We start from the raw sequence: 105,138 nt of genomic DNA on the forward strand, positions 1-105,138 counted from the left end.
TAGGCTTGTTACCAAATAAAGTCTTGTGTGCTGTTCTTAATTTGTAAGAAAGACTATATTCACAATAGATTTATGGCAGCTATACCACAATTACAAAGACTTTAGTGTATTCACCCTTCTTATGCTAGGAAGTGATATACAGGAGGTGATTTGAACAAAACCAGGTCTATGAGACATAAGCACAACGTGCTGTGGCCTTCCTGGTATTGAACTCAGCAAAAGTGTTTCTGTGGAGTTCCCAGCGAGGGTAACACACAAGAATTCTTTTGCTATAGAGACATTGCTTACTTAAGTATGTCTGTTAGTATTTCAGTGACTATTTTAACAACCACTGATTATTATTTAACTGGCCAGTTTCAACATTGCAAAAATGCCCGCTCTAATTCTACTTGGCACATGGCTGAGAAGTCTGGAGGCCATGCTACCAATTAAACTGCTTTGACTGAATATTTAGCCTATTCAGTAGGATGTGCTGATATTTCAGTGCCCTATTAAATTCAGTGGGAATTTTAATTTGAAGATCCCACCTTTTGTTTTTTACACTGTGACAAAACTGGTGTAATGAAACAACTAAATGGAGCCTTGAGGAAAAGATGGGGATTGGATAGGAAATGGTGGAGGAATTAAGGTAGCTTTTATCTTTCCTTCCATAATCCTCTGAGGGGAATCCAAAAACAGCTACCAAAATGTAAATTGTTCTGGATGCAAAAGTATTTATCTTTGAGCTACCACGTGAGTGAACACAGTCTGTAACTTACTGTTGGTGGTCTTGTTCTGGCTGCTCAGGAATGTGCTGAATAACTTCATAAACCGTACTTAGCATATCCTGGCCTGTGACAAAGTCAGGGCCAGGAACAGATTGAGTTGAAACCTAAAACCAACAAAGTGTATTCCTACTGTAAGTACAAATATGAAAAGATTCAACAGAAATTAAACTGTTAATGTAACCTGTAACTTTTTAAACTTTTCATCAAAGTTTTGCTCGTGGATTGAACAGGAAATCTCTGCTAGTTTACATTTCATTTTCAGTAAGTTCTTGTCACATTAATAGTAAAGCAAGTATTAGTTTTAAATTCATTTAGCCCCTTTAAAGACTTAGGATGCAGCTTTTGCATTTAAATACTGCAAATGCTTTATATTAATGTACCACCATTAAAGTCAAGAAAGGAACATTTAATAAAGAGAAAAGCAGGAGAACAGACAGTAAAAAAGCAGTAAATATTTAGGGCTTGAGTTCAGCATAAAATTCCCACTGGCCTGTCAAAGAGAGAGAAATACATGGAATTTCCATAAATCAAGTAATATTGATTGTTCAGCACATTAAGTATATTAATTTCCTCTTATGTCATGACAACAGATTTACCTAGACTCAACATCCATAAGGAATTATCAATCTTTCTGCCTATACCCAATCTCCAGTTCTTCATTATCTACACTTTCTTATTTTCTCCTTTCTCTGCTGACTAAAATGAATCAGTGGATCAAATGCTGACTTTATCTGCAATGCTATACATTTGAGTAGCTGAACATAAATGAGTAGAGTTTCTCCTGTTTCTTGAAATTTTACTGGAAATTATAGTAGATTGCATTGCTTGTACATCCATCCTGTTGTTCTTGGCACTGCTCTCTCCCTCCTGACCTACTAAGGCTCTGATCCTGCCAGAATGTGATATTGTGATATGATCAGCTTAAGGAATATAGAATCATAGAAGGTTTGAGTTGGAAGTCCCTAAAGATCATCCAGTTCCAACCCCTCTGCCATAGGCAGGGACATCTTTCACTAGATCAGGTTGCTCACAGTCCAATCTGACTCTGAACACTTCCAGGGATGGGGCATCTGCAACTGAGACAACTTTCAGTTGCCTCGCCATCCTCACAAATAAAGAATTTATTAAATCTAAATATACCCTCTTTAGTAATAAAATAATATTGCAGTGTGCTTAAGGCTGTGATGATCTAGGGCCTGATCTCTAAACTTAATAAGCCTCTTACTGGCACAAACAGTAGCAGAAGCAGTTCAGCTGCTCTGTTTTCTATAAGTCTTTTATCTCTGCTGCTGTAAAATTTGTCCTCTCCACTGCCATTTGCAGTAGCACTTTAGCGCTATAAATGTATATTTCAAACATATAACTCCATCAGAGAAGGTAAATTAATCTATGACTGTTTTTTAACATGATGTATTATGAGTACTAATCATAAAAATAAATTAGGTGTGACAATGTGACCCTGTGACCATGCTTTAAGAGCTCTCCCTTACCTGACCAGATTGATGTCCTCCAAAGTTACAAGATTACATTGCTGACAATTTTCCCTAGCAAAGAGAATGTCTTTATTCTCTTTCCTCCCAGTTTTACCATTGTCCCTAAATATTATGGCTCTGTTTCTGATTTATTTTTGGTCCTTTTACACTATATCAGAATGGTTTCCAACTGCTATGCAGTAATGTCAGCAAGGACAATGCAAGGAAGCAGCAAATGTTGCAGGATTTCTTTTCTGCTAGCAAAATTCCTATGCTTAACTTCTACCCTACAATACACAAAACCAACTAAATAATTTTTGTGAAACACAGCCATGACTTAGCTTACATTTACACTTTAAATAGCTCCCTGAGATTTTTCTGCACTGCCAGGGCTGAATGTTGCAAGAGCAGAAATATTAGGGTCAAGGGAGAAAATGGCATCACAATAAGCACACTTGCCTGTGTGACACAAGTGGTTCAGTGCTACTCAACTACCCAACATTATTAATATTCTTTTAATATTCTTTTAATATAGGGTAGTTGAATGGAGATTGCTGTCTTTAGAGCTTGGTTATTCCTTACTTCACTATGTTGATTATGAAGTACTGAACTAGTGACACAGGAAAGAAAGAGCAAGTACTGGGTGAACAACAGTCATGAATATGGTGTCATACAGACATCCATAAAAAGCAACAGAAGCAAACCTACAGAAAGATTCCTGTGCAGATATTTTGTATACCTAGAGAAACAGAAGAGAAACTGTCTGTTTATGATGTAAAATCACATACCCTAGAGCCACTGGTAAGATCTGGAAAAGTGATGAACTCATATATCCCAAAATCATCCAAAGCACTTTCATGTCCTAAAGTTAGAACACAGATTTAAAAAAAAAAAAGAGATGTAATATCAACCTGGAAAATAATGACTGGCAAGGTATTTTGTCCTAATTTTTAAAACACCCAAATACTGCTTATATGATCTGCTTTAGACCACTTCCCTGCTGAGCTCCTCAGCTGGTGTGGAGTGAGGCAGGAGAGCTGCAGAGCTGGTGCTTGGTACTTGGTGATTTCCCACACCTTGGACCAAGTGAGGAGCCTCTTGCTAACTTCAGCAACACTTTTGGTAGAGACATTCATACTCTTTATTCTGGAATGCTAAAATGACCCATTTACTTTCATTTCCCATAGAAAAGAGGCTGAATAAATAAACTCAGCAGCTCTACAGTGTAGTGAAGCTGTACCACCTGAATGTTTTACAATTCTGAGAATAATAAAAGGGAACATGGTACCTATAGATGTCACATTATTATTTGGGACTTCAGATACACCTTGTATTTAGGTGTATTTAGGTGTAGTTAGCCTACCCTCCCAGTGTCCAGGAGATATGAGGCTCTTGGTAGTCTCTTGGGCATCATTCCACATCAAAGGTTGCAGCACTAAAAACAATGATGAATTTTTATCCTTTGCTATGACTTTGATGGACCCTCTGTGCTCAGGTGAATGTCCCACCTTCCTAAGCTTCATATACTTCCCTCTAGATGTGCATGTAGCAGTTTATGGTCTGCTCTGATGCTGGGAATAAAAGTGATATTCTTCCAGAAGATGGCTGGTCTCTAGCACCTCCTGCCTAGGATCAGGTGGGAAGTATTGTGGAGGGAAAAGAGGCAGTGAAAAAAACCACTCTGGATCCTGATAACACAGACAAAGGCAGTACAGAATATGATATAAGGTTATATATGTATACTGCAATGTCATTAACTCATGATTTTGATAACAACTGATGCCATGAACATTTTCAGTTGTAATCCTTCCATGGTGTATCACCTTTTACTGCTATCCCACAATAACACTGATTTAAGTCATATTGGTGACAACAGTAGAATACAGGTATTCCAATCCCAGAATACTGGGATTAATAGGTAGAATTCAAGACAACAGTACATACTGCTATGAGCTCCAGGCATGAGCTAAACCCATGCTGATTTCTCGTTTAGGTCTGATCTTAATTAAGCTATCATAGAGGTGTGCAACCCAACATAAAAACACACTTTTCTTCCTTTCCTTTTATTTTTTTTTCTGTATTTTTTGATGCTATTTTCTTTTTCAGGAATGGACTTTGACCTTATGCTCACACTTATTTCATTAGCATTACCTGAAAATGCCTGTGCCTTTCTGTAATCAGCCTCTGCCCTAGAAAATATAAAAATGTTTCTCAGTTTGACATCATAAACCAAGGAAAGAAAATTAACATGATAAAATGCAATTCTCTAGATGGAAAGTCCTTTTAGACATAAGATGAATTGTTTTTCTACCTGCTCTGTAGCTTCTGTTGTATCACTGAAAAGAAGAAAAAAAAAATTATTCTTTTTGCTTCAAGGGTCCAAAAGAAGAGCTGGACTGTGCTTAACTTTTACATACCTTTATGTGGCTGATATCTTTTCCATAGGAATAAAAGGGCCATAGCTAGGATCAAAAATAATGAAATTCCTGTTATTACTGCAAGAGAAGACAAAGATTTTCCTTTCTGGGCCAGCTTTTCCAACCCTGTGACAAAGAAGATGAGTACTGTATTTAGTTCCTTGTTCTTTATAATGTGCTACAATGACACTGAAAAATGCATATTTTAAAATTATTCTGAAACTAGTAAACATGCATAGAGATACAAAGCAGATGCAAAATTTGGGTCTTGTTTAATGGGTAGCATTTATTTTCCCCCACAGATCTGAACTGTAAAAGCAATGATATGCGTATCAGAAAGGATGTCAAAGCAGATTAGTGCCTAGAGCTAAATGGAAGTCAGTAAATGTAAGCCACAAATTACAGCATCAAAAAAAGAAAATGCATATTATAACTTGAGGTATAGAGAAACTGAACTACCAAAAAAGAGAGTGAGAGAGCAATTTGTGCTAGATTGGAGGGAAATCCTCCTAGTAGTTGGGAGCTACAAAGTAGGAGAAGACAACTAAAATCCATTTGACTTTTTGTAAAGATTTTTAGATCACTGACAGTCTGGTTATTTATCAAACCACATCTGAAACCAATAAATATCACAGAATCACAGAGTCAGGCTGGAAAAGACTTCTAAGACCATTAAGTCTAACCTATCACCAAAGATCAACATGGCACTAAGTTCTATGTCCAGTCTTTCCTCAAACACCTCCAAGGATGGGGACTCCACCACGTTGTTTGTATTAATTTCAAAATATATTCAAAATATTTCTTTCCTTTGCTCAAGTCTTTTGCTGGGATATGCATTAGCAGGACTTTTCCAGCAGGATATTCTGGTACAACACAAACACAAATTGCATATAATTACATATCTAGAAGCACATGGAAAACATTTGTAATGAATTTGCAAAGGCAAGAATGGGAAAGTTAGGAAGTGCCAGACATATCTGCTTGTGCAGTCTTAATTTCCTCCCTTTGCTCTGAATTGTGCAGAATTCATGTAATTAAAGGACAAGGCACAATCCCTACAGGTAAATTAACGTTGCATATTTGCTAGTGCCAGATTTATTAGTACAATTAAAATGTGTATTATTTAGCTGGATGTGTTCCCAATAGTCGATGAACTCATGTGCAGAGGGCTGCTTACATCTACTTAGACCTCCATGTAATTCACTGGCATTGTGCTGGCTACATGTGCAGTGGTTTTCATGAAGATTAAATATGAGGATTTCTAGAAAGATGTGTCCTAAAGATACGGGAAAATAAATCACTGCAATTTCACCAGTTTTTTAAATAGTCCCTTGGTGTACTGCTTTCCTTAGGAAGAAAAAGCCCAAATGCTGGAGAATCAGATGAGTCCTTAAAATTGTTCCTTAATGTGAGTAATTTCAAATGTAGACTTAATAAATCACATCTCCATAGATATATCAGTGCAGAAAACAAAGACATGCTCTCTGTATGCATTTAACACACTCAAACTGACTAACCTTGAAAAGTGAGCAATGAGAGGTGTACGTGAGATACCTCATCTTATTTTAGAATCTTGGCTGAAAATGGGTAACAACTTAGGGCAACTATTGATAAAACTATAACTTATTAAAATAATTGTCTCCTAGATAATTTTAAAAATTAATTAGGCAGCTGTCTATAGCACCATATAGGTGAGTTTCTGTCCCATGGGGAAGTTGTGTAAAGTTTTCTGAAACATCAGAGTTCCTGTTGTTTCTGAAAATGGGGTTTCCGCTATTTTGAATGACATAGTCCAGCCTCTGTATCTAAGCTTATGGGGGTAAGGAAAAGGAATATGGACAATTTTCATAGTCTTTGCTTAGTATGTTTATTCAATTGCAATGTGAATTTAGCCTGAGCAGCATCACTGAGAATGAACTGTGTGTGAATTCATACCTCTTAGAATCAGTCAGTGCTACTGTGCAAAGTGTATCCTTGACATCTCCATTTAGTGCTATTTGAATAAACACTCATCTAAAAGAAAATTGCTCCAGAGGGGGAAAATATATTTTTCTATTTTTAAATACACTAGATAAAATGTTTCAACAAGATGTAAGTAAAATATTTGTAATTAGGAAATCTACTATTTTAAGTGCAATCAACCATGGAGCTGTGGAGTCTTCCCTCCTCTTTGGCCTTTGAAAGGAAATCTCAGCTAAATATTACATGAACTTCCTGGAGAAATGTCATGTTTATTTCTATAAACACATAGTTCTGGTTGCATTTTCTTTCACTAGTTACCACAATATTTAGTTTTTAAATGTGTTATTCTTACTATGAAATTGCAACCCGTATTCCTCCCAGCATACTGAAAGCCCTGGATTCATGATGAATCAGTAAATAGCCTGAATCATGGACATATCTTCTTGTTTACCAAACTAACAAATTTCTTAGCTCTTTGCTCAGCCCACATGAAATTGCTTCGTTAAATCTTCTAACAGGCAATCTAGTAATTCTTGTTGAACATTAATAGCATATGTTCCTTATCTGAAAATGCTTGTATTCATCTGTATTGGGAAGAGACATCAGACTTCCTTGATATCTTGTTCTTTGCTCTATGCTTCTGGAGATTTTCAGAAAAACTGCTTTGTTGCTATTGAACACAATCAGACAGGAGCTGAGGTTATACTGTAGGAGCAATGAAGGTATGTGTTCTTCAGAACCCAGCAATCAATCCAGAGATTCATAAATACGACAAGGAAATAATTTACACGAACATTGTAATAAAATCCCACCAAATTTCAGTGTCCTAGGGGGTTGTGTTCCAAGCTGTGTCATGCAGCAAGTAAAACCTTATCCCACAGAATGTCCAAAAGCCCCTCTACCATAGTCTTAGCAAGACCATTAAATTTCAACACATATTCTAAGAACGACTTCCTTTTTCTGGGGCATCCACTCAGATGTTACACTTTACAGCAGTAAGGATACATTCTTACCTACAGACGTAACAACAACTGTGAAGTGAGTTTCATCCCGTTTGCCAGTCACGTTGTTGAAAGCACAGCACATGTAGTCCATTGTCTTCTGGGCCGCTTTATCAGATACAACTTCCAGATGGGGTCCATATTTGATTACTTGAGTGATATTGTCATCCCTTTGAATCCATGAATAAGTATTTGGTGGATTTGAATCTGCTGAGCAGTCAAACAGTACAACTTGCCCCACGTCCACTGTAAACACTGCCCCTATATTCAGACCTTTGTCTGATTTGACTCTAAGTCCATAAGGTCCATCTGCATTGGGAAAAAAAAGGGAAATACAGTGAGAAAATGAAAATTAAGGTATATAATTAAAAACTAATCAGAAGTGTATCTCCAAAGTTAGAATATTTAAGTTAGACTAGCCTTTAGAATGGCTGGCATTCAGTCATTTCAATGAAAAGGCTTTCAGTTCGATAACTGGATCTGTGCTTAGCTCAGACTACACCCACTTAATACTGGTCTAATTGCTGTTTAAGGAAAAAGCATGGGTCTATGTATTTCTCAGTATGATAAAAAGAATGAAAATGGAAATCAGTCCGATTTCTATGAAGTAAAGGAGCATGTCTTCTTCAGGAGCATATTTGATTTCTACTTCAATGCCAAACTTACTGGCATAAGTAATTTCCCAACAAATTTAAAAGTGAACAAATTGGTCTTGTAATGTTACCTTCACTGCAATAATTTACAGTATAAAAATTATTTAGGGAACTAACTTACAGGTATAATATTGAGTGGGGTGTGCCTTAGATGAATTCAGAAAAAATTTTCCATTAATGGCTGCCAGAATAAACTTTAACTTTCCCCCTATTTTAGTAGGTTTGTACTACTAAATAATACTTTAAATAATTAAATAATTTAAAATACTTAAATAATTACTACTGTAATTATGCTTTTTTCAAGAGCAAGTTCTTGTACTGAAAGTTGTTTTTCTGAATATAATTAGAAGAAGCATATGTTATTCTAAAGTCATGTGTTCATTACTCAAAAAATTGAGCAGATGAGTATTTTTAGTGCAATCTGCATAGGAAAATGAGAAGGGGAACAATATATTTAAATATTATAAGAATATTTCTCATACTGTTTTTACTCGAACATTTCAGATCATTGGGGCTTTTACATCTTTACACGTTAAAATTATTTTTACAGTTACTTAAGTATAGAAATTTATGTAGAGAATATAATAATTAACTATGCCTTATTAAATAGCTTTTTATAGTTAAAAAAACAAAACCAAAGACCCCTAATAATTTTAATGTTGTTGATTCCCTGAGGACTTGCATGAATAACCAAAAATGCACAGACCTAATACGACAGAGCAAAAGAAGAAAATATGCAGAGTATTCCTTTGGTAGGATCCCTGAAGATCAGTAAAGCTACCTCATACACAATGGTGTAGCACAAAACAGGCACAGTACTGTGCCCATTGCAGACAGTGGAATCTAGTAAAATCTCCACCTTCCTGTGGTTGTCTGGGAGAATTAAGATAATGTAGCTGGGTTTAAATGGGAAAATCCCTGCTACATGAAACTGCACACTTGTATATTTCGGACTTTATTTCCCACCAGGAAATTCAGGACCATGTTAGAATGTTCTCTAATACACACTTCAATTTACTGTTTGTCTTTTTTTATGAGACTTATTTATTCTTCAAGAACACCTAAGCCACCAGCACATAGCACAAACCAGGCCATTTTGTGTGCACCTCTGTGTTTTTTTCTGTTTGTTCAGGCTTAGACAAGAGACCATAGACCACCACATATGACTTCAGTTAAGTTCACTTTTAAGTAAATATCCATATTTCACAACATAAACTTGTCAATCTTTTAATTTTCTCTATTTATTTCCTAGAGGTAAGCTTTTTGCAGTCTCATTTTAAGGAATGGCCAAGGAATGGCATAATATTTTCTTGGGAAATGCAATATAAATACACTTCAGCATGAATTAGTGCTGCTCGCACCTACATTGCAGTGGCCACTCTGAGGAATCATGGCTTTTCTTTTCACAAGTTCTAGATGCTGGGCTGCTTCCTCACAGGTTCTGCAGCTCCTGAGTAATTTGCTTTATTGTCTCCAAGAGCCAGCTGACCCTGTAATGACCATTTCTGTGAAGTACAGACCAATACCTCACTCTTTTGGCTTGGCTGGCCTCACTTGGGCTGCATGTTTCTGTGGAAGGGGAACTTTTCACAGGGGCTCACCTCTTATGGGTATTTACTTCCCTTTTTTTCAGATCTGAAAGGAGAAGGGATGTACTGGCCTTTGATGTTTTTCATAAATGAATTAAAGCCCCTCACAAACTATGTATAGGTAGGAACATACTTTTTTTAACTTTTCAGAGCAATTCAGTGGTTCTTCCAATCCAATTCTCCCTTCTTAGGAGAATTCTCTTTTATTTTCACAGGTAATACGACTTAGATATGTGTTAACAGAGATTATTGGTAAGAATAGGTGACTGGTTTACACGTTCTCCTCACTGTAGTGGGTGGTTTGCCACAGTCTGCAAAAGAATTGGAACTGAGTTCTGCTTTTCTATCAGTATCATAACTGTGCAGCATAAAGAGATAACACTGAGAACTATATTTTAATGGAAGCTGCAAGTTGAAAGAAATCACTATACAAACACTGACACTCACTGGCTTGGGAAGTAAATTGGAAAAAACCAGAGGGGTTATCTTAAGAAATAGCCAAATCTTGGCAAAATCTGAAAAGTGACATTCCTTGCTGAAGTCAACACAAGGATTGGGTAACTCTTCTGCTTTGCCTGGAGCAATATTTTGCCTCTCTTGGGCATTGTGTACATCAAGGTCCCTAAACAATGGGTAACTGACAGTTATACACAGCTTCAAGGATGATTCTGAAAAGTAGGCAATCAACTATTCTCTCACTAGTACTAAGTATATTCTATCTTTTGGAAGACTTGAGGAAGAAAATTCCACTTAGCCTGCTGAGCTCAACTCCATCAACACGGTACAACAGTGTCTGCTGCAGCCTACAGGAAAGCAGCTTCTTCCAGTCTTGAAATAATTTGTTTCTGAGTCACATAACTGCAATAGCCATGTTCCAGGCTGCATTATCATCATAACTAATGGAGAAGCAGGATAATATTAATAAGATATGAATTAAAAACCACTTTTCATACTCAGTAACAACCCACAATGATAGCCTTCATGGATCCCTTAGCTCTATTTTCCCTTTCCAGAATTGCTCTCTACAGAAGACTGCCTCTTGTCTCAGTAAAACCAGTTAACTAAATGATGTGTAAAAGAATAAATCAATCTTTCTGAGTAACAATTTACTGCTCCATGGGAATATTTCCAATTGCTCCCATCACTACGAGACTGGTGCAGTTTCCAAGCAGATGGCAGGTATTTACCATGAGCGACCTTTTCTTTATCACCTCCAGTAACTCCCCCACAGCAATGACATATGGCAGAGAGAGATCCTGGGACCTGTTCTGGATTGTTATTGGCAACTGGGAGCTGGAAGACAAAGTACTTCTGCAGGCAGAGGCTGAACCAAATTAGGTGACTTCATACAGCTCAGGAAGTAAGACCCCCAACTCCCACCACTGACTTGGATATAGAGAATATCACAGGTATTTGAAGTCTTTCAGCATTGCATTGTTTGCTCTTAACACCTTTTTTCAGATTTTATATTATACACAAAGCAAACCCTCAGTTCTGATGAAGGACATTCAGAAAATGCATATACAATAGTATTTACACACATAGAGAAAAAGTGAATCTCAAGGTTTTTGATAAGGCTGTATATCACAACCATTTAAGCAAAAGATTCAAGAAATGTGGACACATTAATAACTTTGAGATTTTAAAAGTCTGGTAAACAGTAGGTCAAAACAGGTTTCTAGTTTAGAACTTAGACAGATTTTTCAAATTTACTGAAAAATGCATGTAATTGAGTGAGGAAGAAGGGGGGAAGCAGTGCCAGAGCTGGGACTGAAGGGTACACACGTTGTCAGAGCAAGTGTCCCAGACACCTGCCAGTGCCATCAGTACTTTGGAGACAATCCCATGTGTAACGGGTCAGAAATTCAAATCTCACATGAACTGTGCAACAAACAGAGCTGTCTGAAAGGTAGCAAGGGTGGCAGATGCTTTTCTAGCCTGCCCCGACTTCATTGCGTGGGAAGGGGCTGTCAGGCTGGATACAATGTCCCAAGTTCTGTGTAGGTACTCTTTTGTATAAGCCCAATTCACAGCTCATTAAAGTGAGAAACAGCAGTAGAGGAGGAGAATTCATACACATTCAGGTGTCATTCTTAGCACTTTAAGTACATAAGTGAGCTGAGATTGTGACTCTACAAAAGCAGGCATTTAAAAATGTGCTACCTTGAGGAGAGAATGTGATTGATTTTTTTTTTTTAATTACAGAAATGATAAGTTAAAGCTCTATCAGTGCTGGTTATTTCCTTGTTTATCTTGATTCCTCTGTCTAATGAGATGGAAGCTCAATTAATATTTGCCCTGTTTAGGACTCTGCATCTGCTTCTTAATCTTCAAGTCTGCACTGTTGTCAATTTTATAAGCTACACATAGGCTTATATCAGCTCATATCTAACAATGTCCTTGTTAATCTTTGCTTATTTAGGCAGTCCTTTTCTCCTGCAGAGACCCACCCCCTCCCCCAATACTTCAGATGGAAGTCATCCTCTTATCCAATGAATTCTTCCAAGTTATAACAAAAATCTCTGAACAACTAGCAGAATAGACAATCAGAAATGAAAAGAGATGAAAGGAGGAGGAGGAAAATATAAGAGGTAAAGATGTAAGAGATGTAGGTTCTGAATATGTTGGTAGTGCAATCATAACAAGTTGAGCATAGGCTGCCTACCAGCTGCCAGAAAAGCAGGAAAAAGCTGCAGGGGAAAGCAGGAATGAACACCAGCCCTTGGCTGGACAGGAATTCAGTTCCAGTCCTTGCAGTGTCCCTTCCAGACTAGGCCATGGGGTAAACTGGCTATATCTGAATAGGACTAGTGACAAAGTAGGTCCTGGCCTTTCAAATTTCAGCTCTCCTCTGAGAAGAATAATTTGACCCCTGAGGACATGAGGATTAGAGCATAGCAGGTGACATATGTGTAGCATGTGCTACTTGAAAACTGAGGAGGCACTGGAAATTCCTGACATGGACCAAAATGAGGAGGCTCTAAGATTTATTGTATAATTGTTGAATGGTGATTAAATCTTTTGTTTCCTCCAGCTCAATTAGATTCTCAGGTGCTTTCATTTCCAATCAAAATACCTGGCCACCTTATGGTTTGTTCTTCTGTCAAAAATGGTCTTTATGCAACTCTTCTTGCTCCCTCATGTTTCCCATTTGATGTGGAATGCAATAACTTTCAGCTCTAATTTTGCTAAGCCTGACTGAGGTTTCTGTGTCTCTTCTCCATTCCTGTCTTTCTTTCTTTCCAGTTCAAGATCAGCGTTCTGGGATCTGCAGAGACAGCATGAAGTATTGCACATGTGGTGTTATCTTCTGTGTGCCATTAGCATTCCCTTTGTTTCCTGGCTGGAAATACATTTTCCACTCCCCTAGAATTAAATAAGTCTCTCTCATGCCTGAATCGTGCTGTCAGTTCATAGATACTTGGTGATAGCTCAATCACCTAGGGTCACTGCCTTGATTATTTTCTAATCAATCTCGATCTTATCAGCAGAAGTTCATGTTTCTTATTCTCTGAAAGGGCATGCCCATTTAGTTTTTTACTAGCAAATCTCATCCCAGCTCTATTACTCTGTCAAAGTCATTCAGTCCTCCTATTTAATGTTGTAAATTAACTTCATTGAGATACTCCCTATCTTCTTTCTGGTGCCATGAATGGAAGTATTAAAAAAGACTGGACTTGAAATGATCTTGAGGAAACCCACTAATACCAGTTCTTCAGCCTGGTACTTCCTGTGCTTAGCTTTTTGGTACTTCATTCATAACAACATTTTCATGTATAATGATCTCATTATTTTTTTCCTTTGAGTCACATCTGAAGACATCTGTGGAAATTTTGAAGTTTCTATTTGAATTCTGCAGTTGAGACTGATCTTTACAACTACACAACACTAAATAACTTTATCCTGTCTTAAGTTAGAGCTATTACAAACAAGCTCATTTTGAATGCAAGCTCACATACAATGTTGACTCCATTGTTTTCTGCCTGTTTTCATATTTGGAGGCACTCCTTCCAGCAAAATCATTCATACAAAGATAATAATGAATATTTCATATACTCACAATATATGGTTGGTGCAATTATCTCACTTTCCATTGCACTGACAGGGTTAGATACCAGACAGCTGTAATTCCCAATGTCTTCTTTTACTGCAGGCACAATTAGAAGTGTAGCATTGTTTGATGAAAAGATATAATTACGGCCAGCATGAAGACACTTCCCATTTTTCATCCACTGGTAAGCTACCCTTGTACCTCTATCCACAATACATTTTAGGGTAATATTCCCTACATACTCCACTACTCCTGAAGATGGTTCAGTACGTACAGTTGGCTTTGTGACTGGAACTGTAAAATAAAGAGATATGAAGAGTTGTTAAAGTGACAAGCCATTATATTACAGTCTTCATGGTCAAGGTGATTCAAATAGCAATCATAAATCTTTCTCTAAATTACTACTATTTTAAATTTTATCTCTTAAATGCACTGAAAGGTTAAAAAAGGAAGGCCATATTCTCAGCTGGTGACTGTAAGAATTGTTATGGGACATAAATAAAACCAGACTGTTTTTATTACTGGTAATAGGATAAAGACTTCAGTCACATGTACCACAGCCTCTTGCCTTATATACAAATCACTGAGTCCACAGAAATGAAAAGAGCACAAAGCATGACACTGCCCAAGGTGAGTTTAGCATGGCTGCCCACAGCTTTGCCCATACTGGGCACCACTGAAATCTGGCCAAACTGTCATGAGGATGTCTGCAGATTGGGATTGCTTTGGGAGTTAAATGGCACCTACAACTTTGTCACCTCAAGATGTCATTCATCTCATTCCTTCCAACCCTGAACCCTTCAGTTACAGGATTCCCTCTGTATAATCCAGAAATTACTGAAGCCTCTTGTCATCCTTTTAGATAATTCTTTTCCATTTTTTTTTTAAAGTCCCCAATACAAAGAGCAGAGGCTAAAGAGGGAAATTCACTAAATTTGTGAATTCAGATCTAGGCTTCTTTTACAGACTACAGTCACCAGCAAAAGTCAATGGCTCCTCTTTGTTACAGGAGGTAAAGTTGTTCAGGGAAAAAGACTATTTGAAATTCAATGCATCCTCATGATAGCACAGCAGAAACTTATGAAATCTGTTTGTCTAATGTCTAATATTATCTTAAATGTTTCTATGCCTCTTCACTTTTTTACTTATGATATAGTAACATCAATCAATATATTAATTTTCTTTAAAGATAACATATTTTGTATTCCCTCCACCAGCAGTAGAAAAATACATAACTTAATTGTTTGCATTTATTCATGTATGGTTGCATTAAATGAGACACCATTGCAACTGGATACTAAGAACCAAGACTTCAAAACTGTTGCAATTTTACTTTCAAGATGAAGATACTATCTTTATCTAACTTACCATCAACAACTACTTGAATCTTTTGACTTGCAGCTATGGTCCCATTTCCACGGACATTGACTTTTACAATGTAATTGCCCTCATCACTGAGATGCAATGGGTTAATCTTCAAAGATGCATTCGGTGGCATAAGGGTAAACTTGTGCTGGTATTCCAAGTCTGGAACTACTCTTTGATTTACAGAGCCAAGCAAGTATTTTGGATTACTTTGAGACCTCTCAAAAAGCCAAATTATTTGGATTTCAGAAGCTGTAGCATTGAAATTGTAGTCAACAGAAAGATGAAGTGGTTGCCCCTCAATACCATGGATGGTATGAGATGGTACTGTCAATTTTAAGGCAGAACAAATCCCTGCATAAAAATGAAAGAACAAACAAATAAACAAACCCAAAAACACAAATGGAAACCCCAAAAAACTCAAACGAGAAATTCTCACAGTGAAAAAACTCTCTAGGTGAAAACTTACTTTTTTCTTTTTTTTTGCCTGTTATAATTCAGATTTTAAGTACGAAAGGGACAAGAGCTCATTGACCTTGGTGAAGCTGGAACTACAGAGCTCTAGCTTCATATTATACAAAAAGCCAAAGGAAGGGTCTTTTACTGATGAAATTTTGACAAAAATGAGATAATGTACATTTACCTTAATGGATAAAATATCTACCCTTTAAAATATTTGTATTTCACTGTCTAACAGTCTTGGACTGTAAACTCAGTTTTTATGATTTTTTTCTGGGTTGGTTCAGCTGCAGAGGAACTTCTTAGGTACTCTGCCAGTTATACTAAGAAACTGACTGAAAATCTGACAAGCAGCACTTTCATGAATTCTGACTAAAACTATATATAATTATTATTGCTGACTGCTCTGTACCTGTAAGACTAAATTCAAGAAACAATACAAAGCTTACAAAATTCAAGCATTCCAGTCTTAGGAAATTGCCAGAATTAAGCCCTGCTGTTGATATGCACAAAAGTGAAATTTGCAGCCACGTGATTAATTCTGTTTTCCAAGAATTCTGTCTCAGTTACGGTGCAAAAAGGCCACTCCTTGGTTAATCACTGTCTTTCCCTTACATTTTTTAAATTATTTTTTCCTTGTGCTGGCCTAAGACATATTTATAAAACACTATTAAAGCTTTAGTCTTGGAACTAAGTGATTGATTTTCACATTAAGTTTTCCACGGCACTCATGAGTACAACAATGATGTAAAGAATTGACATTAATGAACCGACCTCACAACACCATTTTAACTGATAGGACTTTGGAGACGAAGAATTTAGGCCCAGAGAAAATTAACGGCAAAAATACAGACTCATTTTGGATGATCAATTTGAAATATAAAGGATATGATTTTTCAAAATACATATAAAAACATTTTGGTATGTTCAAGATGCAACTCCAATTGACTCTAGTTGCAGGTTTGATTGCTCAGATTTGTGTTCAATACTGCTAAAAAGCACACTGCAAGTGGTAAAAAAACCCTAGGAAAAAAGCAACCTCTTAAAAGCAAGAAATGTAAACACTGTGATGTAAGTAATCCATCTGCTACTGCAAAGGAACACACTGGAGACTGAGAATGCACTTCTCTGGACAACATGCAATGCTTTCACCATGCACCATATATCCTTTTTCTGCCAATGATCATTTTTGGTTGGACTTGATGATCCTTGAGGTCCCTCAAACTTAAGATTATGTGATTCTTGACAGGCTTCCAAATACCTGTAATGAAAAAGTAACTTCCCAGCTGATGTACATGGAATGCGTTTCTACCTGGAAAGATCTAGGTGGGTAGGGAAGAGCAGAAGGACAATGTATGAAAAATATGTGACTGTGCTCACTATAATGCAGAGTTAATTTTGTTTCTTACATTTCCTACTTTCATCTCATTATTCTTTATGAGAGAAATTGTTAAAGGTTCATTTATGTCTAATTTCCTAGGTTATGTGACAGAAAAAAAAATCAATTCAGTAGCATAATGTGGTATCTGTAAATGTCTTTTGGGTTAGAATCATCAAATTTCAGTGCACAGTTGTTTGCCATGAGGTAATGGCAAAGCAAACTTGTTGGGGATAAGGGTGGGGACACAAAATGGGAGTGGTGGTTACAGATGCAGCAGTAATGCCAGTAATTAATGTCAGAGCGACTCTGGAGTGTGAGTGGACTGGCTCATGGGTAGCCAGCATGCTGTACAGAATCTACCCCAAAGAAGTAATTTTGTGGCTGGCTTCCCTTTTCATAAAGCTGAGCAATATTACACTCAGCTAAAGATAGCTTAGAGCATTTCTGAGGGCATGGCAGGGCAGCCAAAGGAAAACACTGCAGAATACTAACAGGGAAATACAAAAAGACAGTGAAATCCTTTAACAGAAAGCCTGGCAAGCCCCCATTAATGGGGCTAAGGAGGAAGCAGACAGAGGGCTTCAGGCTGCATGGACTTTAATTTGCAAAGGACTGGCTGGGGTTCAGCTGAGATAGGAGAAGAACAGGGTAAAAAAAGAGGAAGAGTGTAGAAAAAATGCGGAGTGGCTTAAGTGGAGGATACATAGGACAGAGAGGTTTACGTGCTTAACTTTCTAGATGAAAAACCTAAACCAGATGATGCACATCAAATTGAAGCCTGTTCCTCTACCCCTTTTAAACAGTATTTGTAGCCTGTTATTCTTGCAATTTTCTAACACTGCACAACTATTCAAGGCTTGCAAGACTCTGGTTAACAGGACACATTAAGTATTTTGTTGGTTATTCTAACACTTCTCAGATGTTAGTATGACAACATTACAGTACAAATCAGATTTAAACTGCTCTTGTCCACTTGAAAAAGAGAGAAAGACAGTTACTCCTCAGTAGAATCCTTCATGAAATATTTAATGCCAGAAATCTATTTCATATAACCTACCAATTATATAACTACCCATTTCAATTTTTAGATTAACTGGAATAAAGTCAAACACATCTCTCAAACACAGAGAGATCTGTAATTAAAAGATCTGTCCATATACTTACTCATTTTTTATGTATGATGCTGTTCAATTTTTGGGTTTATTTAGCTGTCAATAGGTGATTGTGCTGTTGGACAACATGCTAGTAAAAGAAGCAGTGCAATCATAAAATATGGAAAACAAAGAATATTTCTCAAAGATCTGTTCATGCAAAAACTTAGCATAACCTAAGCAGGTCTTGTGGGCACCAGTATGGAAGGTGACAGCATAATAGAGTAATGAAAACAGAATCAGGCCTGGAAAATGTACTTTCATAGCAGCTAAAACCTGTTAGAATAGAAGCTGCAAATTAACTTTGTTACACTTGATTTACAGGAAAAATTTGCTCTGTGTAGTGTTCTGGAAAGACATTTTGATCTGCAACTAAGGAAATTCTTTTAGCTAGGACCAGAGGTGGTGAGGGCAGAAACTCCATTTTCTCCCCAGCCCCTTCAGGAGTGGCTTTGGATAACTCCAGTTCTTTTTGCTATCTCTGGCTTTGCTGGGGTGATTTTGTGGAGTGCCAACATCCCACAGGAGCTTCCCCATGGCTGGAGGGGCAAGGGAGAAGGCAGGCTGGGACTGGGGCAAGTTATTAGATAATGGTGCTCTGTGAAAGGCAAAGGTTTTATGGGAGCAGTGATGGAAATATTCCAGTCTTAGCAGAGATCATGTCTTCTGCAGTCTGGAATTTCTTTACTGAGAGGGCTATCCTCTTCATCAAAAGTGTTGTCAGGCATTAAAATGGGACACCCAGGGAAGTGGTAGAGTCATCTCCCTGGGGATACTTCAAAGATGCAGATGTGGCACCCAGGAACATGCTTTAATGGAGAAATTTGCAGTGTTAGGTTTATGGCTGGACTTGATGCTCTTTAGGGTCTTCCCCAACCTAAAGGGTTCTAAGATTCACTTGTATTAGACTAATTTTGATTTTTAATTTAAACTGGAGACTATTATGACTAATTCTTGAATTAAATTTAATAGCAAAATCAAGCCAATGTGTCAAACTAAATTCATATTTTTCAGGGCCAAATTCCATAACATTCAAGCCTATCCCTACTGCTTTACAAATATAATACACTTTTTTTTCCCAAGATGATGAAATTCCAAACCTAACTTTTGTATAATGATTGTAAGGGCTGTACCACAACGACCTCCATTTGGAGCTCAGTGATCTGTGCTTTGCTTCCATTTCACATTGCTATCATCAGTATTAGCAAGCACAACAGAATTGTTGTTGACATAAAACAAGGGCTGCAGTTTTAGTTTAAATAAAAAACTATGACATAACTTTTGAGTTTATGGCACAAACTGAAACCTGCTTAGCGAGATTTTAGGATTCTCAGAATTTAACATGCACATCTCCTTGTCAAAGTGAGTTTGGATTCTCAACTGCTTTTCACCAGAATGTTCATTTAGCCCTTCAGCTCTCCTGAACTTGGTGCAAAATGTCACTAGATCAGTGAAATATATATTTTTTCCCCGTTTTACTAGTATGTTAATTTATGGAACAAAAAACCCCAAACAACCCAGATGTAATGGTCCAGGAAAACTGTAATTTCTATAATGGAAAATTTGGGAATATTCTTGCCTAGACTGCGATTTTTCCCCAAGAAACAGTTCCACTGAGATTTGTTACAGGATTTAATTTCATTTACTGAGGCCTTTAGTGGCCTTTGTGTCATGTCTCCAATGCACCTGATTCTCACCATGATATGAAGTATGGGCAGCACATTTCCTTTACTAGAAAATGTGTCTATCGGGGTACGGATGTAAGGCTTCATGGTGAATAAACCTGTACTCTAAGCACTCTGTTTGCATGACAATAACTCTTGCAGGATTTTAATGAAAAATATCCAATAAAGTGGTAAAGTAGACAAAGCACAAAATCACTGCTTTTTATCAACCAAACATTTTTCATTTTTAAAGAAGAGATCTGATAATCATCATATAAAACATCAATCATTATGAAGCCAAAACTCTTGAAAAAATATTGAGCTCAAAATCAAGGAAACTAGGTGACTCTATAATAAGCTAGAACTGCGAGGTTCACAAAGAAGATAAAAATTATTCCTATACATGAAGGATTAGAGGATGCACTACATTTGTAATATTATATATTTCCTCTGTTGACATTTACAAAACGAATTAAATATAGAAAAAGGTAATTACAGTAGTTTGTAGAAATAAGCTTATCTAACATTTGATTACAGGATATTTCTGTCAAAGTACATAGAACATCTATTTTTTATCCATTGCATGGATAAAAAATGCACTTACAAAAACTGCACACAGACACCAAACAAACACTCTATTAATGGGGAGATATTCTTCAGCTGACTAAAAGCTTAATTTAGTTTCAATACCAATTAGATTTAGATGTTACATATAAATTAATTAATAATAAAGTGAAAAATAACATATCAGTGTTGTCTCAATAAATTGTTAAAGAAGTGTGTAACAGCTTCTATATAATCTGGTTCAGAACCTGTCCAGCCTTACTTGTTAAAAAGAATGCACAATGTATATGTTACTCAATAAAAATGTAATAGTATAGTATGTATTTAATCAATACCCATGTTTTACATGTAGTTTATGTGTATTCAATCAATGCCAAGTTTTACATAGAGATTATGTATAGCACTCATTTTTGTTCAGCTGCTAGAACTTTAGCTTCACTCATAAAACAAAGTGCCACTATCTGCTGAAAAGCTTTTAGGCTACCTTCCTGAAATCAAACATCTGACAATACAACAGAAATATCTTTAAATTTATAAAGATAAATCTAACAGAACCAATTCACATTTCCACAATGACAACCAAATATAATTAATACTGTATCTTACCTACAAGCAGAAAATATATTTTGCACTGTAAGTCCCAAAAGAAGTTGGCTAAAGGGCTCCATGAAAGCATCCTGTCCCACACAAATGCCACCCTCTCACACGAAGCCAGGGCTTGGACCTGCAGCTGCTGGTTTATTTGCTAGGGAAATTAGCAATGAGTTAACAGGTCCTATCCTGTCCCCTGCCTTAGGTGATTTGAATATGTGTATACAAAGAACAAAGGGAGTGGAGCACCTGTTAGATGAGGATCCATCTTCATTGCCTCTGACTTTATGATAACCCTTCCCCAGCAGTATGACAGCAAATATGACACAGAATGTAATAAATGGGGCACACAATACAAAGTACATTTAATTAATAGAAGTAAGTAAACGCAGCAGGTGAACAGGTTATACTGTTATTAACTTCCTTTAGTTACAGTTTCATAAAAAATACTGTGATGCTACATGCTTATTTCAAACTAAAATTAGTATTCAGAATATTTTTTCAGAACATTTTAAATGACAGCCTCTCATTTTCTGTTACAAAAAAACCCCTGTTAAACAGCTATTAAAGAGCCTTTCTAATTTTTTCTTAACCCTTTCAAGTCCATAACTTTTCTGTATTTATTTCCTTAACATAAGTATAACTCAGCAAAGAATTAACTCCCTTTCTGTAAACAACATGTGATTCAAGTGCCTATGACACATCTTTGAAATTAAAATCCTATGACTAGAGTGGACAGCTTACTACAGTTGTTAACTGCTGATTATTGTTTCTTCTCCATTAACTTACATCAGTTTAAATTAATGTTAATGTAGGGTTTGGATTTTGTCCAAAGCTGTCACTCACCATACAAATCAGCAGCAAACTGGACAAACCCTCCCAGAGCTGTGCAGTAACAGTTTGCAACAGCAAATATTAGCAGTGACAGAGATGGTTTATCCATACAAAATCACACAATATTTTTCACTAAACAGCACTTAGGCAGACTATTATGGATTAACAAACATTAGGCTAGACTGCATTCCACTTTGTGCAGAAGCAACTGGTAGGAAGGAGTTGCCTCCCCCTCACTGTGTGCTAGGAGCAGGGATCCAGCAAGGTGCTAAGCCCCCATCAGAAGGGATGAACCCTCAATTTTTACCTTCGTTAAAGAGAGGTGAAAACACCCAGGTGCTTCCAGGTCCAATATAAGAAACACACGGATTATTCCAGGTTAATAAAGCAGAAGTTTAGTGATCCCACCAGAAATAATATCACCACTTGACATATGTCAGGAGATGAAGAGGGTATTTCACGTATTCCCAAAAGCTTTCCATTGTCCTGCCCACCTGAATGTTCTTGTTTGGAAGCTGCTTAATCTAACTGCAGGCTTGATATATCAAATTGCAACCTTTTGTAAAACCTAGGTTAGAAATTATTATCAACTTGATTTCACCATGTAACAAAATATTGGTCATAGATTCCAACTAAGTTCTATCTGAAATAATGGGATGTTTAGTACTGGAATAAAACTTGTGTTGGCACTTTAAATGTCCCATATGGGCCAAGAAAATAATAATAAAAAAGGAACAGATAAGCCCAGTTATGTTTTTCAATTGTGTCCTGTCATTTCCAGCATTTCAATATATTTTTGATGATATTAATATACTGCAAGTTTTTACATGAACTCACACAAATGTCATGCATGTAGAAAATGGATTTTCAGTAGACTTGTAGCTTGTGCTAGTTGTTAAATGGCATTTAGACAATACAAATCAAACCTCCCTGCTTTTGAATAGAAGCAACTAAATTAAAGCAACACTATTTGCAACACCAACAATCTGCAAATTTTAGTCATTTTGTTAATGAGAAGTAACTTTGTTATATGCTAAACGTGTTAGAAGTTTTCCATGAAACAATTACTCGATATTCCCAATGGTAGCCAGAAATAATGAGCTCCTGCCAAAGGAAGCAGGGAGGGACCATGGCTCCCGACCCTCCCTTTGTCAGTGTGTGGTTTCAAAGGCATCTGCTCGTACCTGCCCTACCCTGCAACAACCCAGCAGCAGCTGGGACGCTGGGTAACAGCAGGATCAGGAAACACACGGAGCTGACCTACGTGCCCTGGAGAAGGAAAAACTCCTTTTCCTACAGGCACAAGCATGCCACAGCCGATGTGCAGGTGGCCTCGCCCTCTGATGCTGCCTCCACTTAAGCAAAGACTGTAGGATGAATTCTTTCTTTTCTTGGGCTGATACAAATTAGATTTAAAAAGCTACCTGGTGGGTTTTGGTGTGTGTGCTTTTTTTAAGTTGCTATCAATACAACTAAATAAGAGTGACACAAGCCTCTTTTACCGACGCAAAACTACATCCATCCCCCGTGAACAGGCCAGACGCGCTCTGTGCATAATGCCCGAAAGAACCCGAAACAACCACAACCAGGAAATTCTCCTCGTCTACGTGTACGCTCTAGCTTGTCTCCCTACACAGAGCTCGGTTTTATCTCCTGAGCTAAGCACGTCGAAATGTACACACCCGAGCCCCAATTCTCAAACACCGCAGCTCCAGGGCCCGCCCTGCCGCCCGCGCTGCCGGGACTTGTAGTCGTGCTGGCCGCTCGGGAACTACCGCTCCCAGGGAGCCGCGGGCGGGCGCGGTCAGGTGGCGCCCAACATGGCTGCGCCGTGCCCCGGCGCCTTGCGCGGCCGCTGAGCGGAGTCGGGGCGGCGGCGGGGCCATCATGCAGAAGATCAAGTCGCTGATGACCCGCCAGGTGAGCGGCTCTTCTCGGGGGGCGGCCGGGTACCGCTGCGACCGTTCCGGGTTCTCCTCGGAGCCGCCGTGCCCGGGCACTCCGGAGAGCCGCCGGTGCGAGAGGGATCGCCCTCTGTCCTGCCGGGGAGGGCTCGGGGCGTGCGGGCTCCTGCTGCACACGCATCCACCTTGTTCCTCTCCTCCGAGAAATGGAAGCGTGCGCAGGTGCCAACGCGTAGCTCTTGTCACAACAGAGAAATCGTTGTTGAAGATGACAGGGCGGGCCCGTGTCAGTTTGCTTTTTTGACATATAATTCTGAGCGCTGGGCTGTGGTTCTGTAAAATGGCTTTGTCTGGCAGCAAATGCTTTTGGTCCAAAGGGAGGCGAGGCTGAGAAGGTGCCAGGGACAGATTTGGGTGGGCACCTAGTGAGTGTGTGCCAGAGCACTCGGTGTGTGTCTGTCACCTCACTGCTGTCTGCTTCTTGTACTGGTTGTCTCCAGGATTATGTAGATCTAAGCCTACTTTTGGACCAATATTTCTAAGATTGAGAGTCATTTTCAGGAAGTGTATCAGCAGAACATTCCAGTTATTCACATATATAAGATATCCCTGAAAAGAAGCCTCTTTATTTGTGTCTAATTAGAGAACTTAAAAAAAAATCACTTGTGTCGCCCACATCAGGTATTCTAGATAGTTATAGAAAATCATGGGAAAGTCAGAAGCTTTTTTTCCCCTAGAACTATGCCCTCAGAGTTGTGATCCTTATGCAAGAGGCAGGGCTTAAAAATGAACACTTGTGTGAAAGTGGAATTGCCAGAATAATGTTCTGTTCTGCTTCAGTAGAGGGTTACATGATTCCTTTTCAGCTTGACGAGGAGGAGTGCTGGGAAGCCTGCTCAGTGTGGAGATGATGTTTTCTGCAAATGATAACAACTTAGGCAATTTTCAGTCATTTGAAAAGATTAGGTTCCATTTACCATTTGATAAGTGAAACATTTTATTTCTTCTGGAGGTAAGTCACTAGAATGCATATTTTTGAGAGGACTTGGAGAAGATTTTGTGTGAAGTATGAGAAACTGCAGCAGTTGCTTTGCTTGTTTCTCACTTTGAATTTCTGATGCATAGAGGTGAGTCATCTTTGATGGTGGCAACTGCAGAGGGAGGATGTTTTGAAGTGATATGTGACAAAATCTGAGAATCAAAACCAAAATGGAGAGGTTCTGCATCTTGGGAGGATGAAACAGTTGTAAAATGTAGTAGTTAGCACTGAAATTATGTACAATGCTTTGTCAGTTTCAAAGAATAAATACAGACTTTCTCACCATAAACTGATATAGTAGGTCCTTTTAGAAATATAGGTACCCAGGACCAGAAAGGGGCTTGGAAAAAATACTGTTAACATTGATCACAAGAGAAGGAAGAAAGTCTGCCTGAAACTTTTGACTCACAGGAACACACTGAAGTCTCAAGGGAAGCTGGAGTCAGAACCATATCTGAAAATTGGATGTGTAGATTCATTTCTGCCTGGAGCTGGCAGAAAATATACTAAGCAGCCTGTTCTGTGGTATTGCTGCTTGAAATGGTGAGATGCTGTTTCAGGTTGTCAGGAGAAGTGGGTGCCCCATCCCTGGAAGTGTTCAAGGCCAGGTTGGATGGGGCCCTGTGCAACCTGATATAGTGGAAGGTGTCCCTTGGAACTACATGATCTTTAGTTTCCTTCTAGCCCAAACCTTTCTATGAAAATTGTAATTATGTTTGATATTCAACAAATATACATGCTATTTATGTGGCTATACGTGTTTTAAGAAGTAATAATTATATAAAGCAGCTAGTGTGGATTATGCAACCTTTTCAGTTCAGTTACACATAGGGAAAGCCAGTCCTAGTAGTGGAATATGGTAAGTAGAAAAATATGCCATCAAGCAGAAATAATCTTGCAATAGAGTAGCTGGCATCTAACTTGAATTCAGTTATTTGATTCCATCAAATCATAAAGTTAGTGGTACAAAGTATGTTATGATTTTTGGACACATGCTCATTCTAAAATTTAAGATACTATCTGGACATTAACAGGAGGATGTGAGTTTGATAAAGAAAATGTGAACTGTACTGAAAAGGTACATATTGCTGGAAATGCTTAGATGTTTGTGGAACATAATTTATATACTGATGGTCATGCTGAAATGTTGCTAGAATGAGGTCTTAGCCTTCCAGCTACATGTCAGAGTATTTATTAAGAGACCCGTAGATACCTATTCAACATCAGGTAAGACTTGATTGCAAGATTCATAAAGGAATCAAACTGAACTGATTATTATTCTTCTAAAGGGTCTAAGAAGTCCTCAGGAGAGTGTTAATGACCTCAGTCCTATTGAAAACTTACGGATTCCTACAAAGGTATGATACAACATCCCTCCCCTCCCACTCTCTTTTAGTTTTTCATTTTATAGTTAAATGACGCTTAGTTGTGTCTTCTTTTTATCCTTAATACCAGGTTTACTGTTGTTATTTTTTCAGTTTTATTTCTTGCTGAAAGTCTTTTAGAGCGTTTTAATGAACGAAAGAGCTGTGAGACAACTCCAAATGAAATTGCATGAAAATTTTTTCTTGAAACTTTTCAGTTGTCTCTGGATGCTGATCTTAATATTATTTAGGTTTCTTGCTGGAGTGAATTAAAAAAAAAAGAAGAAAAAAGAAAAATGGCTTTTTGAGTTTTACTTTGGAAAGTAGATGCTTTATAATAGCAGTAGCTTTTGGTATTTTTTTAGGTCTCACTGTTTAAATGAAGCCACCTCACTGTCATCTCTCAAGTCATGCTAAGTAATCTGTGTGTGAGGGTACAAGTGTCACAATAATTGGCTGTTCCTTATTCCCTGTTGATCTGAGGGGAGCATTCACAAGACTTCTGTGGTTGTTGTCTATTATTTTCTATTAATTTGGTCTTTGCCTTTAACCAATAAGATACTTAAATTACTGACTTGAATTTAGATGACGTCTTTTACAATAGTTAAAAAGTCAAACTGAAAGACCCCTTGTGTTTCTCTGTCTAAGTACTCTGTAATATGCTGCCTGTGCTGAGGCAGATCAGAAAATTAGCATTGCTGTATATTTCAAAAATCAGGTAAGAGTCTCTGAATTGGTACATTATGCTTTGTGAAACAGTGTCCAATATATTGATATCAAAGAGCAAAAGTATTCAGTTGCAGCAATGTTGAAAAACCTGTCACATCTCCATCGCTTAAATTTCACAATTGCAGATTCCTGCCACTCCCTGAGCAGCCAGTTTTTTGCCAAGTTGGCTCTCCAGGTAAAAGCAGATGTAGGGTATCTTGGCTGGATTTCCATTCTGTAATGGTTTGATGTTATATGTCTGATAAAGCTACACTGTGTAGCAATAACTGGTTTTATTTAACTCTTGAATCATTAAAATCTCAAGCTGTTTTGATGACAGAATGGTTATGATGCTGCACTTTCATCATCACACTTCCACATTCAAATTGGTATCTCCAGACTGATTCAGGGCAAATGTTACTGAAAACTTCAAAAGCTGCATTAAAGCTATACAGAAGTATACAGAATGAAAGACTGTAGGGTCAGCATTAATTAGGGCCAGTATGAATTACTGGTAAAAGGACAAGCCATTGGTTAGACAACCCTAGGTACAAACCCATGTTTTTTGAGATGACTATCACACTAGTTTGGAGGTCAAATGGGAAATAGGGAGGACAGGAAGAAGAATCTGCTGACATTTCATCTCCTGAGAGCAAAACCAGCAAAATTCTTTTGGGTCTTGATATCTGAAAGTTGTTGATTTGCTGACTGTTTGCTGACTGTGGCCAGCATGATGAAGTGATGACTGTACTCAATTTTTTATTTTCAGGCAATGAAATTGTTAGGCATTTGGACATTTTAGTGAGTACCTGAGTGTATTCACTCACTTTAACTGGTACTCCAATGAGTTCTGGAACTATTTTGAAAAAGTTCAATTTCTTATATGAAGGCAAATCACCAGCAAACTTGCTTAATTTGTTTATACAGACTCATGCAGCCAACTCACACAGGGAAGTATCTCACTAGGAAGTAAGTGTATAATAGTTTTAGTTTCATAAAGTCTCATAAAGTAGAGAAGCCAAATCTGAACTGCAAGGCTGGATATATGACAAGTTGCCCAGAGAAGTTGTGGATGCCCCATCCCTGGCAGTGTTCAAGGCCAGCTTGGATGGAGCTCTGAGCAACCTGGTCTAGTGAAAGGTGTCCATGACAGGAGAGCTGGAACTAGATAATCTTCAAGATCCCTTCCATCATTCTCTGGTGATTCTTTGATGATTCTATGATATCTAGAAGAGAAAGTTGTTTGTAGAAGGACATAACATCTATTTTGACTGAAATACATTACTTCATTGGCATACCTTGATTACCCAGGGAAACTAATTCTTATTGAACCATTCTGTTATTGTTGTTTCCCAAGCTGATAACAGTTTTGTTAGCAGATTCTGTCACAAAAGGTTGAGGTAGATATTTTGCATGCTTGAATTCAAGTGTGTTGGATTAACGGTGAATTGACTTTGAATTAGGTCATGTTTATTTTGATGATAATCAGCTCATATGCAATATACAAATACTATTTGACTTTGTAGCTTACCATGGTAAATAACACTGAGACTATTTAAAAAATGTTTTTCCTATAGATAAAGGAATGTGGGTTTCTATTTCCCAAGCAGTAGCTGAGTTTTTTTCAGGAGTGCATTAAGTAGTACTGTGGCTAACATGTGTACTATGGATAGAACATATCCAATTTTGTTGTTCTCTCCATTAAGAGAGTTGTTTTCAAAGTATAATGTTTGTTTTGGTAGAGTGTGGGCTTTTTAGTAGGTACTCTCTACACACATTGAACAAGGGAAGATCAAAAGGAGGTTCTGAACATTTTCTATGAAAGATAGGGAATACCACAAACTTCTCTGTGGTACTGCCTTCCCTAGCTGGGGAAGGGGGAGGGAGGGGCAGGGAGTAAAAGCAAAGTAAGTTTATTGATATAGTTATACATTGTATTTTATGATATTATAGACATTATTGTTATATAAAACATATAGAGAAATATTAGATTGTTATATATATATATATCTAGTTATATATCCATATTGTTATATTGAATATATACTGTTATAATATAATATAATATATATATTAGATTAGATTCTAGATAAAGGTTCTTCACCCAAGGGTGCTTGAACACTGGAACGCTCTCCAGAGAAGTGGTCACAGCACCAAGCCTGACAGAGTTCAAGAAGCATTTGGACAATGCCCTCAGGCACATGGTGTGACTTTTGGGGATGGTGCTGTGCATGGCCAGGAGCTGGACTTGATGATCCTTGTGGGTCCCTTCAAACTCAGTGGATTCTGTGATTATAAAACAGATATAATCTCTAAATATATCTTTGTATATAGATAGAATTCAAAGATTGTGTTTGCATGTGTGTATACAGATACAAATATATAGACCCTTTAATACTTTTATTTCACAGTGGTGCAGTGTTGCAGCATAGCTGCTGATTGAATCTGTTGAGCACAGCCCTAATCCCAGTATTTAGGATTGGATTTTAGCACAGGTGTTATCCATGTTCAGAATGGAGGGATTGGCATCAAATTGGCAGCAAATTCATTGGTGTGTTTTTGGTTCATGACAGAAAGGGAGGCTGTGTCCAAATCAGTATAGTGCAGACTTGGCCCCTGGTAACCTCCAGATAAAAGTGCATAGGCTGTTGCTGAACTTCAGCTTTTAACTAGATTGGAAACGGTTTAGAATTTTTTTTCTCTGAGTAGTATTAGTTAACTTTTTTCAATGTCTTCACTTCCTAGTCTTTTAGGTGATAATGACTGGAGTGCAGAAAGTTTTTGCTTCTACTCCTTACAAGTAATGCTTCATTCAACAGGGCAATATTGGTTTTGCTGCTACAGGCAACACAGCATACAAGGAGAGTGTGATGCACTGGGAAATGGCTGGGTAGACATCTAAAACTTGCTGAACTGCATTTCAGATGAGTCTGTAATGAGATGACTCTTGTCAAATGCATTTCAAGGAATTGCAACAGGCTTCTAGACTGTAAACTCCTATTTCCATAGAACAGGAACACAAAATGATGTGAGAAGTGTGTGGATGTAAGCACTGTGTTTTATTTAGCAATGGCTTCTTTGAGCATGCAAAGCTGTCAGACTTCTTTTTCCTTCTTTCTTTTCTTCCCAGCTGCTGTCTTTCACTGATCTATTTAGGTGACATAATGAGAGAGGCCTGCTGCTGAAGGTTGCACTAGTGGTAACCTGACAGGATAAATTGTTTTTCTATGAAAGTATGATCCCAAAGTACTGGGGAAAAAAAGACGCAGTTGGCACTACAAGTGACACGAGTTTTAGGTAGGAGGTGAGGCCTCTTGCTGAATAAAACTTTGGAAAAATGAGTAGCCTGTGAAACAGTGTCTTACCAGGCTGTGTTGGCCCATTATTGATTGAAGAGTTCCTACTGCTGAATGCATGTGTTAACCTGGACAGGTGGATTGAAGTGCATATTGTGATGTCCACCTTGCCAATATGCTGCTCTTCCTGACCTCCTGTGTATCTAGTTAATTCTGTTTAGCAATGGCAGAGTTCTCTGCAAGGCTATTATCATGAGATTGCTGCTGTCACAATTTTTGACAGGCTTTTCTGTTCAGAATAGCACTCGGAATTGCTGAATTAACATAAAATGTAAGATGTTAAATGTGTTTAATGCTGACTTTTTTTCTTTTTAAGGAAGATACTTATATGGCAATAGCTAGACAAGTTTTGGGGTCGAAAAATACCTTGAGGGATTTAATAGAGCTTCTCTCTTTTCTTCTTCTAAGTGTTCCACAGAGCTAAACTGGCCCTTTGCCAAGACCCCTGAAACTATGGGCTTATTTCTGCATAGTAAAATTGTTTTTGTGTATCTGATTGAAAGGATGAGGAAAATAGAATATCAGCAAATAAACTTTAGCTAGGGATAGTTACCTTCTTTAGTGGTGAGTGAATAAATTTGCCTTCACTATGTTGGTTATTTCAAACTACTGGAGCATGATGTGCTGAAAGCTGCAGGTTATCATGGCAGAAAGTCTGGTGTCAGATAATGTAATTTATGGGGGAGCTAAAGTTTATCCTGGAAAGTTATAACTAGAATGCTTTTCTAGAAAAAAATGAACAAGGTAAAGAAAAACCTTGTCATTTAATAAATATTTTCCTGAGTAGTGTTTTGGCAAGAAACACTCAGATGAGTGATCTTTCTGAGACAGAATAAAATGGTTTCTTAGCAATTTTCCTAGGCACTCCAACATCAAATCCAGAATATGTGTCCATAATGGCTTTCTTAATGCATTTTTAGCAAATGTAAATCACCACTGACCTATGGTATTGAGATTTTTTTCACCAACATGACAAGCTATTAGTAGTCCAGAATTTCAAATGATCCTAAGCATTTCTTCTTTGGTCAGTTTTTAATTTTTTTTTTCTTTTAGGAAACAGCCACACAGGAACTTGTAGGCAAACACTGGGTGATAAATTCAGTTATTCAATTTGCAGTGGTTCAGAGCGTGAAAAACGCCAATCAGTTGTTTTTAAAATTGATTTAAAAGTTTAATAGTAATAAAATGGTTATAAAAATAGTAATACAATTAGAGTGATAATAATTTGTACAATTCGAATTAGGACAATATGAGACAATAGAAACAAAGAGTTACAGACGTCCGGGTACCTTTTTCTGGGCAGCACAAGCCAGAAATGGACACCTGTTAACAAAGGATTAACCCTTAAAAGCAATAGCCTGGTATTCATACATCTCATACATGATGCATAAATTCCATTCAAATAAAGGATTTGGTCTGGTCATCGTCAGCTTCTTCCTCCTAATCCTAAGGTGCCTTCGATCCTTAGCTGGGCAGAAAGAAGTCAGTTTCTTCTGATAAGAGAACAATAAATTCCTTTTCTCTGAAAGATTTAGGTGTCCTGTGGCTGCTATCTGGTGCGAGTACCTCATTCCTGTCTTAAAAAAATATCCCACTTATATAGTTCCTATTTTAACTACAAAAGTTACCTTTTAACTACAAGACTACATTTATCATATTATTAAAATGTTAATACAGCACTACTAATCAATACAACAAAATACATAGAGTGAATATCTGTGTAGAGCCATATAATATGCACTTTTCACAAGTGGACCCCGTTGCCTGTCTTGGATAATTTTTAATTTTAGTTTCATAAAACTAAAACTCAATGTACTGTAAGATGTGAAACTGATTTACAGTTACAGGTGTACATTATGGAGCTACCATTACAGCTATATAACGATAAAACAGTATTATTTTCTTGTTTCTCTCGGTGTGTCTGTGCAGTCCATGTCCTTTCCCTGGCCTGGCGTGGGTTGCTGCGTGCACCTGCGCTGGTGGCAGTGACTGCATCAGGAGTTTCAGGGGGCGATCGGAGGCGCCTGGGCGAAGAAGGTGACTGCTGGAGAGCTTTTCTCCGGTTCCCCGCTGCCTCCGCGATGTTTTTTCTCCCGCTCCCCGCTGCCCCATCACGGCTCGGAGCTTCCCGGCTGCGGCCTGGCCCGCGGCCCAGCGGGGGCGCCCGAGCCCCGCCGGCGGCCGCGCCTGGGCCCTCCCTCGGCCTCGCGTGAGGCCGCTCGGGGAGGACGCGAGATACGCTTGGAACCCGTCTTTCTCTGTATCGGAGTCGTTGCCTTTTATTTCCCCACCGCCCCACCTTTTCCCTCTTTCCCCTTCCTCTTTCCCCTTCTTTCCCCTTCTTTCCCTTCCTCTTTTTTTCATGTGAGAAGTATTTCAGAGGAGCAGTGGTTCCTCTGATGCTCTTCCAAACCGGCCACTTGTGAGCCCTTTGCTGCCTCTTAGTGCATAGAGAAGCAGTGCCTTGCTGTGTGCTGTAAGGGTCACTTTGCCTCGGGACGTCTGCACATTGACCTCATCTCAGCTGGCGTGCAAAATAAGCAAATGAGTGGCTGTTCAGGCATTTAATCTAAAATTGGATACCACACCGGTGAAATAAACCTTTGAGCTCTTCGTGATGAAAATACCAGCACCTTGCCTCACTGGAACAACTCAGCATTGCTGGGAGGCTCAGGGTCATTATGGGACTCTTCAGTCTGTTGCATTGCTTCACCAGAGTTTAATTTCATTGTCAAGCAATTTGATCCATTTTATCTTTACATTTGATGAAAGAATATTCTAACACTTCTCCCTTTTGAGTCTCTGATAAAGGATTTTTGTGTGAACGACATCCAGGAGAGGGCCAGCGTTAGTTGCAATGTCCAGTGCAGCAGAGGAAGAGGAGGGTCAGGCTGAGTCCTTGGTTTGCTTCAGCCACTGGAAGCATCTGGGTTGTTGGGGAGGCCTTCCAGAGGAGATTGTGACAGCAAGGAGGGGGATGCTTATCTCTGGAATATTAGCTTTCAGAAGGCTGACAGCACATCTCTGCTTAGACCACTGTGCTAAAATCTGAGAGCTGTTAATCTTGTGCAAAGAAGGCAGATCTGTTCTGGTTTTCTCTGTAGAAATCAAGTGTTTAATGGCATATCTTTTATTTCAGTGAATGTGTGGGCTGAACTGAAAAGTTATGCATTTGTAATGACACTGTCTACGTGTCATTTATAAAGACAGTTCATCTGTTTTAAAAAGTTCAGGTTTTAGTTGTTTTGGGTTTGTGCAAGTTTTTTTTTCTCCTGGAGAAATTGTTTGCCAGTTTATTTGTAGTTTATTATGAGAATTTCTAAAGGTGAGGAGGAAAAACCTGGACTCAACATGCAGTTGGTGCCATAAATTAATGAAGAAGTGTTTAAGTGGCTGCAACGTTGAAGTCTGCACTGTTTTTTTGAGAAGTTTTGAATGTCTTGCTCTCCCTTATGGGAAATACAAGCCACAGTGTACTGTACTTCCTGTATTTTGCTATTGCTTCTTGTGTTAATGTTGGAAGTTGCTCTTGGAAGATGTTAGTTTTGTTAAAAGGTCGTTCTTCCTAGGATGTGTTCTTACATGATGGAAATTCTGTTTTGTTTCGTGCAGGAGGAGCTCAGAGAACTACATGAAGAACCACCTGATCCTCAGGCACAACAGGAAATAATTAACAGCATTGAAGAAGTTTATTTTTCCAATGACTCCTTTGATATTGTGAAGTATGAGTTAGAGGTAAGCTGTCATCTTGAAAGAAAAAATAGTAACATAACAAAAAATGGAGACCAAAAGTATGCTTGTTTCAATGAGCTTTTTTTTTTGTTTCTTAGATCTTGTGTGAATACAACACTGAACACCCCTAAGTTATCTTGCAGTTGTGTGCAGCTTCTAGCATAGAGTATTGGTGCATATATATAGTATATAGTCTCTTCTTTTAATGTAGTAGAATATGCTTACAGGCATTTTGTAATTTAAACTGAAGTGAAAAAGTCAAGATAGTTGAGGAAACAAATCTGTTCTATATTTTGTGTATTTTTTTAGCAAACTGAGAGAGACATTTTCTGTGATTGGGTGGTTGGGTGTATACATATATGACGTAAAATGAAGTAACTTTGAGGTAATTATAATAATACATGAGGGAATTATGATCCTATGTTATATATTTTAACACTAATTGATTTCAGTATCTATCATTTGAAAAAATGGATTAATTCTGCAAATTAGATTACAGAAGCCAAAAGAATGTTTCTTTAATGAAACTGATTGCCTAGCTAATGCTGTGTGTGAGTTAACAACCTTTAATTTCTTACTGATTTTAATTTATTATTTAAATGCAGAGGCTTCCTCCAGTACTTAGTCTTCAAGAACTGGAAGAGTACAGAGACAAACTAAAACAACAGCAAGCTGCTGTAAGTGAAGTTTTTTCCTCTCTACCCTTACACAATTTGTTGTCTTTTCTATAAGTTTAGCAAGAAGTGTAACTGAAAAAAATTTGATTTCTTAACACATTAGATACTAAGTATTTTTTTAGCATCGTGTTGTGTGCCTTTATAGTGGAAAATCATCACTAAATCATGCAATCGTATGAAATCATGAAAGTAAATCTTAGTGTTAAGTATTGTAACAAAGAGCAAATGTGCTAACTATTTCTTTAGAAACTTGACTTTTTGAATGTTTATCTTGTAATGTTCAACACAGTGCTGAATAGTGGAGTAGTATCTCTTTGAGGGATTTCTGGCAATGTAAGACTTAAAACGTTTTAAAAACTCTCTCCTTGAAGATGCTATTTTGTCTTACTTTTCATTTGCCATTATATTAATTCTTCACAAGGGTGTTTAGTGAACACTGATACAGAGTTATTATGTAATAAACCAAATGAAATTTAATGAGTAGTAAGTATGAGGTATGAGGCAAAATTGGAGTTCCAGGGTTTGAAAGGTGCTTGTTACGTTGCAGACTTTAAAATTTTCTATTAATGTATTAATTATTGTTTCATTACTCTTTTGAGGTGCATAACATGGTAGAGGAAACAAATCTATTAACTGTGGCATTTGGAGAATATCTGCAAGTAAAACAGAAGTAGTAATCCTAATTCATGTGTTCAAATAAATGAAATGTATAGGAGAATCTTGCTTTGTTAACAATACATAAAGCAAAGGCAGAAGCCTTAAGCTGCTTTCCCCATAATATACCTGTGAAGTTTTGTGAAAGATTACTGAGAAGCTGAGGAAATGAATATTCCATATTTCTCACCAAGATTTATTAGGAAAGAAGCTGGAAGTGAGTGAGAGGTAGTAATTTTTTTGGTGTGTTTGTTTGTGTGGTGGTGGTGGTGGTTTTTTTTAATTTTAAGAGGAGATCTGATGGTGACCTTGTTTTGCAAGGAAGTGCTCTCAAGACTGAGACAACTTCAGTGAGATATGCTGCATAATCCTGATATGTGTTATCAATGTCTTGGCCATTTCTTGCTTGCAGGATGGGAACTGGCTGCAGCTGAGTAGTTTCAGGGCATGGCTGCTGCCAAAACATTTGAACAGGAAAGTGCATACAGCTAATGAATAATAGGGGAGAGATCTGAGTACAAGGCTTCCAGTAAATATGGCCAGATGTGGCTTTTAGAATATAAACAGGTAAAAAAATCTCAAAGCCAAAACCTTTGACAAGAAACATGTGCCCAGTTCTTCCCTCACCAACTTCCCCCGGTCAGGATTGGTCCTTGCTTGTTTCTTTCTTAATTTCGTCAAAATGTTTTTCTGGTATAGGAAGGAATTTCCTCCTTAAGCATGTGCCAAAGTGCTAAAATGTCTTATATATTGTGTTTCATGTCCTTATGTCATATTTTCTGATAGAGTGTGAGAGACTGTTGCATGTTTGCTTCTTGTGTCTCAGTTGTTATCCATTTATCTTGTGATAGGTCATTTAGACCTACCTGCCTTAAAGGACGTTAGTGTCTTTCATGGAAGACAAAACTGTAGAATGTTGTATGTTGTTAGTTCAGTCCTAAAAATATTTTAATGGTGAATAGATTATTAGATAGAGGATTCTAGAAGCCTGTTGACATATTACACAATGGCACTGCTTTTGCAAAAAACTAAATACTGCCTTTTTCACTTCAATGTCTGTACCTAGAGCTGGCAGAGAAATTTACAATAATAGTTTGGAGATAATACCAAATTATGAATTTCTCTAATGCAAAGCACTTATATGAGTGTGAATTACAGGTACTAGAGCTCTGATCTTCACTGACTTACTGCTTTTGCACAGCTGATCTTGGTCATTCTGTTGTTTTTAGGGTCACTATAGACTTCTGTAGTTTTCTCAATAGTTTTCCATTCCACTGGAAGGATCCCAACTTGCTCAAACATTTTTTAATGTGTGTATCATAATAACTTTAATTTGTAATTGTCTCATTACAATTTGAATTAGAAGAGCTTTTTAGTTGTATGTCTGCTAGACTTCGTTTTCATTAGTAGTCTAATATCCTTAGCTATGTTGTTTTTTCTTCAGGAGATGAAATATTTTTTACTGATGTGATTAAGAAAGAGAAAATTGTTTGTCCCTTCAGGAAATGTTGTTGGCAGGCTTTGATGACCATGGTCACATTCAGCGCTAGCAGCTGCAGTTCAGGATTCCAAGACTTAGCACAGCACAATTGTATGGAAGATGCCAAAAGGGGTGTGACAGTTTGGAAATAAATGAAGTAACTGGGGATAGTATTGCTCATCTGAAAAAGTATTTGAGAGCTTGGAACCTCAGAAAGAAAATTAGTACCACCAAGTACTGGGAAAGAAAAGAAAGTGCCTGTGTCTTTGAGAACATGTTTGTCAACGTTGAGCTCATTATTAGTGAAAGGTAACTGAGGACTTGCAAAACAAAAAGTGTAAAAACTGAAAAGAAATATACCTTTTATTCATGTGTACTGCTTGAACATTGCTTAACAGTACTAGGGCATTGAATAACTAGCAGGTATATCCATGTTCTAAAGTTTTTTACAGGTACATGACTAGTATGAAGAATATGTTGAAAAAAGAAGGTGAAAATTTCACAGTTCACAGACTGTGGAGTGAACAAAATTTCTTAAGAGCCCCAGGGTGTCATGTACGCTTGTGTAGCATTCAGCTTGATATTATCCTATCCTGACCCCACCTCACTCTGGGCTGGTTCTTCTGCTGTCCTGCAGAGGAAAGAGGTATTAGTTATGGAACAACTAAAAGGTTAAGTACAACTGAACAGTTTTAAAATTGCTCTGTGGTTCTGGCCTGCTTTTGATATGGAAGGAGGAAAGCATAGCTGGGTATATGCCCCTTGTCCATTGCCCCCTGATGACATTGGAATACTTCAAAGACCATTTATGTGCAAGTGCTCTTCCAGAGGATGGGAATTGAGCTGATGGAGCCAATATAAGATTGCTACAAGAATGCTGATTGAAGAGCTCAAATCTGTGCTATGTTTAGGCAAACATTGCAGTCAAGCAGTCAAGTTTACAAAAATCTTTATTTCTCTTTGCCAGTAGTGCATTGTGTGCTGACTGTCATCGCCAGCTTTGTTTTATTCCATTTCTGGGAGGATTGTTCCCCCAAAAGAATATAGAGCAATACCAATAATTTCTTTGTCATGTTTGAAACCATTTCTTAAATATTTTTAGTCCCTGATGAAAAACAAAACTAAATACACTATTCTCAAGCTGGCATTTATAAGACTGTCACTGTTGGATTTCTTTTTAAGCTTCTATGTTTGTGGACAAGAGATTGATTAAGGTAGCAATGCCCAGTTTTTAAATTCAATACAGACAGCAGCTTTCAGGAGCATTTTATTTAGAATTATACTCAGACCAGTGGAGAAAATTTTAAAATATACATATTCTGTGTTGTAAAGAAAGGGTATACTATATAGAGGATGCATATTCATTTTGATATAGTTTTGCTTTAATGCAGTATCAGTCTCAAAGGTAGGTGTCCTTATGTTAAACATGTTGTAGTTTAACTCTAGATGGCAATGAAGTACCACGCAGCCTCTCACTCACTTCTTCAGGGGGGAGAATGGGAGGAGTAAAAGTGAAAAAGCTCAGGGCTTGAGATAAAAGTAGATAATGCAGAAGAAATAGCTAAAAATTAGGTAAAACAAAAGCAAGTGAAGCAAAACAGGGAATTAATTCACTGCTTTTCATGGGCAGGCAGCTGTTCAGCCTTCTCCAGGAGAGGAGGGCTCTATCATGTGTGGCATTTATTTGTGAAGACAAATGCCATCACTCTGAGCATCCTTCCTTTCCTTCTTTTCCCCAAAGTGTATATGCTGATCATGACACTGTACATTTAGGATATCCCATGGTTCAGGTGGGGTCAGCTGCCTCAGCTTTGTCCCCTCTCAAAGGTTTGTGCACCCCCAGCCCACTTGCTGGTGAGGTGGTTCGAGGAGTAGAAAAAGCCTTGATTCTCTACAGGCACTGCTCGACTGAAACACCTCTATGTTACCAAAACTGGTTTCAGCCCAAGTACTTTGGAGAAAATTGAATACCCCAGCCCAAGCCAGCACACCATGCTATATCATTGACTTAAATTTGTACTCTAGCAATAGCATGAGCCAAAATGTAAACACTTGCAGTTACCCAAATTATTTCTATTTGCTTTTCTGGCACGTTGCTTAACAAGCAGAGAGTTAAGTGAGTAGTCTAAAAATGCCCACTAATTGCTAGATGGACTTGTGCATGTTTCTCTTATCTTGGTTCTAAGGAAAGCTGATCATAATTTTAACAATTTTTTTTATATGTTGTTGTGGAATATTTATTAATAAATTTGAAAAATGCAGAACTTAATGGCAGAGAATCATAAGCTAGTAGAATTTTAGTATGGGCACAGCCTACTTAATTGAGATTGCTATGTATCACATGGAGTGTTATTCTTTTTAAGGTATCTAAGAAAGTTGCAGATTTAATCCTTGAAAAACAGCCTGCATATGTTGAGGTAAGACAACTAACAGTTTTCAAGAATAAACTGCTCAATTTTGTGCTGCTATAATGCTGCAGTTGTGTCGTTATAGTGATTTGTAGTAGGGGTGCTAGTGCCTGGTTGGTAACCAGCTATTTTTGTATGCTAAAGCTCTGTCTCTATAGTGAAAGCCAACGGTGTATTGACTTGAAAGTCCTTAAGATGATAAAGGTTTTGTAATATGGTCATTTTACAAGGCCTTGTGAAGAATTTAGAATTCAGGAATTCACAGGCTTGGCTAATACCTGTAATGAACTTGGAGCAGGAGCTGCTTTATTGCCTTTGTTTAGTAGTGGTGTCACATCTTATTCCATAAGACAAAGCAGTAGTGATCTTAAGATCACCTAACTGCCACTAATGTCAGGCAGTTGTGAGAATCACAGAGTCACGGAATATGTTGTGTTGGGAGGGACCCACTAGGATCATCAAGTTCAACTCCTGTCCCTGAAGAGAACCATCCCCAAAAGTCTCACCAAGTGCCTGGGAGTAATGTCCGAACAATTCTGCTAAGTGAAAATGGTGATTTTTATTAAGTTAGCCTGAGAATGATCCTGTGGTGAATACTTCTGTTTGTGTACAGCACCTTACATCACCATGGGTGTACTGGTGATTATGGCAATTCCTTGGGCAAGAAGCCGGAGAGAATGTGGAAGAGCAAAGATGGCTTCATGGCTATTAACCTGTGGTAGATATCATGGAGCTGCAATCATTTTCCTCTTATCCAGAGGACACAACATCCTTTTTGTTCTCTTGTTCTTATGGCCAGTGCATCCAGCCTAAGTGAAGTTGCCATCTGTGTTTTGCCATCGTTGCCTGGGGAAAGGAGTGCTGCTGTTTTAAGAACAATGCGGGGGGGAGAGAAGTGACCATTGCTCACGTCATCTTTTGCAATAGCAGGTGGAAGAAAAAGGCTGTAACAGTAAAGTTGTTTCAGTTTTAGTTGAAGGGGTGATAAGGTGGGAGGCTATTGCAGAAGGAGGATGGTAAGTGCTACTGTACAGTAAGTGCTACTGGTTGAGTCTTCACAAGATAGTGTAGAAGGGGGAGAAAGGGTAATTGTATGGTATAAAAATATTCTGGTATTATTTCACTGTTATGTGAATTTGAAATTGATAATTTTGAGTGAGTGCTGCTTTTCCTGAATCCAGCAGTTTCACTTCAAAAACCTCTCACTGCATAATGGAACTGCAGCAAATGTTCTTGCATTTTGCTGTGTAATGGTAATGTTCCTTTTGCAGATATCTTAGTGAGGTGAACCTGTTTCATACCTAGAAGTGCTTTCAGATATTCCAAAAGGACAGTTAAAAATCTATTGTGCCAGTAAAAATCTTTTAGAAACTTTCATTAAATGCTTTTGTGCCTGGTTAAGTCAATAATCCTTCCGTATTACTTATGAGCACAGGCCTGCAGAGAGTTATTCTTGTCAGTAGATTTATTGGGGATTTCTGGTGAGCATTAGAGGTCTCACTTTCCCACTGATACATGAAATGAACCTCCTGTTGTGCTGTGTGAACTTGTAATGGCAGCTCCAGTTCAGTGCTAAACTACAGTAACAATTCATTACAAGAACCAAGCATGCAGTTGAACACATGTCCTGGACACATTTTCACTGTGCAAAGTGTAGTTTAGGGATATCATGGTTTGAAGCCCATGCCTAGTGTCAAGTACTGGTCTGACAGGCACTCCTGTGGCCACAAGAGAGAGACATGCCACTGACACAGGGTAAAGGATTTAGAGTTTTCTGTTCTTGGAAGAAAGACGTGCTTTAGGAGCAGCCAGTGGGTGAAAGACAGTTTCTGAGAAGAGAAAAATTGTATTCAGCCCTCCATGGTGGGCAGAAGACTCTCTCTTCAGAAATATTTAGGCTGCACTCTCTCCCCATTCCTCTCCATCCAGTTGTGTTCAAAGGAGAGATTTTACAGAGTCTTTGCAAGAAGCAGGACTGGAGTGGAGTAGCTCCTCATTGTATGTGTTTCCCCTTGAACAAGGGAACAATGGCTTTTTGAATATCTCTGGTATTTGCAAAGTATGTTTTTAGAGAGAAGTAGAGGTAGGTATCGAGGAAAGTAATCTTAAAGTTTGGTTTCTTTTTTGCATATCAGCAACTAGGCTGTCATTTATAAAAAAGCAACACTGGTAACATAAAGGAGCAGGTTGTGGTGGAAGATGCAGCTTAGTGATTTGGGGACTGACCAGGAGCTGATCTAAAACTGAACTGAACTTTGAACTCATTTTTGCTTGTCATATTATTAGAGTTAGATGAGTTTTCAAAGTGAAAAATCTCCCTTCTCATGGAAGGCACTTGATACATTTTGAAATGATGAGCAGAATTAAAAAATAAAATAAACCTCCCCTGCCAAAAAAAAAAACACCAAAAAACCAAAAACCCAAAAAAACCCTCAAACAAACAAACAAAACTCTTTTTCTGTAGCCTGAGGAGAAAATGCACTTTTCTGCAGAGCTGTTCTAACAAAAGAAGTCCGAATAATTATATTAAAACATTTATTTTTTTTCATGTAGTTGAGATTATGCTAGGCACTTCATTAAGTCAAAATCAAGCTAAATTCAGGTCACCTCTGCTGAAGAGTTTTCAGCTGAAAGTCAACAGGATACAATTAACATTCATTATGATGTGACATCTATTAAATTGGTAGAACACAAGTGCTTCTAAACAAGAAAATGCTGTGTGTGAAACATAATTTGTGTTTTTTGTTTTGCTGCTCTCTGGCATATTAATGCAAATTAAGCCCTGTGCTTCTATCCCTGAAGCTTTGATCATTCTGTTGTAATGCATTAATGGTATAGAAATTCTTAGGCTAAATGTGCAATATATAAATGTAGAGAGTCCCACTGCAGTGAAAACAGATTTCAACTATTTTATCTTCAAAAGAGAATTGTATTTCAAAATACAGTTTATGTTAATGTTACATTGCAGTACTTAGTATATATAAAATGATGAAAGAAATAAAATATGAAGTAACTCCACAAAGTCATTATAACATCTCAAGAGAAATGTATTAATCAGTAGTCTTCACTGGTGTGTAAATTGCATATTTGTTGAAATTGTATATTTGTTTAACCTGTTGTCTCTCTGTAGGAGCTTGAACGTGTTACATCATTGCAGAGTGGCCTTCAGCTGGCAGCAGTTATTTGCACAAATGGAAGAAGGTATTTGCTTAAGGAACTGCAGAGATTGAAAGTGGGGAAGTATTTAACAGGAAATCTGTAAACCCAGGAAGTTTGCTTGCTGATGATATTTCCTGTTCATGTGCTCAATGCTATTAGCAGTAGTAGTTAGAGATACTGAAACAGTTTCAAACTCTTGCAGCCCTCACTTTTGCAATTGGTAGTTCTCTTTGAAACAGAAAGCTTTGGAGAATACCACTGATCCACAGACAAGTGCAGAAGGGAGGATGTACCTTCTTAGCTGTCTCTTGGTATAATCTCATTTTCTGAGTTCCCCTAACAATGCTGATAATCTTATTTTCTACCATGTATTTGGACTTGTTAGAATTGATAAGAAGGAAGTTTTATTTTATAAATTGTTGAAGATTATGTTAATTTTTACCTTGCAGACACCTGAATATAGCAAAGGAAGGGTTCACACAAACTAGTTTGGGGCTCCTTGCAAATCAGAGGAAACGACAGTTGCTTATTGGACTGCTAAAATCTCTGAGAACAATAAAAACACTGGTATGTACAGTTGTTTTTGTTCAGTGACAAATATGTTTCTTAATTTCTGTGTAGTAATGACTGGATTTTTGTTTTGGTTTTTTTTAGCAAAGAACTGATGTGCGTTTGAGTGAGATGTTGGAGGTAAGTCCCTACCAGACTGGTATAATTTGAAGCTATTCTAAGCCTACATTTGTCAGTCATACTAATTTTTGTCTTGCAAACAGGGTGTGTGCATGGGATGAAATTGTATTTTTATACTTCTTTTAAATTGAGAAAAGCTTCATATGGAATTAGATAGCCCTGCTGCCAGGGGAGAGTATTTTCTATCAAAAACTCATTCCTGCCTTTACATCTAGGCACTGAAGCTTGAGTTAGTTCAGTAAAAATGTTGTGGGGTCTTCACTTATCCCTGCTCTCAAATTATACCTCTTTTCTTTAGCTTGATATTTGAGGGACAAAAAAAAGAGATTTAGCTGATTGTTGATAAACTGGGTCTGGATAAAGAATTTCTATTGATATATTAGTATACAAATGTATACATGGGCTCCCTGCTTAGTATTTAATTTGTAAATGTAGTAGCCTTCTGTCCTTATTCATTGGGTTGGCTTTTTAATTCAGTTGTAGAAAAGATTGCAACAGGCAGGCCATCACACTGAAAATTCAGATGCTGTTATCTATACTGGCTAAAAAGGCAGTAGATACTGCACAGAGCAAAATAGGATCTTGTCTTAAGGTGATGAATTGTATGAAAGAAAGCCTCAGCATTTTATTGACAGCTATAGTACTTGTAGTGTAACAATTTTGACTTGCAAGTCTGCCAAATATTTACAGCTAATACTGGATAGAATATCATGATGACAATTCCCAGTTATTAAATTTGGAAATTGAATCTTAATAGTTTCAACTTTCAAGATTCTGTGAACTTAATTCTATCTTGAGTAAGTCACCTTGTGTCAGCAAACTTTCTTACTCTTTACCAAGCAAAACTGCACTCGTTTTCAGGTGGCATAAAGTCTTTCTGCTCAGTAAGCCCTGTACAATGATTAGCTTTTAATTTCTGTGCTGTGTTTTGCTACCCAGGAAATTAACTCTTCACTGTCCACTTGCAGGAATTGTCCTGAGGAGATGTAGTTGCTGTTGCATTCACACACAGACCCTAATGTCTGATTACCATAATTGGTCAGTGGTTTTAAAGGGCTGGAATTGCTGTTTTGGCAGACTGCAGTTGTAGAGCTGTGCTCAGTGTCTACTCCCAATAAGTTATCCCAGCTAGTGGCCCATTTATTTTCTGTACTCCTAGAAGTTAGTAGGTTGGAATATGCATGAGAGCTATTAGTAGCCACTCAGAGAAGAGAATTTTGAAAGGGTTCCCAATTAAAAAAACCCCTGGAATGAATTTATGGTAGCTTACAGGGCTGAGCTGCATCTGTGGAATATATTAGTAATATATCTTATGCAAGCACGCTTTCTGATTTGAGCTCTGTTAGACTTACTGGAACAAGTACCAGGTTTCCAGTGGAGAGAGATATAAAGAGCTAATAATGCTCTTTAGACCAGTGTGCTGTTCTGTTTTCATCTAATGGATTATGTATTTGGGTTTTTTTGTGTTTTTAGTTAAATTTGATCTGCATTAGAACATTGCTGTTAAAACCAATTTCATTTCAGAACCTCCTCTATGATAATAGCTGAATATAAATTAGCCTTGCGTTTTTGCTCTTCAGTCAATGACTGAAATTCCAGTAACAGCTTTGCATTTGAGCTCTCTAAAGCATGTAATATAACAGATGTAATTATGACAAAAACCAGAAGCTCTTAGCTATTAAAGAGGGTTTCTCTTCTTCCAAGATTCCTTCTGATCTCCTGTCTAATAGAATACCAGAACAATAGGTATATCTGAGGCAATGCCCACGTCTTGTTGGTAGGATCCTTGGGTTTTACATTTTTGTGTGTATGTTTTTGTTTTGTCCTGACATCCTCATAATACTTCCTGATTGAGCTGTCCACTTATTGGATATTCTTCTTATATATTAGGACAATGCATTCATAGTGTGTTCTTTGTTTCCTGAGGCCTTCTGTGAGTCAGTTGTGTTGAAGCTAATTTCTAATGAGCTGGATGTGTCAATTTAAATAGTGTTTATTTGGGCATAATGTTGGGAGTGTTTTCCTTGTCTCCTTTTATGTTTTATAAACAATGGGAATAGCCTGCCAGTGCCTGAATTAACCTCTTTCCATGCTCATGAATAGATTACTGGGAAGATGTTAGTTGTTCTGTAATAAAAGCTTTGTGATGTGTTTTATATATACGGATAAGGAAACAATACAGCAAGTTGTTTGCATAAGGTAGTGCATTACCTAGTGTTTTCAGATATTGCTAATTCTAAATTACCTGCTGCAGTAGACCCTCATTCTTTAACTTTAGAAGTCAACCCTAACTCTTTTACTTTTACTGACCCTTTACTTAGTTAACCCTAACTCTTTTACTGGGGAGACAGGAGAGGCAAAATATTTATTCCTAATGTTTATACATAAGCATGCAAGAAAAATGGGTATTGCACTGTTCCTTCAGATGAGCTTTCAATTGTATTTTATCTTAAGGAGGAGGATTATCCAGGAGCTATTCAACTATGCTTGGAATGCCAGAAAGCTGCCAGCACTTTCAAACACTACAGTTGTATAAGGTAGGGTGACATTGTGCAGATGTCAGCTATTATATGATTTTATTTGTGATCATTGATTCTCATTCTCTAAAGGAAGTTTAATTGAAGAGCAATTTTCAGCTTAGAAAAGTAAAATTGAGGCAGTTATAAAGGTTAAGTATCCTCTGTAGTTTCCCACCTCCCTCTACCATGACTAAGCAGTCTTCAGTAATAACAGCACATAATGAATGTTTAGACCATATAATTATTTTGTAACTGTTGTAATATGTTGGCAGGTAAAGTTTCACTTTAAAGTGAATTATAACTGTGCTACAACCTCCCGCCTAGAGATACCTGAGCTGAGTTTTTAATGAGAAGTTTCTATTCTGGAATTAATTTGCCTATAGCAAGATGGCTTCTGCAGGATAACTTAATCCTTGTCAATGAAATTAGCAAGTGCAGAGTTTCATACTGACATGAAGAAATTGCTTTCAGAACCAAAACTGATACACATATCTGCAGTTTCTAATGTAGAAAGACTTAATGTTTCCATTGCTTAAAAAAAAAAAAAGAAAGAAAAGAAATGGCAGGAAATGCTCATAAACTCCAGCAGGAGATGCATAACATCAGATTATTATGGAGGTCCTTCTGTTTGCATGTGGAGAAAGAATAAAGAAATGCTGGCTACTCTCTTTAGTGTTTAACGGCATTTTTTTTGATGCCATTTTTTTCTATTTAAACTTTTTTGCAGGGTGTTGTACCCAATTTATCCAATGGAAACAAAAAAGGAGGGTGATGGGTGTATCATTTAAATATAGAGAACTAAGCAGAGATGCTAGAATGTGTCTTTTGATATTTAATGTAGGCCCCTAAGGAGAAGATTCACAGCACAGAGGGAAGTTGTCTAAAATGAGATATGGTGATTATTTAATGAAAACTGTGATTTCTGGGCAAGAAGAGAGTATCCTGCCTATTTCTTTGTTGCTTTCACCCTTCCAAACAAAAACATAGTAGTTTTTTTTTCTTTTTTTTTTTTAATTGCTGCTGTTCTGAGATTTTTAAAGCTGGTTGCTGCAAAGGTGCAGTGGTGTCTTTCTTTGTCCTAAATAATTTCTCTTATGGTAGCTGTTTTTGTTAATTTTTTTATACCAAATTTTACATTTTTTTTTCTGAAGAAGCTTAAATTTTCTTTTTCTGATAGCATTTCTGTAAGGGGCTCCTGAGTAACAAATAAAAATTACTGAAGTTTGGAAAGATTTGACAGCCCTGACCCTTCAGGGTATGTTCTGGTGTAGACCACAGTGCCAAACCAAAATACTTAAAACAAGTTTCTTGGGGGTTGGGAATGTCTTTCAATTTTTGGTTAAATCATAGCAGGATGGAGTCTTGTCTAGACCCTCTTAACACTGTTGCATTATCAACCTAGAATAATCTGCCTTTCAACACAGCAGTGGTGTGATGGTGCTAGTCTGACACAGCAACAGCAGTTTAATGGCTTATGATGAATTGCTATGTTGTGACTCAGCAGTAGGGCTTTTGGCAGTAAGAAATGGTCTGAATTTGTTTATATAATCAGTAATTTTATTATAATTTTTTTTTCATTCATCAATAGTGAGTTAAATTCAAAACTGCAAGACACCTTGGAACAAATAGAGGTAAGAATTATTACACTGATGTTCAGTATATGCTAATATTTGACCTCTAAGTATATGCTACTGTTTAATCTCTAAGTACTAGAGCTTTCTAGTTAAATGTTGTTAGCAATTATAGAATGTATGCATTTCTTTCAAATACCCTCTTTGGATGCTGTAGCCGTTGCTGTTCATGTAGACTTTAGTGCTGTAATCAATCCAAATGCTCTACAATATGTTATCACCCAGTCCACTAGTTGTGCTCACTGTAAGTGGTAGAGCAGTCAAATTAAAGAAGTACATAACATTTGAAGTATTGAGCTTCTAAACAGTTGTGAAAAGAAAATTAATAGCAAGCCAGTAGGTTTGGATAAGCTGTACAAGAGATCACAGTTTCGCATGGAATTTTAGAGGTTAGCAAGCTGGAAACTGCTGGATAGGACTGTGCTAAGCTGCAGGAAATAAGACTTGAATAGCTGTGAAGGATGAGACTAAGGTTGGTTTAAGTTGGTAGATAGCATCACAAAAGCAAAGGAATATAAAATGTTAAGTGTCTTCCTGGAAACTGGTGGGGTAAAAAGAGGGAATGCTTTAAACTCCACTACTAGGTAATTTTGAGCTGGAACTTAGCAAGCTTTTTGTAGGAAGTCTAACAATGTAGGTATGTATAATGTGTATGTGATGTATGTAATGCATACATATGTAATGTTTAGCAGGAACCTGAATCAGCTATTTGAGCAGCTGTCTACACCCGTTGTCACATGCTCTTCAGAAAGTCAGACTAGCACGTGTTTTATCATACCTTGTTATTTAATTCACTGTAAAATTAAAATTTTGTCAATTTCCTTCAGTTATGTCTTTGTACTTCAGCTTTTATGCGCAAAGCTTTTTTTTGTTCCTTTAGTCTTTCTCTGACAGTACTTTATTCAGACCATATCTGGTTCACAAAAGCTGGTGGAATGTCTGTTTTCTTACCACTCTAACACAGGCTGTGTGAGAGTGAGCACTCATTTTTCCCTTGTGAGCAAATACTGATGTTGCTTAAAAGGAGACATGCATTTTTACTTCCTTCCAGTAACAGCTTTGAAGAGCAAATTCTGATCTTATCAAAATATGATAAAATGTGCCATATTGGTTGATGAAAGCAATTCACAGCTAAATAATCACATTCAAGATTTTTATTTATTACTTGTGAATTTATAAAAATATCTTACTTTCTTCCTGTGAAACTATCTTATTTTTTACTGGAGTTATGCCCGTGCACATGGAAGAAACATCATGGGGTCATGAAACATGAAGTCAACCTGGGGTCCATGGAGTATTGCTGAAAAATACATGGTCTAATTAATATAGAATAATATTCTGCTAGTTAGGAATTCCAGTTGAGTGCCTTTACTTAAGTGCATTCCTTTTTCCTTTTTTTAATATTTTTTTAAATTTAGGTTTATATATAGATCTTACTTTTACACTAAGTTACATACAATGATGGTTTTTACAAATGCAAGATGGCTTTAGTGGAAGGAACTATTGAAAAATGTAACAGAAAAGATTAATGTTCTCTGTTTAATAGCTGTGTTCATGGGCAGTTTGATATCCCTGTTTTTTTCTTTGTACAGGTGCTCTGCAAGAAACAAGAGAAAGAATTTTTTAAAAAAATCTGTATATGTCTGAAATTCAAATGGCTGAGTAATGTTTTAGAGAAGTTCTGAGTCTTTAGGTTACTTGTCCTTTTACCATTTAGCTTAGGGAAGAAAGTACAATGAACAACCCCCACGAAATCTCTAGGATTAGCACCAAAAATATTTTGTGGCTAATGATGTAATTAATGAAAACTTTTCAATGGATTAAGTAAAAGTACATAACAGGCTGAACACCCATCTACTGTGATTTCTATTATTAAGAGAAAGACTGTATTGCAAGATCATTAAATAATAAGAATTGAAATGGTTTAAATATTTAGCAAGGAAAGAAAATATTTGTTAACTGTGTATGTTATGTTATTGATTCATTCTGTTTTTATTTATTGTTGGTTGAAAAAAAATAGGATTAGGTTGTGTATCTGAATATATCGCAGTGTCTACATGAGAATTATGTCATTAAGCTATGTAGTCAAATTCTTGAAAGCTTTATTAGTCATAAAATACATGATCCTATTGAAGTTGTTTTTTCACTTAGTTTACATAGTAGGTGAACTTCATTTTCTGCAGAGCTGTTCAGTATGCTCAGACACAGCTCTGCTGGCAGAACCTGTATTTGTGTGTCTCCTTTCTTTTTTATTCTCTCAGGTACTGATTGTTGTGCTGATATAGTATTCTATAAATGGCTGTCTTGCCAATGAACTTCAAATTCAGGCAGTGTTAGTTCCATTTAAGAGATGCAGTCAGAGGGTTAAGAAGTCTGTAATGGAATTGATTGAGCTGAAACCCGCAGATCTGTTTTTTCTTAGGGGTGGAAGTAGACCAGCTTAGAAATCCCAGCTTTCCCATATTGATGTTCCTGGCCTTCTCAAAGTAAACATCACTTTGAATTTGACTGCAGAGTTCTTGCTTGTTCTTGGGAGTGGTGGAACTCTTTGGCTGACACTGAAGTACTTACACTGTCAGAACTGACCCTTAAGCACCTCAGAAAAGTCCAGTCACACACAGTCTTAGTTACTTTACAACCATAATTATCACACTGTTTAAATAAACATCTTCCTCACTTGTTGTTGTTTAAGTAATGTATTACTTGACCTGTTTTTTTTTTATTGTTTAATGCATTTTTTTCTTCAATTTTTATAGGAACAATTGGACGTAGCGCTTTCCAAAATATGCAAGAATTTTGATATCAATCATTATACAAAGGTTCAGCAAGCTTACAAGCTGCTTGGAAAAACACAGGTTAGTACTTACCTTCTAAGAAAGTCACAAAGAATAGTCATGTAACAGCATGAAGCTTTGAGTACTGTGATGGTAATTTATTTTCCTAGTTGTTGTGATTTAATCCCAGGTGTCAGCTAAGCCCCACACAGCTGCTCGCTTCCTCCTCCTTGGTGTGATGGCAAAGTCAGAGGGCAGGCAGGTGTTCAGTCATCCCCAGGACAGCAGGACTCCATCATGTGTAACAGTGACTTGTGAAGACAAACTTTATCACTCCATACATCCCCCTGTTCTTCCTTCTTGCCCCAGCTTTTATTACTAAGCATGACACCACATGTTATGGAATATACCTTTGCTCAGTTGGGGTCAGCTGTCCTGGCTGTGTCTCCTCCCAACTCCTTATGCACCCCCAGCCCCCTCTGGAGGGTTGGGGTGAGGAGCACAAAAGACCTTGACCCTGTAAGCTGTGCTCAGCAATGGCTAAAACATCCCTGAATTATCAACACTGTTTGCAGCACAAATCAAAAACACAGCCCCATGTCCCAGAGCAGCTACTGTGAAGAAAATTAACTCTATGCCAGCCAAAACCAGCACACTAATGCTGATGGATCTTGCCAAATATATGTATACAAAGGTTTTTATAATGCTCATGTAATTTAACAGTACTTGCTAAAGGAAAGCTGTGTGTTATTGCAACCTGTAGTTTTTTGGAGAGATCATAGCAGTAAAAGTTGCATATTTCAGCTCTGTTTATACTGCTGTTTGCACTATTCATTCTATTTGGTGATATGAATACTGTTTTTTATAGCTAGATCTGCTTTTCTGGGTTGTGCACTACCTGTGCCTTGAGTATTTCCATTTTATATTGTACTGTTAACATGATGACAGTGGAACATGTGAGGAGATTGATTTTTGCAGTAAAGTACATCCCATGGCATGTCAAACACATACTGTGAACATGTCCTGAAAGTTACATCTGTGTGTGCCTAGAGCCCTTTCTGTCTATATAAGAGTAGACCTAGGTTCTCCTGTAGGACACAGTTCTCTTCTGTTGGGTGCTCTGTCTTGAGGCTTCATACTGGTTTGTTTCTCTGAGAAGGCAATCAACCAGTATGAAGGTATGAAGTATGGCAACTAATATCAAGGTCCTGTGAAGTAGGGGGGATAAGGAGACATGAAAGTCTTGGAGACATGTTCTGTCAGTGATCAGGGCTCATAATACAGGCTGAATGTGATGGTTCCAGTGTAACAGGGATTGATTTACTTAGGGAAAAGATTCCCCCAGAAAGCTTCAGTTGCTAAAGATCAAGTCAAAGCACGTGTCCCCTGGTGAAGACAGGACAAGAACCCAAATAATTTTTTATTATGCTTGGCTTTTCTTAATGCTCTTTCCAGATTTCAGGAGCATATCTGATATAAGATTGCCTTTCTTGTGTTTGTTTTAAAGCTTTGTTTGTTTTGCATCTTTCTAATTAGAACCTTTCTAGCAAAGTTGGGTTCTTTTTTTCCTGGCTTGGCTGTAAAACCAGTGCAGCTCTGCAATAGGATAGAAGTGGATTTATCTTCCCATACTTTGTTAATGTGCAGAGCTATTGGAATGCCTAAAGACTGCAACTTAAAATCAGGGGACAAGATTTTTTTAGTGCACTGTATTCAGTTTCTTATTTACTGAAGAAAAATAGGTACAATGCATTCACTGCATTTCAAGCACATGACATGTTGAGAAAGGCAGTTATTTGTTGAAGAGGAATGAAGTTTCTGACAAAACAAAAGTGTTATTTGTTACTGCATGCTTTGGCTTGCTTTTTTCCATTATAGAGTGACTTGGTTTTGGCATTTTTTTTCTTACTAGTAAAGTATGCATTTTGAACTTGTCCTAAAAATAATTTAGTTGCATTTTTATTCAAATCTTTCCCATATTAACCTCTTCTCAGTAAACAAAATGTCAAGGTCCTTCAGTATCTTCAGTACTTTTCATTATTTCATTTGTCATTCTGTTTTCTTTAGCTAATTCAGGTTAGGACTAGCTATAGGAGATTGGCTGTTTCAATAGGATTTAAGCAGAATTGCTTCTTCTTTCCTTGTGGAGTAATTGAGTTCTCAGCTCTTGTTGGTAGCTAAAAATGTCAAATAGGAAGTAGTGAAACTGAACACTTTCAAATCTGCTGATGACATGTATGTGAAAACAATGAGAAAATTCAGTTTCTGAAATAGAATAATGTTACATACAATTCATTAAGAACAGGGACACTTGGGAAGCATCCTGACCTGAAACTCAGACATTATTATGGCAAACTAATATGTTACATAATCATTAGTCCTTAGTACATATTACTTTTTCCTAGAAAAGGTAGTCTTTTTTTTCAAAAAACAAATGTTGTTTTTTCCTACCAAAAAGAGGAATTTTATAGGAAATTTATTTATATGATGTGCATGCCTTTATTTAATGGTTAATTGTACTGTGGATTCTTCACTCTGGCAAGTGGATGAAGACTTTGTGCTTTTAATTTTAATGATTGCAAAGGAAATATTTTTGATGTACTTAGCAGTTTTCCCAGTGGGAGAAAGAGCATGAATCCCAACTCATTTATTTTTGATGTGTTATGAACAATTGGGAGGAGGGTAAATGAGTGAGTAAATTCTATAATTAGCTGTGTTATAATAATATTTACTAGTGACAGTGTACAAAAAAAGGTAAAGAGGGAAGATGGTGGAGGAAACTGATTTTACTTGCAATATCTAAACTCTTTTATGTGACCATATTGTAGTAATGCCAAGATCTGTGTTCAGTATTTTTGAGACAGAGATTGGAGGACAGGCTTAACAAGTGTTCAGTGCTGAAAAGATCCATGTTAAAAGATGATGGCTAAAAGATTATGGCAGATAACAAATTGAATTTTACTGTTTGGTTTTATGTTACTCCATTTCTTTCAGACAGCAATGGACCAGTTACATATGCACTTCACCCAAGCCATTCACAACACTGTGTTTCAAGTAGTCCTTGGGTATGTGGAGCTGTGTGCAGGAAACACAGACACCAAGTTCCAGAAGTTACAGTACAAAGACCTCTGTACAGTATGTAATTCTTGCTTATATGTATTGTTTTTAATGTGAATTTTTTCACTGTTGTAGGTGTACCTTTTGTCAGGAGGGACTCATTTGTTAACTCTATAGCTACTCTAGTTTCTTAATACAGCTTATGACTATTTGAGCTATTTGTTAGTCATAACTTAATGTTGAATTTGATTGCACCAAATTTTAGCACCTTGGAGATTTTGTCCACTCCATCTAACAAACAAAGACCAACATTTCAAAATGTGTGTCTTCAGTATGATATACTAGTTTTGGAATAAGTATTATCTTTGAACTTCATTCCAGTGCATTTAGCTAGTATTCACAATTTCTCTGATACTGCATTTCTGTAAGAATTCTTGTAAAGATTCCAATTTAATTGTATCTTCCCATTATTCCTGACTTTGTATCATTCACTTTTCATTCTCACATTTAGTTTTGTGCTTTTGATACCAGGATAAGGGACAGCTATAATACTGAGATGAGAAAGCCTGACGATAGGCAGATCATGGGCTGGGAATATACATATATTTTTCTGTACTACAAATGTTAAATGTGGTTTCTTGTGTATTTTGTAATGTTTTTAGAATGAATGTACAAATTTTTAATTCACTCTTTTAATATTTTCACTTGGGATTTTACTGTTACACCCTGAGAAATTTTCTAAAATTTCAGTGATGGGGAAGAAGTATGTGAGATATTTCAGGTGGTTCTAATGTAGAATTACCATTTGAAATTATGTTTCTGTCTTGAATGTTCTTTAGGATGTTTGTTTCAGTCACAGACGAAGCTCTCATCATACTTCATCAACTTAAGGACCCACCCATCAGTTGCAATTTATTAAATTGAAATGCAGTCACAAGGAGATTAAAGTTCATATTCTGATCCATTTTCTGTTCTTTCACTTCTCTTATCTCCTGGGATCATGTAGCTGCCACTAGTAATCAACACATCTGCATTGTAAACCATTTCATTTTAAAGAGGTGCCTCTTTGACTTAAAAAGTTTACATTATCTAAGGGCCTTCATATAAATAAAAGTGTGATAAGCAAAATAAATTTAGTGGGAATAATTGCCTTAAGTATTCATGAATATAATGAGTGAGTTTCTGGGTAGTTGGTATTTTCACTTCACTGAGATGAATTCTAATTGCAGAAAGCCAGCAAACTCCGATCTTTGTTCTCCAAACTGCAGTCCTTTCATCTTTCTGCTATAAGCCTTCAGAGCGTGGTTTTATTTCTGTTTCTTAGTTTCTAATGAACTTTTCTTCCAGTTTTTTTTTGTTTTGTTTTTTTTTTATACTTCTGTATGTCCTTCAGTTTATTTCCCATTCCTTGCTAATACTAATGATACTAAGCCCACTTATTTACACTTACAAGCTACTACTGAGCTGCTTCTGACCAGTTCTAAAATCCAGGGTGTGTGCTGCTGTTTATCCTTATACTTGAGTGTGTGGAGGAATCTTTCAGGTACTTGGAAATACCACATTTTTAATACATAAAGAGGGTGGCTTTAACTGCTTGGTTACAAAATTATTACCTCATTATTTCTGTTAGTCTTTACTTATGCAAAGTCTTAATGACATGATGCTTAAGTTAATGTGACCCTACAATATCTGGCATTCTGTATAAAGGTACTCAGATTTGGTACTTTATTCTACTTGTGAATATTGCTGCAATTGCATTGAAATTTACTTTTTAAATTTTTCTTTACTATCTTGGTAACCATTAGATATTTAGGAACAGGCTTCAGATGGGAAATTTTGGTCTCTTACTATGCTGTTCAGTGTTGGTTGTTGCCTGTTGTAATGCATTTGTGAGAACAGGTTGCTAAATAAGATGAGCTATCATAGCAATTCAGTTTCTAACTTCCTGTAGAAAAAACAGCAGGTTTTCATCTCATACACTCAGTTGTTGAGGAATAAATTGTTCAAGACTGAAATATGAGCCCTCTTAGTTTAGTTCAAGTGAGAACCTTCTTCAGGCTGCCAATGCTGTTAAGCCAGGATGCCCTTAACATGTAAAGGGTTATGGAGTACTTACTCTAATTAAGCAAGGGAAGTCATATAAAATTGAAGTATTCTTTTTGAGGTAGGTATGCTGCTCTGTGTTTCTGAAAATCTGTCAAAATGAACTTGTCTAGCTTTCCATTGTAGTGGCTTTTTTCTTTGGTATGTTTGCATCTATTTGGAAGTCAAGATACTGAATTTTATAATAATGTGAATCTTTTAAAAATGAGTAATATTTTCAGAAATTCTTAAGCATTTATGAAAGTGCCTGTCTGCTCAGGGTCACTGATTCTTTGTTGAGTCTTTCTTTTCTTAGCAATATGCCATGCTTTTACATGTTTTCTCTTTTTGAATATTTCTGGAGCAGGGCAAAGTTTTGCTGCTTCAGTCTCAAGTTTTGATTTTCTTTATTCTAGTATAAGCTCAAAGAAATTCAGTTGTTTCCTTAGTTTAAATTGAATTATCTTGGTATTTAGTAAGTAATCCTTTCTTCCTGTCCACCTGAAAGTCAGTATGTGTTCAAGTATAGTGATTTGCACGAGAAAACTTTAGATTTTAGATACTAAAATCCCTGAAATACAGGAAGAATAATATGAGTTAGTAGAGAAAATTGCTGAATCAGCAAGTTGCCTTTTTTTTAACTACTACTTTAGAGCTCATTCAACCCAGTGGGGTATTTGCCAGGAAGGCTTCTCTGTAGCACTGCAGTACAAAGGTCTGTGTCCCTGAACTGACACACAGGGTAGCTGCATCCCTCTGGTAGTGAGATGGCCTTACTTCTACGTCTGTGTCACTGTAAAATAAATGTAAGAGGCAGTTAGCATACAGGCCAATTGAGGAAATTAAAAAGAAGATGCTAACAAAAACTTTGTACTTTTGGACAGCATTTGATTAGTTGACTAAAATCAGGAATCTGTCACTTCTTAAAATACATTGAAAATGAAACTGATGTATGTCAGCTCTGCTATATAAATTTGAAGAGTTTCTTATGGTTTGTGTTGCTGCAGCAAAAAATGAACACCATTTTGAAGTTTCCCAATGCTGTTTGTTGTTCTGTAGCACATCACATCAGACAGCTACATTCCATGCCTTGCTGATCTCTGCAAAGCCCTCTGGGAAGTCATGCTCAGTTACTACCGAACGATGCAGTGGCATGAGAACCATGACCAAGATGAGGCAGCAGTTGTGTCTTCTGGTAAGAAACCTCTGGGAACAAAACTTCTGATATTTGGAAATAACTTAAGCTCAAGTTATTAATTTATGTGTTGGTATCTTTGTGGTCTTGCCCCAGTGCCTTCAGCATTTTTGTTGATAGTGTGCAGTAAGGACTAAAGCACTCACTGGATTTTTTTACTCTCCAGAATAAGATTATTTTTTTAATGAATATTTGTATGTGCCAGTCTTGCAGATATAAATAATTTTATTTTAAACAGTGCTTAGGGAAATGTCCTTCCCTTTTATGTTGAATCTTAAAAAAAAAAATCATAAAAGAAATTTCTTTTTTAGTTAAAAAATTATTTTGGATTGCTGGAGCTGTTTTTTGAGTTAAAGCCATTGCTTGAGTTGAAAGTTTTTATAGCTGTATCAGATGTAAAATTTAGAGTTGAAATATTTGCTTTTGTTGTGTGGTATGAAGAAAGATTCTAGAGTTTTGATTGAATTGCCCATTCTCAATATTTTTACATTTACAATTTAAATAAGATAGTTACAGTTTCTTCTCTTGTGTCCATCTTGCTGTGATTTTTGCAGATGTAAAATCATGCAGGTACCATAAAGAACTTACTTAATGGACAAATGGTCACAGTAGACTCCTAATTCAGCCACATGTGCACTTACAGAACTAGCTCCCCTCAGAGTCGTTACTTGTGACATCCTGAGGAAAGAAAACAATCTGCACTCTAAAGCCTTTTACAGGAGCCATTAAGCCTAATAAGGTCATTTATACAGTCAGATGCATAATTTTAGACACACTGCTTTTAAATGCATGCCAGAGTGTTTTGGTATGTTAACTACTGGCCTTCTGTCACTCAGTTTTTAATTTTCTGGAGTTATGGCTTTAATGTAATGTACAACTGAATGTAATGTAATGTACAACTGAAATGTAGTGATCTGCTGAATCACTTTTTCAAATACTTCAGCAATGATAAAGCACACAGAAGGGAATTTTAGAAGTACAGTTTAATTTCAGAGGGACTGTAAATATCTACTGGTTGTTGTTTTTCTAAAACTCATTGCTTATTCTACAGTAATTATTGAAACTGTACTGGGAATTCTCATTTCATACTTACTGATTTGATGGCTGTGATATGTGGTAAAGTCAAAGAGTAAAATTCCTGTAGAATGGGCATGTATGTCAGAGGGAACCAGGGAGGCACTTCAGGAGATTATGCTGAAATTGTTCTTCATATAAGCCCCACAGACTGGAGCAGTAGGTGTACCACCATATCTGGCTTTTATAGTTTTGGGAACTCATGGCTGTCCCAGTATTGTCCCAGTTAATCTCAACACTCTTAGAAAGTGCCTTAAATGTGTCAAGGGACTCTTGATCTTAGGGCACAAGTACAACTGTAGAAGTGAGAAGCTGGACTTGAAAGACATTATAAATAAAGCTCTTTGTATTTTAGTAGTGAAACTTATACAAAAGAAGTCCTTGGAAAGACAGAATTAAGTATATGTAGAACTTGTTTAATCAAGCTGAACATAAAATTAGTGAACTAAAATTATCAACGTAACGTGAAATGAATGTCGTTTTTATCTATATGTCATATTTAATGAACTACTACTTGGTCTATGATTTTGTTGTTTGTACGCTAAACAGCAAATTGCTGTAATACTGGATTTCATCCCTCAAAATAAACCACTTAAACTACTTTAAGTGGAAAATTTTCCATTACACTGTTTGTTGTGGTCAGAGCATTGTTTATGTTTTTAGTAAAGAATCAAACAGAAAATGAATTTTAAAGGGATCTATGCAGATAATTTTTGTTTTCCCTGCTCAAAGCAAAGTGATCTTCCAAGTCACAACTGTTTGTGGGAGGGCTTGCCTGGTTTCATAGCATGGAATTTACTGTGATGTTGATGTAATTTACATGTGTTTGTGAGACAATGACTTAACAGAAGACCTGAAAGTGAGTGGTAAAATGATCACTACAGCATTTAAACTTCTGATTTCACATGTGTAGTCCTAGGAGTAAAAGTTGGTAACAGCTCTAGTATCTGTAAAATATTCAAAGAAAAGAGAGAAGAAAATTATGTAGGATGTAAATTCAATTTCAACCATTTTAATTTTTAAAATGTTTCCTTTATAGTACTGTGTAAATTCTGTGCAAGACCTGCTTAGTATTCAAAGAGTGAAGCTAGAAGACAGAGATTTGATTGAGTCCTTTTTTTTTGCTTTCCTCTATCATGCAGGGATTAAACAAAAACCTTTTGTTATTACTGAAAGCTGCCTTTTTGAATTTTGAGAAATACCGAAAAACCTGAAGAATCACTGTATTTAAATCAGGCATCTAAAATAATAACTCCTGGGTGGTTTTGATCCTTCTTTTTATGTGTAGTTATGAATATATGTGTTCTCTGCCTGTTTCAAATTCTTCAATGCAAAATGTGTATACACTTTTGCAGTCCTTGATTTTCAAGGAAATTATCCTAAGTTAATGTGTTTGCATTTGTGAAATTAGCTGCAGTGCAGTTCATTAGAAGACTGGAAACAAGACCTCTTAGCATGACTGCCCATAATCCAAGAGCATTGGGAGACTGACAGAGAGAGAATATTCCATTGATTATTTTAGTGAACAATAACATCTATATTGCAGTGTCTGTCCAACCATTCCTTCATGAATGGCAGTTTGGGAGTACAGGGACTATGGTCTTAATCTAGAGAACAGGTCAAAGACACTGCTTTGTTTAGCATTGCCTTGAGTCTGCAGAAGTTCAGAAGAGAGGAGGTTGCAGAAACACACAGAGTGTGCTCTGGCTAAGATTGCTGGTTTTGTTTCCTTGATAGTCCAGGAAAGGTTAAATCCACTTAGAGGTTTTCTGTTCATAGAAATTAGATTCTTAGATTGTTTCGGTTTGTGTTTCATTTAATCTTCCATGGAAGATCAGGAAAATGAATTTGTCAGAATTATTACTTTCAGAAGATGAGCATATTTAGGTACAATTAGTAAATTATGATTTATGTAGGCAGTGGGTAATATTTGTTCTATTATTTTTCTTTCCTAAGGAACATTTTTTGCATGCCCTGCAACAGTAGATACAGTATAGAATTAAGTTTAGGTCTTGTTTGCACATAAAACAGCCTCTTATCATCTCATTTTGAGTTATTAGGGTAGATTCTCAGTTAACCTGCAAAAACAGTCTCACTGTCTTAACACAAGAAAAAGTTGAATGCACATTTGCAACCTTGAAAAATGAATATCCCTAATATAAACCCAAATTCTGTACTGTATTTTATTATGTTTTTTAATTTTGACGAGGAGTTATTCAGTTCACAGTACTGGAACTTTTACATTCTGGCTGGTTATTGTGCTGCTTCTGTGTTCTTGAGTTCCAGCCTTGTGGGCACACTAACTCAACTAAATTGCCAGTAGTTCTTGGTAGTGTTTGTGTGTTCACTGCTGTAATCCCTAGTTTACAAATAAAGCTTTCTCAGTGTTAGATAAAGTTCACAATTTAATAACATGTCCAGCCACACCTTATGGCTCTATCTGAAAGAAATCAAGTAAGGCCAGCATCCATCTCAGTATTCATAATCTGTTTTCTGAATTTAAATGGAGGTACAGATGTAGAAGATATAATATTTTTGTTGCTCCTGTTAAGCTTATATAAGTATTTTTTATAATAGGCAATAGTTCTTGTTCTGAGAAACATACTCTGGAAAGGTTCAAATTGGAAACCAGATGGTCGATGAGGAGAAGGATGATGTACATGACACTGTTCTACTTACAAAGAGTCTGGCCTAGGACTGGGAGAATGAGGCACTGCTAAGTGCTATTTATAATTGGTGATTGTTACAGAAGGAAACTGCTCACTTGACAGTGAGCACTGGATGATCTGAAGGAGATACAATCAAAACATGGTCAGACTGCTGTGCTCTATTGCTGTTTTGGTTTAATTGAATTGCCAGTGTCTGATACAAGTCATAACAATTCCTATTAGTGGATGTTTTTTCTTTCATTCTCTTAAATATGTGGTAGTCCAGACAATGCTGCAGGGTCTGTCCTGCATACATCTGAAAAGGCTGATAAAAATCTTGTATCCAGCCTCCCATTCCTTACTGGCCTCTTTAGTAAGGTGCTCACAATATTTACATGATAGTCATCTAGACTGCAAGGTCTGGATTCAGGGCAAGGCATGACAAGGAAAGAACACTTACATTGTTGACAAAAATTTCACGATGCTGACAAATGGAGGACATATGTACATAGTTTATGTTTCTGGGCTCTTCTTCAGTAGACAACAAAATTAGACATGAAAAATTGCTCTTTTTTCTAAGGAAGGTGAAGCTAAGCCAGGAGTTTGTCTGGAAAAAGCTGTGAAGCCTAGTAATGAAGAACTGCAAGGGTCAGTTAGGATGAGCTCTCACTGTGATCCTTGCAGTACATTACTACCCAAGGAGCACTGTGGGGACAGGTGTTTGGTATGCAGGTGATGGAACTCTCCTTGTCTGCATTTGCATGTAATGCTTATATATTTAATATGTGCATTATTAATTTCTGTTCAAAAGTTTAGAGCAAAGTAATTCTTCTGGAGTGAGCATAATCAATAATATGGCAATAGCTAAGGAAGTGTAATTCTGTGTAGGATAACTTTCAAAGCTTTTGGAAATACTTAAAATGCCTTTAACCTGAAGTTTCAGATGGCAACAATGTGATTGGAACTGAAGAGAACAGTTTTGACCGCAACTATGTAAAAAAGAAATTGGAACATGGGCTTTCACGAATATGGCAGGTATGGGTTTTGAATTTTGTTTCCCTCTAAGTATTTATTCCCCCCCTTCCACCTCTCCAGTATTAATTATGGTTATATTTATACTAATGTTCTTAAAGAAATGTCTCCAGATTTTTTTTAAAGGGACTTTTTTAAAGTGACCACAGAAATATAATTTCTATGACTCAGTGATTGCAATGCTTCCAAACTCAGTCAAGATACCAAAACATAGTAATAGGACTTTTTGTCTGATCCCATTTCTTTCAACCTGTGTGCTCTCACACAATCTCTTTTCTTCTCACGTGCTTTTCTCTGTGTACTGCTTTATATTTCTGGTATAACCATAGCTCTGGAGAACCTGGAGCCTTGTGAACTTGACTGGTTTCTTAGTATTCCTGCTGCGATTGCTGGATCAGTTTGGTGTGCGGTGTCACCCAAAATGTATAATGAAAAAGCCGACTTCTGTTTTTGCACTGACAATAAAGCATCTAGGATTGACTCTATCTGTTTTACAAAGTGCTAAAGAAGCTGATTATAAAATTGTTTTAGAGAAATTACCCATGTTACAGAAGATGGAATTCTCTTCTAAATTTCAAAGAAAGAATTTTTAACTGCAAGCAACCAACAAGTGTTAATGAACGAGGCATCCAAGCCTTCACTTTTTGTTTTCAGTGTACTAAGTATACAAAAGCTTGTTTGTGTTTTGTAGGATGTTCAACTGAAAGTGAAAACATATCTTCTGGGAACAGATCTGTCTAACTTCAAATACGATGACTTCATATTTGTACTTGATGTTATCAGCAGGTATGCTGGTGTGGTTGTAAGACCTTTAAGTACATGTCCACAAATGAGCTCTGTTGGTGAAGGCTGATATTTGCATTTTGATGCCAATTTCATTCAAGTGTGCTGATAGCTTGAAGAGCAATTCTTCTATATGTGAGAGCTTATGAGGATCTATTTAGGGGAGGTAGCAAGAACTGCTTTGCTTCTTAAGTGTGATATGATTTCAGTATTGTCTGCTTTTAAGATAAGGTATATGCAGGTCTAGCAATTTTTTTTTCTAAGAGCTTTTAAAGGGGGTCTGAGTCAAGCAGAAAAATGATGTGATACTGCCAACCTGTACAATATTATATCCTTCTTTTTTGGGAATAAAATAAGATTGAGACTGTGAACTGACAGCTTGCCCTGTGTAGCGGGCTCTCAAAAATACATTTATTTTGCTTATGGCTCTTTGTCTCTATGTGTACGGCACACAATGATAGGATTTGAAGGAAAATGAGGCATGAACTTTTGTGGAATACAACCTTAACAGTGCAATGTAACATTAGTACTCTGTGTTTATGAAGATACATCTACACTCACAGTTAGAACAGCAGTATTAAGAAATCAATAAATATGTCTAAACTTTGTTTTATTACTCTAGGCTGATGCAGGTTGGAGAAGAATTTTGTGGCAGTAAGTCTGAAGTTTTGCAAGAATCTATCAGAAAACAAAGTGTTAACTATTTCAAAACATACCACAGGTGAGACTATTATATTTGCAGTACATTATTCTAATGACATTTATTATTGTTGGGTAAATTCTTTCCAAAGGAATTCCACTGCATAATGTTCCTGCATTGAGATTGACTGTAGAGTATGTTTCCTGATGAGAAAAAGGCTTTGAGCCCTGGAGAAAGGGAGAGGATAGAGAAGCCTTCACTTCCACTGTGTTTGTGGAAAACTGTAATTGTAACAGGCAAGTCATAAAGATGAACAACTTTTTAATGTAGAATTTCAGTAGTTTTTTAGGTTGCCTCTTGTCTCCTGGCATCCTGAGAGGGAATGCCTCTGAAGTCCATACTTTGTAGCAAAATTTTGTCTTCTTTTTCTATGCTATTGCTTAAGAAGACTCATCATGACTATGACATCATGAGAAGACTCATGACTATGAAGTGTTTTTTCAATATGCAATTCTGTCTTGAATCAAGTAAGATATTTAGAACTGAGTCTATCCTTTTGAGTTGTGTCTTCACGGCTTGTTCATTGGCAGGATGTAATTATATTTCAGTCAGCTCTATTGTCTTATCACATGAGGCCAGTCATGTATTGTCATGGACAGGCATTCTCTGGACTCAGATATGATATATGGCTATAACAGCATCAAGACTTGTCTATTTGTTTGTTTTACTTGTCTTGATTTTAGAAATGTTTTGATTTGTGTGATTGACACCTTTTTAATTCTAGTTGTCTAGCATTATGTTCTTTCTGTGTGTAAAAGCTAGGAAGATATGAGAAGAAATACAGCCTTCCATGTTCTAGGAAATGCTTACTTTCCTAGTCTTGGTCTGTTGTCCTCTTGTTTGGGAGCTGTCATACAACTAATATATCCAGAGCCATTTGAAAAGTCTGAGGCTTTCTGCCTAAAATCCATGAAGTATGAAAATTAGGGCAAGGAGGACATGAAACAGTGTCTAAATTCAGAAGATGAGAATGTGGTTTGGAATTTCTTCCAGCTTTGGTAGTTTGTAGCTAGGAATTCTTTCTTGTCATTCGATGAAGACCTCAGTTCCAGTTGTCTGAAAAACTTGAGCCTTAATCAGATCCACATTATGTCTTGTCAGGAGATGCCACCTATTTTTATTTCTTGAAATTTTTCTGAATCCTAGACAGAATTTCATGAACTGATTTTGGTCTACCTAACCATCTTTTAACACTGACTTATCACATAGTGCCTTGTTGGGTTAAGTAAATATAATTTTGACTGTTACAGTCCTGTGTATGTTTAACAGTTTAAGTAATCATAGGCTAATTTTCTGAATTATCTTTGAGTAAAATAAAGGTTAAGGAACACTGCTGGAATATGTATAGAAATAGTAATTTTTTGTAATAACTTGTGTTTTTTAAGATAATGTAATTCTTGTGAAAATAAATATTTACTGACATGAATTAAATTATATGAAACCTTTTAATACTTTCTACGTGTTTCATGCTGCAAGGGTATTGTGAAGATTAATTGGCTGATGTTTTCATTCTCAGAAGGAAAACCATAAAAAACCTGTCTCACAGCTGTATCCCCTAGGTTGTTTTATATAAAGCTTTAAGCATCTTACCTTTTCAGATCAAGCTAATGTGGCTTTCACTTCTCTTGGGTATTTAATTGGAGGGGGAAAAAAAAAGTAGGATACTTTTAAGGATTCATTAGTACATGAAAGCTACACAGAGCTGAAATGCTTAGAGTCCAGGAGTAATCAGTTCTTTGTGTAGTTTGACATACGTGGCCTCCTGGGCAGTGTGGTGTTATGGAGAACTGCCAACATAGAGAAAATATTGAAAGTAATTGGCTGTGTGATTCAAAAAACATAGAAGAGAACATAGTACTAGAGCATACAGGAAGCCTTTTTTTTGAGTGCAAGCTGATTGTTCTGATAAATCAGAATGGGCTTTTGGCAAAGAGCATCAATAAGAGGATTTTTGAAATGCAATTTACTTTGTACTGATACACTTGTAAAAAGGTGTGTCTGATCACTTCAGCTTTTCAGAGAATGAATGCAGCAGGTCTTCACGCGTTCCCCTTTCTAAATGTATATGCTGGTAAAAATTAAGAACGTTTGTTTAAGTAATCTGTCAGAGCCTTGGTTTCAGATTCTAAATGCTACAAAACCTGTTGTGTGGCTTTGGAATGTTTGCTTTTCTATGACTCTCCCCTCAGTCTCCCTCACAAAGACTTTTAATCTCTAATGCTGGTTTTCACAGCATCTCTGTCTGTTGTTTCTGTTGACTTTACTGTGAGAAGATCTGCAAGCTATGGGTGCTCAATGCCCTGAAAATAGCACTTAAAGTCTATTTGTGTTTAACTTGGGAATTTAAATAAACACAGCAAACTGTAGTCACAATTCAACACATTGCTTATCTCATTGTGGCAAGCAAATCTTAATTTTAGTGGTGCTTGTAGTTCATTATTGAAGTTGTGGTATTCCTAGAATATTTTATTGCCTAATTAGAAACCCTGTGCATAATCTGCCAACTGTTACTTGTTAAACAAAACAATATGCCCTATATTAAGAGGAAAAGATAGAGCAGTGTGATTCCAAAAAACATTCATTGCTGTCTTTTCCTATATGTTTCATTTATGTGGCAAATTTTTTTTCTTTATCAAAGATGTTTCTGCTTATGACAGAGTGGAAGTTTTTCTAGTGATGAAAAACAACAGAAGGAATGCAGAGATGTAATGGCTTGATTGCTTTTCCTTATTACTGTATTACTGATACCAAAGTAAAATTAAGCTATGAAGAAAATTAGAGACTAATAGCCATTTAAGTTTTTTCTTTGAAAGGTTGGTATGTCTGTAGAATATTATTTCTTTCCAATTCCCTTTGCTCTCTGTTGGCTTCAGCCTGTTTGAAAGAAATACCTGTCTTATGTGGCTCTCAGAAGCTGTTGTGCTGCTAGTGGAGTGTTTGTGTATATTATATTGCTTTCTACGGTTTACAGAGGAAAAAGATCCAGTATTTCTGCATAATTGTAGGCGTCCCTCTATAATTTATTATGGTTTTGACTAAAATAATTAGTTTATAAATTTTGGAGACAATCTCAAAGAATATCTTTCTGCAGAGGTGTCATAAAAAATACACTGCTTTGGTAGTCACAGCTTTTGAGTCGGTTGGAAGAATTGCTTAAATACTTGTTTTAAAGTGTAACTTTTTGTACAGTTTTAGAATTACTTCACTGCAGAAGTGAAGTAATTGCCAATTTTGTGATTTACTCTTTCTGCCAATTAAAAGTATTCATTTGTGTTTCAGAACCCGTCTTGAGGAACTTAGAATGTTTTTGGAGAATGAGACCTGGGAACTTTGTCCTGTTAAATCAAGCTTTAGTATTTTGCAGCTTCATGTACGTTCTATGCATAAAATATACAAATATATTAATATTTAATAACTAAGAGTCACGGTGTTCTAAGAAGTAGTAAGATCCATGAACTACTGTACAAATGTTTTTAATTGCTTCTAAAAGCTCCTTAGTTTTACTTCATGATATTAGAAACTTAAGAGTCAAATGGTTTTGAAACAGTAGTGTTTCTGTTTCAGGCAGGCAGAGGTTTTTATGGAAGATGCTAGAGTTTTAAGCATAATGTTAGCCTCAATGTAATGTTAGTTTCAATGTACTGTTAATATGTCTGTTTTTAATTTCTGAATTATGTGTCTGACAGTAAGATGCTAAAACATGAGTGCCTGAAGGTAGTTGCATGAGCACTCACTAGCTTGTACCAACTTGGCATCTGTTTCTGGAAACATAGGTCATACAGCCTCATTTGGACAGGAAAAAAAATATTCTTCTGTGGTGAAGTCCAACTGAAAGCAAGTAATCACTGTACTTACCTTCTAATCATCTGAAGTGATTTTTTTTTTATTTTTAGTATGTGGTGGATGAAATTAACTTGTTTTGCCAAATAAAACATGGTGCCTGTGATTAAAGCTATAACTGAAGTTCAGAAATATTTTAGCACAGCAATGTTAAGCAAGATCATTTTGCAACCTCTGTGGAGTTAACTGTAGAAGTAAGCAATAGGCTACGGGGTCACTAAAAGTATTGAGGGGAAGGGAGGGAGGACCCTCAGCAGCATCCAGGAGCAAAAGAAATAATATTTTTAATAGAGAAATGGGATTATAAATCTGTACATACTGCTTAAGGGACTGGAGTAGCAGAAACTGGGAGAAAGTTACTGATTTGGTTAAGCAAACAGAAATCTTACATTGTAGTCCTTTTAGCTGCATGTGTTTTAATCTTTGAACCTTTAGTTAAATGAAAATGTACATTTTACCATTATGAATATCAATAGCTAGAGTTTAATTGATAAAAATGGTATGTCATCTGAGATAAGTTGTGTTTTGTTAGGGAAAAAAAGTAAAAAAAACATGCCTTTTGGATTCTGCTTGGTCCATATACTTGCAAAAGTTTGTGTACTCATCTAGTGATCAGAAATGCAGTGGGTTTGAGAAGTAAAAAATCTTGACAACTTTTAAAAAATCAAATATCAACAAGAAAATTTCGGCTTTATTAAATTACTAGGTAAATTGTGTAAAGAAAACTGCATTTTTGGATAAAATTTAAGTATTTTTTTATCTCCTTATATCTGTGAAATAAAAACCACAATTAGTTTTCACCTAGTTTTAGACAGTAAATGCTTTCAGAATGCAGATGTAGTATTGCATGTTGTGGCCGAAAACTTCTAAAAGTACAAAGACAAGCAGCCTAAGGTTGTCACTTTCAAGGTTAACTTGAGCCAGCGTGAAAAGCATGCTTAAATAAGCAGCAAATTTGGCTAAAAGTTAATTGTCTACAAGTTTGTTGTTATCCTTTGTTTTTATGGAACTGGAGTCATAATAATATTGGAAATGCCCGATGAAAACGTGATTTATTTCTGTTGGTAGGAATTTAAGTTCATGGAGCAGTCGCGTTCCCCGTCGGTGTCGCCGAGTAAGCAGCCAGCCTCTGCAGCTTCATCAGCGGTGACGCTGTTCGAGCAGTACTGCGCCGGGGGAAACCCCTTCGAAATTCAGGCCGACAGCAAGGATGATGAGACAGAAGATGTGTTAGCTTCCAATGGGGTATGGAATCTTTCAGGAAAAAACAAAAAAAAAAAAAAAAAAGGCAAATAGTGCTTTCAGTAAATGATGATTTATTTTGTGAGGCAATGATGGTAAAGTGCCTTAGTACAAGAATCTGTTGCCTGCAGTACTGTGCTGCTTTGCTTTTAAAAATGCCAGAAAGCCAGGCATTCTGTTTAAAGTTCACTTTGCTTTGCACTGAATCAGTACTTCTTTTCCATTGAAGTCAAACATTCCTGAAGGTTAGCAAGGCATGTTCCACCTAAATTAGTATTTTTCCAGGGGTTTAAGTTAGCTTTCTTTGTGGAGGTAATTTTATCATTTTAGGACTTGCTTTCCGGCTTCATAGGAAGGAATCGTTGTGGGTTGCTCTTTTTGTTGTATTTGTTTGCTCAAATGTGATTTGCCATGGATTTCCTGATGTTTGTTACATCATTTTTAGTTGTAATTAAAATGTTCAGGACACTCTCTTTATTGTGAGTTCTTCTATAAAACTGAACAATAACTGTGTGGGTTTTTTTTAGAAGTCTGTCAAAATGTATCAGTGATCAAATGTGTTTCAATGTAAAACTTTGTACCATTTTCTTAAATGCTACATTATAATGTTTTTGCTTAAGCCTTTGAAGAGTAATGTTTTCTTGGGCTTAACTTGTGCTACTGAGGCTGGATAACATCTTAAAACAAAAAAGAATAATTGCTGCTTAGTGATTTCAAACTCCTCTGATACCTTCTGGGTTGCTGCTACTGAATGAAAGTCTGCATTGTTCCCATATTTTTTGTTTAGGGACTTGTAAGCAGCATACTTACACTTGTAGAAAGTGTTTGTAGAATTATCTTCATTTCTTGGCTATGGATAGGCTGAGGTGTTTTTATTTCTCATTGCACATTTGTATGAGATGTGAAAACTCTGAATACAAATTAGGTCAGACCTTCTTCAGTCTTTCCATTTCTAACATTTTAACCTTCAGAATCTGTTTCTCCTTGCTCAAAGAAAAATTTAGAAGACATTGTCTTACTCTGTGCTAAGCTTTTGCAAGCATTAAATCGTTTGATGAAAAACTAGGTAGCAGATGCTGATGAACATATTGTAGACACTGTTTTGTTGGCTTTTGCCAGTGTGAAGTGTCACACTGCTGCCTTCTGTCAGTAAGACAGAATCACTGAATTGTTATTGTTCGAAGGAACCTCTGTCACAGAGACTGCAGGCTCATGAGAGAAGTAGTGGTCCTGCAGGTCTTACTGGCACTCTGAAACCTGCATGAGCTACAAAACACAAGTGTAAAACAGACAGAAATTTGTCTCTCTGAATGGAGGCACAGAGCAAGTTAATTAACTTGTGTACAGGATATCTCCCAGGGCTGGTACTGGAAGAGAAGGTATTTTATGACTGAGGTGACTGTACTTTACAGATGACTGTCCTACTTTCCCTTTTGACATTTTTAGTCTCCTCTCTGCATTTCTGTCCCAGAGGCAGGGTAAGTGAGGTACTTGTTAATAGATCCTTTGGGATGGATTAGAGTGAAACAACACTGAATGATTGGTGTTTATACATACATATGTACGTATGTACATATGCCAGGTTTATTTTAGAACAACTTGGTTTCAGTGGAAATGAGGTATGTAGCCATTTTATCTAGCATGTTGTTATCTACAGTAATAGAGCAATATAAAAGTATCAAGATATAACTTAATGAAATATACAAAGAAAAAAGAAGGAAAAGGTAAGAGTAGATAGTGGAAAGATAATACAACTCCTGGATCTAACTGGGACTTGGTTTTTACAATTTCAGTGTCTGCTGGTCAAACTGATGGCCACAATCTTGATCTGTTGGGGCTGAGGGAAACCACCAAACATGAAAGTTCACTGGGTTAATAGATATTCATGTTCAGGGGAGAGCAGCCAGGTACCTCCACTGGAGGGGTGTTTTTGGCTGCTGCAACACGGTGGATTGTGTGCAGTCCTCTGGTGGAAGGCTGCAGAAATGAGTCTGGGGGCATTTTGGGGGTCTTTGGTGGTTTGTGGCCCCTTCTAAATAACTTGATTGCTGTTTGACCTGGCTTAGTTGAGCCAATTATGCTTTATCAGAAGGGGTGAATACCTTAAGGCTTATGTGAATACCTCCTCATGGGAAGGAGACATTGTCATGATAAAAAGCATTATTCTGCCTTGCAGGATCTGTTTATTACTGACCTTTTTCCGTATTTGGGTCAGAAAATGGCTTGTTGCTAAACAAAGGCTGGTTTTTCATGGTCATCCTTTGGTGGTGGGTGTGCACCTCTTCTGTCTTATGGAGATCAGAGGTTTTGCCAGCACACAGTTGGCTGTGCAAACCTGGCCTCAGCAGAGCACCTGCTGCTCTTGCAAATTGCCAATTTCTTAAGCCATTAACCTTTAATGTTTCACAGCTGTCTGTTCCAAAGTGCTGACACAGAAAGAACTCCTGTTTAAGAGGTAGAAGGTACACCTATTTTGTTATTCTTTACACAGAAAGATAAAAAACCTGCTTAAATAACGCAGGATAAAATTTTTACTAAGGTTTTGTGTTTCAGTGACTGACCAATTAAGGTGGAGGGACATTTTAGCACTGAAAATTGGAATTATTTCTGATGGAGGTTACAAAATTTTGTTTCCAGAGAATATAGGCATGTTGCCAAATGTAGAAAGAAGTAGCACGATAAGGACATAAACATTTAATATACAGTTTATCTGTAGGGTGGGAAGACTTCTCAGGATTTCTTTTGAGAATTTTAAAGTCTTTTTAAGTGCTTAGATGTTGCAGAATGGGGCCCCTGGACCCAATTAGCTCAGCTTTGTATCTTGAGTTTTGGTGAGATGTTTTATGTCCCTTTTCTGTAGCTTCTTCAAATGTCTGTTGTGCCACAGTTAACTTCCAGTATTGTAACACTCTTCAACTTTGATGAATCTTACAGCTTCTTGTGGGTTGGTTTGAGTGGATTGCCTTAACACTTTACCTCATTATTGCTACAAGATACCTGAATTATTTTAGCACTTCAAAACTTTACTGCAGACTGTGTATATTCAAAATAGATTTATAAGGTCTCTTCAGATTGAGGTCACTATTTAATAGTTGTTATTTAATGCATACTTTAAAATACAAATGCATTTATCTCATAAATAGCTGTTCCAGATCATTAATTGCATTAGATTGAGAGGACTTAATAAAAGTGTTTTTCCATGTTAAAAAAAAAAAATCTCTAAATCCCTCCTATTCTATGATATTAAGACAGTTCATTAATGTCAACTGATAGATTCTTACATCAATGTGAACTGTAGTTAAAAATTTGTGGTCAATTTATCATTTTACTGTCACTGGATTTTAATTGAATCATCACGTCATTTATTATATGCTAATGCATAATAAGTGGTGCTAATTCTTTGTGCTAATGTCCCAGTCAAGTTAGATAAACTGTGGTTCTTTTTGTCCTTAGTCAAGGCTGTCCTCAGCTCATTTTTGAAATAAACTAGCTGCTTTCTTTACAGCTTTCCTTTGTTTAAAATGTTCATGATGCAGATATTTTGTCTGGGAATTCTATTGGTCTGAACATTTCTTTTGTGTGTCTCATACTACATTCTCTTTTTTCCACCTGAGCTGGTTTTGTGTTGAATTTGTTTCTACTGTGGGGTTCTTGCTTTTGTACATAGTGCTTTCACAGTGCTAGCCTTGAAAACTCTAAGCAACCTTGGGGCCAAGGCATGTGTGACTGAAAAAAATACAGGTCCTAGTGTGTTTTGCCTGCTATTTCTTAAGGATCCCGGAACCAGAGTGCGTTGCCTGTGTCACTCTGTGGATAAAGTGACTTTAAAGCAGTGTATGTGTTAAGGAAAAGTGTCTCCCTTCAAGTGCAGGTGCATTCTGCATAACTGCAAGTTATTTTTTTGGTATTGGGTTGTTTTCTTAATTAAATGTATACAGTATAAAGAAGTATTTTTTGTGAAGCAATAGTTTAGTTCTTCTTGCAATAATAATTAACTATTATGCAGTGCCAGGTGTTTTTCCTTTTTTTTTTTACTGCCACTGTGTGGATGAATTTTGAGGATTTATTACTGTTTTTTTTCAGATTATAACAAAATAATAAAAGCTCAAATATGTGGGTACTTTATACATCAGCTAGAAAGCAACACAAATTATTGGTAGCTGAAATGCAGGTATTTACCTAATCAACATAATATAATTTGCCTCTTGCATTTTTAAAGAACATTGACAGCAGTCTTTCAACCAGCAAAGTTATTTGGATCCCAGTCAAGGTAAAAGCCAAAAAGCGACCAAAGTGCAATATTAAATGAGTGATAATATTATAAGAAAAATAATGGTAGTAATCTTGGTAGTCAATTTATTTTTTACTTTTTTTTTTTTTTTGTTACCAGTATGAATCAGATGAACAAGAAAAAAGTGCATATCAAGAGTATGACAGTGACAGTGATGTACCTGAAGAGTTGAAAAGAGATTATGTGGATGAGCAGACAGGAGATGCCCCAATAAAAAGGTAAGTTGGCTGTGTGGGTCCTTGGTCTAATTCACATGCTTTTCATCTCAGTATTCTAATTAGTTCAGTTTCTGTAATCTACAACAGTGGAATAATAATCAAATATTACGCTGCCTGCACAGTTAGAAGGCTCAGCACTTAGATCTCTAGAGTGGGGAGGAACATTAAATCACTCATCATTATTGCAGAGAAAACCTGAAGAAAGGAACATTTTGAAAGCAGATGAAGGATCTCTGAAGCAGGTAGTGGAAAACTGGTTAATAAGGACTAGATGTTAACTGAAGGTCCTTCTATAGCAGCTTTTGTGCATATATGTAATTTCTGTTGTGTCAAAAATGGTTGTTTGCAGACAAATGCTTTGAGTTTTGGGCTTCTGCACAACAATAAACTTCTACAGGTTAAGAAAAAAAATAAGAGTATTCCATAGCTTGAAGGCAGTACTTTTCAATTTTAAGTTATCTTTTTCTTTAATACACCATAGATATATAAAAATGAATATGCATATTCTATTTTGATGTATATAAAAAGTATTTAATTTATATATATTCATATAAAAAAAGCCAACTTAGTATCCTCTAAAAGGATTTGAAAACAAGTTTCTGTCTAGGACACTGTACAACTTAGATGTACATTGGGACTCTGTGAAGCAAGCTAACATTTTTTATGTAGGGTTTGCAGGACAACTAGAATGCCATCACTTGGATCAAAGCAGAGTAGCAGAGTAGTTACAAGTTAACTCTTTAGGATAAAATTGTTAGTATGATTCTTTCTCTAAGGTATACCATGTAAACTGCCTCCGTTCAAAGAAGTGATGGAGATATAGTTAAAAATCATTTAATTGGAACAAGCAAGAGTTGCTGTCCATAGGTTTGTGCTGTGAAATTGAAATTTTTGGAAGAATATAATTTTGAGGTATGGCAACTGGCAGAGGGTTTCTCTTAAAGAAAATTAAAATGTGTCTTGTTGGATAATTATCGAGTCCAACTTCCTGCCTGTTTCAGGACTAAAATTTATGAAAAAGTTAATCACTTTTTAGTCTCACCTTCCACAAAATTGCTTGTATTTCTAGGTAGTAACTTTCAGCTGTAGCCGACAAGTCTGCCTCTGTTTTGTTGTGACTTGTGCTGTTTTTATTCTCTCTGTGAATTATGAATTTCATTCAGAGTGAGAGACTAAAATGACTGGGCAAGACAGAGGTCTGCAGCACTCCAGCATTAGAATAAAAGACAAAAATTCCTTCTGTAGCACAATTCTGTGTAAATTAGATCAGGCTTCTTTCTTAAATGTTAGAATCCTAACCCTGCTGTGCTTTGGCATAAATAAAATTCTGCACTGGAAGACATACTGTCATGTGAAAGAAGGGGGGAGGAATAATACATTTTCCACTAAATTTCATTTATATGTCTTTGAATGTTTTCATATTTGCTGTATTTTGTTTTGTATTTTTTAAAGTGTTTCTCGAGAAACTCTGAGGAGCAGAAAGAGATCAGATTATAACCTCAATAAAGTGAATGCACCTATTCTAACCAACACTACACTGAATGTAATAAGGCTTGTTGGTATGTAGAATAATTGTTGTTTTTTTATGAATTCTTTTTTATTTTTGTACAAACTTATGGATTATAGCAAATATGTTAAACGATATTTAAGGCCCTGAAAAATATACTTAGTTGGGCTCTATTTCTGCTCTTTGAAAATGTTAATAAAATAGAAATAAAGCACCAAACAAATTCCTTAATTAAATAGACAAATTTGCTTATATCTTGTGCATTATTTTTACCTGGAAAATTAGTCTGCATGCATATGTTGGTTTTAACCTATAGTGCTAGTTTATTTATCTGAAATATTGAATGTGTTATAAGAGTAGATATAGGAAGCAAGATTTATTTTAAACTAAAATAGTTGCAAAAGTAAGAACTTTATGACTAGGGTTTTTTTTCCATTTCATTATTCAAATTCTCGCACTCAGAATAACTGTTTTTACTACATAGTAATCAACTAGAAGAAAAGAGCTCACCATATATCCTAGTAATCCCTAGGAAGTTTAGGGAATCTTTATCCCTGCTGGGTCATCAAGATGTGACTGGACAGGCTGCTGAGCAGCCTTGTGTCTTTAGGCCTGCTCTGAGCAGGAGGTTGCACTGGGCCACTTCTTGAGGGCTTTTCTTGCCAACTTTTTCTATGAAAACACTTGCCTCCAATTCTAGATGTGATGGGATTGATTTTTTGTGATCATGCCTTCTGTGTGATGATCTAGATAATTGTACAATAGCTGTTTTCTGCTACTGACTTGTGTTTTATTTATAGAGAAGGGAAAGTAACTGCCTAAATATATCTGAGTAGGCAGGAAAGAGAGGAATTCTGTATGTGTTTCATTAATGAGGTTTGCCTTTAAAGGCATTTGAAAATGATTGTTGCACTTCAGAGTAAGCCCTTTTAAAAAAGGTTACTCCAACACCTGGTTATAACACCTTTTGCTCCCTTTGAGGGCAGCATGAAAGTCAGGAATTAATTTTCTAAATCTTCTTTGCAGGTTTGCTAAAAACCTTTTTTTTTCCTTGAGAATTTACCATATAGACCTGAAATGAGAGTTTATTCTGTTGAGACTTTTCTGTGATTGATCTGTGACTTCAGTTGGAGATTTGTTTGCTCTTTCTGCTATAAGGTTTTGCTCTAAGAAAATTGAGAATTGAGTATAGAAACCACTCATGGCACTTTGATGCAAACTTCAGCCTCTGTCCCTGCTATAAAACACTGTACCAGTAGGTGAAGCAGTAATTCTGGTTTTCCAATTTTATATAAAGAAAACTATTTGTAGATTATATTGATAACCCCAAAATTAAACATTATTTTAAACGCTCATATATATGCTTTTTTCTCCTTCTGGAATTATTATTAATTTTCAAATTTTCTGCTGTTTGAAATGTTTAATATTGTTTTGGTAATGTGATAGTATTTGTAATATTTTGTATTATAGTGATGTTATTTAAAACATGGACTTGGAAAGCACCTCCTGCATGAGGAAGATGTCATTTAGTACCACCTATAAATATGCTTGTTTGAGCTTCAGCTTAAAAATACTTCTATTCCCACCACTCATTCTAATAGGAATTCTATTTCAGAAGCCTTGTCAGCCTAAAGAATATAAAAAAATTATCCTCCTATTTTCTGCTGACTTGATCTTATGACAAAAGATATTTTGAGGTTTAACAGATAATTTTGTTTTTCAATGCATACTGTTCTGCTGTTTTTACAGGAAGCAATCCTATTTCTTCTCAGTCTTTGATTTGCTAAACAATGTGCCAAGATTTCTAGTGTCCCCTGTATTTATCCACCAGAAACTTCAAATTTTCTGCTCTTGTAATCTTACCAAAATCTTGCAATATGTTGGATGAGATCTTTCTGCATTGTCCAATTCTTATATCATTGCATCGTGGTCCTAAGTTCCTTCCATTTTGCACCTCTTTTGATTTCTTACAGCTTCCTTGTACTGGCAATGTGTAATGACCTTGTACAGCCAGCAGATCCTTCACTTTGCCAGTTTTTTCCAAGAGATAAGCTGCTAGTTTATAGTAGAAAGATGCATGTTTTTTAATTAATTGTCCCCTAAATGCATGGATTTACAATTTGTGCTACTGAATTTCACCCAATTCTTATTATAACAGTCATCAAGTACTCCTGTACATTATGTCAGTCCTTTTCTGTTTTGATAGTGCCTCTTTATTTTTTTCTATTATCACTCTTATTTTTGTGCCAGAGTAATTCATGAAAATGTTAACAAGATGGCCGATTGCTGGGAACTCCACCAGTAGCTTTTTTAGTTACTTCCCTTTCCAACACACTTTAGCTTCATTTATGTACTGTGCAATGTTGTTATATTAATACTTTTACCAAATCCCAGATAGATGAAATGTACTGTGTCCTTTGTGTGGAAAATCATGTACTTTAGTCTAGTACAGTTCACTTATGTTAGATCCATGATTTATCTTAATTTTGCCTCCATATTTCTCTTTCTGTCATTTCCATAATTTCTTCAAAACCATCTGAAATTCTACATCCTTAAAGTTAAAACAGTGGATCAGTAGTTATTTGGATTACTTTTTTCCCTCTTTTATGTTTTCCTTTGCTGTTTTTCAGTCATAGTGATGAAGATGCAGATTTAAGTTGCCCAATCAAGTAACAGAAATAATTGTCTTACTTTTTAGGAAAGTAGTAGTGCCCATTGCGTCATACTGAATGAGTATGACAGTGTTTGTTGTAACCATTTTGAAGTATTTCTATGTGCCGTATGCTTTGTATGGAGGGTAAATGAATAATTAAAAAAGTAGTTTAATATTTATAAACTATATAAATGAATTGCTAATGTATGATTGAAGTGGGAGCAGCTACAATTTTGTTTGAATTTCAAATTAACAGTTCATTTTCCAGATTTCTCTCACATTAATTAAGGTAATTAGTTCTCTTTTTAGTATGAAGTAGCCATTAGACTAATTTATAAGGTTAATTTTTCCTATCAAGCCATTGCATGTTGACTTAAAATGTAAAGGAAGAATAAATCTGTGTTAAATTTGTATGGAATAATTCAGCTAAGCACTATATATCAACAAGAATAATTAATGATTATGTCATTGTATATATTGATTCAGTGATCTCTTAATTAGTATCATTCTGACCTAAGAAGTAGTTTATTGGGTATTTCTTATATTGATGGGTTTTAATGCTTTTTTGGCCTTATTTTTGCTTGTGTTGAGAATGGGTTTTGAGGACAAATTCTGAGATTTTGCTTGCTTTAAACCCCATTATCTTGCAAGAAAATCATAATAGTGATGACCAAGCTCACAGCAGAAGTTGTTAGCTGAAGTGAGTGATTGGTAACATAACATAGAACCTCTTGTGACTTCAAAAACCTTAAATCACACAGTCTTTCAACAGACTTTCAAAGTCTTTCACACAATCTTTCAACAGACTTCTTCCTTCAAAGCAGTGTTTTTGCTCTTGTGTCTTCCTTCCACCATTCCTTTTTCCCAGTCACCTGGGACAGGGATTCCCAAGGTCTTGCCAATGAAATCTGATGCACAGAAGGCATTTGGTATATCAGCCTTTCCTATGTCCCCTCACCAGGGTTCCTTCTCCATTTAGTAGCAGGCCTTTTGTTGTTGATGTATTTGAAGAAGTCCTTCTCGTTGTCCTTGACATTCTTGACCATATTTAATTCCAGGTGGGCCTTAGCTTTTTTTTGTCTTTGTCTGCTCACTCCAGCAACATCTCTATATTAATTCCAAGTGGCCTGTCCCTGCTTCTACCTCCTGTATTTGTCCTGCTTTAGTGACTTTTGACAGATGTTCCTTGTTCATCCATGCTGGTCTTTTGCCCCCTTTGCCCAATTTCTTGCTCATCAGGATGCACTGTTCTTGAGCCTGGAGGAAGTGGTGCTTGAATATTGACCATCTCTCTTGGACCCTTTTTTCCTGCAGAGCTCCCCATGGGATTCTTCCAGGAACATCCCCAAAGATGCTGAAGTTAGCTCTTGAGAAGCCCAGGGTTGCAATTTGGCTTGCTGCCTTGCTTCCTTCATGCAGGATACTGAACTCCACAGTCTCATGGTCACTGTAGCCAACCAAGGCTGTCCCCAGCTTTCACACCTCTAACAAGTCCTTCCTTGTTCATTTGTATAAGGTTGAGCAACACACCATTCCTCATTGGTATCTACCACCATCTCTGTCAGGAAGTTGTTGTCAATGCTTTACTGTTTGTGCTTTGCTGTTTTGTTCTTCTAGCAGATGTTAGGATGACTGAAGTTCCCTATGAGAACCAGGGCCTGTGACCATGAAGCTGCTTCTACTTGTCTGTTAAAAGACTTCATCCACTTCCTTCTCCTCATCAGGTGGCCTGTAGCAAACACCCCTGACAGCGTCACACTTACCAGTCTGCCCTGTTATCCTAACACTTGAGCTCTGGACTGACTCGTCATCCACCCCGAGACAGAGCTCCAGGTGTTGCCTCACATCCAGCACCACTCCAGCACTGTGCTTTCCAGGTCTGTCTTTCCTAAGCAGCATGTAGCCCTTCATGACAATATTCCAGTCACACAAGCTATCCCAACATACCTCCATAGCTGCAATGAGATCAAAGCTCTGTGACTGCATACACATCTCTAATTCCTCCTGTTTGTTCCTACTCTGTGCATTGGTGTACAGGCACTTCATAGAGGTGTTTCAGTGTGTCAATATCCCAGTGGGAGTGCAAGGGGATGTCCCATAGTCCTGTTTTATGTCTTTGGCTGCTTGTACCTGCTGGAGGTATCCCACTTAAACCTTATTTTTCTGCATGCATGGTCACTGTAACTTTCCCCTTACTCCATCTTTCCTAGTTTAAAGCTCACTTTACCAGGTTGGCCTGGTAAAGATTTGTTGGCAAGAATTTGTGTGCGCTAATTTGTGAGGTGCATCCGTTTTGTATAGATTAGTCTGATAAAGAATGCTCTCTACTTGCTATCCTTAAGGACAGAAGGAGTTCTGCAAACAATACTTCAAAAGAAACCTGGCAAATGTTAGCAGTTTAAGCTATCTAGAGCATCTAGAAATTCAAGCTACTTTCAGTTGCTGAAACTTAAGGTGCTTTTTTCAAGTATTTCTGGAAATTTCTATTTTGATATGGCTTTGGACTGTGTTTGTGCTGTTTGGAAGTATTCTTATATATCCCTTTTTAACCCAAAACAGTAACTTCAGCCCAAGTATAGGTAACAATGTGTATATATTAAAAACTGGTGTCCTGTGAGAGAGAGCAACGAGGAGGAAATGTTCTTGGAACACTTGTGTCAAGATGCTGAGTGATGTAGTAATAGAGAAATGTTCTTGGCACTTGAAGATTTTTATAGGTACAGTACTACAGGGCAGTGTGTAGTGCATAGCCCTTTGGAAAAGCATAAGACACTACCCAAGAGATTACCTTCAGTATTGATGCCAGCTGCACAGATACTTGGAAGTCTTAACTGTCCAGATTGTGACTCATCACTCATATTGGATTGCAGGCAAATAGAAAAATATGTTTATCACAGAGTAAGTGGAAAAAGTCAGCCTGTCCAATACAGAATATTCAGATAGTATGGATGAAGGTGACGCTTGCTTTAATTAGGGTACCAGTACCATCCTTTCACAAGCATCCAAAAATTTCCACATTGGACTGTGCATTGGATATTCCCTTTTAGAAGACAAATAGAATTTTTAAGTCCACTTTTCAGTTTGTTCATAGTACTATGGGTCAAAACATTAATAATTAAGTAGTATAGAGGTAACAAAAGGGCTAAAGTGACAAATATCAATTATTACAACCTCTGTCAAATCTCTAAAAATAACAAAACATATGCTTGCATGTCTCAGCAAACAGGGTGTAGTCATTCAATAAGGAGTCTAAATTAGATAGAAACCTGGAAGGTAGCAATGTCAGGCTATTGCTTGGTTCTTACTCTAGTGCTCTACCATTTTATCAGGTATGTAGCTGTATCATGCCTGTTTCAAGTTAGTTATCTTTGCTGACCTACACAATTACTTGCTTGAAAAATTAAAATAACTCCCCCTTTATTAAAAGCTAGCTTTTGTTTCTTTGCTCCCCAGTTTCTCTGATTCAACCAATATTTTCTCTATCTATTAGTAGATTACTTCTCTCGGCAGAGTATTAACTTGAAGATGAGTGTTGTTGACTACAGGAAAAAGAAATTGTTTTAGCACCTTCCTGTAATTTCTCTAACCTGTCACATCTAAACATATCTGGAATATGACAATTTGTGAAATGACCTGCTGTATCCTATGTGCTGGGGTGGACTGTATTTGTGTTTTGGTTAAAAAATTGCTGTCTGTCTCCTACGTAATAACCAAACAGTTTGTTGGTAACAAAATAACATTTGTTATATGTTATGTTTTTAGAACAGTAAAAGGACCAGCAGGATGTCATTTTTGAGGTATCTAGCAGGAAATGCGGGGGTCTCTGTAATATCAGGACTTTCATTAAATGTGCTTCTTTTTTGACCCAATGAAGAGCCATGTCCTATGCTGGAAACAAAAATAAGTGAAAACTATAGGCCCTGTGAACTAGGCTTGTAAGGAGAAATACCTTTTGGACTTCAAATCCTATGATCAGTTTGATTCAGATAACATATAGATGAAGATCCTGAGGCTGAGGTTTTTTATTATTTTAAATAAAAATTATTTTCTGAAGTCCAATATGTTACAACAGAGAATAGTAAGGAAGAGAAGGAATTATTATTCTCCCTGGATGCTCCAGGGTACTCATAGTCTCTCTCCCTGGAAACATTTCAAACTTAAAACTACTTGAGAGTCTTACCACAGGATAGAAAGGAAGGAGAGCAGAAAATGCTGTATCACTGATGTGAAGCTCATAACTCCTACAGTTGTTGGGTAAAATCCAATCTTGGACATATCATTTTTATACTGTGTTTTTCTATTGCTTGAAAAATATCCATATGTGCATATATAAACACACTAAAGCATAAAATCTTCAGTGGCTCTATATAGCATTTGCCAGACACTGCTTTAGCAGATAATTATTTTTTACCTAAATGAAGCTGAAACTTGTAGAGGATCCAGACAGTTGTGTGTTGAATTTGGTACCAGAAGGCTGAGAACGGTTGATTACATTTTAAAATGGATTAACATCTATATTTTGAGAAGTATTGGTGTCTTAAGCCATCATTTTAGCTTTGTTTTTAAACCTTTCCAGCCTGTAAACTATTATTAATTTGTTGTTAATAAACGATGAAGGCTACATAATATGCTTGGTAAAGTTGGCTTTGAGTTTGTCTGAACTTTGTAGCACTTGTGCTGAGGAAACTGATCTTCTGTATTTGATTTTTTAAGGGAAATATATGCAGATGATGAATATTCTGAAGCCTATTGCATTTGATGTGATCCACTTCATGTCCCAGCTCTTTGATTACTATCTGTATGCAGTCTATACATTTTTTGGCCGAAATGACATGGTAGGTAGAAGCATTTTTCATTTTCAAGTATCACTGTACACAGAGAATGAAAATACAGAGATCTCTTTGCCAAAAATGCTGTCTAATATGTAATTCCCAGAAAAATCAGTGGCAATAAAATGGATTTGAATGTAGGAGTAAGAAAAGGCTGATAAGATCAGCAATAAGGGAAGGAAGTACTGGGAACATTATTGTCAGTGAGACATTAATCATATTATGTTTTGAATAGATAGATTCTCTATTCTTTTTCCCAGCACTATTGAACAGGAGGAAAGACAATGTGAAATACCTAGAAGTAGTAGTAGAAAGGGGATAGCAAAGGAGATTGCAGAAGGGTGGTTTCAGCCTAGACAATATAAGGTGATTGAATTTTTCTGTATGTATTTCTCTAGTTTACATGAGAATAGCGAATGTAGAAAAAGGGGGCCATGAAAACTTAAGTTTAAGAAATTTGAAAGACACTTTTTCATATCTAGTATTTTTCTGGCAAACTACTTGCATTAATGAAAACAATGTTTTTTTGAGTGATCTTGTAGTTGAAAAAAATGCTTGTCGGCAATGTCTTTACGTAACATAGATCAGCTGTCAATAGAATTGTCTTAATAGCTGCATGTGAAAACAACTTTCTCCTATCTTGGCCCCTAAATTACTCCACAAGTAACAGTGTCGAGGGGTTCCAAATCCATCATCATTTACTGGCAAATTGTAATGAATTTTCAGACTCAACATATGGTTCTAAAAGGTTTTGAACTGTTTGGCAGGACAAATGTATTTGCAAGTTGTGTTTACAAGATGGGTGGAGGGTGTTTTCCTTTTGTTGGCTTTTCTGTTTGTTTGTTTGTTTGGGGTTTGGTTTGGGGCTTCTTGGTTTGTTTTTTAAGATAATTGATTTCCATTGGCTTAGTTGCTCTGCTATTCACATTGTGTTGCATTTATTGTTATTTTTTTGCACCTTCTGTTTTGTGTTTCTAAAGCCCATACCAGCTTCCTCACTCTGTGCTTCTAACAGAGAACAGCACAGTGCTAGGCAGGTAAATGTTCTAGCAGATGGGTGGTAAAATTGTGATGTTTTTGTACTGTGCCTAGTATTTGTTTTGACAGATTGTTTTCCATGGGAAACACAATGCTTGCAAGGGTTTGTGATTGTAATAAACCCTCTTGTAATGCTGCTTAAATGTCCTCACTCCCCATAGTGTTTCTAAAACCTTTAGAAATTAGAGATGGGTGATGGTATGTGATTTAGACCACTCAGATAGTTCCTGTTTTATTTTTATTCAGGAAATAATGTCAAATGGGATTCTTAGAGTATGCTGGTATAACTTGCTTAAATGTTTAAAATTATATGTGAAAATTATGGTTATTTATGGTTAGTACACACATAAGGAGAGTGATTGGTTATACAGAGTTCATTGCCAGCTTAGTGAAAACCAGGGATTTAAAACATATGTGTTGAGTTCTATGTCTGTTCATGATACTGTCATTACTTTTTCCAGACCTTGTTCAAATCATTGTCCTATGTAATCAGTATTAGCTTTCTTCACTTCCAAAAATTAAACACTGTTGTAACCAGAATTGCTTTCAAAACATTTTTATTTGTGGGCTGCAAATTAAGCCGGCCTTATCTCAAATTATGGAACAAGAAAAAATTAAAAGGATTGCCTGTATTTAACATTGACTCACTAAAATTTAAGACATTCATGAACATGCCACAAAATAGTTTTCCTTAGCAGAAACAAATTGAGGTGATTTTTCTATTTTTCTTTTTTTTTTTTAACAGGGCATTGCACTAATTTGTAAACTTACTTTTTAAAGTAACTGTAGGAGATTATAAGAGGTAATTACTATAAGAGGTTAATGACAGGAGGTAAAATTGGTGATGACCAGAATTATTCTGCAAATTGTTTAATGCTCTGCTTACTAGCCTTACTAGGTCATCAATTTATGGAATTAAAAAATCTCTAGTTTGGCAAATAGAAATAGCAAGAACTTGTATGAATTTAGTCAGCTGTACTGATGAGTGAAATGTTCATGGTGAAGCCATGAGGTTCTGTTCTTGTGGATGTGTCTCCTAGATCAGGTTATAGATTTCATCAGAGTGTACTTTCAGTGGGAATTCAACTCAGATGTCAATTGTCATTTAATATATAGGAGGATTGGGGCAGATGGACATTTTAAATTAGAAACTTTGGATGCAGTAAATGGTGACCTAAATTATACCTGTCCTTATTCACACAGGGGAGGAGGTCACGTAAGCTCACGTAAATACTTCCTTCCCTGAAGTCTAATAATGCAGCATACAACAGTGCCCTAAATAATGTTCAGCAAATTGCCTTTTGGTGTGAATCACATACCAGAACTGTATTCAAATCCTTCCAGGTTGTTGACTTCAGTTTGTGTTTGTTGCACATCCCGTTTCCACTTTCTTTGTTGTGTTAGTTTGTTGGGGGGTTTTATTAACAGTAGAAGATAAGAAGTTACAATAATTATGCATGTCAAATCAGACCCTCAGCTGGTATAATCCGTTGCACTTAGCAGGAAATTAGTGTAGCTATATATATGTGTGTGTATACATATAAAAATAAAATGAATACATACATATAGCATAGGTGTATATATATTTAACTATATATCCTAGCTGAGCATCAGCCCCATGCACTCCTGAGCCGTGAGCATGAAGATGGCACATTTCTGAGGCAGATCTTTGTAGGCATTAAGTAATAATGACTGTTTATAAAGATCAGTGGTTATAATTTTTACTTATGCAAGATATATATTTGATGATTACAAGGGATTGTATAGCTAGAAAGAAGAGTGAAAACCATTTGACTTGGATGTGGTGTGAATGCAAGGCTCAGAGATGGTGTTGTGGGGAGCCATTCCGGGCTCAATGAGAAATGTGGGGAGCCATTGCAGGCCCAAGTAAGAAAATCTACAGCCCTGAAGTTAAATACAAAAAGATGTATTTAAGATACCAGATGTTTTATTGGTATGAATGATACTTTGTCAACTTCATGGAAGATACTTAGGTCATTCTTCATACCAGTGCAGTGTTGAGTGCTGTGACCTCTGTTGATTTTCTTTTCATTTTGTGTGGTTGTGATTTTGTGCTAAAATTTTAATGTGAGCAAGTAGATAGTCTTTGCAAGCTCAAGTTTTGCTGTATAACTTTAAAGTTTAAACCAAAGAGATTTCCTTTCCCAACTTAAGTAGAATGTATTTCTTCCAGTTTGAATCAACAGGACTGGGCCTCAGCAGCAGCAGATTACGCACCACACTGAACAGAATCCAGGAGAGTCTGATTGATCTGGTAAGTACCTGGATGTTGTTAATGCTCAGTGGAATAGGGATGTGTGTATGATGTTCAGGAATTATATTTCATCATGGCTTTTTGATTTTTTTCCTCTTTTCACATTCAGTGTGAATGTATCTAATAAGCCTTTGTTCAATGACGAAGGCTTGGTTTCGTGATGTAGAGGTCATTATTGTATTAAATCACTTGCTTCCAATGTACAGCAAAACTAATTAAATAGATTTTGCTAGATGTAACAGTGAAATATGATATTTAAATCTTCTATTATGATTCATGTAATAAGTAGAGACAATTCAGTATTATCTTTACTAAGAGACATTTTATAAAAAGAAATAGATGACTCATTTTTCTTCATTAAAAGAATAGCAAAACAGTAAGCTCTTCTGAAGATTGTTCACCTTTCAGGATAACAGAGGTTGTATACTAAGACCTTTCTTAATTTTGGGGAATTTTCCCTGATGTATTTTTTGGATTATATCCCATTGGTCATTTTGTGATTTATTTTCAAAATGTGAAAAGTAAATATGGTGCTCCTGTCACACTGGCAGTAGATTACTGTCCTGCACAGGAGGATGGTAGACTGTAGGTAGGTTTTGTAGATTCAGGTGAACAGCAAAGTTTATAAAGAAATATTGCTAAAAACTACACCAGAAATGGAAATTTGAAGTTTTCATATTCCACCTAAATATAAAACCCTTGAAACATTTTGAAGAAATTTCCTCAGGGTATCATAAATGGCTTGTATAGTAGTTAATACCATGGATGCTACCGGAAGGTTTTATTTTCTGAGGCTTCTATCTTAGAAAGAAGAAAAAGATGTTCTACTCTGACTTGCACAAGGATTTGACACTCCAAGAAATGTACTTTATGCTCTTTTAATTCCTTGAAGCATTATATCAAATCCTAAACTCTTCTCTCAGAGAAGCATCTTAAAAGGCTTTGAGGTCATTTCTTGTACAGTCAGTAGAGGGAGCGTAAGATAACTAATAACCCTAGGCCTCTGTAAAGGAGAAAAAGGCTTCTTTATATTCTTCTCAAAGGCAGTGTATGCAGAAAGAAAAATTAATTACAGGAAGTACTTGCAAATGAATCGGTTAAAGATTATGGAAAAATGGCAAGTTATGAAATTAATTTTTTAAATTTCTCTGTAGTGATGGTTCCTGACAGTGCTTTACAGACTTCATTTTTTTTAGCAGTTAAAATAATTGAAAAAAATTTCTAGGAGTGAAATGGAAAAATAGCAGCAGTTTGTTTTCTTCCTCAGTCATTAATAGTAGTGTAATAGATAATGTTATTGCCAGTTGAAATTAATAGCTATGTTCAATGTAAGATTTGAAAGAAGAAAGAAATCTTAGCTAACTGCTGTTAGCTTAAAGACATTCCATGACGTTTATTAATATCTTATGAACTTAAACCAGTCTTATACTATAAATGGTAATTTTAAACTTTTTAATTTATGAGGAAGTTAAAGTATTCTGGGTATTTTTGTTTATTGTTTGTTTATTTTTAAGAGTTTGTGAAAATCAAGGTTCATTTTCATTGTGTCATAAAAAGGGTATTTCTTGAGACTGCATGGATGAACTGCTCAAGGGATTCTCCTATCTTATTTTAAATTTTTGTAAATTGCTTTCTGAAAGTATTCATGTTTGTGTTGTGGCATTCAGTCTCATGGCCTGTTGGGAATTTGAGGTTGTTGCCTTGTCTTCTACCCATGGTAATGTTATCAAGGGCTTAATTTCTGTCACATTTCAGTTCCTGATGACAGCATCGATATTTTATTTCCATAAAGATAGTCAGAATCTGACAATTCTGAATCTGTGACCAAAACTTGGCCAGACTTGCATAGAGATGAGAATAATTTCACAGATCTGTCAGTGTCTGTGAAGGTTGAGCTACGTGGTCTATATCAAGATGCTTCAGTAAGTTAGACTGGATAATTTCTAGCTTTCCTCTTGGACTTTCTCAATTACTTTTTTTGAGATATGAGTGAATGAAGGCCTCTTTACTCAAATTTATTGTCAGGATTTAGGGGAATAATTGGAGGATTGAGTGGCCACCCCCTCCAGCTTTGTGTGGAATTCTGGTAGTTTCTGTTTAGGATTGAATTAATGCTATCTAGTTTATACCAGATACCTTTTTTTTTTTAAATAATACTCCTTTTATTGTTGTTCAGCTGAATTTTAAATTTCCTTTGTGAAGGAAAAAGTGATGTGGAATGGGAGTTCCACTTCTGGCAAGTTAAAGCACTAAGTGTTCTTTCTTGCATTTTTGTAACGTGTTCAGTATGAAGAGTATGGAGGTCAATTGGAGGCATTCCCTGTAACTCCTTATGGAGCTGCTCTATTTTCCCATTATTACAGTGCAAGAAGTTTCTGTCCTTTAATATATACTGTGCTTGCAGTATACTAACCATACTTGGAAAAGAAGTACTTTCCTGGTTTTTATTTGGACCACTGAGCGACTAGGTCAGATTTCTGACTTGTGGCCAGTGTGCAAGGTTGCAGCAATTTGAAACACTTCCTCTACTCTTCCCTCCATCCCTTCTCATGCATCACGTGCCTCTTGCTTCTGCTGGGGGTCCTTGTCCCCTCTGAGCAGGATTCAGCTGTAGCTGAATCACTTCTCCACTGCTTTGTGCAGTCTAATACTTCATAGCAAAACCAACTGTACTTTTTAAACTGCAGCAAGTAAGTCCTCCTGCAGTTTAGATTAATGTTTTACATAGCGAACAGGAAATATCTGAAATGTGAACATGTATTTAGTCCTGCTAACTTCTTTGCAAGGCAGTAATGTGACCTCAGCTGTGATACATATTATTCAGTGTCAGTATGTTTTCCTACACTGATAAATGATAAACCACATGATAGTAAACAAAAACCCCCAAACAATAAACAATGATCAAACTGCTTCAGTTGGTAGTAAATGAGCTCATGCTGGTCATAATTGGGATACAAAAACATTTTTAATTTGAACTTTTCTTAAAATTTGGATGTTCTGTATGATGTAATCAAAATGACAGTAATAAAAGTCTTCATTATGACAATGATAAAAGGACTTAAAGGACTCTTTACAATTGAGCAAGCATGTTCTTAAAACTAGTGCTTTAGATATGCTTCCAATCTCAAACTGTTACAAATTTAATAATAATGGAATCCAATTATGGCTTTTTTAAAAATACTGTACTGCTAATACAGATACTGGTTTAAGTATGATATGAACTTTTTTTTGTTAATAAATAGACTTAAAAAAAATAAAAAGGGTCTACCAATTAGCAAACCTTTATTTTCTTTCTTATAGTAAGTTATGTGGAAGTGTGCTGACAGCTTACAGTGATTGAGTAAGCTGTTTTCTGTATGTAACCTCCTTGTCTTAGCCTTAAAGCAATACCTTTAGGCTAAATCAAAAGTATAAGAAACAAAAGCACTGTGAGTATTTCTTTTAAGTAGTTTAGGGTTCAGTTTCATTTGAGAGTTAAGAGAACAGTATGACTTTCAAAGATTTATTTGGCCACACTTTATTGAACTTCATATGTGTATCTGAACTTCATAGTCAGGTCTTTGCACATCTAGCACAGAATAGCTTTCATACAGATTTCTTCTCTGCAGCAGCTTCAGAGTTAGTAATTTAATAATTACTTCTGGATCCTCCAGAAGTAGCACTCTACACATTCATATATATTCTACAAATATCTATACTCTACAGATTCGTGTACACTCTACAAACACTCTATTCATTCACATAAGCAGATTGTATTAAAAGGAAAACACAGGGTGCAGGTGTCCACCAAGTCACAGCTGAGCACTTGGGAACCAGCAGCAGCTCTTCTTGAGAAAATTTCTTTGTACGAGAAAGTGGCACAGTAAAAATGTGTATGAGCAGACCAGACCAGCTTATGTGGTTTTTTTGCAAGGTAGTGGTTCAGGTTCTTATGATGCCTGTGCATGTGGTTTTATGTGGAGTCTCATTTGACATTCATTTTTTTAGGACATAGTTCATGACTGATTTTCTCAGTTATCTGTCAGCACACAGTGATTCCTCACAGAGGGATTGTTGCATTGGTTGAGACAACCAGTAGTAAATAAACCTTCCAAATTCTTGTAATTTTTTAATGCAAAAGATCTGCTAATACCTTTGAAAAAAAAAAGTCAAAATCCCAGAAGTGAACTGTTTACTAAATCAGTGGGACTGATCCAAATGAGGTTGGGGACATGCTTGTTTTGTGACAAAGAGCATGGAGGATACCCAGTCTTGAAACCAGAACCTCATGCCTGCTGTAAGGCAATGCTGATCAATTCAGCCCTGAGGACAATGTGAAATGTGTGCACTGTAAATGTTGGGAAGTTTGGGGATCCCTTTTATGGCTCTTCAATAATGCTATAAAGACACCATTTGCATGAAAAGGACTGTAAATAATAGAAAATTATTAGCATGGTTTCTCAAGATGGTTTGTAGTTTGGTTTTTAAAGATATGGTTTCTTAAAACCTGTAGAGTGGCGATTACATTGTTTATGTTTGATTTACTTTCTTGCAAGTTGAGGCAAGATTACCTGCTTGGTAAGTTTTGTGCCCCTCAGCAAGAAAATACTAATCTTGCAATTTAAAACCTAGTAGGAGTATTATAAAATACTATTTAAAACCTTAACACATTTACAACATAATGAAGAAATACTTTTACCTTGAAAGCAATGTGCTTTTGCAATTGGCCCTACCTATAATTTTCAGCATTCAGCTTCAAGAACAGTTAGGGATCTGTAAGCTCAAAGGGGAGAAAAAAAAAGCCTGATTGGTTGCTTTCAGTACATTTCTTGTGATCAAAAGTTCTTGTCTATTAAGCATCTATTTGGAGTTTGTTGAACTATTTTCTATAGTTCAACTATTAGTTGAACTATTTTCATTTTCTGTCAGCTTTTGAATACAATAAGAAGTTATGCTTTCTTTGATCAGTTTGTTTTCTTGTAATTGATGCTCATGATATTACAGAAACTATTAATTACAGTTTTTAAACAGAGATGGTGGAAGTGTCCTGTTTTATGTAAAAATTTGGGGTTAGTCTGCTTTTCCTTGTCCATCAGCACACATCAAGTTCTTGGCAGAAATGTTGCTATGTTGCAGCTGCTGTGGACTGTTCTTCTGCCAGAACCTTTTCAGATAATACAGTTTTGTCCCTGCTTTTTGAACACCACTTACTCCTTTAAGATTGGGATTTCTTCAGTAAGATTTAGAGTTATTGCAAAATCAAACCTAACATTTTTGCTATTGTGTATGTATATTAAATCAAAACAATTCTGAAACTGAAATTTTACGCAAAAAGTATTAGGCCAGAAGAAGAACAGTTTTAAAAGATTATTGGTTATGAGTGTGATCTGCAGAACTTTATGTGCTGGGGACAGGTTGTAGAGTTTACTGGTTTTTGTTTAAAGTTAGTGGAGGTGGATGATTGTAATTAACTGTCAACTATTTCACCATAATTGGCAGATAATCAGTTGCTTCAGTCGTAAGTTCTTCTGGATAACTGAAATAAAAGTGTTTTTGTTCTCATTAGATCTGTCCTGTAAAAATGTCTCTCTTGCAAATTAAATGTCAAAATTTTAACTTAGATAATTATATAGTTTATACTTCCAATTTAGGTAATTAGTTTATAGTCTCCTCTTCACATTGAGATGGAAGGCTTAACAAAAGCTTGCCTCTGGGTTCAGCCAAACTTGAAAACGTTCTCTTGTTACAGATGACATTTTTAAAAGAGATTGAAGGAGAGGCTTGTTCCTTACACAGATAGATTTTATTTTTCTACTTGTTCATTAAAAATTTTCTTCTTGGGTGTAAACAATTAAATGATAAAGTGAAGTACCCAACAATTAAACGTCACACTCCCATTCATCTGATACCTGTTATTTGCAAATACATACCCTTTTGTTGTAAAAACACATTCCAGATGAGTTTTAATTCAACTGTAGGTATCTTGAAAAGATACTTCCCAAAGCATACACTGTAGCTCATACTACTGTTATTAGCAACCCTTAAATAGGTGAAGCAGCCATAAGCCTGCTTTAACACTTCATCCTGATATTTTCAGGTCTTTATAGCAAAGCAGCTTTTAAAAATAATTGCTAGTTGGGTATGCCTGTCATGTATAGCATTAGAACATACAGGTCTTTTCCTGTGACAGTATGAGGAAATTAAACTAAGACTAGAGAAAATTTATTAGGTAAGACCTGCTGTAAGGTGTCTGCAGGCAGTACTGGTTAACCTGTCCTGCTCTGCCTACTGTATTTCATTTGGTTATTGTTCAGATCAGTCTGGTGCTTTTAATATTTTTTAAATTTTTTTTAACACTTTGGGTTTTTTCTTTTTTGGCCAGGAAGGAGAAGAGCATCTCGTAGTTTGCATCAGTTCCGTGTATACCTTGAAATTATTTTATCAAATCTATTTTGTGCAGTTTTTTTACACAGATGTTGTGTGGGCTGTGATATGTCTTTGACATTTCCCAGTTTTGCTGGATCTGCAGGACCTGCTACTCTGATGCAGGGAGCAGCTAAGCAAGTTTATTCTGCTTTAGTTTTGCTCTCTGCATGCTTAATGCTGGGTGCTACAATATGTTCTCAGTGTAACTTGACATTTCTTGAAATTAAAGTTCAACTGGCTGCTATTTAATTTTCTGGCTTCTATTCCCTTCCTCTTCCCCTTGAGGCCGGCAGTTTTACAGGACCCTGCTTGTTTGCTGTGGTACACAGAGGGAATCACTGGCAACAGACATTTTCTTGCAGATTTTCTTCATTACTGGAAGGGTTAACTTTAACAAGTCCAAAAAACTGAAAAACATCTGATTTCTTTAAATAGTCTGTAGCCTTTTTTCCTGTTCCAGCCTGTGTGTTTTGCCCCTTTATTTTTCTCTTTCAGGCATTTGATCATTTCTGTTAATGAAGGCAGGAGGAAAAAGCACATGCATCACTGAGACCCTGTCAGAGTGATCCTGTGCTTCTTTGGGGTATTGGCACACTGGCTGTTTGCTTTTTGCTTTCAACATGCTTTTGCAGTGCCTGCTTTTCAGAACAAATTAGGGGAATGAAATGCTCATGCTGTTTGGCCACGATATTTGAACCAGAGTTTGACTCCCTATTTGAAGGGAACATTATCTCTGACTTAGCCAGTTCTCATGTACCTTTTGGCACATCATTGGCATTTAAAAGATGTTACTTACATTCAGGAGAAGCAAAAAGGAAGAAAAAGAAGTTTAAAATGTGTTTGAAGTGGCACGCAACTTTGAAGTGAGATAAATACAAAATGAAGTCTTCATAATATTTGGCTTTTACATAATTTGTAATTAGTCTTTGACAGAAAGAAAGCTTCTTAAATGTTTACTACTGATACTCTTCCCCCAGCTCTGTCATTCATTGTCTCTCCTAGGGATACAGTATTGCTTGGTTAGCTGTGGGTTTGGCTGCTTTTGTCATGTAAACACTTTAAAATTGATTTATTTTTAAAATTTTTTGTTCATTGGGTTTTTTGTGTCTTTTTTTGTGTTGCTTTGGGTGGGTTTTTTGTTGGTTTTTTTTTAATCTGAGAATGGAATGAAGTGAAAAAAGTAAAAGAGTGGACAGATAAAGAGGGAATTTTAATAAATAATCAATATTGTCTTTGCCTTAGTTAATGTTTTTAAAGAATTAATTGTTGTGGCTAGATGGTTGGATGTTATTGCCTATCTGCAGTAAACATGTGGATATGCTCAGGAAGTACCTTAGAATGCTCTGAAAGAGGTCACAGGATCTTTAGCAAATATCCAGGCCCTTTGGCTTGCTTATCCATTCTGATAAACTCAGCAGAATGCAAACATCATAGTATTGTGAAGCATCTAGTAATTTTAATTCCAGATTTATCTGGCTGAGTGCAAACACAGATCAGAGCAAATAAAATTAATTTTTCAAATAATATAACATTGTAGCTAGCCTTTATAATAGTTCCTATGGTCAGTGCAACTGTATCTGATCACATTTGCCATAAGCTTCTTTTAGAAGTTTTATCTTCTGCTTACTGATGTATTTCTGTGAGTTCTTTTAGTGCTAAAATGATGTGTTGATTTCTCAGTCAGCAGTCCTTGATTTTAGTGTCAGAATTTCTGTGGGGAACCATCAAGGATCCCTGCTTTATTGGCTTTTTATGTCTGTAACCTAATTAGAATATTTTTTTAATAAGTCTGAAGGTACTTCCTCACCCTTGTTAGTGAGAGCTCTGCTTTCCCAGACTGTGCATTGTTCCATCTGCTGTAGCCCATTTTTATGTTTGTGTTTGACGTCTCTGGAGATGCAGAACCAAAAGAGCCTTGCTGATATAGCAAATCCACCTCCTATTGCCTTGGGCTGTCACACCACAGGACGAAACTGCCAAATAAAATATGAGAAAGTTAAAGTGGAACTTGTGAATTTTTGTTCCTCCACACCTCAAACCACTTTTAACAGCTTGGTCGCTATTATCTTCTCAGTTGTCTTATATTCTTAATGCCACTTTTGATTTGGCATTCATCCAGGCAGTAAACACATTCTGGTGCTGCTTTGTCTATAGCAGCAAAGTTTTGATCTTTCTGCTCATCCTGTATCACTTAAATTTTCACCAGGTCCTTACACATTTTGACATAATCAATTTTCACCTGCCCTACCTTTAATTGCTGCAACACTACCACAATGGGTCTATCAGATATTTTGCTATCTGAATAACTGCCCTGTTGATTTTCCAGTTTTCAACTGATCGTATGTGCAATACTTCTCCTCTTGGTGTTTCAAGGTCTGCAATGAAATATTCCTTTTTGTCTCAATCCTGACATACAGAATGAGTGACACCACTAATTTCCACCAGTGTTTCAGGTGCTCACTGCTCTCCTCCGTAAGTAAAAGTGTCCAAACAAAATCTGCTTGAATAGCAAGTATTTTATTTCAAGTCACTTCTCACAGTTGTTCTCTGCTGTGGAGCCCAGAAGAAATTCATGGCTACTGTTCTGGTTAGCTTGAGTCTTTCTCCCTCTTTCTGTAGTTACTTCACTGCAATTTCTTCTGGTTTTATTTCTATCTCTAGTTGAAACAAACAAACAAACAATTCACAAACCTGAAAGCTGCTTTTTTTCATTACATTGTTTTTGTCTTTATCGTTTTCCCTTGTTTAACTGCAATTTCAGAATTACACTAATTTGTTTTTTTTAGTCCAAACATAAATGTTATGTTTAAGCATTATTATTGTCATATTGGTTGGTTGTTCTTATGCTGTTTACAGCAGCCATGTTAGCCACTGATTTTACTTTTGTGAAAGTTATTTTTTCCACTACTTTATCACTGCTACTGTTACTTGTTTTCATTCCATACTTACAGGCTGATATGTTGTAGCATCCATAGACTGTAGACTCTGGCCAGGGTTTCTATCCCCAGGGTCTTGAAAGGCTCTTACTAAAATCAGTGCCATATCCTGCCTGTCTTCTTACCTGTTCTGGGTGCTGTGCCTTTCCTTTGTAGCATTTCTCATCTTCCTGTGGCCTGTGTATAAGCATGGTATGAATAATTAATTCAAGCCAACCAGAACTACCTTTATGTTTTCATGCCCTGAAACCCTCTGAAGACTGGGAAATACCCAGGCTTCAGAGGGTGACCCTTGGTATATCTGCTCTGGGAATTTATTCCTTCTATGATTCCTCTTCTAGCTGTACCCTGTGGTTAGATTCCTTAAATGTGGGGGTAGAGTTTTTTCTCTATTTTCTTCCTTTAATTTTGGAACAAGGCACAGGTATAACCTGTTTCTCACTATAGATTCTACTCCTTTGTTGTGAATATTGCCTTACTCTCTATCATCAGGATGTCTTCAGGATAGAAGTTTTCATGGAATGGATTAGTTGAGGTGTTAGGGCATGGGTTGGTCTTGATGATCTTGAAGGAGTCCTCCAACCTAGTGATTCTGTGATTGAGAACATTGGCTGTTTTTTACCTAAGTTAGCCACTGCTTGTATAAGCATGCAGAAGTAACATTTCTTTCATATGGAAAGCCCATGCAGAAGTAACATTTCTTTCATATGTCTCTTTATTTGGTTGCTGTCAGATTGAAGATACTTTCTCCAAGGATGAGAAGTCAGTCTCCCAAAAGGAAGGGAATTGGGCTAAAGCCTGTTTGGGGGTTAAGGCGTAGTGAGAAGATTGTTTGCTGCCTTTTTCTTTTAACTTATTTTTTCCTTGGCTACTGATTGACATGATCTGATTTTTTTCACCCATTTCACTATACTGTTTAAATAAAAAGAGGCTTGATTTAAATTACACCCTAGAATTGGAAACATTCCTTCATCTTATCTGGCATCTGAAACTGTTCAGCTGGAGCCATCCTTGCTGCTTTTGTGGAGTGTAATTTGTTTAATTCTTTGTTTCAGGAGGTGTCTGCTGATCCTTCAGGGACTCTCACTGCTGCTGAAGAGAGAAAAGAGAAGGTGCCAAGCCCACATCTCAGTCATCTTGTAGTTTTGACATCTGGCAATTCGCTGTATGGCTTGGCAGAGAGAGTGGTGGCCACGGAATCCTTGTAGGTTGTTTACTGTACACACTGTATTTGAGATCACTGAAAGCTATTGATAGTTTAAGAAATTGTGGTTACATTTCAAAGCCTTCTAGACAGGTCAAGAATTCCTATCTCTCAATGTGATTTTAAGTATGAGTGATAAAGGTGATTTCTTAATTGAACGTACTGGAGTCTTAATTCTTTAGTCTAGCAACATGCAAACACAAGAAATGAAATTTTACTGCAGATGAGCCTGTAATTTGTGACAATACATGGCCAAAACTATCATGAAAAAGTTTAATTTCAAAGAGGCTAGTGGGAATATTTAATCTTTATGGTTCATTTTCACCTTATACTAAATATTTGACTCAGAACTGCTTAGATCATATCAGTTTGGCTTGAATCACTATTTTCTTTGCAATGGGTAGAAGTGTACCTATGTCACACCTCAGGAGAAGAAGGCATTATAAAGAATTAATGCAAATGTAACAAAGTGATTTTTATTTGATAAGTATAATAGTAAGAGTCAGCTAGGAATGATTTTTTCCTCACGTGAGATGACACTTTAGGAGTTAATTTTAATTTTTTTTTTCATTTATGCTTAGTTAGAAATATATTTCTTTATTATGTAGTTATTAACAAATTCTACCCTTGAGAAGGAATATGAGATCAAGTTCTCACTAGCATAAAATTAATTGGGAATGTTATTTTGAAATTCTAAGATGGATTTATTAATATTGATGTTGACTGTCCTGCGGTGGAAATTGTGTGACTCTTGGTCACTGACTTTAGTAGACCTTGGCTCAGACTTTTGCAATGTGTCCTCAGAAAAATAGAAATATGAATTTTTGATATTCAAGCCTTAGTCTCTTTATTAAAATATTTTCTTGTTTGCAAATACGTTTTAAAATTGTCAGAATTGAGACTGCTGGTTGATATGCTGGCACACAACTGATACGGTTCTTCTCGGGACTAAATTTTCCAAGGTTGCATATTGTTATTGCCAGATCTGTCAGCTGTAGAGTAAAAATTGTAAAGAGGCCTGCCAAACGTTGCACTTAGTTCACAGTAAATTTTCTTTGCTTTCAAAGGGTATTTCTGGCTGAGCAGTTTGAATTTCTTCAGCCTCATCTTGATGCAGTGATGCCAGCTGCCAAGAAGCCTTTTCTTCAGCAGTTCTATTCTCAGGTCAGAATGGTGTAATTCACAGCTGATTTTCATACAGAAGATTTGAAACTTGTATGTTATGGTGAAAATACTTCTATATCATAGTTATATGTTGCTCCTACTGAAATGAATTTTATTTATTTTCTGTTTCAGACAGTGTCAACTGCCAGTGAACTACGTAAACCAGTTTATTGGATTGTTGCTGCTAAAGCCATTGATTATGAACAAATGCTTCTTCTCATGGCTAATGTGAAATGGGATGTGAAGGAAATCATGTCACAGCACAATGTATATGTAGATGCTCTTTTAAAGGTGAATAGTTTATGGGAAATGGTGTGCTAGAGTTTATACAAACACTGAATTTCTGTAATACTTCACTAAAATTGTTAAAATGGCATAGGTAGGACAATAAATCATCCTTACAAATGGGAAATTACTATGAGATCTGTCCAGAAGTGTCATTATTCTTGCTTCTAAAGCATTGTTTTCAGTGGTGATTTTTTGACTACATGGTTGTGAAAGTGACCAAAGAAGATTAATGAGTTTCACATCAAAGTCTTGAACGGTAGAGAAATGTGTAGTAAACAGAGTAACACTGAGGGAAATTCAGCGGCTAGACATAGCATTAAAAAAAAAAAAAGCCCAAAACACACTATTTGCTGTTCTGAATAATTTTGCTGATTGTCTTTGAGATATATCATAGGAGCTGTAGGTCAAATCAGCACCAATAATGATCATGCAGTATCTAATTGAAGTTGCTATATTTAGAAGTTAATATATGAAAAGGAAGCTAAAGAGAAGTAATTCACCTGACTTGTCAATTGCATTCAGTAGTTGTCATTATACAATTGCCATGTGTTAAGGCATACAAAACTAGTTTTTGGGACAATCCCTTTCTCATCCTTTTATATATGCCTAATTAATGTTTCTAAAGGTCTTCAGAGAGAAGTTCTGGCAGTGGTAGAATTATGCTAATTAATTATACTATATTAATTACTAATTCTTTTCAGAGAAACTGTAAATTTTATTTTAAAGATGTGTGAAGTGTGAATCACAGAAAAAGCTACACATCTGTGTGGAAAAACAGTTTGGATAACACCTTCGTACTTTGTAGCTCTTCTCTGCTATAAAAAAAAATCAAGCCAAAGAAGGAAGAATTTGACAGAGGATATATCATTGCACTGAATTTGATGGAATCTTTGTGATTATCCTTGTTTATGCGGCTGTTACCAGTTTGTGCTTAAAATAGTTGCTCTCAGGGGAAAAGCTGTTTTCTTCTGTGAGTTTGCAACTGCTGATGAACTTACTTCAGGACAAGCAGAGCTAATACCATTTAAAACCAGTTTTAGTCTCTATTCTATAGCTAGTACTAGTTGCTACAAAAGCTTTTAAATAACTGCTAAGCAATGAGGGATTTTCAGGGTACACTGGGATTCTGGGAACATCAGATGTGACCAGTGATTGAAGGAATAATCATCTACTTTCAGTTGTGTGCACACATACACAAAGTTCTACATTCAGTCATAGTATGTTGGAAGCAGATAAAGTGGGGAAAGAAGATGGTTGAAGAAATAGGTTATGGAGCATTAGACATCTTCATCTTCAGAAGAAAGAGTTGTATACCAGTTAAAGCATGACATTGTGTTGCCTGCATTTTGTTGCCAAATTAATCTTTCAGAAAATTTGTGTTAAATGCCAGTTGGTTACTGTAGTTCTCTTCTGACTTTCTTCACTTACTGAATTTTTGAGAGAGTCTGTAAGAAAAAAAGGAAAAGGAAAAAACCCTAGATTAATAGCCTTGGAAATGAAATCTCTGTTGGGCAAGTATAATCTTAAAAAGACTGCACTGCAAATGACTTTTGCTTGTTATACAGAGGAGCTCATTACCATTCTGCTTGATATTGAAGTAATTTGATACTTTTTTATATGATAAAGGCTTTAATCATTGGCAGAGGACTTCTGTTTCACTTTAAGTCACAAAAATCATTGTAGCAGTAATTGCATTCAGTTATGACTAGTTTCTCACTCAAAGTATCAGCTGAAATCCATCCAGGCCATTAATGATTTGTGTGGAAACAGGTGCCTTCCTTTAACCTGAACTGTTATCTAGTGCTGCTGTGTGGTCCTAAACTGTTGGATTTGGCCTCTTTCAGTGGATTCTCTCAACTCCTTCTGAAAGCACTGAGGAATTACCTAATGTGAAAGGTTGAAGAATGAAAAGTGGTTACAATGTTTTTGAGCTTCTCTTTGAAAGCCGGTGGGGGTGGGTATTTAGAGGGATAAAGAGGTCATCCCTGAATTTTCTTCAGTGGATGTATCTTGACTTAAAGAAGTTAAATATGAATTTAGGGAGTAAGGCAATGAAAATGGCATTTGAAGGATAAGCTACTTGGTTCATTTTCAGAGGTGTCAATTTCATAGAGAACTACAGCTCTGGGGAACAGAGCAACAGTTCCTTTAAAAAAAATCACTGAGGTAATGTTGTGAGTGATACACTAGAAAGTGAAATGTTTTCTACTTTACACATTGAGTTGTCTACAGTTTGTGCCTATTAAGCCTCTCTTCTTTGCTCTTACTTTTCAGTATTCTCTTTCATGTGTATTTCTAATTAGTTGTTGCTGTTGTTGGATGTAGAGAGTATGATATGTTTTTACCTTAAGGAATAAACATCTTTTATGTTTTATTAGGAATTTGAAGAATTTAACAGGAGGTTGAATGATGTGTCTAAGAGAGTCCGTATTCCATTGCCAGTCTCCAACATCCTTTGGGAGCACTGCATACGCTTGGCCAATAGAACTCTTGTGGAAGGGTAAGTATTTATGAAAGTCTTGCTTTTGGGTAAGTATGTCTATAATGATATAAATGTTTATTTTAGAGTTAAAAGTTCTGATAGCGTTAAAAGTTAAAAGTTCTGATTTTATAATGTCCTTTTGAGTTCATGTGCTTTTGGGGACCCTAAAAATTATCAGTGCTTAACACACTCCTTAGTGATTGTTTCACAATCTGGTGCAGCATTAAGCCTAAAGAGGGTGGTCTTGATCCTAGATACTGCTGAAGAATGACATTGAATGTTTTACTGATGCATTTGAAAATACAGCACTCCTTCCAAGAAACTTCTATATGAAAATTATCATTTCCCAGCAGACCAAAGAAGGAAGTTACAATATAATAGTCAGTACTTCCATGGTGATGCCATTTATCTTTGCCAGGAAGAAAGATGGAGTTATCAGCACTATCAGTTTTCTTAAAGTAGCTATGGAACATGATTTTTCTAAATTCATCAAGAACAGAGGTGTCTTAGTTGGCTTGCACGAGCACCTTAGTCAGGAACCTACACCTTGCTTGTCCCTCACTCTTGTAATCAGTGTCCCAGTCTTTTTGGATTCAATTTTGTAGCCTGAGTATTGTAGACTTTTCATTCCCTGAATTTATTTTTATGGTTTTGTCCCATATGATTGGGCTACATATGATTGGGCTCTTACCAGAACTACTTCTGCATCATAGAATATGTGCTATCTTCCACTCCCTCTACATGTTTCCATACTTCTGTCCTGGTTATCTTTAGCCTATTCACTCCCTACTACCTATTTTACTTCTTTCCATCCCACTCTCCTGCTGTCTGCTCTAAATTAGGACCTCAACAAAACACCCTTCTTCTCCAAGTGTTAGCTACCTATTGAGAATCATCAGTTTCCACTGCTTCCATAAAGCCATCATTTTTTAATCTCCTGCTCATTTTTTTCATGCCATCATCCTTTTGCAGTCTCTAGCAGTCTCACAATTTCATGTTCAGGGTAACTAAATCTATGCATGACCTGTCTCTGACTTCTCAATTCCTATTCGTATAATATGTGGCCTATACAACTAGCTCTCCTTTTGGAAATTTTATTTTCTATTTTCAAATAAAAGAAAGTGAATCAAAGGCCTATCTCTTCTCCTCTCAGTTCCCCTTGCCTTTCAAGTCAATAACACTGTCAGTCACTATCACAAACACTATGTGTTTGTTTTCAACTTGCTTTCTTTTCTTACATCACATCTCATTCATCTTTTGTGGCTTCAGTGTTCATGAACCATTTAATCCTTATCTGTGAAGATCATCACTCATATGTCTTGCTCCATGCCGCAGTTTAGGTTCATATTTGTGACTTTCCATGAAACTTTGACCTTTACTTTCGCCTAAACAGGTTGGACTAGGAATACTTTCCTGATATAATTTGTCCTGTACCATTTCTGAGAGTGTAAAAAGTACTCATTATCATCTTCTCCCAAATATTTGCCTGTAATTTCTTATTCTTGGCCAGTTCTGTTATTTTTATGTATCTTGTAGGTTCTTTTCCCACTGTGAAAAGGTAAGGAAGGTGTTCTGAATAGCTGACTCTCTGAATTTGTAACTTCTTTTATCTCTGCATTCAATGAATGTATGGAGTTAAAAGCCATGAAGGCGTTTTAAGACTCATCCAGTTAACTGGAATTACTTTCATCAGGCTCTTCACTGAATGAAGAATTGCCTCCACTGCAGTCAGCTCTATCTTTCTTTAAATTTAGTCCTTCCCTATCTCCTAGTTCTGCATTCTCTCCTGTTTCCCTGCTGGCTTCTTAAGCCAACTGAAAATCATCTGCTAGTCTTCTATGAAGCTCCAGAGGACTTTTGCCTTGGCCCTCTCTCTTTTTGCCTCTGTTACTTTTGCATTCTGCAAATTCTTTCTGTGTACCAACTCTAAGTGTGACATTTCTTCATACTCTTAACCTGACCTTGATGTGCATCCAGCTTCCAGCTGCATGTTTTTGCTGCCTCTTTTGCATCAAACCTAATCATCTAGGGAGTGTATAATAATTAGGATTAACTTTGTGAAACAGTGAAAAACTGAGCTTATTTTGGATTTGGTACAGGGGAAGAGTGAGGCAGGGTTGTCTCTTGTGGGAGCAGCTGGTGGATGAGCTGGTGTAAGTCTCTCAAGTCACTGTGCCCCTGACCCTGTACACAGTTGAAATTGGTGTTCTTAAGGGCATTGCAGTGTCAGTTCCTTTGATCTCGACAAATGCAGTTCCTTATCCATTTGAAGAACTGCAAAGATTGTTTTCCTCGTTTGTTGCCTATCACTCCACTGTGATCCTTGCTAGTGTTACCCTGCCCTTAAACTCATCTACTGTCTCCTCTAACCTGTCACTAATCTCCTGTCAACCTGTTCTCATTAAATCCTCTACTTCTCACAGAGATGAGCCAGTGCTGCCACCCTTTATCCTCTGGTTGCTGTGGCTGTTTTTGAACAAGTAGTTTTGTGTCTTTGCTGCTCCCACTTGGTTCAGGAAGCTCCTGGTGACCATTCCTAAGCTGCTGTGTTACGTTTCAGACTCCAGTGCTTGTGATCATTTGAAACCCTGTCCAGTGTGCTAATTAGCATTGGTTTAATTTCCTCTAACTTACTTATAGTAAATTGTTCAATGTAAGATTTTTTGTGGCTTTTGGGAGAGGAGGGTGTGAGTTTTCCTAGTTTCACTGGGTACAGTGGGATTCTGTTCAATAACTGGGCTAAAATGGATTGTACTAATGCAAATAAAACTCCGCAGCAGACATCCTAAGAGAAGTTCTTCCTAAGAGAAGTTCTTGTCTGCTTTTGACTTAAAACCGTAATTTTGCTCCTCCCCAAGGTTCCAAATACTAAGTTAATTTTGAGAAGCAAAATTAATTTTTATTTCCTTCTAAGTTCTGTTTTGCCCTGTTTCTCTTTTTAGTTATGCCAATGTGAAGAAATGCAGCAATGAAGGACGTGCCTTGATGCAACTGGATTTTCAACAGTTCTTAATGAAACTAGAAAAGTTAACAGACATTAGGCCTATTCCAGATAAAGAATTTGTGGAAACCTACATTAAAGCATACTACCTGACAGAAAATGACATGGAATCCTGGATAAAAGAACATAGGGTAAGAATTAAATTTGCATTCTTTTCCTCTGTATTGAGAAAATTCACCCTGATGATAAAGGCATGCTAACAACTATAAATAATCCCTTTATATGCTAAAAATGAATATAGGCACATGTGAAAATATGCGTATTTTAATTTATTATCATGAAACTTACAGGAAGTTTCATTATAATAACTATTATTATAATGATGTTAATTATAAATTAAGCAGTATACATATAAGTGTATGTGTGCATGGACGTGTTCAACTTTATGATATGAAGTTAGTATGAGTTTGACCTGGTTTAACATCTGCTGACTGGGGAGGATGACTAAGCCAGTCACATCTGCCTATTGTATCAAAAAGTGTAGATAACTAGAGGAAAGGGAAATTGAAAACATTTGTGAGCTCTTCAGAATATGCCTAAGTGCACAACTTGATAATCAAGAATTACATTTTGGGATCACACCATTAGGTTTTGTATTGCCTTTAGGAGTAGATGGCTTAAATGAAGTTGTAAGGCACAATGGAGAAGAGTCATTGCTTTTTCTTTCTTCATTTGATAATGCTTAATCAGAATTTCTTGCTGAGATAAGTCTATATTTGTGTCTTGCAAATATTCAGATGCTTTCATTCTAGCATGAACTAACAATTATAACAGATCTTTGTAAGTAATAGTCACATGCTGTTGGGGATACCCATCTTTGAAGTAAAAAGTCTTTTAAAGTGAAGCACTTGAAATCTGTATTTTGGGATTAAATCCCACTAGAAATGAGGAAAGAAATATGTCTTTGATTGAATTTTTCTTGTATTACCTGGAGCCCCAAGAGAGATTGTGAGTTATGGGGTTTGATGACCTACAGGGAAAAACTTTTTTAAAACACATTGGTGGAAGCTATGTATTGGATAGTGTTAAGACATAAAGGTATTACTGGCAAATACGGTGTTTTCACAGGTGTTAAGAATTGTTTTCTTCACATTTTTGACATTTTTTCCTCCTTTATCATATACTGAAATCAAAATCATTTGGAGACTCTGGAGACAGAAGCATTTAGAAGCTTATTGGAAATGGAAAGTCAGAATAAAAAAGATCACCAACATTTATCGCAGTTTGTAAAAAAAAAAAAGGTTTTGTGTTGAAAGCTTAATCATTTGCATATGTTTTCCCACCAAGCCTCACAAAGAATGGAAAACACATTAAAAATTGATTTATGTACATGTTCACAGACTTACTTTATGTGAACTCTTTCCAGTACTTTTAAAGTCATAAGCATTTTCCATTATAAGCCACCATGTAGCAAAATACAGTTTTGTCCTCTGCCTCAACTATGAAAACTATCCAGACGTGACTGCACTACAGCTTTAAATCTTCCCTGTGTACTGATGCTTCTATCAGTTGTGAAATCCACACTGAGTATGTCTGTGTATTTTAAAATTTTCTGTCTTTGTCTGGTGTTTTATTCTGCCCTAACTTGATCTGTTTTTGTTTGTCAGGAATATTCCACTAAGCAGCTGACCAATCTGGTGAATATTTGTCTGGGCACCTACATCAACAAAAAGGCAAGACAGAAGCTGTTAGCTACCATTGATGACACAGACAGGCCTAAGAGATAACTGGAGAAAGCTGCTTTCTTTCTGACATGTGAAGCATGCAGACATTTCTCTCATGGACTAATGACAACATTAGAAATGTTGTGCATGACCTTTCCTAGCAACATTGGAGACACTCTGAAGTGAAATTGTTCTAAAATATGACTTTTCTAATCTGTAGAATTATTTTCTGTCATTTTTCTTTTTTTTTTTTGGTTACTTGCCCTTAGTGAAGGGCCACTGTGCATCATTGATGAGCTATATGTTTTACAAAAGTGTATACTGTAAGAAAAATCAAAATCAGAAACACAATGGTTTAATATATCATTGATGCTCTTTTTAAATAAAAGGGCTACTTGAAAATATGATTTCTTTCCTCCCTGCTTTCACCTCCAGAAATTGTGCTGTATTATAGTCCAGTGTAAAGTGAAAGGATATGTATAATAATTTGATCTGTGTATCCTGCATGTGGATTAAGAGTGCAGACCAACTAAGTACTCTCATGTTGGAGCCCATCATCTTCATATGTATTTAAAAATGTCTGTTTATTTCAGAATTAATTTAGTCATATCAAAATGATTGACTTCAGATTAATAGAAGATAATAAACATTGTATGCTAATATGATTTGTTTGTGAGACTTTGTTTTTCCAATTCAACAATGCAAAATGTCAGCAATAATGCCAGGGAATTGGAGTAATGTTTTTCTGACCAAAGTTTTGGATTGATACTAAGATAATCTTCCTGTTTCCTGCTTTGCTGTAGCATCCTGAGTGGACTTGAGCAAAGTAAAATGGCTTGACTGCATATGTGCCCTGGAAATCAGTTTGTCAGAGCATCACTGATTTCACTGAAATTTTCTGGTTTACCTTTGGTTTTCAGTATGTAAAGTTTCGGGAATTTTATTTTTAATTACACAGTCGACTTTCTGGAATGCTCTCTGACCATTTTAAAGGAAACTTTGAGCTAATAGGTAAAATTAATTATAGGGGCTGCAATCCGCTGGTGTGTGCAGCATGCTAAATTCTCAGTTTGGGATTCATACTTGCCATTGTTCATTAATTCAGACATGAGGGAACCAGGAGTTAGTGAATATCAGCAGTACTGCAGTGACAGAAAGTTGCCTCATGGAGTCATCATGATTGTTCTTTTCTGTGGCCTGATTTCCGCTTCAGAAGTGTACTGAGCGTCATTGTGTGAGTTTAGAGAATGCCTGTATACACTTTTAGAATAATAATAGAGTTTACATTTTAGACATTGACTGTGTGGTATTCAGCTTCCTTGTTTATCTGTATTTTAAAGGAAATAAGATTTAAAACAAAATTTACACTGTTCTTTATTGACCATGCTGTCTTGCCTAGTTCTGTTTAAATCTTGCTTAGAGGTTTGTCACCATATATGTTGAAGCTGAATCACTTTAATCCTAATTAAAAAGGTGGGGCAGATGAAAGTGTGGACTTCTGCGTCAGCCTGTCT

At 36.6% G+C, this 105,138-nt stretch overlaps 2 protein-coding genes across 2 annotated transcripts; one reads left to right on the top strand and one right to left on the bottom strand.

The window, feature by feature from the left end:
• Positions 1 to 754: 754 nt before the first annotated feature.
• On the bottom strand, positions 755 to 21,172 carry HEPACAM2 (HEPACAM family member 2). The gene is made up of 9 exons (XM_066563450.1): positions 21,103 to 21,172; positions 15,281 to 15,631; positions 13,922 to 14,206; positions 7,632 to 7,928; positions 4,657 to 4,782; positions 4,551 to 4,575; positions 4,391 to 4,428; positions 3,028 to 3,101; positions 755 to 871 (listed from the first exon to the last, which is right to left on the bottom strand). Exons 1-9 carry the CDS (start codon positions 21,170 to 21,172, stop codon positions 755 to 757), a joined length of 1,383 nt encoding a protein of 460 aa, XP_066419547.1.
• A 2,563-nt stretch (positions 21,173 to 23,735) lies between these two features.
• On the top strand, positions 23,736 to 104,289 carry VPS50 (VPS50 subunit of EARP/GARPII complex). Its single transcript, XM_066553399.1, has 28 exons — positions 23,736 to 23,841; positions 26,154 to 26,222; positions 33,905 to 34,027; positions 34,630 to 34,701; positions 39,199 to 39,252; positions 42,374 to 42,444; positions 42,852 to 42,969; positions 43,057 to 43,092; positions 45,547 to 45,629; positions 47,200 to 47,242; positions 49,999 to 50,097; positions 53,011 to 53,151; positions 56,215 to 56,350; positions 61,010 to 61,107; positions 61,796 to 61,890; positions 62,510 to 62,608; positions 65,867 to 65,957; positions 67,496 to 67,672; positions 72,060 to 72,178; positions 73,631 to 73,737; positions 81,052 to 81,173; positions 84,400 to 84,480; positions 94,877 to 95,025; positions 96,093 to 96,189; positions 96,322 to 96,480; positions 98,856 to 98,977; positions 101,902 to 102,091; positions 103,568 to 104,289. The coding sequence occupies exons 1-28, from the start codon at positions 23,809 to 23,811 to the stop codon at positions 103,685 to 103,687; spliced, it is 2,904 nt and encodes a 967-aa protein (XP_066409496.1). The 5' UTR covers positions 23,736 to 23,808; the 3' UTR covers positions 103,688 to 104,289.
• Positions 104,290 to 105,138: the final 849 nt, after the last annotated feature.

Source organism: Molothrus aeneus, chromosome 1, assembly GCF_037042795.1.
Source record: "Molothrus aeneus isolate 106 chromosome 1, BPBGC_Maene_1.0, whole genome shotgun sequence".
Lineage (NCBI taxonomy): Eukaryota > Metazoa > Chordata > Aves > Passeriformes > Icteridae > Molothrus > Molothrus aeneus.

Excerpts from the sequence above, each read along its gene's own strand:
- VPS50 (XM_066553399.1), top strand. The coding sequence starts at position 23,809 with ATGCAGAAGATCAAGTCGCTGATGACCCGCCAG. Across the intron at positions 45,630-47,199 it reads AAACACTACAGTTGTATAAG|TGAGTTAAATTCAAAACTGC; the intron begins GTAGGGTGACAT and ends ATTCATCAATAG. Across the intron at positions 84,481-94,876 it reads AGGAGAGTCTGATTGATCTG|GAGGTGTCTGCTGATCCTTC; the intron begins GTAAGTACCTGG and ends TCTTTGTTTCAG.
- HEPACAM2 (XM_066563450.1), bottom strand. The coding sequence starts at position 21,172 with ATGCTTTCATGGAGCCCTTTAGCCAACTTCTTTTGGGACTTACAGTGC. Across the intron at positions 4,576-4,656 it reads AAGATATCAGCCACATAAAG|TGATACAACAGAAGCTACAG; the intron begins GTATGTAAAAGT and ends TCTTCTTTTCAG. Across the intron at positions 3,102-4,390 it reads AAAGGCACAGGCATTTTCAG|GACATGAAAGTGCTTTGGAT; the intron begins GTAATGCTAATG and ends TTCTAACTTTAG.